This window comes from Hemitrygon akajei, chromosome 7 (assembly GCF_048418815.1).
Source record: "Hemitrygon akajei chromosome 7, sHemAka1.3, whole genome shotgun sequence".
In the NCBI taxonomy this organism is placed as follows: Eukaryota; Metazoa; Chordata; class Chondrichthyes; order Myliobatiformes; family Dasyatidae; genus Hemitrygon; species Hemitrygon akajei.
This window is the reverse complement of record NC_133130.1, coordinates 168,557,118-168,701,296: the sequence shown is the minus strand read 5'-3', so window position 1 is coordinate 168,701,296 and position 144,179 is coordinate 168,557,118. Positions and strand designations below refer to the sequence as shown.

General features: G+C 43.9%; 1 protein-coding gene and 1 long non-coding RNA gene across 3 annotated transcripts in view; both read right to left on the bottom strand.

Moving 5' to 3' along the window:
- The window catches only part of LOC140731162 (protein crumbs homolog 1-like), a 150,209-nt gene extending 132,283 nt beyond the window's left edge, over positions 1 to 17,926 (bottom strand). For both annotated transcript variants that reach the window (XM_073052560.1, XM_073052561.1), the window contains exon 1: positions 17,783 to 17,926. In XM_073052560.1, the coding sequence (XP_072908661.1) occupies positions 17,783 to 17,846 (64 nt within the window). In that variant the 5' untranslated portion in view covers positions 17,847 to 17,926. The remainder of the gene's footprint in view (positions 1 to 17,782) is intronic.
- Positions 17,927 to 56,369: 38,443 nt separating this feature from the next.
- LOC140731164 (uncharacterized) lies at positions 56,370 to 116,879 on the bottom strand. The gene is made up of 4 exons (XR_012099736.1): positions 116,665 to 116,879; positions 114,478 to 114,676; positions 63,031 to 63,221; positions 56,370 to 56,438 (listed from the first exon to the last, which is right to left on the bottom strand). It is a non-coding gene; the product is annotated as an uncharacterized lncRNA (long non-coding RNA).
- Positions 116,880 to 144,179: the final 27,300 nt, after the last annotated feature.

The window sequence follows — 144,179 nt, the reverse complement described above, 5'->3', positions numbered from 1 at the left end:
GAAGGCTGCAGAAGGACTTTGACAGATTAGGAGAATGGGCAAAAAAGTGGGAAATGAAATACAATGCTGGAAAATGCATGGTCATGCACTTGAGTAGTAGAAATAAATGTGTGGACGATTTTCTAAACAGGAAGAAAATCCAAAAATCTGTAATGCAAAGAGACTTGGGAGTGCTTGTGAAGATCACCCTAAAAGGTTAACTCGCATGTAGAGTCAGTGGTGAGGAAGGCAAATGCAATGTTAGCATTCATTTCAAGAGATCTTGAATGCAAGAGCAGGGATGTGATGCTGAGGCTTTATAAGGCACTGGTGAGGCCTCACCTTGAATGTTGTAAACGGTTCTGGGTTCCTCATCTAAGAAACAATGTGCTGGCATTGGAGAGAGTCTAGAAGCTGTTCACAAGGATGATTCCGAGAATGAAAGGGTTATCATACAAGGAACATTTGATGGTTCTGGGTCTGTACTCGCTGGAATTTAGAAGGACGAGAGGGGATCTCATTGAAACCTGTAGAATGTTGAAAGGCCTAGACAGAGTAGATGTGGAAAGGATGTTTCCCATGGTGGGGGAGTCTAGAGCAAGAGGGCACAGCCTCAGGATAGAGGTGCACCCATTTAAAACAGATGCAGAGAAATTTCTTTAGCCAGGGAGTGGTGGATCTGTGGAATTTGTTACCACAGGCAGCTGTGGAGGCCAGGTCGTTGGGTGTATTTAAGGCAGAGATTGATAGGTTCTTGATTGGACACGCATCAAAGGTTATGGGGAGAAGGTAAGGTAATGAAGTTGAGGAAGGGAAAAAAGAATCAGCCATGATGGAATGGCAAAGCAGACTCGATGATCCAATTGGCCTAATTCTTCTCCTATGTCTTATGGTCTTATAAATCCAGAGCAACACACACACTCAAAATACTGGAGGAAATCAGTAGGTCAGGCAGCATCTATAGAGGAAAGTTGACATTTCAAACCAAGACCCTTCATAGGGTCTACATGTGACTTCTGAATGTCCCTTAACTGACCTGGTGTGCCACCTAATCCAAGGGCAAGTAAGGATAGGCGATAAATGCTGGCCTTGCTATACCCAGGTCCTGAAAAGTAAATGTTTTGAAAAAGAGTGTAATTGAAAAGGAAAATGGAAAATGTTTTTTTCCTCTTTGGAGTGGAGGATGAGATGCGACTTGATAAGATGATGAGAGGCATAGATGGAGTAGAAAACCAAAGACTTTCTCCCAGGGCGGTTATGGCTAATACGAGAATAATTAGGGGAAAGTCAGAGGTAGTTTTTTTTTTAAAAAGAAAAACAGAGGTTGGAAGGTGTGTGGAACACGCCATCGAGGTTGCTGTCTGCCAACTTGTGTGTCGTGGGTCAGGAACTGAAAAACAAACATCTCAACTTTATTTCAGGGGATGTGGTAAAGGCAGATACATTAGGGACATTTACAATACTCTTGGACAAGCACAGGGATGATAGTAAAATAGAGGGTTTATATGGGAGACATAGGTGACACAACCTTTGTACTCACTTTCAAGGGTTCTACAACTTATGTTCTCAGTATTATTTGTTTACTTATTTATCATTATTATTACTTGTTTTTTCTGGTATTCACACAATTTGTCAGTCTGTTTCTGAGTAGTGTTTCACTGATTCTATTGTACTTTGTTCTACTGTAAATGCCTGCAAGAAAATTAATCTCAGGGTATTATTTGGTATTGTGGCAGTGGACTCCCTTTCGTGAACTTCAGTTCTGAATGTTATTTGCCTACTTTTATTGTTGGCACGATTTTTTTCCCTGAAAGTTGGGTCTTTTTTTAATGCCTCTGCAGTTCACATATTTATATATATAAAACCCATAATGAATTTTATATATATATATATACACACACACACACACACACACACACACACACACACACACACACACACACACACACACACACACACACACACACACACACTCACAATTACTCAAACAATATTAAATAATAAATACACAACACATACATACTTTGATAATAAAATCAATTTTGAGGCAAGGGCTGGATTGACCTTAGAGTGGGTTAAAAGATCGGCACAAAATTGAGGGCCAAAAGTCCTCGACTGTTCCACGTTCTAAGTGAAGTGGAAGAAATGCAGGGTGGTTTGCTTAGATAAACAGGATTTATAGAGTGATGAACTGACAGAGGTGGAGAAGCTGTGGCAGGTGAAAGCATCTATTGATTAAGTTTGGGAGTAAACAACAAGCCTAAATAGGAGGTGTGCGGAGAATGATTTGGACTACAGGCCAAATTGAGGTTGTGGAGACTGTTTCCGTATGAGTTACTCGATTCTTGGAAGATCCAATGAGATGTTAGTGACATACTTACTAGGCGAGATTTAGTGAAAGGTAAGTACTGGATTCGGAAACACAATGTCTTCTTTCTAATTAAATTGGGACATAATGATATAAGCAAGCTCTGAAAGATAAAAGACTTTCTTTTGTCACAATATCTGTGGCCCTGACAAAACAAGTGTCTTTATTTTCTCACAATACAACAAACTGTGACATCAGAGTCTTAATCTTCCTGTGAGAGAGATTTACTCAGAGAGATTAAGAGCACAATTCACAGTGTGCTGCATGGCTATATATAATGCTTGGTACAATATGTGAGCTCTGACAGTTTGTTAAGGAAAAAGACATTCTATTCCCCTTACTAAAGCTTCTCCAAAATGCAAGTCTGCCACCGGGGAGACTGAAGACAATACAGTCATGACTTGACTGAGACAAAGTTGGGATGTTTTGAAGCTATAAGAGTGCTTTCATGATGATTTTGTGTTTGAAACTGACTTGCAAAAGATTAAAGATGAGTTTTATTGGTCATACGTACATGGAAACATACAGTGACATATGATGTTTGCGTCAATGACCAATAGTCCAAGGATGTGCTGGAGGCAGCCCGCAAGCATCCCCACGTTTCTGGTGACAACATAGCATGGCCACAACCTGCTAACCCTAACCTGTAAGTCTTTGGACTGTGGGAGGGAACCGGAGCACCAGGAGGAAACCCACACAGTCACGGGGAGTATGCACTTCCTTACATTCTGTACTGCGGTGAGAACTGAACCCCAATCTTTTCATCACTAGTACTGCAAAACATTATGGGGACCACTAGACTACTGGGAAGGCCTTTTTGCAGCTATCATCAGGCAGTACAGAAACCTGAAGTCCCATTCCACCAGGATCCTTTCAACTATTTAGTCCTTGAACCAACACGCACAACCCCAATCACTACCCTCAGTATAGCAACACTATGATCACTTCGATCACTGCACTACGATTGACTTTTCTATTCTAATTATGTTCTCTCTTGTAAAAATTGTGCAATTTAATTTATAAATAATTGGTGTTTTTCTTGTGAATGCTGGTTATCTGATGCTATGTGTATGTAATGCTTCTGCAAGTAAGTTTTTCATTGCACCTGCATTTATGAACTCCTATAGATGGACAATAAGCTCAAAATGGAAGATTAACATTTCTGGGGAAATTAAGCAGAATCTGTAGTCTTGCTGCTTCTTAAATCAGAGGCATTGGCAAAGTATGTGCTAAACTGAGGCTGAGATCTGCAGTCAACGGGCTCCTGAATCCGCTGGCTGCCGGCTTCCTGTCTGTAGACCCATTTTTTTGAACTTCAGTACTGAATGCTGTTTGCTTACTTTTATTGCTTGCAGAGTTTTTCGTTCCTCTGCACGTTGGGTGTTTGGCCATCTTTTTTAAAATGGGTTCCCTTAGTTTTGTTTTGTTTTGTGGCCGTCAGTAAGGAGACTAATCTCAAGGTTGTGTATAGTATACATACTTCAAACAGAAATAACGACAATCAGTGAACAGGAATGGATGTGGTCATTTTGTGAGACTTCTTGGAGCTGCCATTTTGTGAACTGTTTGATCAACTGAATCTTGCTTCGGGATAACTTAATCAGTGCAATTGAATGTGGAAGCAAGGAGTTTCAGCTAAACCTAACACCGTTCTCAGCTAAGTAGCTTTTTAATATGTGAAGTGGCAGGCTTGCAGTAGGAGCAATCTGTAATCTCATTACTCAGGCTACATCCACACTAGACCGGATAATTTTGAAAACGCTGGTTTCGCGTAAAAACGATAGGCGTCCACACTATGCGTTTTTAAAAGTATCTCTGTCTACATTGAAACAGAGATTTCGACGAATCTCCTCCTCCTGTGCATGCGCAGGACACATCTACCAAAAACAAGCAACGTGTTTGGTGTCGAATCTCGGTGTGAAAGTGCGCGTTTGTGTAGTTACAGACTAGAAAAACTTAAACGACGGGCAGCTGTTGGCTCTCGCGCAGGAGAATTTAAAAGTTAAGAAAAACAAATACTGGAGCGTACGGAGGCAACCGACAGGGAGTTCACGGACAGTATGACCCGGCTGACGACGAACACTGAAAAACCGACTAACTCTGTTGCATTAATAAAGCCCCTTGTTAAATGTATAAAACATGTCTGCATCAGTGTTATCTTGTATTTCCATACAATGTTACATTATATTTTACAAGCTTTCATTGTCTGCTGCGTCTGCAAGGCTGAGTCGGGCAGCGCCGTGGAAGTCCATAGTGGGGATATTCCCTTCTGCCGCCGGCATGGGATGGCGAGTCTGTCGGGACCCTGGGGACTTGTGGAAACTGTGTGGTGATTTCTTTTGAACTTATAGTCTTTTAACATCTTTGGACTATTTTTACTGTGCCCATGGTCTGTTTTTTTTTATCAATTATGCTATTGTTTGCACTGTTGTAACTATATGTTGTAACTATGTGGATTTGTGCAGGTCTTGTAGCTTTAGTTTTTGGTCTTGTTTTGTCTGGTGGATTTGGAGCTCCTTTCCGGGGAATGCGCTAAAATGGTAGCGCGATATTAATACGCAGCATCCTCTCCGGACTCTGGATTGGGGATTGCCAAACGTTATGTGGATTTTCTGGTGTAGTCTGTTTTGTCATGTGCTTTTGTGATATCATTCTGGAGGAACATTGTCTCATTTTTTAACTGCATTGCATTTGTGGTTTCTAAATGACAATAAACTGAATCTGAATCTGAATTAGGCTGTTACACATCTATTGTCAGAGAAGTACTTGCATAAATAGGTAAACCACCTTCATACAAGCAAGGACAGAAAACAGGGCAAAGTGAGTATATTTATTTATTCAGTAAGTTATGGGTCAAAGTATTTGGTGAGTACATTTCTAACTGTTCTGGCTTCAGTCTCGTTGCCGTCTGTTCTGAAATTGTTAGGTTGTGTTCAGGAAAACAATGAAATGGCGCGCTGCCGTCTGACAGCGTTTTCAGAAGTCTCCGGTTACCCCATCCACACTGATCCGGCCAATCCGGCGTTTTCAAAATTACACACTTCGGAGAGCGTTTCTGAAAAGCTCCAGTTTCAGGGGACGAAAACGCCGTTTTAGTGTGGACAGAGGGTAAAAACGAAGATAAAAAGCTTCGGTTACGGATTTATCCGGTGTAGTGTGGACGTAGCCTCAGTGTCTGGGTCACCTGGTTTGAACCAGAGTTGAGAAGAACGAAAGGTATGAAGCTGAGGGCAAAGGCCATGGAACAATACTGACTGTAGCCCTAGACCAGAGTCAATCATGTGACCCAGGTCTCTCAGGTGATCTCAAGCCACCGAGATCGAAGTGCAGCATTTGAACTGGTGAGGGAAGAGTAAAAAAATGAGAGGCTTAGAATGCAAATGAGCAACTACTCTCCAGAGACCAACCAACGCGGACGTATAGGACCTCTACATTGTACATCTGGGGACTAGATTAGAAACATGTATTGTTTGTCTGTTCACGGAAGGTCAGAGAAACTGCCCAGGTATTCAGTTGTGTAAATTCACATGGTCTTCAGTTGAGACAATAAGGTACCAGTCAGTAAAGACAGATTCTCTCTGAGCCTAACTGATCATTATTATTAAGGGGTTATCCTTTTAACAAGCATATACTACCATCCCTGCCCTCTCAACAGCCTCCCATGGTAACCATTACAGGAGAGGCTGCTGCATTCAAATATTTTACCAACCCTCTTGGTGTCACCTTATGCACATCATTGTTCAGCATTGTGATATGAAGGGCAGGAATGCAAAAAGATCTTGTAACCCAATACGATAGAGCTGATGCGTTAACCAGCTAGAAAGGAAGGGCTGATAGATGTGGCTGGGTTCACTCCTCGGCCCTGCAAAGACGCACAATGCTGGCGGTAGCTCACAGAAGGGCGCTTGACTCCGAGTTGACAGTGACCCTACTGCAAAAAAATCACCAGCCACATGATAAGCAGCTGCTTGTAACGTATCTCTGCAAAGTATACTTCACCTGAAACCTAGTCAGGTCAAGTATATTTTTCCGACACTGGGTTCTCACACCAAAACTAAAAATCAATGATTATCTTCATTCGCCAGATAAATTTACATGTATTAGGAATTTGTTGAGGTGTGTTGGCACGACATGCAACAAAAAACAACATTCAACAATTATAAAAAATGAAGATAGAGGTTAAAGGGCAGATATGGAATAAAATGTGTACAAATACCAGCCTGTAGACACAACTACCAGATATGGAAATCATCTGCAACTCACAATGTCTCAAGTGGGCTCACAACATCGTGACGGACTCATCACACCCCTGTTCAATCTCCTACTATCTGGCAGGAGATACAAAAACCTCCTGCAGGGACATCCAGACTGAGAACCCGCTTTCTCCCCAGGGCTGTCGTGCAACTGAACAATGCCCCCAACCCCACCCACCCAAAGTCCATAGCACAATGGACAATCTCCAAGCGCAATACACGGGCGTGTGTAACATTTGGGTTTAAATGGGACCGTTACCAGAGCTCTGATCTTTTTTAAATTTCAGCCTTAATTCTTGATTCTGTTGTATTTGGTCATTGTATTTTATAACGTGAGCAAGTGCAACATTTGAACGGGGCCAGCCACTGTTTCCTTTAACTTCACAGTTGCTTGTTTTAATTCAGTTTCAATTTAGACGTCGCTGTAAATAACTCCGACACTATTTTAAATGTAGTCATCGAGCTTTTGGTCACTGAATAAAAAACAGCCAGTTTGCTGTTTTGGAGCAGCACTGTAATCTCATTGTTCTCAGCAATGTCAATAAAGCTCTAACTAATGTGAATTTACAGTGTAAACAGCATTATAAAAATTATTAAAAATGGTACAGTGGCAGAGGCAACAGAGAGAGTGGGTAGTGGGGGCGGGGCTAACTAGATTAACTGCCTGGGAGAAGAAACTTTTAAAATGGCGTGGGGTCTTTGTTTTAACAGTCCCATAGACTCTCCAGAAGGGAGCTTTTTGGGGGGGAAAAAAAGGCATTTGTAGGGTGGGCAGTGTCCACAATGATTTTTCCTGCCTGTTTCTATGTCCTTGCAAAGTGTCACAGAAACTGAACTAGTTCATGGTCACGAGGCTTCGTCCTGCAAACCTAGACCACTTTGTTATTAATTCTCTGATCACTGCATGACTAGTTTCCTAACAGTTATATAAAGAAAAAAGGGGAGGTGAGAGTTGATATTGGGCCACTGGAAAATAACGCTGGAGAGGTAGTAATGGGGGACAAAGAAATGGCAGATGAACTTAATGGGTACTTTGCATCAGCCTTCACTGTGGAAGACACTAGCAGTGTGCCAGAGGTCTGTGAGTGTCAGGGAGCAGGAGTGAGTGCCATTGCTATTACAAAGAAAAAGTGCTAGGCAAACTCAAAAGTCTTAAGGTGGATAGTCACCTGAACCAGATAGACTACATCCCAGAGGCATGAGAGAGGTTGCTGAAGAGATAACAGATGCATTTCACGAAATGAGCTTTCAAGAATCGCTTGATTTTGGTATGGTCCCAGAGGACTGGAAAATTGCAAATGTCACTCCACTCTTTAAGAAGGGAGGAAGACAAAAGAAAGGAATTTATAGGCCAGTTAGCCTATCCTCAGTGGTAAGGGGTGGACAAAGGAGGAGCAGTGGATGTCATTTACTTAGTTTTTCAGAAACCATTTGATAAGATGGCTCACATGAGGCTGCTTAAGAAGATAAAACCCTCTAGTGCTACAGGAAATATACTGGCATGAATAGAGGAATGGCTGACAGGCAGAAGGCAGCAAGTAGCAATAAAAGGGGCCTTTTCTGGTTGGCTGTCAGTGACTAGTGGTTTTCCTCAGGGGTCAGTATTGGAAATGCTACTTTTCACAACGTTTAACAATGATTTGGGTAATGGAGTTGATGGTTTTGTGGCAAAGTTTTCAGATGATATGAAGATAGGTGGAGAGGTAGATGTATAAAATGATGAGAGGCATTGATTGTGTGGATAGACAGAGGCTTTTTCCCAGGGCTGAAATGGCGATCACGAGAGGGCACACTTTTAAGGTGCTTGAAAGTAGGTACAGAGGAGATGTCGGGGTAAATTTTTTTGCGCAGAGAGTGGTGTGTGCGTGGAATGGGCTGCTGGCGATGGTGGTGAAGGCGGATACGATAGGGTCTTTTAAGAGACACCTGGACAGGTACATGGAGCTTAGAAAAAGAGAAGGCTATGGGTAACCCTAGATAATTTCTAAAGTAAGTACATGTTCGGCACAGCATTGTGGGCCGAAGTGTCTGCATTGTGCTATAGATTTTCTATGTTTCTATGTGCTGAGGAAGCAATGTGATTATAGCAGGACTTAGACAAATTGGAAGAATGGGCAAAAAAGTGGCAGATGAAAGATAGTGTTGGGAAATGTAAGATAATGCATTTTGGTAAAAGGAACAATAGTGCAGACTATTATCTAAATGGGGAGAAAAATTCAAACATTCAAACATCAGAGGTGCAGAGGAGTCCTCGCGCAAGACTCCCAGAAGATTAATTCACAGACCAAGTCTGTGGTAAAGAAGGCAAATGCAATATTGGCATTTATTTTAATATAAGAGCAAGGAGATAATGCTGAACCTTTATGAGACAATAGTCCGGCTGCACTTGGAGTATTGTCAACAGTGTTGGACCCCTTATCTAAAAAACGATGTGTTGTCATTGGAGAAAGTCCAGAGGCGGTTTATGAGGATGATTCCAGGAATAAAGAGGTTAACATCTGAGGAGCATTTGATAGCTTTGGGCCTGTACTCACTGGAATTTAGAAGAATGTGTGGGGATCTCATTGAAACATATTGAATGTTGAAAGGACCAGATGAGGTGCATGTGGAGAGGATGTTTCCTCTGGTGGTGGGGGGCGGTATCCAGAACTATAGGGCCCAGTCTCAAAACTACTGAGGGGCAACCTTTTAGAACAGAAGTAAGGAGGAACTTTTTCCAACAAAGAGTGGTGAATCTGTGGAATGCTTTGCCACAGACTGCGGTGGAGGCCAAGTCCGTGGGTATATTCAAAGCAGAAGTCGATGTATTCCTGATTGGTTGGGGCATCAAGGTTATATGGTGAGAGGGCAAATGTATGGGGTTGAATGGGATCTGGAGTCAGCCATGACGAAATAGCAGAGCAGACTCGATGGACGGAATGGCCTAATTCTGCTCCTACGTCTTATGGTCTAATCACATTGGTATCTGTATACTCCACTGGTGATGCATTCAGCGTGTGTGATTTCCCGTTCACCTGCCCACTTCACTGCTAGTTAAAGCCACTACGTCTCATGTGGTGACAACTTAGACTCTTCTGTACTACCTCAACGTACGTACGTGTGAAACGATCTGTCTACGCAGCATGGCGGAAATGTCGCAACACTTGTGTACTGCCCCCAGTACGTCCTCACATCTCTGCTGATTATTGATGCAAAGAACATTTTTCACTGTACGTTTCCATGTGCATGTGACAAATAGAGCTAATCTATCCATCACTGAGTATTGGTTTGTATGAATTATCTACAACATGTCATAAACACAGGGGATTCTGCAGATGCTGGAAATCTTGAGCAACACACACAAGCTGCTCCAGGAACTCAGCAGGTCAGGCAGCATCTATGGAGACAAATGAATTAACATTTCTGATGAATGCCCTTCACTCAGAAATTCAAGTTCAGTTTATTGCCATTCAGCTGTACAGCTGTACACCACCAAACAAAACAATGCTCCTCTTGACCTGGGTGCACAACACAACACGAAGTAATATCATTACAAATAAATTAACAAACCAAAAAACAGTTGGAAAGCAAACATACTTTAAGTTGCAAAGAAGGGGAACTGAGGGGAAAACAAACAGAATGTCTGTGCAGGATGGAGAGCATGGGAAATGGGAACGATGGTGGCAAAACTGCTGAGAGGAGGTGTAAATAGGAGCTGAACAAAGAGAGAAAAACTCATAGTAGCCAGTTTGCAGAAAATCCAAAATAAAAGAGAAAATGCTGGAGATATTTAACAGGTCAGGTAGAGTCCTTGAAGGGGGTAACTCACCCACCCTCATGAGAGGTAAGAGGCCAGAGTAGGGAATTGAAGAAGAGTTATATTTTGATTGTTTGCATCTGAAGGTGCAAATCTAAAAAGTGTCAAATCAGTGAGATGGGGGGTTTATATTCTCAAGTTGTTAAAGGCAACAGGGCAGGTTAAGCAGCCTAAGGTGTCCTTGTAAATGGCGACATTACAACTTTAGAAAACACTGGTTAACCACAACTGGAGCTTTGCATTGGGTGGAAATGGCTAATATGGGGGGCATAATTTTAAGGTGATTGGAGGAAAGTATAGGAGGAATGAATTTCAGAGGAAAGTTATTTTACACAAAGAGTGGTAGGTGCATAGATATATTAAGGACATTTGAGAAACTCTTAGATAGGCACATGGATGATAGAAACATGGAGGTCAATGTGGGAGGGAAGGGTTAGATTGATCTTGAATTAGTTTTAAAGCTTGGCACAATATTGTGAACCGAAAGCCCTCCAATTGTGTGTAGTGTTCTTTGCTCTGTGTTCAGTTTTGTATGCCCGACTTGGGAACAAAACATGAAGGCAGTTGAAAAATACAGAGAGGTTTACCAAAATGATCTCAGAAATTTACACACTTGAACGTATAAATGGAAGATCTATGGGGGGTAGGGGAGGGATGTGGGATGGGACTGGGTGTTTTGCTCAAGTAAGGATCTAGTATAGACCTGCGATTCAGTGAGTCTGAAGTCTGAATCTCAATGAATCTCTGCCAACTAACTTAACTACAGCCACATAGTGAGTTTAAATATAAATTCACCTTCACACCAGTGAATTAACAATACACGAACTCCACTGAGAAATCTGGCGTATTGCTTTGCTAACCCTGGACTGTTCTGAAGGCAGAAGGACTGTTGTACCAGGACATCAAAGTCCATGATCAATTCTTCCAGTATGTGGGGAATTAATACACACATAGAATCTTAAAACTTGCATTCCCCCAGGCAGCTAATCTGATCAACCATTCTAGTTAGCTCCCCTACATCTCCCTCTATCTATTACCGCAGTCACTGTATTGCACTGTAAGCACTTAAACCACTGTTTATAATACTGTTTACATTGTAAATACATGCTGGGATTTATGTATTTATACACATTTTATTCTGGAACAAGATGTATCTGTACTTTAACCTCTAACTTTTTTTTTATAAACAAGTCTTCATTCTTTTTAATTGTTGTATTTTTTTAATTGCATGTCACCTCCTGACCAACACACCACAGCAAGTTCCTAATTAATACAGGTAAATTGCAAATGTTCGGGTTTCATGGTAGCATACTGGTTAGTGAGCAGCCATTACCGCACACGGCATTCCACAATTCAGAGTTCAATTCCAAATCTGTAAGAAAGTTTGTACGTCCTTCCCGTGTGTGTGGAGGGGGGTGGGGGGGTTTCTCTGGGTGTTCCAGTTTCCTCCCACAGTCCAAAGTCGTACTGGTTAGTACCATTGTAAATTGTCCTGCGATTAGGCTAGTGTTACATAGGTGATATGCAGTGCAGTGTGGCTCAGTGGGCTGAAAGTAGTTGGTCTGTGCTGTACCTTTAAATAAATAACTAAAAGGTGAATAAAGTTGATCTTTGAGAACATAACATTGAAATACAGCTCGAATTGCCGGCAAAACACAACAACACATCCGACTCAACAATCACCTGTCAGGCATAAAGAACCACTGTTACCCTGAAAGTAGCTGGGAGCCTTTGCATTCACCACCAGAAGATTCTTCTCTTTTCCATAGCAACCATTAATTGAAAAAACAGTGATGGGTTCTGGGGTGGATCAGTTGGAAAGCCTCATTGAATTCCCAGCTAATGAAGCCACTCAGAAAATCCAAACGCATTCTTCAAACAACTTCCCCTTCCCCCCACTGTACAAAAGTATTAGCTCTTCAGAGAAAACACTTGTTAAGTAGCCACAGAGACCACCAGAGTTGGGGAACAGAGAAGGTGGTAGGTGGCTGAAGTTTGTACCTAAGATATAGCATCGTTCGAAGTTTGATTTAAATATATGTCACTATATACAAACCCCAAGATTCATTTTCTTGTGGGCATTCACAGTAAATACAAAGAAGCACAATAGAATCAGTGAAAGATCACACACAACACGACAGATAAACAACCAATGTGCAAAAGGCAACAAACTGTGCAAATACAACAATAAATAAATAAATAAACAATAAATAGAGCGCATGAGATGAAAGTTTCTTGAAAGTGAGTCTACAGGTTGTCGGAACAGTTCAGCATTGGGGCGAGTGAAACCTATCTCCTCTAGTTGAAGAGTCTGATAGTTATGGGGTAATAACTGATCCTGAACCTGGTGCTGCGAGTCCTGAGGCTCCTGTATCTCCTTCCTGATGGAAGCAATGGGAAGAGAGCTTGGTCTGGGTGGTGGGGGACCCCAATGATGGATGCTGCTTTCCTGTGACAGCTTCCATACAAATGTGTTCAATGGTGGGGAGGACTTTACCGTGATAACCGGTGGTAACGTACAAAGAAAATTACAGCATGTTACGGGTCCTTCAACCCAGGATGTTGCACCGTCATTTTAACCCAATCCAAGATCAATCTAACTCTTCCCTCTCATGCAACCTTCTGGTTCTCTTGCATCCATGTGCCTATCTAAAAGTTTCTTAATGTTACACATCCTTAATGGACAAATTCAACCTGCTAGAAGTTACCACTTAAGTATCCTAAATCCTGTTCAGCTCCCAACAAAATTGAACAAATTTTACTGGCAGTTTCTATCACCAACCAGTTTACTGTGAGCTTAGTTTTTTGAAAACTTTTGGATTTTTTTTTGAGATGCAACAACTCGGATTTTAACTTTTGCTGCGAGACTAAACGGTGCAGAAACTGCACTGCAGCTGGCAGGAAGGCTCGACAATGGGCAGCACATCACCAGCACCAGCCTACCCATCAAGGACAGAAAGGTGCTGGAAAAGGGCCAGTAACATCATGAAGGATCCCACCCACCTTGCTCATGGACTGTTTGTCCCACTCCCGTCAGGGAGGAGGCTACGTAGCACCCGCGCCAGGACCACCAGACTCACGAAGAGTAAGGCTGATCAACACCACGGACTCACCCCTCCACCACCACTACTACTTTAAAATTTCCTGTCAGTCACCTTATGTACAGACACTCCTGTGCCTAGTGTCACTTACGGACATAGTATCAATGTATACAAGTCATCTTGCATATTTATATTGCGTTCCTTATCGTGTTGTTTGTGCTGCATCAGATCTGAAGTAACAATCATTTCATTCTTTGTTATACTTGTGTACTGGAGATGACATTGAACAATTTTGGATGAACAGCTTATATTAAGTTCCATAACATTTCAAACTTATTTTTCAAATTCATGCATTTATCACGTCACCTAAAAATATAAAGTTCCATAAACATTTGCTATTTTTTTCCAGACTACAGTTTACACACTGCAAAAGCAGCTGAATCTGCCTTAACAATTAGAACAGAGATAGACAGACGATTCTGCAGTGATTTAAGAGTTAGCGCGTGCTAGTACCGCTCAGGGTGTCAGAGTTCAGAGTTCAATTCCAGCACCCTCTGTATTCCCTCCCGTGTGTGTGGGTTTCCTCCCACAGAACAGAAATGTACAGGTTCAAAGTTTCAAAGTTCAAAGTAAATTTACTGTCAAAGTACATATATGTCACTGTAAACAAACCCCGAGATTCATTTTCTTGGGGCATACTCAATAAATCCATAATAAATTATCCATAATTACAGGAAGGATATTAATAAGGTTGAAAGAGTGCAGAGAAGGTTTACAAGGATGTTGCCAGGACTTCAGAAACTGAGCTACAGAGAAAGGTTGAATAGGTTGGGACTTTATTCCCTGGAGAGTAGAAGAATGAGGGGAGATTTGATAGAGGTGTGTAAAATTATGGTGGGGAAAGATAGAGTGAGTGAATGCAAGCAGGCTTTTTCCACTGAGGCTAGGGGAGAAAAAAAACAGAGGATGTGGGTTAAGGGTGAAAAGGAAAAAGTTTAAAGGGGACATTAGGGGAAGCTTCTTCACACAGAGAGCAGTGGGAGTGTGGAATGAGCTGCCAGTTGAAGTGGTGAATGCAGGCTCACTTTTAACATTTAAGAAAAACTTGGACAGGTACATGGATGAGAGGGGTATGGAGGGATATGGTCTAGGTTCAGGTCAGTGGGACTAGGCAGAAAAATGGTTCGGCACAGCCAAGGAGGGCCAAAAGGCCTGTTTCTGTGCGGTTATGTTCTGTTGTTCTATAACAGGATCAATAAAAGACTACACCAACGTAGGTATTTAACCAGTGTGTGAAAAACAGCAAACTGAGCAAATACAAAAGGAAAGAAATAAATAAGCAATAAATATTGAGAGCATGAGATGAAGTGCCCTTGAACGTTAGAAGGTTATTATCTTGTGATTAGGCTGGGGTTAAATCGGTGGGTTGCTGGGCGGCACTGATCGGTGGGTCCAAAGTGCTTGTTCTGCACAGTGTCTCTAAATAAATAAATTCACATCCAACATCAAGGATAGGTTATTTAGAAGCTCCTGAGCCAGATTATGACAAGCTGCACACATTACACCTAATGGACTGAAGGGAAGAAAAGTAACAATCCAAGAAATGAAAATTTAGTTTTATTTAGAGATACAGCTCTGAACATGTCTTTCCAGCTCTTCAGGTCAACCCATCAACTTAACCCTTGGATAGTGCCACCCAGCCACCCATCGATTTAACCCTTGGATAGTGCCACCCAGCCACCCATCGATTTAACCCTTGGATAGTGCCACCCAGCCACCCATCGATTTAACCCTTGGATAGTGCCACCCAGCCACCCATCGATTTAACCCTTGGATAGTGCCACCCATCGATTTAACCCTTGGATTGTGCCACCCAGCCACCCATCGATTTAACCCTTAGATATTGCCACCCATCGATTTAACCTTTGGATAGTGCCACCCAGCCACCCATCGATTTAACCCTTGGATAGTGCCACCCATCGATTTAACCCTTGGATATTGCCACCCAGCCACCCATCGATTTAACCCTTGGATAGTGCCACCCATCGATTTAACCCTTGGATATTGCCACCCAGCCACATATCGACTTAACCCTAGCCTAATCACGGGACAAGTTACAGTGACCAATTATCCACTAAATTGTACAACTTGTAAACACGAGAGATTATGCAGCTGCTGGAAATCCAGAGCAACACATACAAAATGCTGAAGGAACTCAGCAGGTCAGGCAGCATCTATGGAGAGGAATAAACAGTCGATGTCTCAGTTCGAGATTTTCATCAGGACTGATGAACGGTCTCAGCCCGAAACATTGACTGTTTATTCCTTTCCATGTATGCAGCCTGACCTGCTGAGATCCCCCGGCATTTTAAAAGTTATGCAACTGGCCTGATCTAATGTGGTCCACAGTGTATGCTTAACCATACAGCTCATCATCACTGTCTTCAATAAACATGTTTCCACCATTTCCATCTTCATCTCCAGTTCTTTGATCTGATCCTGCTCCAGGTTGGGTACTGGATGGGAAAGTGAAACTGCCAGATGCACAACCCCGCCGCATTGTTTTTGCCAACTTCTCACATTTTCAAATGTCACTGTCACTGACAGATTGATGTGCTTAATGTATTCATCTTTGTCTTGAGCCCATCAGCCCTACTGGGGCAGAGCCAGAGACAGCAGCTCACCAGAGTTCTCTGTCCTGGGCGGCCCTGAGGCTTCTGCTTCCACCACACGACTTCATAAGTCTTCGAGGTGAAGATCCTTGCTCTCCTGGGGATGAGATCTTTGGAGCTTCTGTAGCTCTGGGTTTTTACGGGATGGGGTTGCTAGCCCCATGCCCAACCCTCCTCCTTTCACAGCCGGGCTTGGGACCATCCATGGCGGAGTTCCATAATGCACAACTTCCTCAAAATGATCCTCACATATTTCAGGAACTGCATCATCTTCTTCGACTTCCATTGCTGAAGGCTTACCAGGTCCTTCCATGTTCAGACACCAGCGGCTGGAGCTGACTAAACGCAGCAGGCAGCAAACTGTCCCAACAGAACCGATCATTTGTCACTGCCAGCTGCCCACTCAAACTCCCATTATCACCCAAGCTTTCCGAACAGGCTTTCTGTGTCCTACGGAAATGCCTGGTACGGTTTTACTCTTTCTGAAAACCCGTTCAGAAACTCCCTTCGTTGTGGTGTGATTCAAACCCTTCTGATCAATTTCTCAGTGAATGGTCCTGTGATTCGTGTAATAATCAAATTAAAACATTTAAAAGGACAAGTAGATCACACCCAGAATAGCAGGACGGTGTTTTTAACGATCAAAGTACGTAATTAGTCTTAAAGTCAGAGAGCCACCACAACACAGAAACAGGCCCGTCGGCCCATCTAGCCTGTGCCGGACCATTACTCTGCCTTGTCCCATGGACCATCCCTCTCCATACCCCTCCCATCCACGTACCTATCCAAATTACTCCGAAATGGTGCAATCGAACCCACGTCCAGCACTGGTGTTGGCAGCTCCTTCTATACTCTCACCACCCTCTGAGCGAAGACATTCCCCTTAAACATTTCACCTTTCACCCTTCACCATCAATCACTCTCAATATCGCGGGGACATTAGAGACCCTCTCTTTTTGTCATGCCGTTCATGTGTAATCTGATAGAGGTGTACAAGATGATAAGAGGCATGGATCAAGTGGACAGTCAGAAACTTTTTCCCAGGGCAAAAATGTCTGATACCCGGGGGCATAACTTTAAGGTGATTGGAAGGAAGTAAGGAGGAGATGTCCGACGTATTTTTTTAGACAGAGGGGGCAGGGGCGGTGGTAGAGGCAGGTACATTAGGGGCATTTGAGAAACTCTTAGACAGGCACATCCAAGAGGGAGAGCAATGTGGGAGGGATGGGTTAGGTTGATGTTAGAGTAGGTTAAAAGGCCGGCACATCATCATGGACCGATGTTCTAACAGAAAACGTCTCCCATCCCTTCCTCTCGAGCACTGGATTTTAGTTCGCTAATTGCCAAGCAACGGTAAGTGGCGTAACCTTGGTTACTGAAAGGAATGACGGCGTAGTTTTTGTTTTCAGAAGTTAAGAGGTTCACATTAATTTAAAACTACTTGCAAACTGCTGATGAGCAAGACAGTTAGTCGCAAACAGTGCAAAATTCACTTTGGCTTTTTCAGTATTAGCCTCACATAGAAAATAAATTCTAACAATCCAGCTTAGTGCTCGGGTAATAAAGTCCTTGCTAATTGACCAGCCTGTTCCTGGCTCCCACTGTTCCCCGCATAGAGCTGGAGTTCAGCTCTTCAGTACTGGTTCAGAAAGTTCAGTGCAAAGTAGACCTACCCCAAAAGAAGAGGGACATCAGAGCCACCACAGGAGAAAAGGAAGACCCCCGCTTTCCTTCCATGGTTATCTTGCTGCAGACAGGCTAAAGATGCTGCATGAGAGAGTATGTAACAGCCCCCGCACCCAGCCGCTTCTCCGGCATGTCCTTCGAAATCTGCTCGCAAAGTGATGGGAAGAGTTTCACAAGCGCTCCATACCCAGTTACATCAGGGAACACCAATGATACACTGGCCCCGGCTCACTCAACCCGTTAGAGCATTTTGTAAAATGTGGTCTGGATTCCTGTACTGGACCGGGTTGCTGATGGCCGAAGGATTCAAGAATGTTTAATATTACTTCCAGCACCCAAGTGTAAAGAAGAATGAAATAATTGTTACTCCGGATCCGAAGCAGCACAAAAACACAAGAGATAAATAACAAAATAATAACGTAATAAATATAAATACTGTACATAAAATAGTTTATATACATAGATTGAATGTCCATAATGTGACACTATGCTGTACTTAAGGCGACTGGTAAAATGGTAGTGGGTGGAGGTGCCGATCAGCCTTACTGCTCCGGGAAAGTAACTGTTTTTGAGCCTGGTGGTCCTGGTGTGGATGCCTCGTAGCCTCCTCCCTGATGCAGTGTGGGGCAAACAGTCCATGCGGGATCCTTCATGACATTACTGACCCTTTTGCAGCTCCTTTCGTCATGCAATAAAAAAAACAACATTCAACAATTACAGAGAATTATATATGTTGGAGGCATATGGAATAAAATGTGCATACACCCCAGCCTGTATTTACAATGTAAACAGCATTATAAACAGTGGTTTAAAGTGTTTACAGTGCAGTGACAGGGGTAATAGAGGGGGGAGGGAGTTGTGAAGGGTGTGGAGACTAACTAGAATGGTTAATCAGATTAACTGACTGGAGGAAGAAACTTTTAATATGGTGTGAAGTGTTTTGATTGAGAGCCCTATAGTGCTTTCCAGAAGGGAGAATTTGGAAAAATGCCAAGTGGCAGAGTGTGAAGTGTCCGCGATGATTTTTCCCGCCCATTCCTTTGTCCTGGACACATACAAGTCCTGCAGCCAAGAACCTTTCCTGCTGGCCTGACGGCTGGCTGTAGTTTTTGTGTATCGTGAGAGGATGCTGTCCCAAACCAGGCAGTGTTGGGTGATGTCAGGATGCTCTCAATGATGGAGTGTAGAACTGCACCAGTATGGTCTGAGGAAGATGGAATTTGACCAAATACCACATCCTCTGCCAAGCCTTTAAGTCAATAAAGGAGATGTGCTTCTCCCACACAAGGTGCTGGGAAATAACGACGCCCAGGAACCTCTGAAATAAATACTCTTGTAACTTCTAACAAACAAGACATCGAGGGTCTGCTTGTCCATTAACATTTACAAGATTTGTGCATTTTAACAGGTTGAACATGATAGATTGATATGATAATCATATTACTACAGAATGATTTTCACATTGTTTCTAAATTGTGAGCTATAAGAATTATTTATGGTTTCTGAAGGTGTGTGATTGTAATAATTAATCTTTTAATACTCTGATTATTGCAATTACTCTTATAGAGTGGACAGCCAGAGACATTTTCCCAGGCCTGAAGCGATTAATACAAGGAGGCATAACTTTCAGTTAATTGGAAGAAAGTATAGGGACACTGTCAGGGGTAGGTTTTGTTTACACAGAGAGTGGTGAGTGCATAAAACACCCTGCCAGGGGTGATGGTAGAGGCAGATGTTAAGTTAAGAGACTATTAGATAGGCACAAGGATGAAAAAACTGGAGGGTTATGTAAGAGGGAGGGATTAAATTGAATTTGGCGGAGGTTAAAAGGTCGGCATAACATAATGGGTCAAAGGGACTGTACTATACTGAACTGTGTCCTATGTTCTTTTTTCCTTCAGAGGAGTGGCAAAATATTCAAAGAGTAATCTTATCTCCAGCTACGAACTATATATTTTTTATATAATCCATGACATGTATAAATTCAAAACAATCTGTTCCATAGTGGTGGGTGCATAGAATGCCCTACTGGGGTGATGCTAGAGGCAGATATATTCGAGACATTTAATAAACTCTCAGATAGGCACGTGGATTATAGAAAAATAGAGGGCTATGTGGGAAGGAAGGGTTAGATTGATCTTAGAAAGTAGGTTAACATTGTAGATCGAAGCGCCTGTGCTGTTCTATAATGTTCAATGTTCTATTTTGATTTTTTTTCACGAAGTGTATGTGTAAAGTCATTGTACATTTTGTTTGCACTGTGCTTATGAGAGTGGTACATTGTTCCCACTGTGTATCCTGTCATGAAGATGTTTGCACTGGGATTAGTGCTGGTCGAAAGGGTTAACACCACTTGTTGGATCTTGATTTGGTTTGGAGATTATTTCAGAATGGGGAGGGGAGAGTATCCTGGTTACCAGAGGTCACAATGCTTGAGGTTCTTGCCGGGAGTAGCAAATAGTTAGGTTGCCAATAATATATACTCCAATGAACAAAATTATTAGTAGTATAGATAAGGTAAATGCAAGCAGGCTTTTACCACTGAGGGGACTAGAGGTCATGGGTTAAGGGTGAAAGGTGAACTGCTTAAGGGAAATCTGAGGGGGAACTTCTTCACTCAGAGGGGGATGCAAGTGTGGAATGAGCTGCCAGCGGAAGTGATAGATGTGGATTCAATTATAAAGATAAAGATTAGCTTTGCTTGTTACATGTACATCAAAACATTGAATAAAACAGTGAAATGGTCATTTATGTCAACAGCCAACACAACCCGAAGGGGTGCTGGGGGCAGCCCACAAGTATCACCACACCTCCAGCACCAACATAGCATGCCTACAACTTACTAGGCCTAACCAGTACATCTTTTTTGAATGTGGCAGGAGACCAGAGTACCCAGACAAAACCCACACAGTCATGGGGAGAATGTACAAACTCTTTTATCGATAGTGGCGAGAATTAACTCTGACCTTCTGGTCGCTAGCACCGTGAAGCGCTGCTGCTGTAACATGTGAGGGGTTTGTAGGGCTATGGTTTGGGTGTAGATGGATAGGACTAGGCAGATTAGATCAGCATTGTCTAGATGGGCCAAAGGTCCTGTGTCTGTGCTGTAGGATGTATGTATTTATTTATAGTTTACTCATTTAGAGATACACCGTGGAACAGGCCCTTCTGGCCCAATGAGCAGCACCAGCCAGGAACTCTCCAATTCAACCCTGGCCCAATCAACCTACTAACCGATACACCTTTGTACCACGGGAGGGAGCACCCAGAGGAAACTCACAGGCTCACGGAAGGAATGTCCAGCTTTTTTACAGAGGACACCTGAACTGAATTGCAAACTCTGACACCCCAGGCTGTAATAGTGCTGTACTAACCATTACAGAGTACATGGCGTTCAACTGCGACAAAGGTACTCTCAAAACCGTAAAGAATTATACCATTAAGAAAGTCTGAGACTTCAAGTACCTCGGGTCAAGAATAATGAGTTTGGAGAAGGATATAAAGATACGGAAGGCACTGGCGTGGAGGGCTGTGAACGACATGAAGGAAATCTGGAGGTCGAACGAACCAGAGGGCTCAAAAAGAGGATCTTCATAGCAGTCATAGAGTCCATTATCACGTACGGATGCGAGACGTGGACACTCACCAAGACCATGAGAAAGTCACTAGATGGTTGCTATACACGAATGCTCCGGATGGCTCTTGACGTGAGTTGGCAACAGCACATGACGAACGTCGAACTCTATGACGACCTACCGATGCTCACTACTAAAACTGAGGCGAGAAGACTGCAACTATCGGGGCACTGTCTACGTCACCCTGAGCTACCTGCCAGCCTGGTCATCACATGGGAGGATGAACCCTGGACGCCCTCCCAAGACTATGGTCAACATGCTCCTAGAAGCAGCTAATGTAGATGAACTGAACACACTGATGAGGGAGAGGGAGGAGTGGAGAGTCCATCATCATGCCTGACGCCGGCCCCCTAGGCCTGAGTCGACGTAGTAGCAGTAACCAAGGTGCTCTATGATTCTACTCTATGTCTGTATGACTATTGTTTTACTACAACCCAAAGATTTGGACAGGTCATATTCCTTGAAGTTTCCATTCGATGTGAAAGTCATTCTATCGCAAGAACAATCATCAACTTTATGAACTGAGTGGTACTAGATGGGTACGTGCGCTGATATATTGCGCTGTGACAGGTTTCAAGATTGCTAATCCCCACTGCAGAAGTCAGTACTTTCACATTAGAAACTTTTCTCAGAAACGTGATGGTGAAAGTCAACATTCCCTGGGCTCACAACACTCTGAAGTAAATAGCTGATGTGATATTTATGTTTCTGTTTTTTTAATCTAATTCAATTAAATCTCAAATATGTCACTTATGTCAAATTAGTCAATGTTTATTTATCTATTTATATAGAGATGCCACACGTAATTCAATCTACCTTAAATATTCATATATTTTTTAAAAGACTACCGTGTCTAACAGCCACACAGGTGCACATGACTGATGCTAGTTAGAAACCGTTCAGCTACAGTCTCCTGTCCCAACTAAGCGGCACAGTGTCCCAAATAAATGAAGGGAATACAGGCTATATTTTAAATTAGGTTTTGTTCTTTAAGAGTTGTCCCAAATAAACAGCTGCCTCGATTAACCAATGACCCAATTAACCAGAATCCAATCCACAGTGTTCGTGTGTGTGTGTGTGTATGCATTAATATATATATATATAGTATATATAATTATAATATTTTTTCCAAATCTTTTTATTATTATTCAAAAATAACGCAGGTACATCGAAGTAACAACACTTACAATGCCTCAAAAAAGAGAAATTATCTTAAAGATTGAAAATTTTTGTGAATTAAAAAAAACCCCTACTTAGCAAGAAAAGTGAGGGGAAAAAAAGAACCCCATTGAGGGCACAACCCCGGAGCCATGCGTCATATAGAGAGCTTCTAAAAATAAACATCAAACCGCCAACAAGAAAGAAAGATATATCAAAAAAAATTACACTTAGATTGTGGAGGAAATCTACCTGAAACTGAAATGATGATAACAAGCATATGAGCCCCATCTCTTCTCAAAATCAAATAAAGGTTCAAAGGTTCAACTTCTAATTTTCTCCAAGCTTAGACACAGCATCACTTGAGAGAACCATCATGACGAAGTAGGAGCTGATATATCCTTCCATTTCAACAAGATGGCCCTCCTAGCTATCAATGTAACAAATGCAATAACATGTTGGTCAGACACAGAAATACCATGAATATTTTGAGGAATTATTCCAAAAAGCACATTTTTACAGTAATTTTATACTTTTTATGTATTACACAGTACTGCCGCTGTAAAACAACAAATTTCACGACATAATAACCCTGATTCTGATTCTGGTCTTAGAGCAGATTAAAGGATCAGCACAACATAGTAGGCTGAATGGCCTGAAATGCACTGTACTGTTCTATGTTCAGACAGTTCACAGGAACAGAACTCTGTAGTATCCTGTGAATATCCTGCACTTTGCTTGCTACTGCTATTACTTTGTACCAAGTCCAGTCAGCAATCTTTCTGTGCATCGTGCGGTGTGAGATTACAGAGATCATTTAAGAAGTAACACCATACAAGCAACATTGAAAAGGTACTGGGTCAGATACGTGGATAAGAAAGGTCAGGGGGAACTGCAGGCAAGTGGGACAAGCTGAGATGGGAATCCTGGTTAGCACAGGCCAGATGGGCTGAAGGGCCTGTTCACCTGCTGTGTGACTCTGTGACCTCAGTTGTCATTTGAACTCATGCCTCTAAATAAAAGCTGTGGATCACTGAACCACTGCCCCCAAGTTTTCCGATGTAATTGCTGAGAAGAGTCTTTGAGTCTCGCTTGAGGGAATGGGAACTGTTTCTTTCTGAGTAACTATGGCTGATTGTAAATCCAGAATCCATTTCAAAATCCATTCCAGGTCACCGTACAACTATTCTGATGGTGCCAGCATGAGTTAGCTGCCAGATAACGCAGAGTTTTAGCGGATTTCTTGAGATGCAAAAAACGAGGGCAGAAACGTTTATCTCTTCTGCATCACATAGGAATTCTTTTTAACAACTCCAAATTAATTTCTGTTTCATTTTCTTTTGTACTTTCCAATTGGAGACACTCAATCATATTATGTTAGGTATCGTTTTGATAGAATATTTTAAAATTTTTGTCAGAGTTTAGCACGTTCTATAGCAGTGAAGCAAACTTCGGGAGTTAGCAAAATCTGAACATTAGAACATAACAAAAAGGAACAGGAGTAGACCATCTGGCCTGTCGAGCCTGCTCCGCCATTCAATAAGATCATGGTTAATCTGGCCATGGGCTCATCTCCACCCTTAACTCTGCTTGGAGGTTCTGAGGAGAATCTTCCACTTGAATGTTTTTGTCACTTTATCCTGGTCTCTGTGAGATCTTCACTCCCTTGATTTGTCTCTCCTTGTCAGGGTATAAATTGTGCTTTGATATTTAACATCACTTTCAAAAGATTTCAGCACAGCAAGGGTAAAGAGCTGACCCATCCGCAATGAAAATCAATGATTGTTCATTTTTGTACTGTGCAGTTTCCTCTCTCAATTACGACCATGTCCTCACCATCAATCACAGTTTGTCTCAGCGGGTCACGGGAGATTTTTTATTTTATTGTAATCAAGATTCAAAGTAAATTTATGATGAAAGTACGTATGTCACCATATACAGCCTCCCCATGTTAAAGAAAGTCATGCACAGGCATTCTCGGTTAAGGGAATCCACCCTAACATCCCAGATCAGCCTCTGCACCTGAGGACCCACCAATAGACAATGGACATAGAGGTAGTGTGATCACCTGAGCTGAATAAGAGAACACCATACTCAACTCAGGTCATCACACTACCTCTATGTCCATGTCCTGGTCTGGCACGGACATCCAGGAGACAGATTCGACTATAGCGTTGAAGAGGGAGCTGGATAAGTATCTAAAAGGTGAAAAAAAACTTTCAGGGCTATGGAAAGAGGAATTCTTGCAGAGACGTGGATGGAGCAAATTGTCTCATAAAAGAACTTCCTGTGATTCTGAACTTAGGGCAACATACACAAAATGCTGGGGGAGCTCAACAAGTACAGCAGAATCCAGGGACAGGAATAAATTCAATTTCAATTCAATTCAAGTTTAACTATCGGTCAGCCATACATGAATATTCATGAATGCAGCCAAACAAGACAGTGTTACTCCGGAGCCAAGGTGCAAAACACAGAACCGACAGTCATACACAGCACAAAGCACACATAACACATGCAAGGTAGCAAGCACATGTAACATACAGCCAGGCAAAAAAACCCAGCTCAGATCCTGAGTCCGCGAATGTGGCAGAAATCTGCAGTTGTCCACAATACATCTCGTCTTCCGCTGAGAAAAAACCAGGGGATGGGGGGTCCAGCGCCAGCTACAGCCTGGATGCTGCCCCACACAGCCCCAGAAGGAGAGCACCAGATTTGGCATCTCTCTCCAGGTGACACCGTGGCTTGAGGCCTAGTACTCTCTACGACTGAGGCCACGCAGCTCCCCACCGTTCTCCCTGCTGTCCGCCAATAAATCAGTGAATGGAACTTGCAGTATTCCACATTAACAATGTCCAAAAGGACCTTGCGATCACAAGAAAAGCGACCAAGCGGGACACTCGCTGTATGAGGTACACTGCACACTGGTCACTGTATGCTTCTTTCGCACACTGACCTCTCTGAAGTCAGGAAACAGATGCAAGCTGCAGCAGAATCTGCACCAAGTCCAGCTCCTTCAGTTTCTCGGCCAATGAGCAACTCGCTGGTGGGGTAGATGTGTCTGCACAACTACATATCGATCAAGTAAAAGCACGCATGCGGGAGATGGCTTTAACTGGTGTATTCACGTTACAGCGAGAGAGAGCGAGAGATTATCAATAAGCATGCATAGACAACAGAGCAATGCACGCAGGTAAGTTATCAGTCCATGCATAACGCTAACGGGAGTCACTGCTCTAGAAGAAATAGATCCATACATCACAGTAGACCTGTAGTATTTTAAGATCTTGATGTCTAGCAGGATCTTGCATTCATAAAGAATATATTTTAAAAGGACAGTAGCACACTTAGTTGACCCTGTAGAAGCGGCTGTGATCAAACGTGCTATGATTAAACATCTTACCAGAAGGCAGTTTCAGGCCATGACCCTTCATTTAGACCCATTGAGTTCCTCCAGTATTGTGTGCATTTTGGATTATCACTAACCAGCACAGGTAAACTCCTGATTGTAATTGATTTTGATAGAAGAAATAAACAGGCAGACTATTATTTAAATGGGGAGAGAATTGAAAGTTCTGAGATGCAATGGGACTTAGGAGTCCTCATGCAGGTTAACCGCCAGGTTGAGTTGGTGGTGAAGAAGGCGAATGCAATGTTGGCATTCATTTCTAGAGGAATAGAGTATAGGAGCAGGGATGTGATGTTGAGGCTCTATAAGGCACTTGTAAGACCTCACTTGGAATACTGTGTGCAGTTTTGGGCTCCTTATTTAAGAAAGGATGTGCTGACATTGGAGAAGGTTCAGAGAAGATTCACTAGAATGATTCCAGGAATGAGAGGGTTAACATATGAGGAACGTTTGACCACTCTCGGACTGTACTCCTTGGAGTTTAGAAGAATGAGGGGGGACCTCATAGAAACATTTCGAATGTTGAAAGGCATGGACAGAGTGGATGTGGCAAAGTTGTTTCCCATGGTGGGGGAGTCAGGTACGAGAGGACATGACTTGAGGATTGCAGGGCGCCCATTCAGAACAGAGATGCAAAGAATTTTTTTTAGCCAGAGGGTGGTGAATCTGTGGAATTTGTTGCCACGGGTGGCAGTGGAGGTCAAGTCATTGGGTGTATTTAAGGCAGAGATTGATAGGTATCTGAGTAGTCAGGGCATCAAAGGTTATGGTGAGAAGGTGGGGGAGTGGGACTAAATGAGAGAATGGATCAGCTCATGATAAAATGGCAGAGCAGACCTAATGGGCCGAATGGCTGACTTCTGCTCCTTTGTCTTATGGTCTTATGGAAACACTGCATTCTGCATTCGATTCAGTAGATAAAATTATACAACAGATACCAGTTAATTGGGCCATCGGTTAGTCAGGGCAGCCATTTATTTGGGATAACGTTTAAAGAACAAAAACTGAATCGAGAAAATAGCCGCGATTTCCTTTGTTTATTTAGGATGCAGTGCTGCTTAACTGGGGCAGGAGACTGTTGCCGAACAGTTTCTAACTAGCAACAGTCACGTGCATTTGGAGGATATAATTGCCTAAAGCAGGGGTTCCCAATCTGGGGCCAATGGAACTCTTGCTTAATGGTATTGGCCCATGGCATAATAGTTGAAAACCTCTGGTCTAAAGCACTGTGTGAAGGAATTCATTATCTGCACTAGGTGTCTGCACTGATTTTGTTAATTTACAATGGATCAAAAGAACATCGCAGATGAATTCCTCCATCGATAAGGGGCGATTAATCAGATGAATTCAGTCCTAAGTGTTATATTTCCAACCAGTGCAGTTGTCAAATGCTCTGCAATCTTTGGCATAACAGGTTGGCCGATTCTGCCTTTGAAGGGTGGCACAATAGCACAACGGTTAGCATAATGTTACTACGGTGCCAGCAACTTGGGTTCAATTCCTGCTGCTCTCAGTAACGACCTTATAAGCTCTCCCTGTGACCACATGGGTTTCCTCCAAGTGCTATGGTTCCCTCCCACATTCCAAAGACATACGGGTTAGGGGCAGTAAGTTGTGGGCATGGTATGTTGGCACCGGAAACATGGCGACACATGTGGGCTGCCCCTGGCACATCCTCGGACTGTGTTGGTTGTTGATGCAAGCGGCGCATTTTGATGTGTGCGGGTGGTATGTTAGTGTGGGTGCATGGTCACGTGGTGGCACAGTAGCTGTGGGTGGTACAGTGGGCAGCATGCTGACGTAATGGTCAGCATAACACTTTTACTGCGCCAGCAACCTGGGTTCAATTCCCGTCACTGTCGGTAAGGAGTTTGTACATTCCTCCCTGTGAAGGCGTGGGTTTCCTCTGGGAGCTCTGCTTTCCTCCCACAGTCCAAAGACGTACATGTTAGTAGGTTAATTTGTCACATTAGTGCAATTAGGCAGCATGGGCCTTTTTTGGACCAGAAGGGCAAAAACCATGCTGTATCTCTAAAATAAGGTAAGACAATGGCAAAGTGAGGAGCTGGTTTCTACAGCCTCATCACAATGACTCTGATGAGAAATGTCTGGTCCACCAACCTCCTCCCCGTAGGAAGAAACATTTATCTCACCCCAAAGGAATGTGAGGTCTGCGAAGTGAAGCATCAATGTCAACAATTTTGAATAAAGATCCTTTCAAAAAGAACATAATCAGATCACAAGCACTTTTGTTATCAATTCGCCCACACAAAGGAAGTGAGGTTAATGTAGAGGAAATTTCTCTGAGGTTGTATTAATAGAAGGTCCCAATAACATTGCAAAACACTTGAATTCATCATGCTGTAAACTTGCCAGTTATTCCCCCCACCTTCTTACTCTGGCTTTTCCCCCTTCCTTTCCAGTGCTGATGAAGGGTCTCGACCTGAAACGTCAATTTTTTTATTCCCCTCCCTGGATGCTGCCAGATTTGCTGAGTTCCTGCAGCATTTTGTGTGTGTTGCTTTGGATTTCCAGCATCTGCAGAATCTCTTGTCTTTAGTTATGTACCCAGATGAGTTGTACTTTGACGCAGGGTCAGCTGCATACAGACTGATGTCTCTCAGGGAGATATCAGTATGCTGACTCATCTTTTCATCCCCCATTCTCAGGGTGTAAACTGGGAATTAGTAAATTAATGTGATTAATCAGCATAAATTTGAGTAGTTTTGTTCTCTGACTAATTGTACCTTTTTAGCTGTTTATCGGATGAGTCAGCCTGTCAGAGGTTGAGAGTTCAAGTCCCGTTTTGGAGATTTGAACGCTCCTATGCACACTGCCCCTCCAGTGATGGACTAACCTAGATATTTGTGGGGTTTATTTGGACTTGATGTTAAACTGATGAGCAGAGGGCTCTCCCCATTATCCGCTTGACATTTCACCCTCAATCACCATCACTGAAACAGATAGAAGATCAAGGGTCAACTTTACTCACCATATACGTTTACAGTGATTAAAAATGTTCTGGGTGCGGCATGCAACAAAAAACCATCAATGTTCAACAATCAAAAAGAATAAAGAATTGTATACAACATAAAATTAGAGGTTAAAGTAGGGATATGGAATAATATGTGCATGAAGACAGCATACATTTACAATGTGAGAAATGGTTTAAAATGTTTACAGTGTTGTAGTGAAGGGGTAATAGATTGTGGGGGGGGAAGTGGTGGCTAACTAGAATGGTTGATCAGATTAACTGCCTGGGGGATGATGGTGCAAAGTTTTTGTTTAGTGGTTTCCAGAAGGGAGCTTTAGGAAAAGGCAGTTTTTCTGGGTGGCTAGTATCTTTCCTGCCTGATTCTCTGTCCCGGACACATTCAAGTCCTGCGGAGACGGCAAACTGACGTTCCTGCTGACCTGACAGTTCGCTGGAGTTTTTGCCTAACGTGAGAGGATGCTACACCAAACAGGACAGTAATGAAAGGAACACTCAGTTCAGGATCGTTGAGCAAACATCTATAACAACGTAAGGATTAAGACTTGTATAGAACACAGAACAGTCCAGGACTGGAACAGGCCCTTCGGCCCACAGTATTCACTAAGTAAATATTTAAAAATACGGATTTCCAGTAAAGCAGCCAGCATAATCAAAGACCCCACCCACCGGGCAGAAGATATAAAAGCCCAAAAGCATGTGCCACCAGGTTCAAGGACAGCTTCTGCCCCACTGTTATGAGTCTATTAAAGAGATCGGTAATATGACAGGAAGGACTTTGACCTCACAATCGACCTCATTATGATCTTTCACCTTATTGTTTACCTGCAATGCACTTTACCATAAGACAGTAAGATATAGGAGCAGAATTAGGTGCTAACCCACCATAGCCAATCAGATTGACAAGTATAGACAGTCAGAAACAAATCATACTGGGAATGCAGACTGACCCCAGTGAAATGTGGATGTGAGTAATATCTAAAATAATGGAAACCAGAGTCATAGAGTGCTACAGACCCTTCAGCCCATCTAGTCCATGGCAATTTGTTATTCTGCCTAGTCCCATCGACCCACACCTGCCCATACCCCTCTCATTCATGTACTTATACAATCTTAAGTGTTGAAATTGAATCCACATCCACCACTTCCACAGGCAGCCCGATCCACACTCTCACCACCCTCTAATGAAGAAATTCCACCTCAGGTTCCTCTTAAATTAGGCCATAAGATATAGGAGCAGAATTAGGCCATTTGGCCCATTGAGTCTGCTCTGCCATTTCATCATGGCTGACCCATTTCCCTCTCAGCCTCAATCTCCTGCCTTCTCCCTACAACCCTTCATGCCCTGACTATCTATCAACCTCTCTTTGTCTGTACACCTAGTCCGTAAAGCTGTACATATACACTTTAAAACCTCTCTGTCACTGCTACACTTTATTCTGCATCGATGTTGTTTTACCTTGTTCTACCTCAATGCACTGAGTAATGATTTGATCTGCATGAACAGTGTGCAAGACAAGCCTTTCACTGTCTCTGTACATGTGACAATAATAAACCGATTCCAATACAAATTCTGTCCTTCTGCCAGTTGGTTTGTTCTGCCGTGGGCTGGTGGTATAACACTTTTAGTTATCTTTACACAGACACTTTTTGTTCTGACAGTCAGCACTAACAATCATTGCAGTTGCTGCTTGAGAAGTTTGAGTTATTTTTATGTATTACATTTTGTCCTGTCCCTTTCTGGTGTCAGAGGATAGAACTGTTATTTGTGATCTTACCGATTTGTTCAGTAATGTTCCTTCCTCCGTTAGTCCTTCAAGGAAGTGGCCTTTATTGGGTTTAGTCAGATTTGGCCAGATTTGTTGTTTTGTGACCAGCGTTAGGCCTTCCTCCGCTTCGAGTCTGCCCTGCCATTCCATCAGGGCTGATTTATTATCCCTCTCAAGCCCGTTCTCCTTTTGACACCCTGACTAATCAAGAGCCTATCAATCTCTGCTTAAAATCCACCTAATAACTTGGCCTCCACAGCCATCCACGCCAGTGAATTCCAAAGGTTCACTATCCTCTGGCTAAAGAAGTTCCTCATAATCTGGGTTCTAAAGGAATGTTCTTGTATTCTGAGGCCGTGGCCTCTGAATCCCAGACTCCCCCACTATAGGCAACATCCTCTCCATATCCACTCTCTCTAGGCCTTTCAATTTTCAATCAGTTTCAATGAGATCCTCACCCCCCCCCCATTCTTTTAAACTCCAGTGCGTATAGTCCCAGAGAGATCTAACGCTCCTCTTACCTTAACCCTTACATTGCCAGGATCATTCTCACAAACTTCCTCTGGACACTCTCCAATGCCAGCACAGCTTTTCTTAGATAAAGGACACAATTCCACACATTAATCATTTGCATTCCAGTAGTTTTTTTTTTAAAGAAGACAGCCTGAATAACAAAATATCGACATACAATTACATACGCACTCATTGGCCACAAAGTTATTTCTGTATGTTCATGGTCTTCTGCTGGCTGCCCTAGCCCATCCACTTCAACGTTCGATGTGTTGTGTGCTCAGAGATGCTCTTCTGCACAGCACCATTCTGATGCATGGGTATTTGAGTTACTGTATCCCTTCCTCTCAGCGTGAACAGTCTGGCCGTGACTGTTCTCTTCTGACCTCTCTCGCCCACACAGCTGTCACTCACTGGGTGCTTTTTGTTTTTCATGCTATTTTCTGTAATCTCTAGAGATTTTCTTTTGGGTGTGAAAATCCTAGGCAATCAGCAATTTCTGAGATACACAAACCACCCTGTCTGGCACCAACAATCATTCCACGGTCAAAGTCACTTAGATCACATTTCTTCTCCATTCCTGATATTTGATTGAATTTTGATTAAATTGACTTTATTTCTTACACCCTTCATATACACAAAGAGTAAGAGTCAACAGGACAGTCAATATAACATAGAAATACAATTGTATCAGCGTGAATTAATCAGTCTGATGGCCTGGTGGAAGAAGCTGTCCTGGAGCCTGTTGGTCCTGGCTTTTATGCTGCGGTACCATCTCCTGGATGGTAGCAGTTGGAACAGTTTGTGGTTGGGGGTGACTCAGGTCCCCAATGATCCTTCGGGCCCTTTTCTCACACCTGTCTTTATAAATGTCCTGAATCATGGGAGGTTCGCATCTACAGATGCGCTGGGCTGTCCACACCCCTCTCCAGAGGCCTGTGACTGAGGGAAGTACAGTTCCCATACCAGGCAGTGATGCAGCCAGTCAGGATGCTCTCAATTGTGCCTCTGTAGAAAGTCCTTAGGATTTGAAGGCCAATACTGAACTTCTTCAACCATCTGAGGTGAAAGAGGCGCTGGTGTGCCTTTTCCACCACACAGCCAGTACGTACAGATCACGTGAGATGTGTATGCTGAGGAATTTAAAGCGGTTCACCCTCTCAACCCCAGATCCATTGATGTCAATAGGGGCTAGCTGTCTCCATTCCTCCTGTAATCCACAACCACCTCCTTTGTTTTTGGGACATTGAGGGAGAGGTTGTTTTCTTGACACCACTGTGTCAGGGTGATGACTTCTTCTCTGTAGGCTGCCTCGTTATTATTTGAGATTAAGCCAATCAATGTAGTATCGTCAGCAAATTTAATTAGCAGTTTGGAGCTGTGGGTGGTGACACAGTCATGGGTATACAGAGAGTAAAGGAGGGGGCATAGTACACAGCCCTGGGGGCTCCTGTGTCGAGGGGCAGAGGGACAGAGGTGAGGGAGCCCACTGACAGCGATCTGACAGGAAGTCCAGGATCCAGCTACACAAGGCAAGATGAAGGCCGAGGTCTCTGAGCTTTTTGTCAAATCTGGAGGGAATTATGGTGTTGAACTGTAGTGCAAAAACAGCATTTTCACATAAGCATCCCTCTTCTCCAGATGTGTAAAGACAGTATGGAGAGCTGCGGCTATTGCATCACCTGTCAATCAGTTATGTCGGTATGCAAATTGTAGGGGGTCCAGTGTGGGTGGTAGCATGCTGCAGATGTAATCCTTGACCAGCCTCTCAAAGCATTTGCTTATTATTGAGGTGAGTGTGACAGGATGCTAGTTGTTCAGACAGGTTACCTTGGTCTGAACAACAGCCAAACCTTTTGACCATGTCTGCATGCTTTTACGCACTGAGTTGCTGCCACATGATATGATATTTGCATTAACGGGCAGGTATACCTAATAAAGTGGCCACCGAGTATATTCATATTCCACTGCATCTTTCAGGCACAAGAGCGGAGTTAGGGTAAACTACCTCTGGGCCTCTAACCTCCAGTCCATGGTCCAGACTCATAGACATCAGGCCTCTAATTTCTGGACATGCCAACCTCTAACCTCGATCCTCTATTCCCCTCATCCCTGTCCCTAAACCATTAGAGAAATTGATAGAAGATAATTTGTGCAGGATTAGCACAGTAGCGTAGCAGTGAGCATGACACTATTACAGCTTGGGGTGTCGGAAATTGGAGTTCAATTCTGGTGTCCTCTGAAAGAAGCCTGTACATCCTCCGTGTGAGCACGTGGGTTTCCTCCCACATTCCAAAGAGGCAGCAGTTAGTAGGTTCATTAGTCATTGTAAATGTCCCTTCAGGGGGCAGGTTAGAATAGGTGGGATGCTGGGTGGTGCTGGTCAGTGGGCTGGAAGGTCCTGTTCTGCACTGTATCTCCAGATAAAATGAGAACAAATTTAAATAAAACACATTAGCACCAGAGAAGCTGACAGATCAGGAGGGCTCACTGAGCCAGCCACACACAGCGATCCTGGGATCGGGTCACTCTCTTCCCTCACTGCTCAGTTCCTCAGACGCACCGGTTCGACTCCCAGCGACCAGCTTTGATATCTGATCTGTGCTGCCTGCAATACCATCCCGTAGACTTCCTGCTAAGGATTCAAGATTCAACATTGTCTAACGTCATTTCTAGTACTGAAGCGTAAAGAAAACGAAATAATTGTTGCTCTGGATCTGACACAGCACAAAAAAGCACAATAAGATAAAGCTGAATGGGTGGGCAGGTGGAGAGGGGAGGGGGGTTTGATGCTTCGCTGCTGCTTGTGTGTGGGAGGGGGAGAGGGGGCTGTGGGTTCTAATGTTTTCCTGTCATTCAATCTTTGGGGTTCTCTTCTGTTTTAATGGATGTCTGTGAAGAGTAAGAAGTTCAAGTTGTATACTGTATATATTCTCTGATATCAAAATGGAACCATTTGAACACAATATTAAACAAGACACAATAAGTATAAAGACAGTGTATATACATTGATTGTATGTCCATAAAGTGACGCTAGGCACAGAAGTGTCTGTGCATAAGGTGACTGACAGGAAATTATATAGTGGTGGTGGGGTGTTTTAGTGGGCGGAGGTGTTGAACAGTCTTACAGCTTGGGGGAAGTAACTGTTTTTGAGCCTGGTGATCCTGATGTGGATGCTATGTAGCCTCCTCCCTGATGGGAGTGGGACAAATAGTCCATGAGCAGGATGGGTGGGATCCTTCATGATATCACTGCCACCTTTCCACATATATCTGGCAGGTAGGCTGGTGCGATGATGTGTCGGGTAGTTTTGACTACTCTTTGTGGAGCCTTCCTGTCCGCTGCAGTGCAGTTTCCGAACCGTGCGAGGATGGAGCTTGCTAGGACGCTCTCTACTGCGCTTTGGTAAAAAGAAGTGAGTACAGATGTACCCAGTCCAGTTCACTTCAGCCTCCTCAGAAAGTAAAGGCATTGGTGAGCTTTTCTGACCGTGTAAATATGAGCTGTAGGTGGTCTAAATCGTCGATTGAAGGTTAAATGAAATGGTCAGGGAAGGGGCAAAAGGTTAACATTTCCAAACTTGTTAGGAAAGGTTCTGTTAGGCTCTGAGGAACAGCAAGCTCTGTTGTCGAAGCCCGCTTGGTGCCTCGATTAGGCTGGAGGATATTTTGCCTGGTTTATCTAACAACCTAGAGAGAGTTCACAGTCGGGGGGCATGTTTCTACAATAGATAGCTCCAGACCCAAAATGCTGGAGAAAAAAAAGCACAGCCTACAGGTTTAATAGATACAGCAGTCCACCCTTCGATCAGGAAGTCCCAGTGCAGCCCAGTCTCTATCAGCAGGGTGCATCAGTTTTGTTTTTGAGTGTGATTAATAATTGAGGCACTCTAATGCAGCTCACATCTCCTGCTTTCCACTCAAACACCATCCGTAAACCTTCAAAGCTGAGTGGTGTGGTTGCAGGGTTATCAGAGTTCGGCAGGAACATAAAACAGACGTTCTGCGGTGCTGGGACATTGTCAGACTTGTTCGAAAGCAGGTCTGTTGGTGTGTTTCTGCTACAGAAGCAGTTCCCAAACTTTTTTTATGCCATGGCCTCCTACCATTAACTGAGGGGTCCGTGGCTGTGAACCCATGTGACAAAGAGGAAACTCTCCAGACAGGAAATTCGGAATACACTACCAGAGTCACCCTAGAATCATGCTCCCACCCCCACCCCACTTTAGCCATTTCCATCCTCGGTAAAAGTCTCCAGCTGTCTACTCGGTCTGTGCCTCTTGTCAACTTGTACACCTCTGTCAAGTCAGCTCTCACGTTCCTTCACTCCAAAAAAAGTAAAGCCCCCATCTCACTTAATCTATCCTCATAAGGCAGAAGCACATGAGATTCTGAAGATGCTGGAAATCCAGAGCAATACATACAAAATGCTGGAGGAACTCTGCAGGTCAGGCAGCATCTATGGAGGGGAATAAAGGTTGAGGTTTTGGGCTGGGATTCTTCCTCATAAGTCCTAAAGAAGGATCTCAGCCAAAGCATTGTTTAGAGTTCCTCCAGCATTTTGCGTTTCTTCCTCATAAGACATGCTCTCTCATCCAGGCAGCATCCTGGTACATCTCCTCTGCACCCTCTCTAAAGCTTCCACATCCTTCCTATAATGAGGTGATGAAAACTGAACACAATACTCCACGTCATAGATTTGTCTTCAGTCCATAGAGATTGTCCTTCACCTGTTGACTACTTTTACTTTGGAAAGTTCTAAATCCTATATCACAGCTGTTCTAACCCTCATGACACAATGGTCATGGTTTCCTAAGGCTCAATCACTGATACTTATCCTCTTGTCATGCCTCATTTCCTTGATGCAAATCAGACTTTATTTTATTTAGAGATACAGTGTGGAACAGATCCTTCTGACCCACCGAGCCACCCCACCCAGCAACCCACCCCCCCCCCCCGATTTAACCCTAGCCTAATCACAGGACAATTTACAATGACCAACTAGCCTACTGACCAGTGTATCTTTGGACTGTGGGATGAAATTGGAGCACCCGGTGGAAACCCGGGTGATGGAGAGAACCTACAAACTCCTTACAGGCAGAGGCGGATTTGAACTCTGAACTCTGCCCTGAGCTGTGATAGTGTTGTGCTAACTGCTACACCACGATGGTATACTGATTGAGAAAGATCAGTCCTTTGGCGCAGTCTCAATACTGTGTATATTTGAAGACGGTCACATGAGCCACCACACAATCTTATTTTATAAACACAAGCATTGAATTGGATGAAAGCAACTCCTTTATTTAAATGGTAATCTATAATTGGGGTGTCTGGGGTGTCCAGGGGGGGATAACACCTCTGGTGAAGGGGCTTGTCATGTCCGTTCTGGGGCAGCTCACTCACTTTGGTCTCCATTGGAAATTCAGCTCTCACCTGTGGCTCCAAGTAGCGATTTGCATGCAACAAGCAACCACACCCTAGTACACCACTTCAACATGTGGGCTAAAGCAGGTGAGGGTAGCCAACGGGCCTCATGCCCTGGTGAGATAGGGACTTCATTCCTAACCTGTGAAGTCTGCTCTAGTGAACTGGGCGGATGAGATCTCCAGTGAGATCCAACAGTCATGAAGGTGGATCTGCAACACACTGTGGAGAGCAAAGGGCACGACGAGGAACAGAAGACGTCATGGTCATCCACTGCAGCCAAGGAAGACCCCAGTTTGTGACGACTCCTCGTACCACTGGACCTGGACTTCTGAGGTCAAGAGAGTGGAGCTGCCCCAATGCAACAGCTTTTCCACTTTGAAAGCTCTCCTGTAACCGCCGGACATAATGGACGACCACTAACCTATGACATTCTCCCCCTCCCATTTCAGTGTAATACACCTTTCACTGGCGCCACAGTAACAAGCAGTTAGCGCGAAGCTATTACAGCTGAGGTATCTGGACGTCAGAGTTCAATTCCGGTGCTGTCTGCAAGGAGTTTGCATGCTTTCCCCATGAACTGTGTGGCTTTCCTCCGGGTGCTCCAGTTTCCTCCCATAGTCCAAAGACGTACTGGTTAGTAGATTAATTAGTAAATTGTCCTGTGACTAGGCTAGGATTAAATCAGGGGTTACTGGTGGTATGACTCGTTGGGCCCGAATTCCACACTGTATCTCTAAATAAAAAACTAAAAAATAAATATTGGTAACAGAGGGATGGGACTACACATTGTCCCAGGGAGATCAGGAACTATCTTATATGTACTCTTAACTTCTAACTTTTAAAACCTTTGTTTTAATGTGACTGTTTTAATTCTATTTTTAGGTATTGTTAGATAGGAAATGTTAGAAATAAATTGCAGTCTTTTACTTGGTTCCACCGTTTTCATATTGTAGTGGGTTTAGTGGCTGAATTATCAGTACACCATGAGGACTACGTACTGGGAGACGAGGAGCAGGAGCAGAGTTCAACCCTCCAGCCTTTCAACATGACCTTGGCTCACCTTTGACTGACCAACCGACTCACAAGAGCTCTAGACCTACAGTAGAACAAGGTGTACGGGCACAGGCCCTTTCTGTCCATACCTTCCTGTCCTCCCCATTTGCTTGCATTAGGACCGTATCATATAATGTCTATTTATCAGTCTTAATGTCTCTTAACTCACTGTGTAAAGATTTCATTCCAAAGTATCCAACATGGCACTTGCATTGTAGATTGGTTTGCAGTCTTTTTTCTCTCTTTCTCTCTCCTCCTCTCTCCTCCTCTCTCCTTGCCTTATTGGCCTTGTTCCTTGTATTTGCAAACTGTAAGAGAAGTCTTTATTGAGCAGTGTGGTCAGTTCTTGTCCCCAGCTACTCGACTCATCCCATCCCACGCCACCCGACCTCCCTTACTGCACTATATACAAAATGTCAACAGTTTCAAGAACTCACTGAATGTTGGGCTCAGAGATGTAAAGACAAGAAATGGACGTGGTTTAATTTAGCCAACTCGGGTTTAGCATTCAGACACAGGTAGTTGGAATCTGACCCCACAGCTAGGCTTTTATCAATTCCGTTCCACTTGTCACAAGAAAGTGAAGCCAGCAGTGTGAAGTTTAAAGACACAGCAGGAAGTAAGTGGAGGTTTTCATCTAAAAATTAATGGTGTTTTTTATTGCTCTTTGCTAAATTCCATCCCGCTCTTCAAATTAAATGCCTGGGTACACCTTGTCCTGTAAAGCAGGTTGTCCCCCTGCTCATAGCACTAGACCTGCGGTAAAGAGTGATTAATCCTGCCTCACAAATCAATCACTAAACCCACGTGTCAATCCCTCACTTTCCAACACTCACCTATCTCCATGCACCATAAATAAACGTCTGCCTGGCTGCAGCACTAACGTGCTTAGTTTAACGCCGGATGGCCACTTTATTAGGTACGCCTGCTCATTAATGCAAATCTCTAATCAGCCAATCATGTGGCAGCAACCCAATAGATACAGATATGGTCAAGAGGTTCAGTTGTTGTACAGACCAAACATCAGAATGGGGAAAGAAATGTGATTTAAGTGACTTTGACCATGGCACATAAACAGGTGAAGACAGTCAAACAACCAAAATGCATACAAAGACAAACTGTGCAAATTCAAATAATAGAGAGTGTGAGTTGTAAAGCGCCCTTGTCAATGAGTCTGTAGGTTGTAGAATTGGGCTAGAGTTGAGGTTAGTGAGGTTATCTACACCAGTTCAGGAGCCTGATGGTTGTAGGGTAATAACTGTTTCCGAACCTGGTGGTGGGGCGCCCAAGGCTTCTGTACCTCCTGCTGGAGTGAGACGTAGTGAAAGAAGAAGTGGGCCCAGTGAGCCCACACCACCCAATCCCATTCATGCAACTCATTAACCTACTGAGCTGTGTGTCTCTGGGAGGAAAGCAGAGCACCCAGACAAAACCCACACGGTCATGGTGAGAACATGCAAACTCCTTACAGACCGCGTTACGCTACCCGCTATGTATAATACCATTCCAGATTAATTTAGTTAATTATCTTTAAATTCCCAATGGGATTGGGATTTGATCTTATTTCTCTAAATTGTTCATCCATGTCTAATAACTCAATACATCTGCTACACCACCCCATGAAGAGTTCCCAGAGCCTGCCACACTGGGCACTCTGAGTGCAGTCAAGCCCATGATTGCTGAGTTCTAGGATCAAAGGCTATGATCAGAAGTCGGGGAAGTCTGAAAGGCAAAGCCGAAGGTTGAAGTCTACATCCTGGGCAAGTCCAGAGATAGGGAGTGAGTCCGGGCCAGAGACCACAGCTTGGAGTCCCGATGTCTGAGAGTCCGGGGCAAGGACTAGAGCCTGCCGGTGGCCTCTCCTGGGGTTGGAGGCCCGTCTGCGTGTGTGAGGGGGTGAGACGGTGGAAAGGGGTTTGTTTTGATGCTGTTATCCTCTTTGTTCTGCTGAGCGGTGTGGGCGTGCTATGTTGGGACCAGAATGTGGGTGGCACTTGCCGACTGCGCTCAGCACGTCCTTGGGTATGTTAGCTCTCAAAACAAACGACGATTTTCATTGGATGTTTCGCAGAACATTAGATGAATAAATCTGAATCGGGTCGTTGTTTTAAGATGGCGCTGGTAAGTTCAGCCGCGACTTACTGGCAGCAAACTAAACAAACAATACAACTAAATACTTTAATAATAACTTTCTCTTATCAAATTTATGGTAAAACATTACCACAGACATTGGAGAGGCAAGTGAAGGCGAGGCTGGGTTGAGGGTAGAAGTGTACAGGTGTGAGGCAATATCGAGGAGAGCGGAGTGGAGCAGAGTTGGAGCGGAGGAGAGGAAGATTCGAGGCTCATTTATCTAAACCGAGAGTGAGGTTTGGTCAACCTAAGCACCAGGCTGATTTGGAAAGGTTGGGTATGGGCCAAAACATGGCGGCAGGGTCCAGGCGCAAAGTGTATGGATGTGATGGGGCTCAGGTCCTAATGTGAGGAACAGCCCAATGTTTGGACGATTTAAACACCAGGCCAGATGAGTTGAAAAGGCAGGGTGTCAGAACAAGAGCTGAGGGTCAGGCTGGTTCTGCTTGCCACTCTGCTCCGTGTGGAACTGAGGCAGAGGCTGTGGCCTGCTCTGGCTGCTCTGGGCTTGATGTCTATGGACAAACAAGAGAGAATCTGCAGATGCTGGAAATCCGAGCAACACACACAAAATGCTGGAGGAACTCTGCAAGTCAGGTAGCATCTGTGAAAATGTACAGTCAATGTTTCGGGCCGAGACCCTTTTCCATAGATGCCGCCTGGCCTGCTGAGTTCCTCCAGCCTTTTGTGTGTGTTGCTTTGATGTCTGTGGACTCTCTTTTGTTCTGAATGCTATTTGCTTACTTCTATTGTTTGCACGATTTGTTTCTCCCCCTCTGCACACTGGTTTGACAGTCTTCATTTTTTTATCGGTTCTGTTGGGTTTCTTTGTTTTGTGGCTGCCTGTCAGGAGATGAATCTCAAGGTTGAATAAAGTACACACACTTTGATAATAAATGTACTTTGAACTTTGAATCTGAACCTGAATCTGAACCTAAATCTGAACTACCTGCTGAGCTTTGACCATCAGTGTGTGATGGTGGGTCAGATCCCTGGATCAGACCTGAAAGTTCGGACTGACGATGGCCTGGGGGCTGAGTAAGGGGTTGAGGGGTCGAGCCTTTGGGGAAGGCAGCAGCCTCCACTCTCGCTGCTGCACACTGTGAACCATGTCCACCAGATTGTGATGAGAAGAGTAAACGAATGATTAGCTGTTTCCAGTTGTGAAGTTTATTTTGCATGTGTTTCGATTATTTGCTGAGACATTCCAGGTCACTCCTGCTGTTGACTCTTCTCCCCCTGTGATAATTATCTCTAATGACTTAATGTGGCTACTAAATAACATCTGAAAGCAGCCATGGAAATACTTTCTGTCTCTCTCCCTCTTCTTTCTCTCAGTCTCTCTATCTCTCTAATGACCATGTCAATCAAAATCTCATCTTTCTCTCCATCACTCTCCTATCTATCTCTCTCTCTACCTCTCTCTTTTTCTCTCCTTTCTATCTCTCTCACTCGCTCTCTATCTCCATCTCCCCCTATCTACCCCATCTCACGCCCCCTTCCTGCCCTCACCCCTCTTTGCATACCTCTCTCTCTCTTCCCTCTCTCTCTCTCTCTCTCTCTCTTCCCTCTCCTCCTTCTTTCTCTCCCTCCCCCCAAGCTGGAGGAGTGTGAAGGAAAGAGACGGAGGCAGTTTGAAAGGCACAGAGAGGTGGAGGGGGAGCCTCCTGAAAGCAGATATAAATCATTCAGGAGGTGGAGCAGACAACTCTTCATTCCAGGCGGAGAAAAACCTGTTTGTTTTTATGTTGATGGGCAACTTCAAAAGGGTTAAAGTGGCAAGAGAGATGAATCGCTGGGAGGATGAGGAATCTGGGATAAGAGTTATCCCTCTGTGGAATGAACTCCGAATCAATCACATAGTACACAACATGTGCTATCTTAGGAACCAGGGGCTTATCTTACAGAAGATGCACAGGGAGCTGAAATACATTCCAGCCAATGAAGTGGCACTGAGGGTCCAGATCATCAACTTTCTCCCGGACAGGGTAGTGCCCACACTCAGATTTGTGTATCGCGTGTACATTGAGCCTACAGTGCAATGCATCACTTGTACAGGGGGCAGTGGCGGCAGAGATTTGTAAACTCATCCAGCTCCACACAACCCCACCCCGAGGACACCTTCGAAAGACGATGCGTCTAGAAGGCGGCCTTCATCGTCTGGAACACGCCCTCTTCTCGGAACTACCTTCGGGGAGAAGTTTCAGGAATTTGAACACCCCCACTCAACATTCTAGGGACAGCTTCTTCCCCTCCGCCATCAGATTTCTGAACGGTCCATAAACGCTACCTCACTGCTCCTCTTTCACACTATTTATTTACTTCAAAAAAGTAGTCAAAATATATTTATTATCAAAGTACATATATGTCACTATCTTCAGATTCATTTTCATGTTGGCATTTATTGTAAATAAAGAAATTTGTGGCAATTTGTGAAAAATATTAATAAAGACTGACAAACAACCAACAGACAAAAGAAGACAAATTATACAAATAATAAATAAATAGTTTCTTTAACTTATAGTAATTTTCATGTCTTGCACTACAGTTGTCACAAAACAGCAGATTTCTTTACGTATGTAAAGATAAGGGGGTGCCATGGAAGTGTGGCGATTAGTCAGTTTCACTCTGGAAAAAAGTCTCTGGCTGTCCACTTGATCTGGTACCACGCTCATCCTCCTCCTTTCCAGAGAGAAAAGCCCCAGCTCCCTCGACCTCTCCTCATACGACTTTCTCTCTAATCCAGGTAGCATCCTGGTAAATCTCTTCTGCACCCTCTCCAAACAGCTCGGGGCGTTCCAGAGTTCAGAGTTCATCAGTAAGGAGCCTGTACGTTCTCCCTGCGGAATGTGTGGGTTTCCTCCGGGTGCTCCGGTTTCCTCCCACTGTCCAAAGACGCACGGGTTAGTAGGTTAAATGGTGATTGTAAATTGTCCTGTGATTAGACTAGGGTTAAATCGGGGGTTGCTGTGCAGTGTGGATCAAGGGGCCAGAAGGGCCGATTCTGAATGGTATCTCAATGAATATTAAACCTGATTCTGATTCTGTTTGGTCCAATTGTGCTTTAAATGTGAGAAGGACAGACTATTCTGAGCACCAACAAACTACTCATTAATGTATTCAGTACTTTTCCACACCACACAAGCAGATAAATTACTGGGAGAATGTGACCATGTCTCAACTCTCTCTAGTGCTTTAGTGACAATGGCCTATTATGTACCATTACTGACCAGTGTAAGAGAATCAAACATTTCAGTGGTTCTTTATCATGATCACAGGGTTTAATCTTTATGTACATAGACACAATCTATTCTCACAACCTGCAGTCTTGAAGATTGTTACTGTGGTAAATAAAGATAGATAGATAGATACTTTATTCATCCCCATGGGGAAATTCAACTTTTTTTTCCAATGTCCCATACACTTGTTGTAGCAAAACTAATTACATACAATACTTAACTCAGTAAAAAAATATGATATGCATCTAAATCACCGTCTCAAAAAGCATTAATAATAGCTTTTAAAAAGTTCTTAAGTCCTTGCGGTAGAATTGTAAAGCCTAATGGCATTGGGGAGTATTGACCTCTTCATCCTGTCTGAGGAGCATTGCATCGATAGTAACCTGTCACTGAAACTGCTTCTCTGTCTCTGGATGGTGCTATGTAGAGGATGTTCAGAGTTATCCATAATTGACCGTAGCCTACTCAGCGCCCTTCGCTCAGCTACCGATGTTAAACTCTCCAGTACTTTGCCCATGACAGAGCCCGCCTTCCTTACCAGCTTATTAAGACGTGAGGCATCCCTCTTCTTAATGCTTCCTCCCCAACACGCCACCACAAAGAAGAGGGCGCTCTCCACAACTGACCTATAGAACATCTTACTTGATAAAAAAGCAGCTTTACTTGGTAAAGAGCAGCATTAATAAAAAAACAATAAACCCAAGAGACTGCAGATACTGGAAATCCAGAGCAAGACATACAAAATGCTGGAAGAACTCAGCAGGTCAGGCGGCATCTGTGGAAATGAATAAACAGTCAACATTTTGGGCCAAAACCCTTCAAAAGTGATGTGTTTTGCATTGATATCAACCTGTTCACCAATATTGAAAAGGACAGCACAGAACAGGTCCTTCAGCCCATAGGGTTGTGCCAACCCTTTAACCTAGCCCAAGATCAATCTAACCCTTGCCTCCTACAATGCCCTCCATTTTTCTTTCATCCATGTGCCTACCTAAGAGTCTCTTAAATGCCCCTACCACCACCCCAGCAGTGCACTCCTGGACCCATCATTCTCTGTCTAAGAACACCTGCCTCTGACGTCCCCCTGTACTTTCCTCCAATCACTCTAGTTACGCTCTTTCTATTAGTCAGTTTCACTCTGGAAAAAAGTCTCTGGCTGTCCACTTGATCTGGTACCCCTCTCATCCTCCTCCTTTCTAGAGAGAAAAGCCCCAGCTCCCTCAACCTCTCCTCATACGACTTCCTCTCTAATCCAGGTAGCATCCTGGTAAATCTCTTCAGCACCCTCTCCAAAGCTTCCACATCCTTCCTGTAATGAGGCAATCAGAACTGAAGACAAAGATTCCAAAGGTTCATGTCATAGATTTGTTTTTAATCCATAGAGATTGTCCTTCACCTGTTGACTACTTTTACTTTGGAAAGTTCTAAATCCTATATCACAGCTGTTCTAACCCTCATGACACAATGGTCACGGTTTCCTAAGGCTCAATCACTGATACTTTCCCTCTTGTCCTGCCTCATTTCCCTGATACAAATCAGACTTTGTTATATTTAGAGATACAGCACGGAACAGACCCTTTCAACCCAATGACCTACGCTGCCAGCAACCTGATTTGATCCTAGCCTAATCATGGAACAATTTACAATGACCAATTAAGCTACTAACTGGTCCATCTTTGGACTGTGAGAGAAAACTGTAATGAGGCAACCAAAACTGAACACAATAGTCCAAATGTGTGGTGTAACTAGGGATCTATGAGCTGTAACATTACCTTGCAGCTCCTGAACTCATTCCTCTGACTAATGAAGACCAACACACCACGTGCCTTCTCATCCACAATATCCTTCGGAAATTGCAGGGTTTGTTTGAATTAATACACTGCCTGCTTGTGGTCCATTTACCGAAGAACACAACCTCACTATTCCTCATTTGCTCTCTATATTTACTTTGTAACTTATAGAAACTTCTATGTCACACACAGCTCCGCTACCACAAAACAGCAGTTTGAAGCGGCTGCTCCTTGGGTTCTGACTGCATTGCAACTGCATGCTTCTCATAGAAAACATAGAAAACATAGAAAATAGGTGCAGGAGTAGGCCATTTGGCCCTTCGAGCCTGCACCGCCATTCAGTATGATCATGGCTGATCATCCAACTCAGAACCCTGTACCTGCTTTCTCTCCATACCCCCTGATCCCTTTAGTCACAAGGGCCATATCTAACTTCCTCTTAAATATAGCCAATGAACCGGCCTCAACTGTTTCCTGTGGCAGAGAATTCCACAGATTCACCACCCTCTGTGTGAAGAAGTTTTTCCTCATCTCGGTCCTAAAAGGCTTCCCCTTTATCCTTAAACTGTGACCCCTCGTTCTGGACTTCCCCAACATCGGAAACAATCTTCCTGCATCTACATCACCCAGTACGGAGCGGGGTGGGGCCCTCAAGGGATCTCCTGGCTGGCCTCCTCCTGGGCCTGGCCAGGTTAGTCATTCCTGGGTCCAGGTGGCAAGCATTCAAGGACTCTGCCCAAGCCGACTGCCTGCCCCTCTACTGGGCTTCAATAGAAATCATATTTTAAATTTAAGGGTTCCTTAGCATTGTAATAGCTGGGTGCCAAATTGTATTGGTCTCTGCCACTCCTTTGGGTTCATCAGCTGTGTGGAAAGGGGGAGCCTGCCGCGTGGGCCACAGCTGGTGCACTCGAAGTTACGGCACAGACTGACACAGTTTGGCAGCAGCGGAATTGCAGAAGTTGCCAGTCAGTGTTGAACTCAACATAGGACTGCCTTGGAGACTCCAGCTCCAGATTTTTCCTCCTCCCCCATGAGTGGGTAAAGTCACAAGGCAGCGGAGGTTTAAGATCAGAGTTTACCTTCTCCTAGACGAGCTGCAGCAGTGTCCTTCGAGAAGGAGTGCACTTTGAAGAAGTTCCAAATGGGGAAGTTCTGGAAATTGATGGACACCACATGGGGCATGGACGTAACCTCAGATAAGCTGCCAACCATGGCTGACAAACCCCATCTGCCCAAAGTAACCGGTTTTAAGGTGCCAGTAACCCGCCTTTGTCCCTTCTCTTGTCAGTAGAAGTGGTTCTGCCGGGCTTAGTAGCTAAACCACACGTGAAGTCCAGCAGCTGGACTTGGTTGTCAGAGGCTATTTGAGACGCACCCTTGGGAGCACTAAATAGGTAGTGGGAGCTCTTGCCCAACACCATCTCCCCACACCCCCCTCTGGATATGACAACCTTAAGGAACCACAAGACGTCTACTTGAAGGGTTTCCATGGGTCCAGGTTCTGGGGAAAATGGCTTCCTAGCAAAGCTGTGCATTCTGTGAATCTTTACCTGTGAAACTTTGATGTGAATTGCATTAGTGATAGTTTCCAGGAGCACTTCATCACACAAGTTTCAAACCTTTTAATCTCAGTACGTCAAGCAGTGAATGGTCCCAGTACACTGTGTATTTATGGTTCTCCTCAAAGGTATACTCTTTCTGGGTTGCAATTTATCATGTTGGGTAACAGCTGAATCTGCACTGCTCGAAGGTTGGAATATTATCTGCCTTTCCCTGATGGAAGATAGATATCCAGACCACCCTGGCCCCGTCTGATGTCTCAGGCAATGTTGATTTAAGTTATCTCTGGTACGAGCTCCCTGTCACTCACAGGCGACATCTGGAATCCATTTCACGGTCCATCAGCTCCTGGTCCACTCTCCGCTGACCCTACTATTTGCTGCTTGTTTAAGCTGCCCTCCCTCTGGGAGCTGGCTGGAGCTCGCTGGCCTGACAGATTGGAAACGTGTTTGCAGGATACGTCAAGTACTCCTGAGAATCTGATCTGTCCGCAATGGTGCTGAGACCGAAAAGGCCAGAACTACAACACCCACGGTACCGAGGCACAGAATAAAAATTAAAGTTTTACAATTAAGCAGCAAAAAGAAGCAATTTTTTTTCACAGAGGGCAATGCTTTTTAATTAGAGTCTTTTAGATTAGATTAGATTCAACTTTATTATCATTTGCAATGAGTACAGATACAAAGCCAATGAAATGCAGGTAGCATCTAACCAGAAATGCAAAGAATAGTGTTATTTACAAAATAACTGTGAATAAAAAGTAATTTCTACAGCACACAAATATAAAAGTACTGAGACAGTACAATATGGGTGCAATACTGCTTATCGCTGTGATGTGAAGTTCAGCAGGGTCACAGCCTCAGGGAAGAAGCTCTTCCTGTGCCTGCTGGTGCGGGAGCGGAGGCTCCTGTAACACCAACCGGATGGGAGGAGAGTAAAAAGTCCATGGTTAGGGTGAGATGTATCCTTGATAATGCAAGTCCATGGTTAGGGTGAGATGTATCCTTGATAATGCTTTTCGCCCTGCCCAGGCAGCGTTTATGGTAGATGTTCTCAATGGTGGGCAATTGGGTGCCGATAATCCGCTGGGCAGTTTTCACCACCCGCTGGAGTGCATTGCAGTCCAATACGGGACAATTGCCGTACCACACTGAGATGCAGTTGGTGAGTACGCTCTCAATGGTACAGCAGTAAAAGTCCGTCAGTATTCTGGGACAGAGGTGAGCTTCCTTGATGCTCCGCAAGAAATAAAGTTGCTGTTGCGCCTTTTTGATCAGGATGGAGCAGTTCAGGGACCAGGTGAGATCCTCGGAAATGTGGACTCCAAGGGATTTGAAGCTTTATACACGCTCCACTACAGCTCTGTTGATATAGATGGGGACGTGAGTGTGGCTCCTAGCATGCCTGAAGTCCTTGGTCTTGTGGGTGTTGAGGGCCAGGTTGTTGTCAGCACACCATGTGGCCAGGTGCTGGACCTCGTCCCTGTAGGCCATCTCGTCATCCCCTCTGATCAGGCCAACCACCATTGCGAACTTGATTATGGAGTTAGAACCATGTACAGGAATGCAGTCATGGGTGAAAAGGGGGTACAGAAGAGGGCTCAGCACACAGACTTGAGGCACACCGGTGTTCAGGGTGAGAGTGGAGGAGGAGAGGTTGTCTAATTTAACAGATTGGGGTCTGTTAGTCAGAATGTCCAAGGTCAAATTGCAGAGGGATGAGCTGATACCAAGCTGGGGAAGTTTGGTGATCAGCTTGGAGGGGATCACAGTATTGAATGCCGAACTAAAGTCAATGAACAGCATTCTGACGTAAGAGTTGGGGCTGTCCGGGTGGGTCAGGGCAGAGTGAAGTGCCGTGGAGATGTCATCCTCTGTTGACCTGTTGGTGCGATAGGCAAATTGATGGGGGTATGGGGTAATGGGCAGACAGGATTTGAGATGTGATAGAACCAGTCTCTCAAAGCACTTTGCAATGATGGGGGTGAGTGCAACTGGGCGGAAGTCATTCAGGCCTGTGGCAGTGGAATGCTTTGGCACTGGCACGATGGTGGCGATCTTGAAGCTTGTGGGGACAACTGCCTGGGCCAGGGACAGATTGAAAATGTCCGTGAAGACCCCGGCCAACTGCCCTGCACAGACTCTGAGCTCACAGCCAGGTATTCCATCCCAACCAGCTGCGTTCCGTACATTCACCCTGCTCAGGGTGAAAACCCCGGCCAACTGCCCTGCACAGACTCTGAGCTCACAGCCAGGTATTCCATCCCAACCAGCTGCGTTCCGTACATTCACCCTGCTCAGGGTGAAAACCCCGGCCAACTGCCCTGCACAGACTCTGAGCACACGGCCAGGTATTCTATCCGGACCAGCTGCCTTCCGTACATTCACCCTGCTCAGGGTGAAAACCCCGGCCAACTGCCCTGCACAGACACTGAGCACACGGCCAGGTATTCCATCCCGACCAGCTGCCTTCCGTACATTCACCCTGCTCAGGGTGAAAACCCCGGCCAACTGCCCTGCACAGACTCTGAGCACACGGCCAGGTATTCCATCCCGACCAGCTGCCTTCCGTACATTCACCCTGCTCAGGGTGAAAACCCCGGCCAACTGCCCTGCACAGACACTGAGCACACGGCCAGGTATTCCATCCCGACCAGCTGCCTTCCGTACATTCACCCTGCTCAGGGTGAAAACCCCGGCCAACTGCCCTGCACAGACTCTGAGCACACGGCCAGGTATTCCATCCCGACCAGCTACCTTCCGTACATTCACCCTGCTCAGGGTGAAAACCCCGGCCAACTGCCCTGCACAGACACTGAGCACACGGCCAGGTATTCCATCCCGACCAGCTGCCTTCCGTACATTCACCCTGCTCAGGGTGAAAACCCCGGCCAACTGCCCTGCACAGACTCTGAGCACACGGCCAGGTATTCCATCCCGACCAGCTACCTTCCGTACATTCACCCTGCTCAGGGTGAAAACCCCGGCCAACTGCCCTGCACAGACTCTGAGCACACGGCCAGGTATTCCATCCCGACCAGCTGCCTTCCGTACATTCACCCTGCTCAGGGTGAAAACCCCGGCCAACTGCCCTGCACAGACACTGAGCACACGGCCAGGTATTCCATCCCGACCAGCTGCCTTCCGTACATTCACCCTGCTCAGGGTGAAAACCCCGGCCAACTGCCCTGCACAGACTCTGAGCACACGGCCAGGTATTCCATCCCGACCAGCTGCCTTCCGTACATTCACCCTGCTCAGGGTGAAAACCCCGGCCAACTGCCCTGCACAGACACTGAGCACACGGCCAGGTATTCCATCCCGACCAGCTGCCTTCCGTACATTCACCCTGCTCAGGGTGAAAACCCCGGCCAACTGCCCTGCACAGACTCTGAGCACACGGCCAGGTATTCCATCCCGACCAGCTACCTTCCGTACATTCACCCTGCTCAGGGTGAAAACCCCGGCCAACTGCCCTGCACAGACTCTGAGCTCACAGCCAGGTATTCCATACAGACCAACTACCTTCCGTACATTCACCCTGCTCAGGGTGAAAACCCCGGCCAACTGCCCTGCACAGACTCTGAGCTCACAGCCAGGTATTCCATCCCGACCAGCTACCTTCCGTACATTCACCCTGCTCAGGGTGAAAACCCCGGCCAACTGCCCTGCACAGACTCTGAGCTCACAGCCAGGTATTCCATCCCAACCAGCTGCGTTCCGTACATTCACCCTGCTCAGGGTGAAAACCCCGGCCAACTGCCCTGCACAGACTCTGAGCACACGGCCAGGTATTCTATCCGGACCAGCTGCCTTCCGTACATTCACCCTGCTCAGGGTGAAAACCCCGGCCAACTGCCCTGCACAGACACTGAGCACACGGCCAGGTATTCCATCCCGACCAGCTGCCTTCCGTACATTCACCCTGCTCAGGGTGAAAACCCCGGCCAACTGCCCTGCACAGACTCTGAGCACACGGCCAGGTATTCCATCCCGACCAGCTACCTTCCGTACATTCACCCTGCTCAGGGTGAAAACCCCGGCCAACTGCCCTGCACAGACTCTGAGCTCACAGCCAGGTATTCCATCCCGACCAGCTACCTTCCGTACATTCACCCTGCTCAGGGTGAAAACCCCGGCCAACTGCCCTGCACAGACTCTGAGCTCACAGCCAGGTATTCCATACAGACCAGCTACCTTCCGTACATTCACCCTGCTCAGGGTGAAAACCCCGGCCAACTGCCCTGCACAGACTCTGAGCTCACAGTCAGGTATTCCATACAGACCAGCTACCTTCCGTACATTCACCCTGCTCAGGGTGAAAACCCCGGCCAACTGCCCTGCACAGACTCTGAGCACACGGCCAGGTATTCCATCTGGACCAGCTGCCTTCCGTACATTCACCCTGCTCAGGGTGAAAACCCCGGCCAACTGCCCTGCACAGACTCTGAGCACACGGCCAGGTATTCCATACAGACCAGCTGCCTTCCGTACGTTCGCCCTGATCAGGGTGGCGCAAACATCGGAAAGTGAGAGAGGCAGTTCACCAGGTGGGAGGTCCGCTTTGAGGGTGACCTCCTTGTTCTCTCGGTCAAAGTGAGCGTAGAAGTAATTGAGCTCATCAGGGAGGGAAGCAGAGCTGGAAGGGGGCACAGTACTAGGTGGTTTGAAGTCTGTAATGACCTGTACGTCATGCCATATGCGCCGGGGGTCCGAGGAGTTGAAATACTCCTCGATCCTCTGTTTGTAAGTGCGTTTAGCCTGAGAGATTCCCCTCCTCAGGCTGGTCCTGGCTGAGCTGTAAGCCTCCCATTCGGTTAAATCTCTGGCTTTGAGCAGGGGGCGAACCTCTCTGTTCATCCGTTGTTTCTGATTGGGGAAAACTTTTCTTTGTTTTTGTGATGTCACTTGTTGATGTGCTCAAGGACAGAGCTGGTATCTAAGTCAATGTTGATCTGAGAGTCTGTGGTGGCATGGGCAGCAAACACTCTCCAGTCTGTGTGCTGGAATTGGTGCTGAAGAGCAGAGTCAGCACCCTCCAACCAGATCTTAATAGTCTTCATTGTGGGTTTCACACGTTTAATGACTGGGCTATACTTGGGAAGCAGAAACAATTAAAGCACTACAACACAGAAAGAGGAGCTTTGGTCCAACTACTACGTACTGTTATTCTACCCCCAGTCTCATCGACCTGTCCTCCATAATACCCCTCCCATTCAGGTCCTTATCCAAATTTCAACCCCACATCCACAACTTCCACCGGCAGCTCATTCCACACTCTCACCACCCTCTGAGTGAAGGGGTTCCCCCTCATCTTCCCCTTCAGTATCTCACCTTTCACCCTTAACCTATGACCAAGGAAACTGATAAAAAAAGATCAAATCTGTGAAACAGGTGGACTATTTACTGGAATCTGTATGTTAAACTGTGGCTCCCCCTCAGTCTCTATCAGTTACCAGGAATTAGCTAAGGTTGCCTTTTTGAAAGCATGACTAAAGATTTGAGGCAGAGATCAAGTGAAAAGTCGGTGGCTTTCCCAGGGCAGAAATGGCTAATATGAAGGGGGCATAATTTTAAGGTGTTTGGAGGAAAGTATAGGAGGAATGTCAAAGGTAGGTCTTTTACACAGAGAGTGCTGGTGTGTGGAATACCCTGACAGGGGTGGTGATAGAGGCAGAAGCATCAGGGGCATCTGAGAGACTCTTTGGATGAAAGAAAAATGGAGGGTTATGTGGGAGGCAAGGGTTAGCTTGATCTTGGAGTAGGTTAAAAGGGCAGTACAACATTGTGGGCTGAAGGGCCTGTACTGTGCTGTAGTTTTCTTAGTCAAATTAAAGTAATGAGCTTTTTGGGTCTGTGCAGGGCTCCGGAGGGTATTGGGCTCCAAGGTTTTTAGGACACCAGAATTGGTTAATTGTTGTTTAACGAGAGTCATTAATCGTTTAGAGTTCCTTGTGTTTTTCTTGAACGACTCACTGTTTGTAATGTGGTCTCCTGGTGCTTTCTATTTAAGCTTGATAAGTTTATCTTGATAGGCTCTGGGATTTCATGGTACTTGTATTATTTAAACGGATGCCCAATTAGCGCTAATCAAGGAGTCCTGGTTTTAAGAATGTTACTTCTCGCGTTGTCGCTCAGCTTTTAGAATTATTATAAATAAACTCTTGTTGCTGTCCCTACATTGGAGTCTGTCTTTCCTCCGCACTTGGGTTCTGATATTGGCAGTGCACATCGTGACGATTTATTATCAAAGTACATGTATGCCTTCATATAGTACCCTGAAATTCATTTTCAAGTTTACAAGAAAATACAAAAATATGAAAAAATATACATAAACATAGACTAACAAACCACCAGTGTGCAAAAGAAGAAAGACTGTGCAAATAAATTAATTAAATAAGCAATATGGAGGACATGAGTTGCAGAGTCCTTGAAGGAGAGTCCATAGGTTGTGGAATCATTTCAGTGTTGAGTGAATAAAGTTATCCACGCTGATTCAGGAGCCTGATAGTCGAAGGGCAGTAACTGTTCTTGAACCTGGTGGTTGGGACCTTAGGCTCCCGTACCTCCTGTCCAATGAGAGTAGCGAGTTGACATCATGACCTGGATGGTGGGGTGCTTGATGATGGATGCTGCTTTCTATGTTCTGTGATTTGTCTCTGAATTACTGCCGTTTGGATCACAATGATCTGAAGTCTTTTGATTTCTTCCCAGTTGCTTTCCACCAATAGGTGAAGAGAGTTAACTTGCAGCCTATCGCATCTTTCCACTGTAGTGAGGTGAGTAAAGGAATAGAAATGCAAGTCCGACCTCTGACACCTGACAGATTCAAATCCCTCTTCAGGACTGGCTTCTTAATTATGAGCCTTGGTAATAAAATAGCAGCGTTTAATCGACGCTCCCACTGACTGGATTGTGTAAAAATGCAACCGACACTATTATCTAATGTCAAATCCAGTTTAGATTTGTTCTCCAATTTTATCAGTGTAATAAAGACATAAATTAATTTCATTTTCAAAATTCAAACTAAATTTATTATCAAAGTACATATATATCACCATATACTACCCTGACATTCATTTTCTTGCCGGTATTCACATTACAACAAGAACTACAGTGGAATCAATGAAAAACTACACAAAACAATGACTGACAAATTGTGCAAATATAAATCAGAAACAAGCAATAATAAACAAACAAATTAATATATAAATATAACTGAGAAAGTGGGTTATAGAGTGAAATTTCCGGAAGCGCCTGTTCTGTGCTGTATTGCTAAATAAACAAACAAACAAATAGTTTGTTGGCTATTGTGGTGGCTATTGGAAATTGAAACAAAAACAGGGGATTTTGAAAGAAGGTCAGTCAGCATCTACGGAGAAAGAAACAGAGTTAATATTTCAGATAATCTCTCACCACGGATGCTGCCACTGAGTATTTCCAGCACTTTTTTTTGGGCTAATTGAAATATCATTTTTCAGTTGAACATGAGTTTTGGTGTAAAAAAAAATCAGAAATCCACTTAGATACTTTCATTGACACTCAAACATGAAAATGCCTTCAAAAACACTTAGGAGTATGACATTTCAAGATCAAGTTTATTGTCACCCAACTGCACACACGTATACATCTAAACGAAACATCGTTCCTCCAGGGACCAAGGTGCAAAGTACATTACGTGTCACCACGCATAAACTAATATTAACACAATAATATTTTGAACAATATTAGATCCCCCAGTCAAGGTAAGAAATTAATTTGGTCTGAATGATGTAAGTAGTTAAATGTTAATATCAGACATCACCGTTACTCAATTAGATTCCAGGGTTTTTAATTTGTTGCTGCATAAATATATTGTAAAGCATTTACTGAAAGCTTTATTAGAACTGACAGTCAAAAGGGTCCCTGAAGAACATTCTGCAAAAAATCTTAATCACCACAGTCTGGAGATTACCCATTCTTGCAGAATCGGTTCAAAGAACAAACTGAAGAAAATGCAGGAAAGAATATAAAATAACTTTAGGACTTCAACATTTTTAAGAATAAAAATATAGGTTTAAAAATTAAGCAGCAAAAGAGGTAATATTTTTTCATTGTGTGGGCAATGCATTTTAATTAAAGTCGGAACATTACAGCACAGAAACAGACCCTTCTGCCCACCTAGTTTGTGCTAAACTGTTACTTTGCCTAGTTTCATCAACCTGACCCGAACCACAGCCCTCCTGAACTCTCACATTCATGTACTTATCCAAACTTCTCTTAAGCGTCGAAATCAATTTTACATCCACCACTTCAACTGGCAGCTCATTCCACATTCTCACAAAGTGACCCCTCAAATTCCCCTTTTAAATATTTCGCCTTTCACCCTTAACCCATGACCTCTAGTTGTTGCCTCACCCAACCTCAGAGGAAAAAGCCTGTTTACATTTACTCTATATATACCCCTCATAATCTTGTACCTCTATGAAATCTCCCCCATTACATTCCAGGGAATAAAGTCCTAACCTATTCAGCCTTTAACTATAACATAGGTAGTAGAAGATTTGAGATTCAAGATCAAAATTTGCTTAATGTCACTTCCAATACACAAGAGTAAAGGAGAATTAAATAATTGTTACTCTGGATCTGATGCAGTAGAAAGAAAACACAATAAGATCAAGAATGCAATAATATTTTAAAAAACACAAATATGAATACATAAGCTATCTTATATACATATATTTTATGTCTGTAAAGTGATGCCAGGCACAGTCTGTACACAAGGTGACTCTGACAGGAAATGATAAAGTAGAGGTGGTTGGGGGTGTGGAGGGGAGGGTTAGTGGGTGGAGGTGTTGAACAGTCTTACTGCTTGGGGAAAGTAGCTGTTTCTGAGTCTGGTGGCCCTGGTGTGAATGCTACGTAGCCTCCTTCCTGACGGGAGTGGGACAAACAGACCATGAGCAGGGTGGGTGGGATCCTTCATGATGTTACTGGCCCTTTCCTGGCATCTTTCAGTATTTCTGTGCTAGATGTAAGGTAGACTGTTGCCAGTACTCACTACATACATATGAGGGGTGATTGATAAGTTCGTGGCCTAAGGTACAAGGAGTCAATTTTAGAAAACATAGCACATTTATTTTTCAACGTAATCCCCTGCTACATTTACACACTTAGTCCAGCGGTCATGGAGCATACGGATCCCTTCTTTGTAGTGCGTGTAACGAGAGCGTCTTGGGCCTCCAGGTGGTCCACAGCAGGGGTGATTGATAAGTTTGTGGCCTAAGGTAGGAGGAGATGAGTTATACAGCTCTCATTACATACACGTGCAATTCAACTTTTTGAGTGATTATGCAGAAAGTTTGAAGTTAATAACTCATCTCCTTCTATCTTAGGCCACAAACTTATCAATCACCCCTGCTGTGGATCACTTCTGGAGGTCCAAGACGTCGACTTCTACAAAGGAGGGATCCGTATGCTCCACGACCGCTGGACTAAGTGTGTAAATGTAGGAAAAATAAATGTGCTAGGTTTTCTCAAATTGACTCCTTCTACCTTAGGCCACGAACTTATCAGTCACCCCTCGTAATTGTCTCCTTCGAAACGTCATTGATGGTAACGTAGCAACAGATTCATGAAATTCAGACCGTCTCCCCCTCAGGTGAAAGATACAAAAACATTGTCCATTTTAAGCATGTGAAAGTCATATAAAATCACATTCTGGAAAAGATTACTATACATGCAATATTAAGATATCACTTAGATTTTCTGTTTTGAGTTCCTTTCCAAAAAATAAGGCTTGAGAGGAGTTCTGCCTCATGCTTTTCACCAGCTGGGTAGACGTACCAACCCCGGGAATGTTTTGGACCTGATGGTGTTAGATTATTTTATGCTATTTGTGGAATTGATTCAACTTACCTAATAAACCAGCTTTCTCACTAATGATAATCTCCTGAGGCTCGGGCCTGGATCCTGTCTGGATTTGAGCTGGCAGAAAGAGAAATAAGCTCATTTATTCAATGCTTTTATTCAATTATGGACTGTTTGCCCCACTCCCATCAGGGAGGAGCTCTGTAGTATCCACACCAGGACCACCTGACTCAAAAACATTAACTTTCCCCAAGCCATCAGCCTGAGCAACACCTCCACCCCTCACCCAGTCCACCTCCCTCCACCATTTTATGAACTTTCATCCTTTTATGTATACACAGCAAATCCATGTATTTAAGCTAATTTGATCTACAGCCACACTCAGCAGTTACTTGTACTTTGTGTTTTATAGGATTTAATTATATAAGTTGTGTATTTTTTTTCTTTTTTATTGTGCTCGTTATTCAAGTTCAAGTTTATTGTCATCTGACTGCACGTACATACAGCCAAATAAAACAACATTCCTCTGGATGACAGTACACCCACAAAACATATATCACACACAGCACATAAACCAAAATATGAACATGTTAATAAAATATCATGCAAAATGCATTTAGTGCACAGCTCAAGTAAACAGTAAACAGCTCGCTGTCCTAGTGATGAGACCTCGGTGGTGACAGGGTATTCATTAGTCTCTCAGCCTGAGGGAAGAAGCTGTTACCCAGTCTGGAAGTTCTAGTCCTGATTCTCCGGTACCTCCTTCCTGACGGTTGTGAGTCAAAGAGACTGTGGGATGGGTGGTAGGGATCCTCAACAATACTTCCGGCCCTTCGCCTGCAATGCTTCCGGTAAATATCACAAATACTAGGGGAGGGAGACCCCAGTTACTGGGTCTTTCCATGATGCATCAGATTCCAGAGTAACAATCACTTTATTCTCCTTCACACTCGTGTGCTGACAAATGACAATAAATAATCTTGAATCTTGAAGAGTGGTCATCAGCCTGGGAGGTGAAACTCCTTATGAAGTTGTGTCTGTAGTCTCTCGTGTCTCCAAGTAGTCTTGTTTCTGAAGTTCATTTCCATAGTGTTTACTGGCCAGCTTCTGGAAACTAAGGATTGTGCTTTGGACCTGCTGTCAGGAACCTACAGGGAACATGTGGGGCAATGCGGCATGAGGAACATGTGGGGCAACAGGGCACGTGTCTACGTGATGGACAGCGCTCAGTAATCTCTCTCTCTCTCTCTCTCTCTCTCACTCTCACTCTCTCTCATTCTCTCTCTCTCACTCTCACTCTCTCACTCTCACTCTCTCTCTCTCTCACTCTCACTCTCTCTCTCTCTCTCACTCTCACTCTCTCACTCGCACTCGCACTCGCACTCGCACTCGCACTCTCACTCTCACTCTCACTCTCTCTCACTCTCACTCTCTCTCACTCTCTCTCTCTCACTCTCGTCTGACCAAGCTAATACTCTCAGGTTGGCTTTATGGTGCCTTTGCCGCCATACATGGCAAAATATCCATTTCTTTAGTACTGAGGATATGTAAACGTATGTATGTTGTTTGTATACAGTATTTAAGGTGGATACTTCTGTTTATTTTGTAATATGATTGTAACTACTTTGTGGGCTGCATTGTATTCTAATTCATGTGTAGTCATGTTGGGTAATTAAGGATGGTATGTCCTGCTGCCTGATAAACAGGGCTCTTGGACCTCAGAAGCAGAGAGGGATAGAGGCTACCAGGAGTTCTCACAAGTACAGAACTACTACTGTGTTTTCAGGTAGATATCTTTTTGTAAATATTGGCAGTTATCTTTTCATTATTTTTGCTAATTTTTATAAGTTTGACTTTTCACACACCTAATAAGCACCCTTGCATTAAAGCACCAAGCAACTCCTGCCATTTTTCTTTGGTCATAACCCGTGTATCTGACAGTGTGCACAAGCAGCCATAACATTGAGTAGCGCTTGCTGAATACTGGGGGAGCTTGCCCCCTTGCCTCAGCCCACCACGTAGGGCGGGTGATCAAAGACTACTTATCCCGTGCTCTACGTCAACGCAGTCAAACCTGGAAAAGCAGCAAACCTTCCCTGAATGCCCACCTGAAATTCAAATGATCTTTTTAAAGGTTTAAGTCAACAGATTTGTTTTATTTGTCACATGTATGTTGAAACATCAAAACATACAGCAAAATTCATTGTTTGCGTCAACAACCAACACAGGGCGTGCTGGGGTAGCCCACAAGTGTCACCATGTTTTGGCCAACGTAGCACGCCCACACTTACTAGCCCTAACCCGTACATCTTGGGACTGTGGGAGGAAACTGGAGCACCCAGAGGAAACCCACACAGTCGGAGGAGAATGTGTAACTCCTTACAGACAGTGGTGGGAATTGAACCCAGATCGTGACTGCAGACACTGTAAAGTGTTATAGTAACCACGACGGTACTGTCTGACCCTTATTGTCACACACACAAGTCCGTGTGTGTACACCACAGATCTTCCTCACAGCAGTGTCACAGGCAGCGTTCACAAGAAAAACATAAATCGTACACAATGTTTTTCAAGGAAGAACATAATTAGAACAAAAACCCCACAAAGTCCATTTTAGTGCAGAGTGATCACAGTGTTACTAAATTTAGTGATTAGGGTTGTTGCCAGTTGATTGAAGAGTAGTAACCATTCCTCAGACTGCTGATGTGGGACTTCAGGCTTCTGTACCCATGCCTGATGGGAGCTGTGAGAAGATCCAGCACAATTAAACCGCTTGTTCGATGACGACGCCCAAATTTAACTGAATATGTTGCTTCTCTGAAAGAAACATTGTGCTCAGTTCTGGTCGCCTCATTACTGGATCCTTCCAGTGGAAACATTACAGAGGGTGCAGAGGAGATTCTTCAGACCTGTTGCCTTGACGTCGCACGTGATGAAGACCATGGAGCGGCTGATAATACAGAATCTGAGGCCACAAACCAGGCACGCCCAGGATCCTCTTCAGTTTGCGTATAAGGAGAAGGTGGGAGTGGAGGATGCTATCACGTATTTGCTGCACAAATCACTCTCTCACCTAGAGGGGGTCAGTTGTGCTGTGAGGATTACATTCCTTGACTTCTCCAGTGCCTTTAACACCATCCAGCCCAAGATCTTAAGGCACAAACTAACGGAGATGGGAGTAGACTCTCACATGGTGGATTGGATAGTGGACTACTTGACAGATAGACCTCAGTATGTGCGGTTGGGAGACTGTAGGTCTGACATGGTGGTCAGCAGCACAGGGGCACCGCAGGGAACCGTACTCTCTCCGGTCCTGTTCACCCTGTACACATCAGACTTCCAATATAATTCAGAGTCCTGCCATGTGCAGAAGTTCGCTGATGACACGGCCATAGTGGGGTGTGTCAAGAATGGACAGGAGGAGGAGTATAGGAAACTGATACAGGACTTTGTGATATGGTGCAACTCAAACTACCTGCGTCTCAATATCACCAAGACCAAGGAGATGGTGGTGGACTTTAGGAGATCTAGGCCTCATATGGAGCCAGTGATCATTAATGGAGAATGTGTGGAGCAGGTTAAGACCTACAAGTATCTGGGAGTACAGTTAGACGAGAAGCTAGACTGGACTGCCAACACAGATGCCTTGTGCAGGAAGGCACAGAGTCGACTGTACTTCCTAAGAAGGTTGGCGTCATTCAATGTCTGTAGTGAGATGCTGAAGATGTTCTATAGGTCAGTTGTGGAGAGCGCCCTCTTCTTTGTGGTGGCGTGTTGGGGAGGAAGCATTAAGAAGAGGGACGCCTCACGTCTTAATAAGCTGGTAAGGAAGGCGGGCTCTGTCATGGGCAAAGTACTGGAGAGTTTAACATCGGTAGCTGAGCGAAGGGCGCTGTGTAGGCTACGGTCAATTATGGATAACTCTGAACATCCTCTACATAGCACCATCCAGAGACAGAGAAGCAGTTTCAGCGACAGGTTACTATCGATGCAATGCTCCTCAGACAGGATGAAGAGGTCAATACTCCCCAATGCCATTAGGCTTTACAATTCTACCGCCAGGACTTAAGAACTTTTTAAAAGCTATTATTAATGCTTTTTGAGATGGTGATTTAGATGCATATCATATTTTTTTTACTGAGTTAAGTATTGTATGTAATTAGTTCTGCTACAACAAGTGTATGGGACATTGGAAAAAAAAGTTGAATTTCCCCATGGGGATGAATAAAGTATCTATCTATCTATCTATCTATCTATCTATTAGGATGCTGCCTGGATTAGAGATCACGTCTTATCAGGATAGGCTGAGTGAACTAGGGCTTTTTTCTTTGTGGAAAAGGAGGATGAGATGAGGCTTAATAGGGGTGTATGAGATGATAAGAGGCATCAATAAAGTGGACTGCCAGTGCCTGGTTCACAGGGTGGAAATGGTTAATATGAGGGGGCATAATCTTAAGGTGACTGGAGGAAAGTATAGGGGGATAGCAGAGGTAGGTTCTTTTACACAAAGCGTGGTGGGTACGCAGAACTCCCTGCTGGGTTGGTGATAAAGGCAGATACATTAAGGACATTTAAGAGACTTCAGGTGGTGGTATGGATGAGAGAAAACTCGAGGGCTGTGTAGGAGTGAAAGGTTAGGTTGATCTTAGAGTAGGTTAAAAGGTCAGCACAACATAATGGGATAATGGACCTGTACTGTGCTGTAGTGTTCTATATTCTATGCAGTAGTGAAATGTTAATCTAACAGCCGGATGGATGGGATTATTGGTAGCAGTCATGCAGATACAAACAGTACATATTCTGTTCCTTGGTCAGTTTATTCTGCATCCGAGTGGCCCTGGTGCCTGGCTCCCTCTGCTGGCTAAACATATTATGACATGCTTCTGTTGGAAGTTAGTTTTCCAATGGATGTAAAGCGAACAGACCTGAAAAATTGTATTCAGTTTAGATTCAACCAAACAAAAATAATAGATGCAACACACACAAAATGCTGGAGGAACTCAGCAGGCCAGGCAGCACCTATGGAAAAGAGTAAACAGTTGACGTTTGGGGCCGAGACTCTCCTTCAGGACAATCACAATATATTTTTTTTAACTTAGGAAATTGTAGAATGTTTATTTAGTCAATACATCTTGTGCGATTAAAAGTGGACCCTGTGTGCAGGAGGAGGTAGGAAAGGCTTGTTTTGCTGTTACTGTTGTTCTGTTTTGCTGTTCTGACGAGCACGGTGGGTGCACTGTGTTGGTGATGTGTAGTGGGGCTTGTGGGCTGCCCCCAGCCCATCCTTAGGTTGTTAACGCTAATGACGCATTTCACTGTTTGTTTTGATGTACCTGTGATAAATAAATCAATCTGAAATCTGAAAACCTGAAAGGCTCTTAAAATGTCGCAGTGATTCAGGGAATGTTTATTCAGCCTTATACTGGGTAAGACAGTGGTTAGCAGAACCTTATACGGCCAATGACCCAGGTTCAATTCTCACCGCTGCCTGTAAGGAGTTTATACGTTCTCCCCGTGACCGCACGTTTCCTCCAGGTGCTCTGGTTTCCTCCCACAGTCCAAAGGCGTACCGGTCAGTAGGTTAAGTGGTCATTGTAAATTGTCCGGTGATCAGGCTGAAGTTAAATAGGTGGGTGATGCGGCTTGTTGAGCTGGCAGGGCCTGATCCACGCTGTTTCTCTAAATAAATAAATATCACGAAGGATCCCACCCACCCTGCTCATCCCACTCCCATCAGGGAGGAGGCTACACAGCATCCACATCAGGACCACCAGACCCAAAACCAGTTACTTCCCTCAGGCAGTAAGGCTGTGAAGAGCAAGAGGATGAGCCCTGTGAAAATAGAATCAATCAGGAGCGAGAGAGGAAACATGCATGGAGTCGGAGGAGGTATCAGAGGTAGTTAATGAATGCTTCAGTATTCACCAGTGAAAAGGACCTTGCCAGTTGTGGGGATGACTTACAGCGGACTGTAACGCTTGAGCATATTAAGAAAGAGGATGTGCTGGCGCTTTTGAAAGGTATTAAGTTAGATAAGTCGTCGGGACCAGACAAGCTAAACCCCAGCCTGCTGTGGGAAGTAAGGGAGGAGATTGCTAAGCCTCTGGTGATGATCCTTGAATCATCAATAGGAATGGAAGAAGTACCAGAGGATTGGAAGGTTGCAAACGTTGTTCCCTTGTTCAAGAACGAGAGTAGAGTTAACCCAGGAATTACAGACCAGTGAGTCTTACTTCAGTGGTGGGCAAGTTGTTGGAGAAGATCCCGAGAGACAGGATTTATTAGCATTTGGAGAGACATAATCCCCAGCCACTAACTCACCCCCCAACAACCCAATCCACTACTACTTACACATTACCGAGCATTGGAATGGGGATGGGGATTGGAATTAAAATGTGTGGCCATCAGGAAATCCTGCTTGTTGCAGACAGAACTACAGTGCTCAGCAAAGCAGTCGCCCCCAATCTCTGTCGGGTCTTCCTGATGTAGAGGAGGCCGGACCAGGAGCACCAGAGGCAGTAGATGACCCTGACAGATTCACAGGAATCTGTCAGAGTGGAGGACCAACTCCTCATATTCCGTCTGGGTAGCCTCCAACCTGGCATGAACATGGATTTCTCAAACTTCTGGTAATTCCTCCCCCCTTGCCCCTTTTCCCTTCTTCCATTCTCCATTCTGGATCCACTCTTACCTCTTCTTTTCTGCTCACCTGCCTATCACCTCCCGTTGGTGCTCCTCCTCATATCTCTGAGGCTGTGCCCTGGACCGGCTTCGTGGCTGTGCACTCACTTCCACGAACTTCAGCCGTTTGCGTGCTTTTGTTCTTACAAAATTTGTTTTTCTTTTCTGCACATTGGGAATCCGGCTGTCATCTAATGGATTTCTTTGTCTTGTGGCTGCCTGTGAGGAGACAAAAAGGCAAGACAGCATTAGGATTTTGAAGAGATTTGGTTTGTCAACTAAAACACTCAAAAGCCTCTACAAAAGTACTGTGGAGAGCATTCTGTCCGGCTGCATCACCAAGTATTTGGTGAGTACATTTCTAACTCTTCTGACGTCAGTCTCGTTGCCGTCTGTTCTGAAATTGTTAGGTTGCGTTCAAGAAAACAATGAAATGGCGCGCTGCCGTCATCATTTCTCCAGTTACCCCGTCCACACTGCTCTGGCCAATCCGGTGTTTTCAAAATTACACACTCTGGAGAGCGTTTCTGAAAAGCTCCGGTTTCGGGGGACGAAAACGCCATTTTAGTGTGGACGGAGGGTAAAAATGAAGAGAAAAGGCTTCGGTTACGGATTTATCCGGTGTAGTGTGGACGTAGCCTCAGTGATTCAGGAACAGCTTCTTTCTCTCTGCCATCCGATTCCTAAATGGACATTGAATCCATGAACACTACCTCACTACGCTTTTACCCGTTATTTTGTACTACTTATTTTTAAATTAACTAGGGCACACACTGAGGGTAAGTCAGCTTCTTTTCTCTATTTGTCATGTATTTCATTGACCTGCTGCCATAAACTTAACAAATTTCATGACACATGCCAGTGATAAATCTGATTCTGATCTTCTTCTTGTGTGGTGTGGTGGTCTCACAAAGCTGAGTGACTTTTTTTTCTTGATCTATTCCTCAAATTCTAATGGTCTGTCCTTGGAACAGCCTGTAAAAGTTTGTTAACATCTCACCCTGAAGAACTCAGCACAACTTCCCATGTTAACAAGACCTTCAAAACCATTAAAGAGCCACTAACGAGCTTTCAAACACTTTCTTTCCCAGAATCTTCTCGTTAATTGCCTTTTGTCCTCTACACCTTAAAGGAATTATTCACTCAGCTGGGTCTTCAGCAGCTACCGCTGAAAATAATTTCCTGATCAGTGAGATTTTGATTAAACTCTCTTTAATTCATGAAGAATAATTGTCTGTGTCCTGTTGCTATAAAGTGCACCATTGAACAAGCTAGATAATTTGCCTTTAAAGGGACTAACAGGCAATTTTTTGACAGTTTGAGTTGCAGTTTAGTTAGACTTTGAAGTTTAGACACAAAATCTGTATATTATACCTGAAATTTATGAAAAAAAGATTATCGCCCGAGTCCTTATTCCAACACTACAATGATACAATTCTGATAATCAGTATTCATCCTTTTGAAAATATTCCTTTGGTTGAGTGCGGAAATCATTAGGAAGGCACTATGCACTTTTTTTTGCTTTTCAATATTTTCCCCTACATAACCCAAGCTACGGTAATTAATGTAACCCCTTTGGAAAAACATATATCGTTCTCCCAAATGCAATTAATTACCAATGCGCCTCCTGTGAAAAACGTTGGCATCATGGAATAAGCCAGATGCAGATTTCATTATTTAAAAACTTCTGAGAACACAATGAAATTGTTTCATTGTCTTTTTAAACTGCCCCTGTCTTAACCCTGCATAAAATTAATGAGATTTCACTTTTACTTTCAAAGGAGCTTTCCTTTTACTCCTGGTCTCAAATCTATTTCTTTTGAAATAAGGTTTCAAAGATTTTTTTTAGACATTATAATACATCTAAGAGAGACAGTTATGCATGAAAATCCCGGGATCAGCAGTTTCTGAGATACTCTAACCTCCTCATCTGGCACCAACAATCATTTCATGGTCAAAAATACTTACATAGATGAAAGACACTTCCCCATTCTGATGTTTGGTCTGAACATTAACTGAATCTCTTGATCATGCCTGCGTGTTTTTATACATTGAGTTGCTGCCAGGGGCCTGTAGTACTTCCAGTGAGAGTAATTCAAAAGACGTGTATTTAAAACACAAAACAAACATCAGAATCAGAATCAGGTTTACTATCACTGCCATGTTGTTTTGCAGCAGCAGTACAGTGCAATACATAATAATAAAGAAAGACACGTCAAATGCCATTAGGCTTTACAATTCAACTGCCAGGACCTAAGAACCTTTTTTTTTTAAAGCTATTATTAATGCTTTTTGAGTTAGTGATTTAGATGCATATCATATTATTACTGAGTTAAGTATTGTATGTACAACAAGTGTATGGGACATTGGAAAAAATGTTGAATTTCCCCATGGGGATGAATAAAGTATCTATCTATCTATCTATCTATCTATTACAGTAAGAAAAATATTTACATATATCAAGAAGCATATGGTCTTCAAGAAGGATAAGATGAGGGAACACGAGCCAGTCCTCACAGAGGGATCATAAGTGAAGAGAGTGAGCAACTTCAAGTTCCTGGGAGTCAAGATCTCTGAGGATCTTGAGGTTTGTCACCTAAAACACTCAAACTTCTACAGGTGTGCCACGGAATGCATTCTGACAGGCTGCATCACTGTCTGGTACGGGGTGGGGGGGGTGGGGGGCTACTGCCCAGGACCAAAGGAAGCTGCAGAAGGTTGTAAAATTAGTCAGCTCCATATTGGGTATCAGCCTCTGTACTACCCAAGACATCTTCAAGAAGTGCTGCCTCGGATAGGTGGCGCCTATTATTGAGGACCTCCAGCACCCAGAGCATGCCCTCTTCTCACTGTTACCATCAGGAAGGAGGTACAGGAGCCTGAAGGCACACACTCAGCGATTCAGGAACAGATTCTTCCCCTCTATCATCTGATTCCTAATGGACATTGAACTCCTGAACACTACCTCACTTTTTTTAGATATATCTGCACTATTTTTAATCTATTTAGTATATATATATATACACACTTACTCTAATTGATTTACTTATTTATTTTTTCTTTCTATATTATCATGTATTTCATTTTACTGCTGCTGCAACAAATTGCACGACATATGCCGGTGATGATAATTCTGATTCTGAAATTAACTCATTCAAAAAGGGAGCAAAAAGTACATGAGGTAGCATTCATGGGTTCATTGTCCAGTCAGAAATCTGATGGCAGAGGGGACGAAGCTGTTCCTGGAACATTGAGTGTGTATCTTCGGGCTCCTGTACCTCCTCCCTGATGGCAGAGGGGACGAAGCTGTTCCTGGAACATTGAGTGTGTATCTTCGGGCTCCTGTACCTCCTCCCTGATGGCAGAGGGGACGAAGCTGTTCCTGGAACATTGAGTGTGTGTCTTCGGGCTCCTGTACCTCCTCCCTGATGGCAGAGGGGACGAAGCTGTTCCTGGAACATTGAGTGTGTGTCTTCGGGCTCCTGTACCTCCTCCCTGATGGCAGAGGGGACGAAGCTGTTCCTGGAACATTGAGTGTGTGTCTTCGGGCTCCTGTACCTCCTCCCTGATGGCAGAGGGGACGAAGCTGTTCCTGGAACATTGAGTGTGTATCTTCGGGCTCCTGTACCTCCTCCCTGATGGCAGCACTGAGAAGAGGGCAGATCGGTGCAGGATCTGCTCAGCAGAGCAAGTCACATCTGAGGGGAGAGACCTTCACCGGCACTCCGGAGATGTGCATTTGAATTCGACCATGTCACTTGTGGAATTTGAATTTAGTTGGTTAAATAATCTTTAATTCCATGTTATTATGAGACATGGGTCCACAATATCATTGGGTTGTCGTAAAGTGTCATCTGGAGAGTCAATGTAATAGCTCCCCAATCTGCTTCACTTTTAATGCCAGGTCTACCAAAGGGGTTGGCTTTTAACTTTCCCCTGAAAGGGTTAATGCGTGAGGAACATTTGATCTGCTCTGAGCCTGTACTCACTGGAGTTTAGAAGGATGGGGGGGGGGGGGGGGGATCTCAATGAAACCTGTAATGTACGAATCTATTTCTTTTAGCACAATGACGCCTCTTAGCACTAACTATTGACCGATAACTTACGCGTGCACATTGATTTGTTGCTTTCTCTGCAATGTGAATGAACACATTAACTTCTTCTCCCAGTGCGTGCCTTTATTTATTTGATATGTAGTTGTACAGACACAACAAAACCTATCGAATATTGAAAGACCTCAACAGAGTGGATGTGGAGACGATGTAGAACATAGAAATATAGAAAGCCTACAGCGTAACACAGGCCTTTCGGCCCACAATGCTGTGCTAAACATGTACTTACTTTAGAAATGATCTAGGGTTACCCATAGCCCTCTGTTTTTCTAATCTCCATGTACCTATCCAGGAGTCTCTTAAAAGACCCTATCATTTCCACCTCCACTACAGTCACCAGCAGCCCATTCCACACACTCTCCACTCTCTGCATAAAAAAGCTTACCCCTGACACCTCCTCTGTACCTACTTCCAAGCACCTTAAAACCGTGCCATCTCGTGTTAGCCATTTCAGCCGTGGGAAAAAGCCTCTGACTATCCACACGATCAATGCCTCTCATCATCTTATACACCTCTATCAGGTCACCTCTCATCCTCCGTCGCTCCAAGGCCAAGTTTACTCAACCTATTTTCATAAGGCATGCTCCCCAATCCCGGCAACATCCTTATATATCTTCTCTGCACCCTTTCTATAGTTTCTACATCCTTCCTGTAGTGATGTGACCAGAAATGAGCACAGTACTCCAAGTGGGGTCTGACCAGGGTCCTAGTAACATTACCTCTCGGCTCTTAAACTCAATCCCATGATTGATGAAGGCCAATGCACCATCTGCCTTTTTAACTACACAGTCAACCTGCGCAGCAGCTTTGAGTGTCCTATGGACTCGGACCCCAAGATCCCTCTGATCCTCCACACTGCCAAGAGTCTTACCACTAATACTACATTCTGCCATCATATTTGACCTACCAAAATGAACCACTTCAAACTTACCTGGATTGAACTCCATCTGCCACTTCTCAGCCCAATTTTGCATTCTATCAATGTCCCGCTGTAACCTCTGACAGCCCTCCACACTATTCACAACACCCCAAACTTTGTATCATCAGCAAATTTACTAACCCATCCCTCCATTTCCTCATCCAGGTCACTTATAAAAATCACAAAGAGTAGGGGTCCCAGAACAGATCCCTGAGACACTCCACTGGTCACCGACCTCCATGCAGAATATGACCCGTCTACAACCACTCTTTGCCTTCTGTGGGCAAGCCAGTTCTGGATCCACAAAGCAATGTCCCCTTGGATCCTATGTCTTCTTACTTTCTCAATAAGCCTTGCATGGGGTACCTTATCAAATGCTTTGCTGAAATCCATATACACTACATCTACTGCTCTACCATCATCAATGTATCCAATAGTGGGGGAGTGTATTACCAGAGGGCACAGCCTCACAATAGAAGGACATCTCTTTAGAACAGAGATAAGGAGAAATACCTTTAGACAGAGGGTAGTGAATCAGGCGGATGGTTATGGAGGCCAAGTCATTGGGTATATTTAAAGTGGGGAGAAGGCAAGAGATTAGGGTTGTGAGGGGTAATAAATCAGCCATGATGGAAAGGCTGTTCGGGACAAGTGGACCAGTTCTGCTCCCATGTCTGACTGTCTTATGGCACAAACCATTCGGTTATATTGTTACTGTAGTGGGTACAGACAGCGGCAGTAGGTTAGTGAATGAATACAACCTTTTACAAGTGAGGACTCAGCCCAGCAGAGCTCCGTAGTGTAGCGGTTAGCATAGTGCTTTACAGTGCCAGCGTGCGGGGTTCAGTTCCTGCCGTTGTCTGTAAGCAGTCTGTACGCTCTCCCCCTGTCTGCGTGGGTTTTCTCCGGGTGCTCTGGTTTCCTCCCACGTTCCAAAGATGAATGGGTTAAGTGGTGGACATGCTGTGTTAGCGACTCTCGCGGGATGCCCCCAGCGCATCTTCAGACTGTGTTGGCTGTTAACGCAAACAATGCATTTCATCGTCTATTTTGATGTTTCTATGTACACGTGACAAATAAAACTCTAAACTTTAAAGATCTTTTCCTTTAGCTCAAGTTTCTGCAGCAGTACGAGGAAGGTGATCCAGTGACGCTTCAGGACACTCGTGGAATGTTTCTGCATTTATAGAACAATAAGTGCGTTTTAAATTCAGAACATTCTGAATTAGCGTTTAATCAGCTTTACTGATGAATCGTCTCATTATTTCAATCCCTATAGCATGATTTTTCAAAGAAATTGATAAAAGGGGGAAAGTTTTCACACCCAGAAGGCTAGTCAATTAAAACAGGGATTCCAGGCAATTGTATTTCATGGCATTATGTAATTATTTACATGAAAGTTCTTGCTCTTCTCACCGACAAAAGTTAATTGTATATTTTACATTGTGTCCAGAAGTAAAATGTATTTGGTAGGAAGATTAATTTGCATTTCAGATTAATTCAGGAAACTCATCATATAAAACAAAGAAAAACATCCGTCTCCAAACTAATAAAACAGAAGGGACAAAATCAGAGTGAGAATCAGGTTTATTGTCACCAGCATGTGACGTGAAATTCGTTAACTTAGCAGCAGCAGTTCAGTGCAAAACATAATATAGAAGAAAAAAAATAAAATAATTATAATAAATAAGTAAATCAATTACAGTATATGTACATTGAATAGATTAAAAATTGTGCAAAAACAAAAATAATATATATTTTTAAACTGAGGTAGCGTTCAAGGGTTCAATGTCCATTTAGGAATCGGGTGGCAGAGGTGAAGGAGCTGTTCCTGAATCACTGAGTGTGTGCCTTCAGGCTTCTGTACCTCCTACCTGATGGTAACAGTGAGAAAAGGGCATGCCCTGGGAGCTGAAGGTCCTTAATAATGGACGCTGCCCTCCTGAAACACCACTCCCAAAGATGTCCTGGGTACTTGTAGGCTAGTACCCAAGATGGAACTGACTAGATTTACAACCTTCAGCAGCTTCTTTGAGTTCTGTGCAGTAGCCCCTCCCCCCATACCAAATCTCTTCAAATTCCTAATGAAGTATAGTTGCTGTCTTGCCTTCTTTATAACTATCTCAATATGTTGGGTCCAGGTTAGGTCCTCAGAGATCTTGACACCCAGGAATTTGAAGCTGCTCACTCTCTCCACTTCTGACCCCTCTATGAGGATTGGTATGTGTTTCTTTGTCTTACCCTTCCTGAAGTCCACAATCAGCTCTTTCGTCTTACTGACATTGAGCACCAGATTGTTGCTGCGGCACCACTCCACTAGTTGGCATATCTCACTCCTGTACGCCCTCTCATCACCACCTGATATTCTACCAACAATGGTTGCATCGTCAGCAAATTTATAGAGCTATAAATTTGAGCTATGCCTAGCCACACAGTCATGGGTATATAGAGAGCAGAGCAGTGGGCTAAGCACACACCCCTGAGGTGCACCAGTGTTGATCGTTAGTGAGGAGGATATGTTATCCCCAATCCACACAGACTGTGGTCTTCCGGTTGGAAGTTGAGGATCCAATTGCAGAGGGAGGTAAAGAGGCCCAAGTTCAGTAACTTCTCAGTCAGGATTGTGATGATGGTATTAAATGCTGAGCTATAGTCAATGAACAGCATCCTGACATAGATGTTTGTGTTGTCCAGGTGGTCTAAAGCCGTGTGGAGAGCTGTTGAGATTGTGTCTGCTGTTGACATATTGTGGCGATAGGCAAATTGTAATGGGTCCAGGTCCTTGCTGAGGCAGGAGTTCAGTTCAAATTAATCAGGAGTTCAAATTAATCTGTAATTCATTGAAAACGGTGTCACAGGTAGATAGGGTCATAAAGAGAGCGTTTGGCACATTGGCCCTTCATTAGAGTACAGCGGTGAGGATTTATCTATTTATTTATTTAGAGAACAGGCCCTTCCGGCCCAATGAAATGCACCGCCCAGCAACCCACCGCTTTAACCTGGTCTAATCACAGAACAATTTACAATGACAAATTAACCAGTACGTCTTCAGACTGTGGGAGGAAACCCATGAGGTTCACGTGGAGAACATACAAACTCCTTACAGATGGCGCTGGAATTGAACTCTGAACTCCGGAACGCCCCGAGCTGTACTAGTGTCACGCTAATCGCGTGGCACTACTGTGGCGCCCAGTTATGTTTATGAGACTACAATTGGGGTACTGTGTGCAGTCCTGGTCACTTATTTACCAGAAAGATATCAATAAGACTGAAAGAGTGCAGAGAAAATTTACAAGGACACTGGCGGGCCTTAAGGTCCTGGGTTATAGGGAAAGGGTGAATAAGTTAGGAATTTATTCCTTGTAGCGTAGGAAAATGAGGGAGATTTGATAGCAATATACAAAATTATGAGGGGTAGAGATAAGGTAAATTGAGACAGGCGTTTCCCTCTGAGGTTGGGTGGGACAAGAACTAGAGGTCATAGGCTAAGGGTGAAAGGTGAAGGGCTAAGGGTGAGGGTGGCGAGAGTACGGAACAAGCTGCCACCACAAATGGTGGATGTGGGTTAGATTTTAACATTTAAAGAAGGTTAGATAGGTACAGTACATGGATAGGAGGGGAATAGAGGGCTCTGGCCTAGGGGCTGGCAATGTGACCAGGTAGAGCAACAGTTTGGCACAGACTGATGGACTGAAGGCCTGTCTCTGTGCTGTAGTTCTCTATGACTCCATGGGATGATAAGAGGCATTGATAGAGTGCACTGTCATAACCTTTTTCTTCACAGGACAGTAACGGCCAATATCAGAGGGCCTCTCTTCAGGTGAGTGGGGGAAAGCTTACGGGGGATGTCAGAGGCAGGCTTTTATACAGAAGGTGATGGGTGCCCTGGGACGCGTTGCCAGGGGAGGTGGTAGAGCCAGATACATCAGGGGTATTTAAGAGACTCTTAGATAGGCACATGGATGATAGAAAAATGGAGGGAAATAGATTGATTGTGGATTAGGTTTATAGAGGTTAGCACAACATCATGGGCCAACTTGCCTGTTCTGTGCTGTACTGTTCTATATTCTAAACCGAAGAGAGTTACTTGTGAATTGCCATGGTAACTGAACATTAGTTACAAACACAGTGGATTTAAAAGGTAATTTTCTTCAAAACAAAGAAGTGAAACATTGCCTCTCACAAATACAGCAAGGCAAAGACATTTTAACTTTATCTTATTTAATCAATAAATTAACATCTAGAACATGTATCAAATATAAGATAAAGGAAGCCAAATTATATTTTATTTGTTGGTTCCTGAAAATGGTATTGATACTGGAATTGGTTTCTTATTGTCACATGTACAGTGAAAGGCTTGTCTTGCACACTGTTCATACAGATCAAAGCATCACTCAGTGCATTGAGGTAGAACAAGGTAAAACAACAACAATGCAGAATAAAGTGTAGCAGTCACAGAGATGATAAGAGGCCACAATGGGGTTGGCTGAGTCGACAACCCTCTGCAGCTTTTCCTCATCCTGTGCATTGGAACTTTCTTACCAGACGGTGAAGCAACCAGTCAGTGTGCTCTCCTCAGAACATCTGTAGAAATTTGCTAGAGTCTTTGATGACATACCAAACTCCTAATGAAGTACAGGTGTCCCCCATTTTACGAATGTTCGCTTTTATAAAAGATCTACATTAGTAACCTGTTTTCGCATTACAAAGAGGATTTTCGCTTTTACGGAAATGTTTTCCATATAAATTAATGGTTCTTTGCTTTACGCCATTTTGGCTTAAGAAAGGTTTCATAGGAACACTCTACCTTTGTAAAGGGGGGAGGGGGGACACCTGTGTAGCTGCTGGCAGTTAACGTTTCAGGAGTGAAAATATTAAGTCCAGGACAGACTCGGTGTGTCAGCATTTCTGCAGATTGATGTTTAGGCTTGAGACCCCTCACCTGTCCAGATGAAGTGTCTCGACCCGAAACATCAACCATCCATTTAGTTCACAGATACTGCTTGACCCACTGAGTTCCTCCAGCAGCTTCTATTTATGGCTCCTGAAACGTTAGCTGATTTTCTTTTTGCTCCAAATCTGCTTTTTGCATCTCCAGTCTCCTGTGTTTCCAGTTAATACTTTGGTACCTTTTCTCAAAACTTTCTGTTGTAATGTGTCATTATCTGAGTTACTGTCACCTTCCTGTCAGCTTGAACCAGTCTGGTCATTCTCATTAACAAGGTGTTTTTGCCCACAGAACTGCTGCTCACTGAATATTTCTTCTTCACACTATTCTCAGTAAACTCTAGAGACTGTTGTGTGTGAAAATCACAGGAGATCAGCAGCCTCTGAGATACTCAAACCTCCCCATCTGGCACCAACAATCATTCCACAGCTGGGAGACTGCCGGACATTGTCACCCAGAGTCTTGGACTATATTTAAGTATTTTCTTCAAGTGAATATTTCTTCCCCATTCTGATGTTTGATCTGAACAACAACTGAACCTCTTGAACATGTCTGTATGCTTTTAGGCATTGAGTTGCTGCCAGGTGACTGGCTGATTAGATATTTGCATTAAAAAGGTGTGCGGTTGTACCTAATAAAGTGACCACTGAGTGCATAGATGATTATATAAAAATACAACCAAGCATACGACAGTTAAACTCCAAGGAAAATGTGAGAAAAATAACAATTCTACAGGCTGATTGAATGAACAGAGCTAAATGAACAGCCGGGCTCTCATGGAATAGCGGAGGAGTCAAGTTTTGGACATTGGTTGTTTGTCCTTCTTGTGTGTAGGTTTTCATTGATTATATTGTGTTTCTTTGTATCTGCTGTGAATGCCTGCAAGAAAATGAATCCCAGTGTTGTACTTTGATAGTAAATTCACTATGAATTTTGAAAGTCTGTTGTTCCCATTAAGGTTGTTGTTTTCACTGACATACATACCCTGGGTATAAATGTCTTTAAAATTAGCTTTTTGTTGCTGCCCTCTCCACCATTGAACACATCTACAAGGAGGGCTGCTACAAGAAAGCAGCATCCATCATCAGGGACCCCCACCATCCAGGCCATGCTCTCCTCTCACTACGACCGGTGGAAAAAATGTACAGAGCCCTGTGTCCCACACCACCAGGTTCAGGAACTGTTATTACTGCTCAAACACCAGGCTCCTGAACCAGCATGGATAACTTCACTCACCTCAGCTCTGAACTTCCCCAACCTATGGACTCACTTTCAAGAACTCTGCAACTCATGTTCTCAGTATTACTTTAAAGGACCATTTATTATCAAAGAATGCAACTCTGCAATTCTTCTTCTCCAGATAGCCACAAAACCAAGAAAGAAAAGAATGGCAGCACAATCACCAACCCCCCCAAATCCCTCCTCCCCCACACACACAAACAAAACTGGAACAGGCACATTGATCCGCAAATCTCCCCCCCCCCCCCCCCCACATCCCCAAATCCCCACACACACAAACAAATAAAACCAGAACAGGAAAACCAGATCCCCAGATCCTCCCCCCCACCCCCCATGCACACAAAATAACAAAACCAGAGCAGGCACATTGCTCCCCAAATCTCCCCCCCCCCACACACAAACAAACAAAACCAGAACAGGCACATTGATCCCCAAATCTCCCCCACCCCACACACAAACAAACAAACAAAACCAGAACAGGCACATTGATCCCCAAATCTCCCCCACCCCACAAACAAACAAACAAACAAAACCAGAACAGGCACATTGATCCCCAAATCTCCCCCACCCCACAAACAAACAAACAAACAAAACCAGAACAGGCACATTGATCCCCACATCCCCCCCCCCTCCCCTGCTGCACACAAAAAAACCGAGAAAGATTGGGCGAAAAACACAGAAGACTAAAAACCATAAGACTGACAGAAAGTCTACTGTCTGAGTCCACAACCAAAACACAGAAAACCTGGGCAATGTTCTCCCTCTCCATAGCATAGCTCATTTATTTATTTATTAGCTTTTGCGCGATTTGTCTTCGTTTGCACATTGGTTGTTTGTCAATGTTTGTTAAAAGACCATTAGACATAGGAGCAGAATTAGACTATTCAGCCCATGAAGTCTGCTCTGCCATTCCATCATGGCTAATCCATTTCCCTCTCAACCCCATTCTCCTGCCTTTGATGTCCTGACTAATAAAAACTTATCAACCACCACTTTAAACATACCCAATGACTTGGCCTCCACAGTCATCTGTGGCAATGAATTCCACAGATTCACCACCCTCTGGCTAAAGAAATTCCTCCTCATCTCTGTTCTAAGTGGACGTCCTTCTATTCTGAGGCTGTGTCTTCTGGTCCTATGTACAGATTTTCATAAATTCTATTTTATTTCTTTATCTTTACTTTCCTGTAAATGCCTGCAAAAAATATATCTCAGGGTAACATGTACAGTATGTACTTTGATGATAAACTTACTTTGAATTCAACCTGCGTTACTTTGAACGAAACAGAGAAGTCAGGTGAGGGCGCCCCCTAGTGCTGAAGCAGGAATTAATCAGTTGAAATGTTCCATTTCCTGAAGGTAGCAATAATAGGGTAACACTGAAGCCCTTCCTTCCAGACACTGTCATCTCCGTTACGTTGTTTGAGATTACTAAAAAATAAATATTACCATCTTCTTTCAGTTTTTGTGAACTGCTTCTTTACAAAAGATTTGGATTTCAAACAACCGCAGTTCAAAGTAAATTTATTATCAAAAGTACAAATACGTCACCATATATAGAATCCTGATAACCATTACTTGCATATATTCACAGTACGTACAAAGAAACATAATAGAATCAATGGAAAAACCACAGAAAAAGATGGACAACCACTGTGCAACAAACAAATTGTGCAAACATAAAAGGGAAAAATTAAAATAATAATAATCATAAATAAATAAATAAATTTAAGGACACAAGTTGTAGAGTCCTTGAAAGTGAGTCCATAGGTTGTGGAATCAGTTTGGTGTTGAGGTGAGTGGAGTTATCCACACTGGTCCGGGAGTCTAATGGTTGAGGTGTAGTAACTGTTCCTGAACCTGGTGGTGTGGGACCTGAGGCTCCTGTACCTTCTTCCTGATGGTGACAGCGGGAACAGAGCATGGCCTGGATGGTGGGTGTCCCTGATGATGGGTGCTGCTTTCTTTTGGCAGTGCTCCTTATAGATACGCTCAATGGTGGGGAACATTTTTCCTATGATGTACTGTGCTGTGTCCACTACATTTCATAGGCTTTTCCGTTCAAGGATACTGATGTTTCCATACCTCGCAATCAGTCAGGATACTCTGCACCATGCAGCTATGGAAGTTCATCCAAGTTTTAGGTGACTGCACAAACTTCTGAGAAAGTGCTTTTGGGCTTTCTTGTAATTGCACTAACGTACTGATCCCAGGACAGGTCCACTGAAATGATAACGCCAAAGAATTTAAAGTTACTGACCCTCTTCACCTCTGATGTAATAATGAGGACTGGCTCATGGAGCTCCCGTATCCTCCTCCTGATGTCAATAATCAGCTCCTTGGTTTTGCTGACACTGAGTGAGAAATTGTTGTGGTGGCGTCACCCAACCAGATATTCAATCTCCCTCTTATATGTTGATTCATCACCACTTTGGATTTGACTAACAATAGCAAACGTAAGTATCTCATTGGAGTTGTACTTGGCCACACAGTCGTAGGTATAAAGCAGGTAGAGCAGGGGGCTAAGCACACAGTCAGTCCTGTAGTGCACCTGTGCTGATGGAGATTGTGGAAGAGATGCTGTTGCCAATCCAAACTAACTGGGGTCTGCAATTGAGGAAATCAAGGATGCAGTTGCACAAGGAGGTATTGAGCCCTGGGTCTGGGTGCATATTAATTAGCTTTGAGGAATTGATAGTGTTAAATGCAGAGCTCTAGGCAATGAAGAGCATCTTCACTGTCCAGAAGGTCTAGTGTTGAATGAAGAACAGCTCTCTGATTATTGATTTTAATGAAAAGTTTGGAGTAAACAGGGCAAAACTTTAGCAGAAAACATTCAGGTTGGGGACAGAATGGCAAAGGACCGAAGATACTGGAATCGGGAGCACAGAATCAGACGGCGCAATAGTGTAGCGGTTAGCGTAATGTCGTTACAGCGAATCAGATGGCACAGGAGCGTACTGGTTAGCGTAACATTCTTACAGTGAATTGGAAGGTAATGTTGCTACAGCATGGTAAACGGTGTCTGTAGGGTGTGGTGATGCCTGATTCCTCCAGGTTTCCTCTCACATTCCAACGACATACAATTTAGGGTTAGTGAGCTGTAGGCATGCTATGTTGCACGCTGCCCAGCGCAATCCTTTATGATTTGATTTGATGCAGATACCACATTTCATTGTACATTTCAATATACACGACAAATAACATTAATCTTTATAGTTAGTATGCAGTCTGAAACTTACCTACAAATAAAGCATTAATTTTGAGTTTACTATACCCTGAGTTGTTCAACACCTACAGAGAAATACGGTCAAGTGCTCAAGAAATGTCCACAACATTCTTGGAGAGGGAGGGAGAGCAGCCAAATGTCTTGGTACATATTTGTACATATTTGTACCAATGACATAGGAAGGAAAAGCAAAGAGGTCCTGAAAAGAGAATTTAGAGAGCTAGGTAGAAAGCTGAGAAACAGGACCTTCAGGGTACTAATTTCTGGATTGCTGCCTGTGCCCACGCACCATTGAGGGTAGAAACAGGATGATTTGGCAGATAAATGAATGCATGGCTGAGAAGCTGGCGCAGGGGGCAGGGCTTCAGATTCTTGGATCATTGGGATCTCTTCTGGGGAGGTCTGACCTGTTCAAAAGTGACGGTTTGCACCTGAACCTGAGGGAAACCAATAATCTCACGGGCAGGTTTGTCAGAGCTGTTGGGGAGGGTTTAAATTAATTTGGCAGTGGGGTGGGAACCGGAGTGAAGGGACTCAGGATAGGACAGATGGTAAAAAGGTAAAGATAGCATGTAATCAGACTGTCAGGAAGGGCAGGCAGGTGGTGGGACACAGGGTGAGTATCAGTACATTAGGGATGCAAACTCAAAAGGGTAGTAAATACAGTACTCAAAGTGTTATATCTCAATGCATGGAGTATAAGAAATAGGGTGGATGATCTTGTTGCACTATTACAGATTGTCAGGTATGATGTTGTGGTCATCACTGAATCATGGCCGAAGGATGGTTGTAGTTGGGAGCTGAATGTCCAAGGTTACACGTTGTATCGGAGGGATGAGAAGGTAGGCAGAGGTGGAGGCATGGCTCTGCTGGTAAAGAATGGCATCAAATCAGTAGAAAGATGTGACATAAGATCAGAAGAGGTTGAATCCTTGTGAGTTAAGTTAAGAATCTTCAAGGGTAAAAGGACCCTGATGGCAGTTATATACAGGCCTCCCAACAGTAGTTGGGATGTGGACCACAGATTACAACAGGAAATAGAAAAGGTGTGTCAAAAGGGCAATATTATGATAGTCATGGGAGATTTTAACATGCAGGTCAGTTGTGAAAATCAGGTTAGTAATGGATCTCAATGAGTGAATTTGTTGAATGCCTACAAGATGGCTTTTTAGAGCAGTTTGTCGTTGAGCCTACTAGGGGATCAGCTATACTGGATTGGGTGTTATGTAATGAACCAGAGGTGATTAGGGAGCTTAAGGTAAAAGAACCCTTAGGAACCAGTGATCACAAAATGATTGAGTTCAACTTGAAATATAATAGCAAGAAAATAAAGTCTGATGTTTTCAGTGGAATAAGGCACATTACAGTGGTACGAGAGAGGAGTTGGCAACAGTAAACTGGAAGGAACTGCTGGCAGAGATATCAGCAGAGCAGCAATGGCATGCATTTCTGGAAAAAAATTAGGAAGGCGCACAACATGTGTAATCCAAAAGTGAAAAAATACTCAAATGGCAAAATAGTACAACCGTGGCTGACAAGGGAAGTCAAAGCTAATGTAAAAATAAAAGAGAGGGCATACAACAAAGCAAAAATTAGTGGGAAGATAGATGATTGGGAAGTTTCTAAAAACCTACAGAGAGCAACTAAAAGAATCATTAGAAAGGAAAAAGCGAAATATGAAAGCAAGCTACCAAATAATGTCAAAGTGGATAGTAAAAGCTTTTTCCAGTGTAAAAAATAAAAGAGATGAGAGTGGATACAGGATCACTAGAAAATGAGGCAGGAGAAATAATAACAGGAGACAAGGAGATGGCAGATGAACTAAATGAGTATTTTGCATCGGTCTTCACTGTGGAAGACACTAGCAGTGTGCCAGATGTTGTAGTGTGTGAAGGAAGAGAAGTGGGTGCAGTTACTATTACAAGAGAAAAGGCTCAAAAAACTGAAAGACCTAAAAGTACATAAGTCACCTGGACCAGAAGAACTGCACCCTAGAGTTCTGAAAGAGGTAGCGTTAGAGATTGTGGCGACATTAGAAATGATCTTTCAAAAATTAATGGACTCTGGCATGGTGCCAGAGGACTGGAAGATTGCAAATGTCACTTCACTCTTTAAGAAAGGAGGAAGGCAGAAGAAAGGAAATTATAGACCAGTTAGCCTGATCTCAGTGGGTGGGAAGATGTTGGAGTCAATTGCTAGGGATGAGATGATGGAGTACTTGGTGACACAGGACAAGATAGGACAAAGTCAGCATGGTTTCCTTCAGGGAAAATCCTGCCTGCCAAACCTATCGGAATTCTTTGAGTAGATTACAAGTAGAGTAGGTAAGGGGATGCAGTGGATGTTGTTTATTTGGACCTTTAGAAGGCCTTTGACAAGGTGCTACATATGAGGCTGCTCACCAAGTTAAGAGCCTGTGGTATTACAGGACAGTTACTAAGAAGGTTAGAGCATTGGCTGATTGGAAGAAGGCAGTGAGATGGAATAAAAAGATCTTTGTCTGGTTGGCTGCCAGTGACTAGTGGTATTCCGCAGGGGTCAGTGTTGGAACCGCTTCTTTTTATGCTGTATATAAATGACTTAGTTGATGAAATAGATGGCTTTGTTACCAAGTTTGCAGATGATAGGAAGATTAGTGGAGGGGCAGGTAGTATTGGGGATGCAGAAGGACTTAGATTAGGAGAGCAGGCAAAAAAATGGCAAATGAAATATAATGTTGGAAAATGCATGGTCATGCACTTTGGTAGTAGAAATAAATGTGCAGACTATTTTCTAAATGGGGAGAAAATCCCAAAATCTGAGGTGCAAAGGGACTTGGGAGTCCTTGTGCAGAACACCCTAAAGGTTAACTTGCAAGTCAAATTGGTGGTGAGGAAGGCAAGTGCCATGTTAGCATTCATTTCAAGAGCAGGGATGTGATGCTGAGGTTTTATAAGGCACTGGTGAGGCCTCACCTTGAGTATGTGAACAGTTTTGGGCTCTCTCATCTTAGAAAAGATGTGCTGGCATTGGAGAGGGTCCAGAGGAGGTTCACAAGGATGATTCCAGGAATGAAAGGGTTATCATACGAGGAATGTTTGATGGCTCTGGGTCTGTACTCGCTGGAATGAGGGGGGATCTCATTGAAACCTTTCGAATGTTGAAAGGCCTAGACAGAGTAGATGTGCAAAGAATGTTTCCCATGGTGGGGGAATCTAGGACAAGAGGGCACAGCCTCAATATAGAAGGGTGTCCATTCCAAACAGGGATGTGGAGAAATTTCTTTAGCCAAAGGGTGGTGAATTTGTGGAATTTATTGTCACATGCAGCTGTGGAGGCCATGTCATTGGGAGTATTTAAAGCAGAGATTGATAGCTTCTTGATTGGACATGGCATCAAAGGCTACGGGGAAAAGGCTGGGAAATGGAGTTGAGGAGGAGAAAAAAAGGAGCAGCCATGATTAAATAGTGGAGCAAACTTGATGGGCCAAATGGCCTAATTCTGCTCCTGTGTCTTATGGTCAAATTGATCGATAAAATATTATTGCATGTCACACATTAGTATTTTAGGCATAAACCTGTCAATAAGTGGCTCTCCGAGAAAACTCCTCCTGATCCACTGGCCAGAAGGCATCAGCAATGCTGTTCTATGGCAGAGTACACACCAACGAATAGCAGTAGAATTAAGGAAAAGAAGATGGGGATAGATAGACACGCACTGCGTAAGCCAAGTACCAACATCACCAGGCAAGCACTAATGTGGAGTCCCAGAGAAAGCAGAAAACGAGTCGGCCAAAGAACACCTGGTGACGTGACTTTGAAGCTGACACCAAGAAAATGGGCTACACCAGGGGACAACATGAAATCTGGCTCAGGACAGAGGACTCTGGTGAGCTACTGTAGGGGGGCTTTGCCCCAGTATGGTGATAGGCTTAATTAACTAACAGTAAATAAATTGGCAAACTATACATCATCTCCTTACCCTTTCATATAATAGATCTTGGCGAAGCAGAGTGAACACACAGAGGAAAAACAGAGAAGGGAGGGGGAATATGGACATTGTGCAGGCAGAAGCCACTTGTTCAGTTAATTACTGATTTAATTATTTCAGCACAACATCATGATCCAAAGGGACTCTTCTTGCACCGTACTGCTCTATGTTCTAATAAAGGTTTACAATTAATTTCCATACTGGAAGGCTAAAGTAGCCAAGTAAATCCAATGGGTGACTCACCATCACAAGAGGTGCCAGATTTTCAGAGGTGGGAGCTGTTAATTAGTCACCAACTGCGCTGTTCTCCTCTATAAACATTAATGATGAGGCCTCCATCAGTCAGGGTTGACCACGGACGCTGCATCCTCAGTGCCTAAACATACAAGCCTGGGCAGTACAATATGGAGAGCAAGCTGTTGCCCCTGGAGCAAGCTTCCCCACTTCACACCTCTGATGAACCCAAAGGAATGGCAGAGACTGATACAGTTTGACACCAGCAGTGTCACAGGAGTTTCCAATATGCATTGAACTCAATATAGGGACTCCAGTTCTGAATTTTTCCCTCAGGGTTTACTCCTGAAGCCTTCCCCATGAGCGGGTATAGCCGCAAGGCAGTGGAAATTGAGATCAGGGTTTCCTTCTCCTAGCTGAGCTGCCAACCACGGCTGACAAGCCCCATCTGCCTGAAGAAACTGGTTTTACGGTGCCAGTAGTCCACCTTTTTCCCTTCTCCTGTCAGTAGAAACAGTTCCACCGGGCTTAGTAGCTAAGCCACATGTGAAGGCCAGGGGCTGGACTTGGTTATCAGAGGCTATTTGAGTCGCATACTATTGGCAACATTTAATAGGTAGTGGGAGCTCATCCCCCTCCCACCCCCAATATAACAACCTTAATATTACAGCAACCTACACATGAATAAACTAAAATATATCTCTTCATACTTATTTTCTTTTGGAATTCAGTAACCTTTTTTTTAGGTACACCTGTACATCTGCTCATTAATGCAAATATCTCATCACCAATCATGTGGCAGCAACTCAGTGCAATAAAGCATGTAGACACGGTCAAGAGGTTCTGTTCTGGTTCAGACCAAACATCAGAATGGGAAAGAAATGTGATCTAAATGTGACTTTGACCATGAAATGATTGTTGGGGCCAGACAGGGTAGTTTGAGTTATCTCAGAAACTACTGATCTGGTATTTTCATGCACAACAGTCTTTAGATCAGAGAATGGTAAATCTTCCAGTGAGTGGCAGTTCTGTGGGTGAAAATGCCTTGTTAATGAAAGAGGTCAGAGGAAAATGGTCAGACTGGTTCAAGCTGACAGGAAGGCGACAGTGACTCAAATAACCACACGTTACAACAGTGGTGCGCAGAAGAGCATCTCTGAATGCACAACACATTGAACCTTGAAGCAGCTGGGCTACAGCAGCAGGAGACCACGAACATACACTCAGTGGCCACCTTATAAAGAGGCCACTGAGTTTAGAATAGAACAGCACAGAAACGGGCCCTTTTGCCCACAAGGTATGTGCTGAACACAGTTCCGAATGCAGCTAATCCCATTTGCCTGCATGTGATCCATATTCCTCCATTCCTTGCATATTCCCAGCAGGTCCGGCAGCATCAAAAGCGGGGAATAAAGAGTCACCTTTACAGACCGAGATCCTTCATCAGGACTGGTCAATGAAATATCTCTGTACATCACATGCTGGTAATTTAGATGTAAACTGGCAAACTATAACTAAACATCATCTTTTAATTCATAAATCTTACATAGGCCCGTGAGCATGCAGAGAAAGGAGATTATTAGGGAAGGAAGGGAGAAGAGGAAAGACTGACGAAGGGTATTGGCCCATAACGTTGACTATTTATTCCTCTCCATAGATGCTGCCTGACCTGCTGAGTTCCTCAGCATTTTCTATGTGTTGCTCTGAATTTCAAGCATCTGCAGAATCTCTTGTGTGATTCCCTGCATGTTTGGGTATCTATCTAAAAGCCTCTTGAATGCCACCATCGTAACACTTGAAAATTCACAGAGCTTAATATCATAAAAACAAAATGATCTTATGTCAGCTCTGCACAGACCTTTCCACAAACTAAACTTCCACTTGAACTGAAGTCACTTTATTCTAAATGTCAACAGAGCAGTACAATTTGCATTGATAATTAGTCTTTGTTTTGTTTAAAATCACGTGCAATCTCTTCATATGCACCAGCTAAGGTTGTGTCCTAAGGCAGCTGAACATTAACCCTATTCCGACTGCATTCGAGATGATCTCAGCACTCAGGTCACTTTCAAAAGCTAAACTGTTTAACGTCTTCACAGAATGCCTCTGCTGAATCTGCACTCGTCAGAAAGATCCGGCCGCTGAAGCCCGTGCCAAATCACGTGGGCCCCCTTTGCTTTCTCCTCAAGAGAGCACTGTCTTTATACACACATTTCTGATCTCTTTAATGAGAAAAGGGTCATAGAAAGCACAGTCTAGATTCACTGTATGTATCGTATGGTGCTGTCAGAATCAAAATCAGGTTTAATATCACAGACATATGTGGTGAAATGTGTTGTTTTGTGGCAGCAGTGCAGTGCAATATAAATTACAAGAAATTACAATAAGAATTATACACTCAGTGGCCATTTTATTCGGTGCACCTGTACACCTACTCATTAATGCAAATATCTAACCACCAATCACATAGCAGCAACTTAATGCATTAAAACTTGCAAACATGGGCAAGAGGTTCAGTTGCTGTTCAGACCAAACATCAGAATGTGGAAGAAATGTGATGTAAGTGACTTTGATAATGAAATGATTGTTGGTGCCAGATGGGGTGGTTTGAGTATCTCAGAAACTGCTGATCTCCTGGGATTTTCATGCACAACAATCTTTAGAGTACAAACAAGCTGGATGAACTCAGCAGGTCGGGCAGCATCCGTTGAAATGAGCAGTCAATGTTTCGGGCCGAGACCCTTCATCAGGTCTCAACCCGAAACGTTGACTGTGCATTTCAACGGGTGCTGCCCGACCTGCTGAGCTCATCCAGCTTGTTTGTACGTGTTGATTTGACCACAGCATCTGCAGTGTACTTTGTGTTTATTAATCTTTAGAGTTTACAGAGAATGGTGTGAAAACAATAAAACATCCAGTGAGTGTCAGTTCTGTGGGTGAAAACACCTTGTTAATGAGAGAGGTCAGAGGAGAACGGCCAGACTGGTACATGCTGACAGGAAGGTAACAGTAACGCAAATACTCAAATGCTACAATAGTGGTGTATCTCTGAATGCACAACATGTCAAATTTTGAAATGGATGGGCTACAGCAACAGAAGACCATGAACATACTGAGTGGCCACTTTATTAGATATAGGAGTGTAGATTTTTTTAAAAGTCTGAACTTTTTGAACTTTACACTTTCTGATTTAATGCCACAACTGGCTGAGAAATCAATACTAAACTCTTTCATAAGAAAATCACAATTTTCAACTCATTCCAGAATTCACATGTTTTGATTTTCCCTTTCAAACTGTTTCTGCTTGCAATTTTTCCAGGAGTATCGTTATCCAGAAGAGTGGATGGGTGCGCAATAGGGCATCATGGCAGCGTAGTGGTTAGTGTAACGCTTTACCGCGCCAGCAAATTGGTTTCAATTCCCACCGCTCTCTGTAAGGAGTTTTGGACATGACGGTGTGGAATTCCTCGGGGTGTTGAAGTTTTCTCCCATGTACCAAAGATGTTAGGGTTAGGGTTACTAAACGGTGCACATTCTGTGTTGATGCCAGAATGATGGTGACCCTTGCGGCTGCCCCCAGCTCGTCCTTGGATTGCGTTGCCATTGCCACAAACAACACACTTCACTGTATGTTTCGATATTTTGGTGTACATATGACAAATAAAATGAAACTTTTCCTGTTGCAAGAACAGGAAAACAGATTATTATCTGAACGGTGGCCGATTGGGAAAAGGGGAGGTGCAACGAGACCTGGGTGTCATTGTACACCAGTCATTGAAGGTGGGCATGCAGGTACAGCAGGCGGTGAAAAAGGCAAATGGTATGTTGGCATTCATAGCAGAAGGATTCGAGTACAGGAGCAGGGAGGTTCTACTGCAGTTGTACAAGGCCTTGGTGAGACCGCACCTAGAGTATTGTGTGCAGTTTTGGTCCTCTAATCTGAGGAAAGACATTCTTGCCATAGAGGGAGTACAAAGAAGGTTCACCAGATTGATTCCTGGGATGGCAGGACTTTCATATGAAGAAAGACTGGATCGACTAGGCTTATACTCGCTGGAATTTAGAAGATTAAAGGGGGATCTTATTGAAACGTATAAAATTCTAAAGGGATTGGACAGGCTAGATGCAGGAAGATTGTTTCCGATGTTGGGGAAGTCCAGAACGAGGGGACACAGATTAAGGATAAAGGGGAAGCCTTTTAGGACCAAGATGAGGAAAAACTTCTTCACACAGAGAGTGGTGAATCTGGAATTCTCTGCCAAAGGAAACAGTTGAGGCCGGTTCATTGGCTATATTTAAGAGGAAGTTAGATATGGCCCTTGTGGCTAAAGGGATCGGGGGTATGGAGAGAAAGCAGGGACAGGGTTCTGAGTTGGATGATCAGCCATGATCATACTGAATGGCGGTGCAGGCTCGAAGGGCCGAATGGCCTACTCCTGTACCTATTTTCTATGTTTCTATGTTTAAAGCAGTAAAGTTTCAGAGACACCACTGGAACTAGCTTTCACTTGGAAAGACCCTGAGGGATTGAGGGATCTGATAGGAGACAGCATTTGAACAAAATCACATCAGAACCCAACACACCAAATTCAAATATATGCTTACAAAAAAATACTTAAATTGGTCAATATTCATAGAATATTTTTCAATTTATTAGACAGTTCTTGATATATAAATACCAATTAAACAGGAGTTTACAGAACTAAGCTCTCACCTACAAGGTTAGTTTGGTTCATTAATGTGTTCAGTACATAGAACATAAAGAACACAGAAAGCCTACAGCACAACACAGGCTCTTCGGCCCACAAAGCTGTGCCGAATATGTCTTTAGCTTAGAAATTACCTAGGGTTACCCATAGCCCTCTATTTTTCTGAGCTCCATGTACCTGTCCAGGTGTCTCTTAAATGACCTATCGTATCTGCCTCCACCACTGTCGCCGGCAGTATATCATGGGCACATCCCTTCCGACAGGAGGCACTGCCTGAAAAAGGCAACATCTGTCATCGAAGCCCCACCATCCTGGCCATGCCATCTTCTCACAGCTCGCTTTGGTCAGGAGGTATTCAACCATTCAGTTCTAGAACTAACCGAGACAACCCTGATCACTGCAGATTAACATCACTGTGATCACTTTGATCAGTTTCCACTAAAATGGACTTTGTTTTGTTCTAATTGTGTACTTCCTTGTAAAACTTAATCTATGTTTCCTTGTGAGTGCTGCCTATCTGATGCTGTGTTCCTGTGATGTAAGTGTTTTGTACACTGTGATCTTCTGTTTCTCATTGTGCCTGTGTACACATGTAGATGTGCAGGTGACAATAAATGCAACTTTGACTTTGAAGTTGGCCTCAAGTGTAAGTCGGCGGTAACTGCTCATATAAGAGCGATGTAATGGCCAGATCTGCCAAAGTTGGCAGGTTTTAGTATCCTCCTTCCATTGGGATGGGAGAGACCACAGTTCAGCATCTGTGGCGGAAACTGAACCCAGGTCGCAGGTGCTGCACTAGTGTTACACTAACCATTATGCTACCATACGGTTCTCAATTAGGATAGAGAAACGCAGAGGAATGGGAGTGAACGCCAGTTGAATCAGGTGCAGAAATAATAATGAGCAATCACAGAACACGGACCTGTAGAGCACAGAGACAGACAGGCCTTTCGGCCCAAAATGTTATGCTGAAACAGTTAAATTAGAATTGATATGTCACCAAAGACTCTTGCAAATTTCTACAGTTGTACCATGGAGAGTATTCTAACTGGTTGCATTACTGTCAGGTACAGAGGAGCCACTGCACAGGATCAGAAAAAGCTGCAGTAAGTTGTAAACTCAGCCAGCTCCATCAAGGGCACCAGCCTCCCCAAAATCCAGGATACCTTCAAAAGGCAATGCCTCAGCAAGGTGGCATCTGTCATTAAGGACCCCCCGTCACCTAGGACGTGCCCTCTTCTTATTGCTACCATCAAGGAAGTGGTACAGGAGCCTGAAGACACACACTCAATGTTCCAGGAACAGCTTCTTCCCTCCACCATCAGTTTTCTGAATGGACATCGGACCCATGAACACTTCCTCAGTAATTTTCCCTCTCTTTTTGCACTACTTTCGAATCTTTTATATATACTTCATGTTATAATTATTAGTGTTCTTTTATGTATTGTACCATACAGCTGCCACAAAACAACAAATTTCATGATGTATGTCAGAGATAAAGCTGGTTCAGATTCTGATTATAATCAAATGGCCAACTAAACTAATCCCTTCTGCCCCACAATGTCCATATCCTTCCATTTGCCCATGTTCATATGTTGTCTAAAAGCCTCTTGAATGCCTCTCTCAAGTTTGCCTCCAGACAGTGCATTCCAGGCACTTACCGGTCTTGTCAAAGAGTCATAGGATGCAAATGAAAGAAAGGGAGATTAAGAGTGAGTGAAAACAAAAAAATAGATAAAACAGAAAAAAAAAGAAAACTCTCAGCAGGTCAGGCAATGGAAAGAAAAACAGTTCATGTTTTAAGTTTCTGCTGTTTTCTTCATTTCATTTACTGTAAGAGTTTAATATCTTTAAAACCTCCCTGAAGATGAGCACAATTTAAAATTTAGTCCTGCAGAAGGATCTCAGCCTGAAACATCAATTGTTTATTTTCCTCCACGGATGCTGCCTGACTTGCTGAGTCTGTCCAGCATTCTCTGTGTGTAGCTCTGGATTTCCAGCATCTGCAGAATCTCTCATGTTTACAATTTAAACTATTTAGTTTCTGAGCCTGCGAGTTTTGGAATCACCAAGTTGTTTAACATTTAGCAACTTTTATTAATAAGTTTATTAATAACCTTCTGCATCATGTTCATTAAGTAATTAATGGTGCAGATTTTAATATTCAAGTGACAGGGAGTCTCTTAACATTCTTGTTAGCCCGTCAGTAATCAGAATCAGATTTAGTATCACTGGACTATGTCATGAAATTTGTTGTGTTGCAGCAGCAGTACATTGCAATGTATAATCATAAAAAACTATAAATAACAATAAGAAATTAAATTTTAAATTAAGTATTGCAAAAAAAGTAGTGACTTAGTATGCATGGCTTCATTGTCCATTCAGAAATTGGATGGCAAAGGGGAAGAAACTATTCCTGAAACATTTGAGTGTGAGTCTACAGGCTCCTGCACCTTCTCCCTGATGGCAATAATGAGAAGAAGGTATGCTCTGGGTGATGGGGGTCCTTAATGACAGATGCCACCTTTCTGAGGCTTTGCCGTTTGAAGATGCCCTCTGTCCTGAGGAGGATAGTGTCCATGATGGAGCTGGCAGAGTTTACAACACTTTCTGATTCTGTGCAGTGGCCTCTCCATACCAGACGGTGATGAATCCTGTCGGAATGCTCTCCATGGTACATCCCTAGAAATTTGCAAGCGCCTTTGATGACAAACCACGTCTCCTCAAACTCCTCATGAAACACAGCTGCTGTTGTGCCTTCTTTGTAATTGCTCAATATATTGGGCCTGGACTATATATATTGATCAGAATATAATTATTTGATTATATAATTAAATAATGTATAAATGCTATAAATCATGAGGAAGCGTTCATGGGGTCATCGTCCATTGAGAAATCAGATGGCGGAGGAGAAGCAGCTGTTCCTAAACCATTCAGTGTGTGTCTTCAGGTTCCTGAACCTCCTCTCTGATGGTAGCAATGAGAAGTGGGCATGTCCTAGGTCTTGGGGATTCTTAAAGATGGATGTCACCTTTTTGAGGCGTCGCTTTGTTAGCGTTGTTACGGAGTTAATTAGACAGCAATGCAGTGGGTTATATAGAGAACACTGTTGCTCTTTGAGTTGGTTTGCTCTTCAGAAGGATAATTGTGGCATGATGTTGAGAAGAGTTGCACGATAACATGTTTCCTTTGCCACCCAAATACCACATTGGTGAACACCTCACTGGCACCAAACTTTTAGGTTTGTCCATAGAAACGTAAGTCAGTTAGGAAACAGCGGAGGAGCTTAAACTAAACAGAGAGTTTGGGAATATGCAACTTGCAGTGTTTAACTGAATTTACAAATTGATAACCATACACACCTTTCAAACATGATTAAATATTTAACAAGTTCTGTTGCATGGTTTCAGTTGGATTTTGTTAGGAGGAACTGGACTGAATTGATTGTGGACTTCAGGAAGGGGAAGTTGAGGGAACACACACCAGGCCTCATTGAAGGATCAGAAGTGGAAAGCAAGAGCAACTGCAAGTTCCTGTGTGCCAACATCTTCATGGATCTATTCTGGGCCCAACAGATTGATGCAGCTACAAAAAGGGTACGCCATGGTTACATTTCATTGGGTGTTTGGAGAGATTTGCTGCTAAGCCATCAAAGACACTAGCAAATTTCTACAGATGTACTGTGGAGAGCATTCTAACTGGTGACAATATACATAGGGCCTCTGCACAGGACTGGAAAAAGTTGTAAACTCACCCAGCTCCATCATGGGCACGAGCCTCTCCAGCATCAAAAGGCAACATCTCAAGAAGGCAGCATATATTATGAATGACTCTCACCAACCAGAACGTGCTCTCTTCTCATTTCTACAATCAGAGAGAAGGTACAGGAGACTGAAGACCAAAGTCGATGTTTTAGAAACAGCTTCTTTACATCCACTATCAGATTTCTGAAAGGTCTATGAACACAACCTCACTATTTTGCTCTCATTTTGCTCTGCTCTTTTTTTTTGTACTGTGACAAGCATTCGGTCCATGATAACAGGCCAGAAAAGCTTGGTTAACTCAACAGAGTTTATATAGCGATAGATACAAAAACAGAGCAGGCGCTATGACCCGGGGAGAAAACCCCCTCAGTCTCATGCATATGGGAGAGGTGATTATTATACACCCTGGTTACAGTCAGTGTGACCCACAAACACACATGTGAATAACTGTATCACCCAAGCTCAAATGCAGCAATAAATGAACTTGAACATCCCACCATAATCCCACGAAAGCTTTTTTATCAGAAAAACAATAAATAGCGCTGGTCATTAGGAATGCTGGGGTGTGCTGTTGACCTTGCCCGCCAGAGTACCCCCCCCCCAGGGGTCAGCTATCCCCAGCAACCCCAGTTTACAACAAACTCCAAAGGTCCCGGTGCTGGTTGACGCTGCTGCCTGGGCTGCTGGGGAGTTTCTGGAGCCCCCCAGGGGTGGCACTGTTTGGTGAGGCAAGAGGCAGGGCACCTGGAGTGTCATTTCCTTCCTTTAGCAGTGGGTCAGTGGTGGCCAAGGGCCAATATAGTACAGCTGGTCCCAGTGCAGCGCAGCTGACTTCCACTGCTCAAGCAACCGCACCGATATACCATCCTGCACCTCTCCTGGCCCCTTCCAATTATCCCTTCTCCTGGGTGGGGAGCAGACCCATTCTGGGGCCCCCACCGGTACTGCTGCATTGGTACCCCCGGACTGGCGGCCCAGCCCCTTCTAGGACGTGTAAGCATCACAGCAGTGAACGAGCCCCTCCACCCAGGCCAACAGGAGCTACCGTGCAGCGTGCCCAACATCTACGTGACCCCCGAAATGGTCAGCCCCCACCCACCCCAGCACTATGGTGCGGAGCCCCAGCTGCAGGAGATGTCTGTTGCCTTCGGAAAACTGACACTGCTGCGCACCTCCAGAGCGCCTCACCGAGAGTGTAGGGCTTCGCTCTCTGGATCCAGGGCGGAGACTCTGGCCAGTCGAGCCACCATCGCACACTCACCCCGGCTCGCACGGGATCGCTCACCTGCTCACTGCGCAGCAACTGCTCCGTGGTGGGGAGGTCTACCTCACTGCCAGTCGTCACCTGAAGCGCTGTCTCCATCGCTTGCCGTGCTGGGACGCCGCCGGGTGTGCTGCACTGCCCCGGGGCACTGTGAGAACGGCGGTGGTTGCTGCTCCTGCTGGGGCCGCTTACTGGAGCTGCCCTCCGCACGGGCCGCCCAGCGGGACAGCAGGTCCAGGGTAATGATACAGGACTCGGCAAGCCACACCTCGTGCTCATTGTGTTTTCGTCCACTGCGATGCGCAGCCCCCTCTTCCCGCTCAGCGCCGCACAGTCGCCGGTGACCGTAACCAGCTGGACCGCCATCGTTGTCCACCCAGGCGGGGATGGCTGGTCCATTTTGGGGAGAACACAGGGACGGATGATGGTGATGGTTGACCCCGTGTCCGCCGACGCACGGCATCTAATGCCCTCCACCACGCAGTCCACATATAAGCCTGGCTCTTCATCCAAATGTCCCACTTGGAGAGGCGACAACAGAGGGGTTCTGCTGGAGGTCACGGGCGGCACTGCCTGCTCCACGTTTCCCAATGGCTGTGCTGGGCTGTGGCTTGGCACTGGTGCGGAGCAATCCCGGGCCACATGGCCTACCTCGCCACGCCGGTAGCAGAGATCGCTCCATAGTAGGCGGCAGGGCCTGCGCAGCGCTGGTCGGGCCTGTTTCATAGGCTCCTCCTCCACCTTAGTGACACAAGCCCATTGTGCCATGCAGTAAGTTTGACTTGCACCAGGTAAGTGCATCTGGGGAGCTTCAGAGTGGACCTTGTGTGAATTGCTGAGGCCTGTTGGTCTTCCTCTTGCTCCAGCAGTGTGGGTGGTGCCTGCCATGATGCCCATCCTCCCAGTGCCGACCACGAGGGAGGTGGGTGATGTGCTCCACCGTGTCTTCTGGGTTGGGGAGCCTGGGTACACTCACTCCATCAAGTTTCCCTGGGAAGGCATGAAGCTTGGTGTCCCAGATTCCCCCTCCAGGTCGGCATCCCATTTTCAGAAGTCCAGTCAGGGGTTTAGGGGAGGCCTACTGCTCGGTCCTTGACTTATTCCCCAGGTCTTAAGGTGCCCCATTCAATATTGTAGCTCTTCAAACTCACCGTCAATCTCTAATCCCAACCCTGATACTAATGTGGCAACCATCTGGTCCCTGATGACAGACGAGAAAAGCTCGGTTAACTCAACTGCCGTTTTCATTGTGATAAACACAAAGTCAGACTGGGTGCTAGGACCAGGGGAGAGAACCCCCTCAGTCACATACAGGTGGGAGAGATGGTTATTACACACCCTGGTTACAGTCAGTGTGACCCACAAATACACGTGTGAATAACCGTACCACCCAAGCTCAAATGTAGCAATAAATGAACTTGAACATCCCACCATAATCCCACAGAAGCATTTTAACACGAGAACAATAAATAGCGCTGATCACTCGGAATGCTGGGGCTGGCTCTTGACCACGACCCCCCCCCCCCCCACCCCGGAGCGCCGCTATATATTCCTTATTGCTGCCGAGACCGCATACCATGCACCATCAGTCTACAGGCCATGGCACTCGGAGATTTGGGCTGTATATATTTTTTGTAACTTTTCTGCTATTGTAATTATTTATGTGTTATAGGGGCTGTGTGTGACTATAGACAATAGGTGCAGGAGTAGGCCACTCAGCCCTTCAAGCCAGCACCGCCATTCACTGTGATCATGGCTGATCATCCACGATCAGTACCCCGTTCCTGCCTTCTCCCCATATCCCTTGACTCCGCTATCTTTAAGAGCTCTATCTAACTCTTTCTTGAAAGCATCCAGAAAATTGGCCTCCACTACCTTCTGAGGCAGAGCATTCCACAGATCCACAACACTCTGGGTGAAAAAGTTTTTCCTTAACTCCATTCTAAATGGCCTACCCCTTATTCTTAAACTGTGGCCTCAAGTCCCCCAACATTGAGAACATGTTTCCTGCCTCCAGCGTGTCCAATTCCTTAATAATCTTATATGTTCCAATCAGATCCCCTCTCATCCTTCTAAATTCCAGTATACAAGCCCAGTCGCTCCAATCTTTCAACATACTTCAGTCCCGTTATCCCCAGAATTAACCTCGTGAACCTACGCTGCACTCCCTCAATAGCAAGAATTTCCTTTCTCAAATTTGGAGACCAAAACTGCACACAATACTCCAGGTGTGGTCTCACCAGGGCCCTGTACAACTGCAGAAGGACCTCTTTGCTCCTATACTCAACTCCCCTTGTTATGAAGGCCAACATGCCATTAGCTTTCTTCACTGCCTGCTGTACCTGCATGCTTACTTTCAGTGATTGATGAACAAGGACACCTAGATCTCGTGTACTTCACCTTTTCCTAACTTGACACCATTCAGATAGTAATCTGCCTTCCTGTTCTTGCCACCAAAGTGGATAACCTCACATTTATCCACATCAAACTGCATCTGCTCACTCACCCAACCTGTCCAAGTCACCCTGCATTCTCATAACATCCTCCTCACATTTCACACCGCCACCTAGCTTTGTGTCATCTGCAAATTTGCTAATGTTACTTTTAATCCCTTCATCTAAATCATTAATGTATATTGTAAACAGCTGCGGTCCCAGCACCGAACCTTGCAATACCCCACTGGTCACAGCCTGCCATTCTGAAAGGGACCTGTTAATCCCTACTTTGTTTCCTGTCTGCCAACCAATTTTCTATCCATGTTAGTACCCTACCCCCAATACCATGTGCTCTAATTTTGCCCACTAATCTCCTATGTAGGACCTTACCAAAGGCTTTCTGAGAGTCCAGGTACACTTCATCCACTGGCTCTCTCTTGTCCATTTTCATAGTTACATCCTCAAAAAATTCCAGAAGATTAGTCAAGCATGACTCGTGCTGACTCGGACTGATCCTGTTACTGCTATCCAAATGTGCCACTATTTCATCTTTTATAATTGACTCCAGCATCTTCCCCACCACTGATGTCAGACTAACTGGCCTATAATTCCCTGTTTTCTTTCTCTCTCCTTTCTTAAAAAGTGGGATAACATTAGCTACTCTCCAATCCTCAGGAACTGATCTTGAATCTATAGAACATTGGAAAATGATTACCAATGCGTCCACGATTTCTAGAGCCACCTCCTTAAGTACCCTGGGATGCAGACCATCAGGCCCTGGGGGTAGACAGACAGACAGACATACTTTATTGATCCCGAGGAAAATTCAGTTTCGTTACAGTCGCACCAACCAAGAATAGTGTAGAAATATAGCAATATAAAACCATAAATAATTAAATAATAATAAGTAAATTATGCCAAGTGGAAATTAGTCCAGGACCAGCCTATTGGCTCAGGGTGTCTGACACTCCGAGGGAGGAGTTGTAAAGTTTGATGGCCACAGGTAGGAATGACTTCCTATAACGCTCAGTGTTGCATCTCGGTGGAATGAGTCTCTAGCTGAACGTACTCCTGTGCCTAACCAGTACATTATGGAGAGGATGGGAGACATTGTCCAAGATGGCATGCAACTTGGACAACATCCTCTTTTCAGACACCACCGTCAGAGAGTCCAGTTCCACCCCCACAACATCACTGGCCTTACAAATGAGTTTATTGATTCTGTTGGTGTCTGCTACCCTCAGCCTGCTGCCCCAGCACACAACAGTAAACATGATAGCACTGGCCACCACAGACTCATAGAACATCCTCACCATCGTCCGGCAGATGTTAAAGGACCTCAGTCTCCTCAGGAAATAAAGACGGCTCTGACCCTTCTTGTAGACAGCCTCAGTGTTCTTTGACCAGTCCAGTTTATTGTCAATTCGTATCCCCAGGTATTTGTAATCCTCCACCATGTCCACACTGACCCCTTGGATGGAAACAGGGGTCACCGGTGTCTTAGCCCTCCTCACGTCCACCACCAGCTCCTTAGTCTTCATTTATCAGCCTTCAGGCCCAACAGTCTACCCAACACAATTTTCTGCCTAATGTGAATTTCCTTCAGTTCCTCCATTACTCTAGGTCCTCTGGCCACTATTACATCTGGGAGATTGTTTGTGTCTTCCCTAGTGAAGACACTAAGATCCAAAATACCTGTTCAACTCTTCTGCCATTTCCTTGTTCCCCATAATAAATTCATCCATTTCTGTCTTCAAGGACCCAATTTTGGTCTTAACTAATTTTTTCCTCTTCACATACCTAAAGAAGCTTTTACTATCCTCCTTTATATTCATGGCTAGCTTACCTTTGTACCTCATCTTTTCTCCCCGTATTGCCTTTTTAGTTATCTTCTGTTGCTCTTTAAAAGCTTCTCATTCCTCTGGCTTCCTGCTCATCTTTGCTATGTTATACTTCTTCTCTTTTATTTTTATAACTGTCCTTGACTTCCCTTGTTAGCCACGGTTGCCCCCTACTCCCCTTAGAATCTTTCTTCCTCTTTGGAATGAACTGATCCAGCACCTCCTGTATTATTCCCAGAAATACCTGCCATTGTTGTTCCACTATCATCCCTGCTAGGGTATCCTTCCAGTCAACTTTGGACAGCTCCTCCCTCATGGCTCCATAGTTCCCTTTGTTCACTGCAATACTGATACTTCCGATTTTCCTTCTCCCTCTCAAATTGTAGATTAAGGCTTATCATATTATGGTCACTACCTCCTAATGGCTCCTTTACTTCGAGGTCCCTTATCAAATCCGGTTCATTACACAACACTAGATCCAGAATTGCCTTCTCCCTGGTAAGCTCCAGTACAAGCTGCTCTAAGAATCCATCTCGGAGGTACTCCACAAACTCCCTTTCTTGGGGTCCAGTGCCAACTTGATTTTCCCAGTCCACCTGCATGTTGAAATCCCCCATTGCAACCGTAGCATTACCTTTGTGACATGCCAATTTTAACTCTTGATTCAACTTGCACCCTATATCCAGTCTACTATTTGGGGGCCTGTAGATAACTCCCATTAGGGTCTTTTTGCCCTTACAGTTTCTCAGTTCTATCCATACTGACTCTACATCTCCTGATTCTATGTCACCTCTCGCAAGGGACTGAATTTCATTCCTCGCCAACAAAGCCACCCCACCCCCTCTGCCCACATGTCTGTCCTTTCGATAGGACGTATACCCTTGAATATTCATTTCCCAGCCCTGGACCTCTTGCAGCCATGTCTCTGTTATTCCTACATCATCATACTTGCCAATTTCCAACCGAGCCTCAAGCTCATCCACTTTACTTCTTATACTTTGTGCATTCATATATACTTTTAATCCATTACTCCCCTCACCTCTCACACCGACTCCTATTGCACTTGGCCATACTCTCCGATCCCTTCCTCAGCTTTCTGCCCCGTTAATTCTGTTGTCTTTCTTAACTTTTCTTATTGGCACTGTGCTTTGCACATTGGTCCTGCAGTAACGCTGTTTCTTTCAGCTGTATTCATGGGTATGTAAGCTTGAATAGCTATTAAACAAACTTGAACTTGAGCTTTTACTAACCTGTTTTATGTATTGCAATGTACTGCTGCCGCAAAACAACACATTTCATGACATGTCAGTGATCATAAACCCGATTCTGAATCTGAATCTGATTTGTATGTCACAGGCTCAATCATTTATTCTCGAGCAGTTCAGTACCAGCTCACTAGAGGTCAGCAGTGATCCATCCTCCAGCTACAGAACAGTATAAAACAATAGATACCAACGGCATGGGAACTCGTATATATTGTTATACTCGCTGTCAAAGTCTGGTCATCGTCAAATCAAAACAGAACAGCAGAACACTTCTTTTTGCTATCTATATAAGGTCTTAGCAGTACCTGTCTCAAATCATACAGATTTGCTTTTGTATAAATAGATTGTAAATTATGGAATGGGTTTTATCGTCGCCTTATTTGCAGTTCTGATTCCCAGCTCCTTGGTTCAAAGTTCAAAATTTAAAGAACATTCATTACCAAAGTGTGTATACTATATACAACCTCGGGATTCATCTTGTAAGCAGCCACAAAGAAACACAATAGAATCCTCAGGAAAAAAATCACACTACAAAGATCATCACTGAACTTAATCTGTGAGATGTTAGGGTGGACTCTCTCAATGAGGAACAGCGCTGTGTGACTTTGTTTAACACGGGGCAGGCTGATGCATGGGCAGTCACCACACAGTCCCTGAAAGATCATGGTCAGGGTCCAGAGGCATGGAGATCAAAAGACTGCAGCCTTCCTCCCCTTTCACCGTCATTGTGATGTATCTTGTGATGTGATCTTCCGCCAGCTCCACTGTTAAGGTCTTAGTTAGATTATTCTTTGCCTGGGACATCCCCCTTCAGCTTACCGCCATGGGGTGACCCTACCAGGGTCTAAGATCGAGGCAGCATCACTCTCGTGATCTCATCAACTCACAAGTCTCTCCACCACGAAAAGGTGACGACCCTCGGAGAAGAGTAAAAGATATAAATGCACGTTAAAAATGCATGTGCATTTAAATGCATATTAAGAGAGAGAATTATGTATAAAATAATGTGGATTCATTTTTCACAAACTCTCCATAGTTGCTGCCTGACCTGCTGAGTACCCACGGCACTTGGTCTGTGTTCTTCAAGAAATCCAGCATCGATAGGATCCCTCGTGTTTGTGACACATTTGGAGCTGACTATTTTTAGTCGCCTGCTTCCCAAGAAACGCAAATGTTGCATTGATTCCCATTTTTGGAAAGGAACAGAACATTCAAGTCTGCTGTGACTGTATTTGGTTTAACTCAGCCTGTCAGGCATGAGAGGAACATGGTCATACAACCACAGGTCAACTTTCAGGTTAAGTCAGTGGTGAGGAAGGCAAATGCAGTGTTAGCATCTATTTAAGAGCACTGGAATATGAAAGCAAGGATGTATTGCTCATGCTTTATAAGGCATCTCACTGCCTCAGTATAATCAAAGACCCACCCGACCCAGACTTTCTGTTGTCTCCCCTCTCCCACCAAGATACAAAAGCTTGAAAGCACGTACTGTACCACCAGGCTCAAACAGTTTCTACCCCACTGTTATGGGGCTATTAAATAGTTCCCTCGTATGACAATGGAATTTTGACCTCAAAATCTGCCTCATTCTGATCTTGCACCCTATTATTTAGGGTGGTGGGGTGGAGGTATGTCTCTATCAAAGGAGGTGTAAGATGTTTCTCCCCTCCACTGACCTGCAGGTCACCCACGGACAGGGTGTAGCATCTGTTTAGCCCCCTGATCAAGGTCATGTGAAGCCATGGGAGCAGGTAGCGGATGGTCGTATGAGCAGCTGGTGCACGTCACAAGTGCTGGTTATAGAACTGCTGACGCCAGGCAGGCAATCTCTGAATAGTATTGATAGTGGCTGGGATCACCCGCCTTGTAAAGACGCTGCCCAGTAGAAGGCAATGGCAAACCACTCCTGTGGAAAATATACCAAGAACAATCATGGTTGACCATGATGGCCTACATCCTACGACACAGTAGCACTTTATTCTACATTCTGTTATCGTTTTACCTCAGTGCACTGTGTAACGATCAGCTCATATGACACAGGAGCAGAATTAGGCCATTCTCCTGCCTTCTCCCGCAACCTTGACACCCTTACTAATGATTCGATCTGTATGAACAGCTTGCAAGGCAAGCTAGTCACTGTATCTCAGTACATGTGACAATAATAAGCCAATTCCAATTCCAAGATAGCAGAAGTCAGAAATAAAGGACAACAGCAAATGCCGGAGATATTCAGCAGGTCAAGCGGTTTGTGTGGAGGGAGAAACAGAACCATTGCCTCAGCTTGGAGACAATAATGCAATGTTGGCTTTCATTTCTCGAGGTATAGGATATAAGAGCAGGGATGTGATGTTGAGGCTCTCTAAGGCACTCATGAGACCAGACTTGGAGTATTGTGTGCAGTTCTGGCTCATTTTAGAAAGGATATACTGACATTGGAGAGGGTTCAGAGAAGATTCACGAGAATGATTCCAGGAATACAAGGGTTACCATATGAGGAATGTCTGGCAGCTCTTGGGCTGTATTCCCTGGAGTTCAGGAGAATGAGGGGGGATCTCATAGAAACATTCCGAATGTTAAAAGGCCTGAACAGATTAAATATGGCAAAGTTATTTCCCATGGGAGGGGATTCTAGGACAAGAGGGCACGACTTCAGGATTGAAGAATGTCCTTTTAGAACTGAGATGTGGAGAAATTACTTTCATCAGAGGGTGGTAAATCTGTGGAATATGTTGCCACGAGTGGCTGTAGAGGCCAAGTCATTGGGTGTATTTAAGGCAGAGATAGATCGGTTCTTGATTAACCAGGGCATCAAATGGTATGGGGAGAAGGCAGGGGAGTGGGGATGACTGGAAGAATTGGATCAGCCCATGATTGAATGGCGGAGCAGACTCGGGCCGAATGGCCTACTTCTGCTCCTATATCTTATGGTCTTTATAAGACATATGAGTAGAATTAGGCTATTCAGCCCATCGAGTCTGCTCCCCCATTTCATCATGGCTGATTTATTAAACCTCTGTACCCTATTCTTCTGCTGTCTCCCCATAGCCTTTGATGCCCTGACTAATCAAGGACCTGTCGATCTCCACTTTAAATACATCCAATGACTTGGCTTCCACAACCATCTGTGACAATTTATTACACAGATTCACTGCCCTCTGGCTAAAGAAATTCCTCCTCATCTCTGTTCTAAATGGACGTCCCTCTGTTCTGAGGCTGTGCCCTCTGGTCCTGGACTCTACCTCTATAGGAAGCATCCTCTCCACATCCTTACTTCAGAACCTCTAAAAGTTTGAAACTGAACTGGTTTCAATTTTCAACAATAATTATGTTACGTCTTAAGATCCAGACAGTGAGGGGATTGGGGGTGGGGGAGGGGAGAGAGAAAAGTCCCTATGTCCTTCCCCAGACTTTGCAGGTTCTATTTCAAATTTTGTCTCAAGTTTTAAGTTCATTGTTGTCATGGTCATTCATACCCAGGTAAAAAATCATGAAAAATAGCCTCTTATAGCAACACAGGACATTACAAGATGATGACAAACTTAGGTTAAATTGTACATGGCTTACAAGTGCAAATAAACAACAAAATAAACACAAGGACACAAGTGCAAGATGCAACATGTGCTACACATATCAACACTCCCAGAGGGCCTTCAGAGTGTTGGATCACTTTTACACTGTAGAATGCCAGTAACCTCTAGTGCAACATACACAAAATGCAGGAGGAACTTAGCCAGTCAAGATGCATCTATGCAGGGGAATAATCAGTCCTGATGAAGGGTCTCGGACCAGATTTCTGAAATAATTCCATTGTTTAAAACTAATGAAAATTATTCTGTTAATCCCACTTTACCAGGAACAGTGTTCAGTAATGTGTTGCATAGCCCATTGAGGGTGCAATAATAATGAAATTAATCAGTCTTTGTTTTACACCCAACCTCACTCAGGCACTGAGCACATAAGGGGAACTGAAAGTAAAAAGAAATGCAAAGATATATGAACACAAGTGATTTTGTAGATGCTGGAATCCAGAGCTCTGGGACAGTGTGTTTGGGTGTCCATCTTTAGATAGGAGCACACTAACAGTGAAACAAGGATCTGACAGATATGTACAGACATAGAGGTAGGTTTGGTCATGTGATTTTATGCCCATCATCGTGATTTGGTTCTGAATCAGAATCAGGTTTAACATCATTGCTGTATGTCATGAAATCTGTTGCTTTACAACAGCAGTACATTGTGACACATAATAATTTTTTAAAATTACAATAAGAAATTTATATATAATTAAATAAGTAGTGCAAAACAGCAAAAAAGTGATTTAAAAAAGTGAGGTAGGTAGTGTTTGTGGGTTAATTGTCCATTCAGAAATCTGATGGTGGAGCGGAAGGAGCTGTTCGTATAACGTTGAGTGTGTGTTTTCAGGCTCCTGTACCTCCTCCTTAATAGTAGCAATGAGAAAATGACATGTCCTGGGTGATAGGGGTCCTTAAGCGTGGAAATATTAATTATATAATATTACTTTCATAAATACTGTGACAAGCCAACAATTTTCTGGCATTGGGCTCTAAGTCCTTTGCTTCCTCAGAGAGCCAGTCGAGGAAAGATAGACTGGCTTTAGGGGCGGTGCAGAAGAGGTTCATGGAATTGTTGCTAACAAACCTTCAAGTCTGTCTGCATTTCTAATCTCCTTACTTGTGGAAAAACGTTGTGGAGGTCATTCAGAGGAGGTTCACCAGGTTGATTCTGGACTTGAAGGGGCTCACCTGTGAGGACAGATTGGGTCACCTGGGACAATACTCACTGGAATTCAGAAGAATGAGAAGGAATCTTATAGAAACATATACAATTATGAGAGGATACTTAAGATAGAGACAGGAAAGTTGTTCCCACTGGTAGGTGAGACTCAGACTAGGGAATGTAGCCTCAAGATACCATGGTCTCACCCTCAAGAGGACCCTAGTTTGGAGGCTTACGTGCCTCAATGACCCCGAGAGCTATGTTGGCTGGAGTCAGAGCTTTTTGCTTTGGCTCTTGGTAGGGTGCTGGCTGGTGGCATAGTGGCATTAGCGTCGGACTTTGGAGTGAAGGCTCCCGAGTTCAAATCCAGCCGACTCCCTTGCACACTTTCCGCCCATGCTGGGTTGAGTGTCAAGCTTGTAAAAATAAGAAAGCCTGCTTAAAAAAAACGCCGTCACGACAGCGTCCCGTTGACTCCACTCAGAGTTAAGGGCTTTCCTCTTACCCTTGGTAGGGTTGCCCATGCCAAAGGGTAGAGGTTAAACTAAGAGTAGTCCACTGGTCCTCCAGGTTCGGGGGTTCAGCTCAGGGCGAACAACCCTGACTGGTAAAACAATATTGTTACAGAAACAGCAATGAGGACTCCTTCTACATCGGAGTGTGAAGTCTCCACCCAGAACTGGCGTGACTGACAGTAGTGAAAACCAACAGGAAGCTACTGACATGATGAAGAAGCCCTGAACTCCAGAGATGGAGGAGCTTCATTGCTGCCCTCAGTGGCAGCGGTGTAACGAGCAGTAAGTACCAAGTATCAAGACAGCCACAGTTGTGTAGCAGTTAGCATGACTGTTACAGCACAGGGTGTCAAAGTTTGGATTTCAATTCCAAGGTCATCTGTATGTCCTTCAAGTGGAAAGCGTGGGTTTTCTCCAGGTGTTTTGACTTCTACCCAGAGTCCAAAGATGTACTGGTTAATAGGCTAATTGGTCATTGTTAATTGTCTCATAATTAGGTTGGAGTTAATTGGGATTACAGGACAGCATGACTCGAAGGGTCCGTCCCACACTGTGCCAAAGGGCCAGTCCTGCACGGCACTGTTTAGGACAGAGATGAGGCGAAACTGCTTTTCCCAGTGAGTAAACACGAGGAAATCTGCAGATGCTGGAAATTCAAACAACAACACACACAAAATGCTGGTGGAACACAGCAGGCCAGGCAGCATCTATAGGGAGAAGCGCTGTCGACGTTTCGGGCCGAGACCCTTCCAGTGAGTTTCCCAGTGAGTGCTGGATCTGTGGAATTCTCCGCCCAGGAAGCCATTGAGGCTAACTCATTGAAGTTATTTAAGACAGTTTGCATAGCTGAGGAATTAAGGGTTATCAGGAGAGAAAAGTAGGTGGAGCTGAGCCCATGACCAGGTCATTGGTGATCTTATGGAATGGTGGAGAAGGCTTAACGGGCCAGATGACTGACTCCTGCTCCGAGTTGTTCTGTTCTTTATGAACCGAAACATCAGAGAACTGAATGTTGATGAAACTGTTCAGCCCATCTCTCCCTCTCCCTCTCCCTCTCCCTCTCCCTCTCCCTCTCCCCCTCCCCCTCCCCCTCCCCCTCCCCCTCCCCCTCCCCCTCCCCCTCCCCCTCCCCCTCCCCCTCCCCCTCTCCCTCTCCCTCTCCCTCTCCCTCTCCCTCTCCCTCTCCCTGATGAAGGGGCTCAATAAGAAATAGCGACTGTTCATTCCCCCTCCCCTCCCCCTCCCCCTCTCCCTGATGAAGGGGCTCAATGAGAAATAGCGACTGTTCATTCCCCTCCACTGATGCTGCCTGACCTGCTGAGTTCCTCCAGTGTTTTGTGTTCCCCCCCCCCCCCCCCACACACACACAAACAAACACACAGAGTAACATCAGCCCGACTGTGGTTAACAGGGCCACTGCTTGGGATGATGACTCTTATTAGCAGCTAGCTTACGTTTGTATGGTTAGAAAAATGTCAAAATATCACAAATTTTACAGATTGGAATCTGAATTAGACACAAGATGCTGGAAATCCAGAACAACACACACAAAATGTTGGAGGAACTCAGCAGTTTAGGCAGCTTCTATGGAGGGGAATAAATTGTATCTCGATATGTACTCAGTGGCCACTTTATTAAGTACACTTGTACACCTGCTCGTTTCCTCTGCACTCTTTCAATCTTATTGATATCTTTCCTGTAGGTAGGTGACCAGAAATGCACATAGTAGTCCGATTGTTGCACAGTTGCTGAACAGATGCTGTTTAACCTGCTGAGTTTCTCCACACCTTGTCTGGTGCTCCAAACATATTGTTACTTTTGCTCCAGAAATTAACCTCAAAGTGCTTGCGAAACACACTGTGTTAGATACACCTGCTCCTTAATGCAAATATTGCATCAGCCAAATATCTGGCTGCAACTCAATGCAGAAAAGCATGCAGACATAGTCAAGAAGTTCACTTGTTGTTCAGACCCAACATCAGAATGAAGAAGAAAGGTTATTTAAGTGACTTTGAGTGTGAAATGATTGTTGGTGCCAGACATGGAGGTCTGAGTATCTCAGAAACTGCTGATCTCCTGGGATTTTCATGAATAGCAGTCTCTAGAGGAGAAATATTGTGAAAAACAAAAAAAAACTTCCAGTGAGCAGCAGTTTTGTGGGCAGAAATGCCTCATTAATGAGAGAGGTCAGGGGAGAATGGCCAGACTGGGCCATGCTGACAGGAAGGTGACAGCAACTCAGATTACCACGTGTTACAACAGTGGTGTGGAGAACATCTCTGAACGCACAACACGTCCAACCTTGAAGTGGATAGGCCACAGCAGTAGAAGACTATGGCAATAATAAACCAATCTCCAATTAAAAGCACGGCATGGGTACTGGCCCCAGGATCTCCAACTTTGAACGGAGAATCAAAATCCCTCACCCTGTCCCTGTCATGTGATGGAGCGCTGGGTAAAGTGAAGCACAGGGAATTTATGGTAAGGTTAGATATAAACAGGCCATCATTTTATATAAATATTTTAAAGTTAGTACAAAGAGCGCTTGAAAGCAGAAATGTTTGGAAATTAAAGACTATCTGTGTAATCTGTTTCAAGTGGTGAATGGAAAAAAAGATTCCTGCACATTTATTTAAGGATATAATATATTGAGGCAGCTCAAGATGGCATGATCCATTGGAAAATTATGTTATAATATCTTGATTAATATCAGGAGATTAAGTTGTTATTAATAAGCAAATAAAGGATCAAGAATCAACTTTATTCACTATATACACTTACATGTTTTAGGAATTTGCTGTAACTCTGCCAGTGAAAGGCCCGAGCCTGTCTGTGAAAGGAGGAGGGCTGGGCGCGGGGCTAGCAACCCCATCCCGTAAAAAACCCAGAGCTACAGAAACACCAAAGACCACATCCCTGAGACAGCAAGGATCTTCACCTGGAAGGCGTATGAAGTCGTGTGATGGAAGCAGAAGCCTCAGGGCTGATCAACCTTTCACCTAGGACAGAGAACTCTGGTGAGCTGCTGTCTCCGGCCTCTGCCCCAGTAGGGGTGATGGGCTTAAGAAGAAGAAGGAATTTACTGTGCTGTGTCTGACATGATTTTTTTTAAAAAATTCAACAATAAAGAATTATATTAAAATAAGGTTAGAAATTCGGATATGGAATAAATAAATACCAGCATGTATTTACAATGTAAACAGTATTTTAATATAGTTTAAAATGTTTACAGTACAGTGCAGTGAGTGAGGTAATAGATGGAGGGTGCTGACATCTAACATCTTTCTCAAATGATCCAAGCACTGATTGGAGGTCTGAATGCACAATGTCCAGAGTCCCGAGTCTGGGAATCTCTGTGTGTCTGCTGAGGAAGCAGAGACCCCAGTTGTCTGCGAATCCACAAGTCTGCTGGAAGCTGGGGGCTGACGACGACCTGTACTGGGGGCTAGAGGGTTGTGTATGTGTGTGGGTAGGTGGGAGGGAGGAAAGGGACTTGTTTTGCTGTTGTTGTTTTGTTGCTTTTTGTGTTCTGTCTTGTTCAGCTCAATATTGTGAACACGCTATGTAGGTGCTGGTATGTGTGGTGATGTTTGCAGGCTGCCCCCAGCACATCCTTAGGTTGTGTTGGCTGTTAGCACAAACAACGTATTTCACTCATGTTTCAATGTACATGTCATAGAATCATAGACAGCTACAGCACAGAAAATGGCCCTTTGGCCCATCTAGACTATGCCAAACTGTTATTCTGCCTAGTCCCATTGACCTGCACCTTTACCACAGCCTTCCATACCCCTTCTATCTGTATGCCTATCCAAACTTCTCTTAAATGTTGCAATTGAACCCACACTCACCACCTGTGCTGGCAGCTTGTTCCATACTCTCACCACCCTCTGAGTGAAGAAGTTCCCCCTCATGTTCCTCTTAAGCATTTCACCTTTTACCCTTAACCCATGACCTCCAGTTGCAGTCTCAGCAGTCTATATCTCAGATATAAATATAAATCTGAATATAATAATTTAATAACAAACACGAGAAAATCTGCAGATACTGGAGATCCAAGCAACACACACAAAATGCTGGAGGAACTCAGCAGGCCAGGCAGCATCTACGGAAGAGAGTACAGTCCACATTTCGGGCTGAGACCCTTTAGCAGCTTAAAAGCTTATTATAAAAATTTGAAGTTGGAAATCCAACAAAAGTATTCCCATCTCTCTGCATGCTCAGACTGCAAACCACATTGTAAATTCGATGGCAGATAACATCTGCAGCCAATTACTGACTGCACCTTCCTCAAATTTACTTTCTTATTATCTTGGATTTTTTTTGGTAAAGAAATAGAAGTTTTAGTGACAGAATAGCAAGCATTTTATGTATGTATTTATTTGTTAATTAGAGAAACAATGTGGAGTAAGTCCTTCAGGCCCTTCGAGCCTCGCCACCCCAACAACCCCCAATTTAACCCTAACCCAATCACAGGACAATTTACAGACCAGTTAACCTACCCCAGTGAATCTTTGGACTTTGGGAGGAAACCTACATGCATTCCACCAAGAGGACGTACAGAGACTTCTTACAGAGGTCACTGGAATTGAACTCTGAACTCTGACGCCCCGAGCTGTAGGTTGTGCTTACCACTATGCTACCATGTTGTCTATTTATGCTTAAAATGATTAGAACTGTAAGGAAATGCTAATTGACATACCTACAATGCAAACTAAATGATGGACAACAACCCACAAGATAGAAGATAATTATATAATAGAGGTGTACAGGATAATAAGAGGCATAGATCGAGTGGACAGCCAGAGACTTTTTCCCAGGGTGCAGACTATTTTCTAAACGGGGAGAAAATCCAAAAATCTGAGGTGCAAAGGGACTTGGGAACACCCTAAGGGTTAACTTGCAGGTCGTCAGTGGTGAGGAAGGCAAATGCACTGTTGGCGTTCATTTTAAGAGGTCTTGAACACAAGAGCAGGGATGTGATGCTGAGGCTTTATAAGGCACTGGTGAGGCCTCACTTTGAGTATTGTGAACAGTTTTGGGCTCCTCATCTTAGAAGAGATGTGCTGGCATTGGAGAGGGTCCAGAGGAGGTTCACAATGATGATTCCAGGAATGAAAGGGTTATCATACGAGGAATATTTGATAGCTCTGAGTCTGTGCTCGCTGGAATTTAGAAGGATGAGGAGGGATCTCATTGAAATCTTTCAAATGTTGCAAGGCCTAGACAGAGTAGATGTGGAAAGGATGCTTCCCATGGTGGGGGAGTCTAGGACAAGAGGGCACAGTTTCAGGATAGAGGGGCATCCATTTAAAACAGAGATGCAGAGAAATTTGTTTAGCCAAAGTGTAGTGAATTTGTGAAATTTGTTGCAACGTTCAGCTGTGGAGGCCAGGGCATTGGGAGTACTTAAGGCAGAGATTGATAGGTTCTTGACTAGACATGGCATCATAGGTTACGGGAAAAAGGCCGAGAAATGGGGTTGAGGAGGAGGAAAAAAAGGATCAGCCATAATTGAATGGCAGAGCAGACTCAATGGGCCAGATGGCCTAACTCTGCCCCTAAATCTGATGGTCTTATGGATGCCTGGAATGACCTGTCAGGGGTAATGATAGAGGCAGATACATTAGGGGCTTTTAAGAGGCACATGGATGAAAGAAAAATGAAGGACTATGTAAGAGGGAAAACTCCACCATGGCTGATCTGAAGTCTGACCATGAAAAGAGGAGGGTTGGCCATAGGAATAGCAACCAATAGACAATAGACAGTAGGTGCAGGAGTAGGCCATTCTTGCCACCTCACATTTATCCACATTAAACTGCATCTGCCATTCATTTGCCCACTCACCCAACCTGACCAACCACACTAACAGAAGCCCCAAAGACCTCATCTCAAGGAGAGGAAGAATATTCCAAACAGACATGTTACACCTGGAGACAACGTGAAAGAGTGGGACAGAGGACTCTGGTGAGCTGCTGATGGAAGCACATGTCCCAGAAGGTATAGGAGGGAAAAGTTAGATTAATCTTGGAGTAGGTTAAACGTCTGCACAACATGGTGGGCTGAAGGGCCTGAACTACGCTGTAATGTTCTTTGTTCTATTTGGCAATTTGTGGTCGGATTAGCTCAAAGACCAAAATATTCAGTAATACTCTGCATAGCAACAGCCAGATAGTCTGGCATCAGTTTCTCCAAGAAGTATTATTAGTTAGAATAGCAGGAACTTTCTAAAGCTGGCTTGCGTCGTGGTGAGATGCTGTTAATGAACTGATATCCGACTGCATCTCACGCCATCTGTCATGTAACTGCTGGTGACACAGTGAGTGTGATTCTGAAGTGCGCTGATGTAATAATTTCCCATTCTGTTTACAAGGAGCAGTTTACCAAACAAAAGAGGTGGAGCTGGGCCCAAAGACATGATGAGAGGCTTGATATAAATGGATTGTGTATACATAGATTGAAAGTAACTCCAGAGAGGAGAGTGCAGGCTAGATTCCATCACCTTCCGTTGATCTTGGACACTTTGGTCGTTGTCCGTTGTATCCAATGATGACAAGGAAACCTGTGTGGGAGAGTTTTTCAAGTGGAAAGGGCACTGCACTGGGGCAGTTCCACTCCCTCGACGTTGGATGTCCAGGTCCAGCGGTACAAAAAAAATCACAAACTGGGTATTCCTTAGGTGCAGTGGATGACCATGATGTCTTCTGTGCCTTGTCATGCCCTTCGCTCTCTGTGAAGCGTTGCAGAACCACCTTCCTGGCCGTTGGATCTCACTATAGTACATATTGAGCCTTTTTTGATAGATTATTTCCAGGGCGGATTAATTTTCATATTTGTTAACAATGTTAGAACTAGAATCAAGTTTATTATTACTGACTTCTGTAACATATAATGTGTTGTTTTCTGACAAAAGTACACTGCAAACAAAACTGTCATAAATTACAAAGTAAATAAATAGTGCCAAAAAAAGAATAATGAGCTAGTGTTCATGGAGCTGTTCAGAAATTTGTTGACAAAGGGGATAAAACCATTCTTAAATCATTGAGTGTGTGGCTTCAGGCTCCTGTACTTCCTCCCTCATGGTAGAACCGAGAAGAGGACATGTCTTTATGATAGAAACCATACTCTTGAGGAACTGCCCTTTGAAGCTGTACTCAATGGTGGGGAGGGCTGTGCCCATAATGGAGCTGGCTGACTCTACAAGCCTCTATAGCCTCTTGGGATCCTGTGCATTTGAGACTCCACAGCAGACAGTGATACACCCAGGTAGAATGCTCCCCACTGTACATCTGTAGACATTTGTTTCTGAATCTCCTCAAATGCCTAGCAGACTTTATTTACAAGACATACGGACAGCAGCTCTTTGCCATCAATAAGATCTGATCTTGAACAACACGCACAAAATGCTGGAGGAACCCAGTAGGTCAGGCAGCGTTATTGGAGGGGAATAGTTGATGTTTTGGACCGAGACCCTTCATCAGGGCTGGAAAGCAAGGGAAGAGAATGAGAAGCTGGGTGATGATTAAGGTAGAAAAGGTAAAGAGCAGAGGAAGAAGGAATCTGAAACGAGAAAATCTACAGTTGCTGGAAATCCAGGCCACATACACAAAATGCTGGAGGAACTCAGCATGCAGGCAGCATCTATGGAAAAATGAACAGTTGACGTTTCGGGCCAAGACCCTTCAGGATGATAAATGAATAAATAAGTAAACAAACAAAGACCTAGATGAGTAAATAGCTGAATGACAAATAAATAGATAGATATATAGATAGTACAACAGAGATTTCATAGGTAGTGTTCATGGGTTCATGGTGTGGGTTTTCAGGCTCCTGTAATGAGAAGGGGGCATGTCCTGGATGATGAGAGTCGTTAATATTGGATGTTACCTCTTGACAATCACCTCTTGACAATGTCCTCGATGGTCAGGAGGGTGGTGTCTGTGATAGTGATGAGGGAGGGGGAGCTGCCAGTTGTGGTACTGCTGTTAATAAAGGATCATCAACTTGTCATGGAAGAAAAGCTGGAGAGGTCATCTTACTCAATCAAAGCAATGGAGAGCAATCGGTCTGTACATTACTGCTTCAGAATGCACTCCCAAGGTGGAGAAGAAGCACCTTATATTACCTTGAGGTAACCTCCAACCTGACAGCACAAACATCGATTTCTCCTTCCAGTAATATTCTTCCCTCCCCCTTCTCTTCTTCTATTCCCCACTCTGGACTTTTACCTCTTCACCTACCTCTCACTGCCCCATGGTGTACATCCCCCTTCCCTTTCTCCCATGATCCACTCCTATCAGATTCCTTCTTCTCCAGCTCTTTGCATTTTCCACCTATTGCGTCCCAGCTTCTTACTTCATTCTCTCTCCCACCCACCTGGCTTCACCTGTCAACTTCTAGTTTGTCCTCCTTCTCCTTCCTGCACCTTCTTATTCTGGCACCTTACCCTTTCTTTTCCAGTCCTGATGAAGGGTCTCAACCCAAAATGATGATCATTTCCAGAGATGCTGCCTGACCTGCTGAGTTCCTCCAGCATTTTGTGTGTGTTGCTTTGGATTTCCAGCACCTGCGGAATCTCTTGTTACTAATGATAAAGCTTTCATCTGAGGAGTACTGAATCTCTCCGTCCAGATTGAATCAAGGTAGTGTGTGCAAGGCACTTTGCAGTTCCCCAGCTACACATCTTACACCTGTGAACACCCCCCCACCCCCAAATAACGCACTCCCATCCAGAGGAACAAGGGAAGGAGAATGTTTTTATTAATCATTCAGATGACACTGTGGACAAGACCAGCATTAATTACCCTTGAAAAGGTTGCGATGGTACTAATGAGATGTAATTATTCTTGGATTTTAAAATACTTTATTAGGTACACCTGTACACCGACTCATTTATGCAAATATCTAATCAGCCAATCATCTGGCAGCAACTCAATGCATAAAAGCAGGCAGACATGGTCTAGAGGTTCAGTTGTTGTTCAGATCAAACATCAGAATGGGGAAGAAATGTGATCTAATTGATTTTGACCATGGAATGATTGTTGGTGCCAGATGGGGTGGTTTGAGTATCTCAGAAACTGCTGATCTCCTGGGATTTTCGTGCACAACAGTCTCTAGAGTTTACAGAGAATGGTGTGAAAAAACAAAAAAGTCATTCAGTGAGCAGCAGTTCTGTGGCTAAAAACACCTTGTTAATGAGAGAGGTCAGAGGATAATGGCCGTACTGGTTCAAGTTGACAGGAAGACTCAAATAACCACATGCTACAACCGTGGTTTGCAGAAGAGTATCTCTGAATGCACATCATGTCAAACCTTGAAGTGGATGGGCTACAGCAGCAGAAGACCACAGACATACACTCAGTGGCCACTTTATTAGGTACAGGAACTACTTAATAAAGTGGTTATTGAGTGTATAGCTCATAAGGTTGGGCTGATTTGTTTTCTCTGAATGGTAAATGGTCAGGCAACCATGAGTGGGTGACTGGGGTGAAAGTCCATCCATTTTCCTTTTGTCTCAGTTGGAATTTTCAATGTCATTTCCAAAAGCAGCTCGACTGGTATATAATCTCTTACTATCTTTCCTTTCGGTTAGTCCTGACGAAGGGTCTCGGCCCGAAACGTCAACAGTGCTTCTCCCTGTCGATGCTGCCTGGCCTGCTGTGTTCTACCAGCATTTTGTGTGTGTTGTTGTCGACTGGTATAGAGATTATTTTTCTATGTTCTTGACTTTAAACCACAAAACCCTGAAAGATGATTAAATAATGCAGAGAGGGGTTATTTTTAATTTAGAGATACAGCACAGTAACAGGATCTTCTGGTCTGACAAGCCTGTGCCACACCATATGACACCACGCCCATATGACCATATCAATAACCCCTGCGTCTCTGGATTGTGGGAAGAGACCAGAGCACCTGGAGGAAACCCACATAGTCATGAGAAGAATGTGCAGAAAGCAGCAGAATTGAACCTGGATTGCTGACACTGTATTATGTTTATGTTCTTGGTTTTAAACCATCAAACACTGAAAGTGGAGTTAATAAGGCAGAGAGGGGAGCTGAGACTGGGTGAGGGGGAAGTTGGAGAAGTGGCATTTGTTTTACAGTTGTGTCACAAATCCACAGTATCTGTGCCTTTACTTTCTGAAAACCCTCACCTCTTCTCACTACTATCAACAGGGAGGAGGTATAGGAGCTTGAAGACCCACACTCTACGATTCAAAAGCAGCTTCATCCCCTCCACCAATCAGATTTCCATGAACCCATAGACAGTATCTCACTTCTTGGTCTAGAGGAATGTTGTTTTGTTTGATTGTATCTAAGTGCAGTCAGATGACAATAAACTTGAACTTGGTAGGGTGGGCACAACAGTGTGGGCCTTAGGGGCTGTACTGTACCTTAGTGGGTATGTTCTATGCCCTTTGTTCCTATTGTGACTTGTAGTGATGATTTTATATGTATTCCATTGTACTGCTGCCAGAAAACAGCAACTTTAACAAGGAATGTCAGTGATAATGAAGCTGATGCTGAGTCTGATAAACCAGGCTTACCGGTCGGTATTAATCAGCTGCCTGTGAAGTTCACCTGTGCTGAAAGTAACCCCGGAGGATGTAGAAGTGTGAAGCAATCCGGAAAAGGGGCTGCATTGCAGATACAGCTGACCCACTTACATCACAGCTCGTGAAACAGCAGCAGCAGCTGCAAAATGCTCTCCTTACTGCTTACTTCCCTCGCTTCTCATCTCCCTTGAACTCCTAGGGTTCAAAAGCTCCTGCAGTCACTGAATTCCAGGGCCTGCTGTTCACAGGGCTTAGTTTTGCTGGTTACAGCAGGACATTTTGGTCTTTCTATAACCCTCAGAAAATGTACTTCAGGGCATCGGGGTCTGAGGATGAACATCACACCCAGGATTCTGAAGGTGGTCCAACCAATGGTTCATACGGGTTCAGATCATCAAAAACAGGAACACACACAATACGTTGGAGGAACTGAGCAGGTCAAATACCTCCAGCAGTTTTTGTGTGTTGCTTTGGGTTTCCAGTACCTGCAGACTTTCCTGTTTATGATCAGACAGGGGAGCAGAATTAGGCCATTCAGCCCATCGAGTCTGCTCCGCCATTCATAGCTGATTTATTATCCCTCTCAACCTCATTCTCCTGCTTTCTCCCCATGAGCATTGACATCTTTACTAATCAAGAACCTGTCAACCTCCACCCAATGACTTGGCCTCCATAGCCATCTGTGGCAATGAATTCCACTGGTTCACCACCTTCTGGTTAAAGAAATTCCTCCTCATCTCTGTTCTCTTTAGCACCTTTCTTCAATGCTTATTCACAATTCAGATTGAGATTTGATTCAGATCTATTTATTTATCACATGTACATCAAAACATACAGTGAAGTGAGTCATTTGCATTAACAACCAACACAATCTAAAGATACCCGGGGGCAGCCCACAAGTGTCGCCACATATTCTGGTGCCAACATAGCATACCCACATCAGAACAAGACAAGCAACAACAAAACAAGAGCACTACTAGCAAATCAAGACCCTTCCCCACCCACTCACACAGTTCCAGAAATGTCTCTGGGCCTCCCGTCCTTGGTCCTGATCTCGCAGACTCACAGACATCAGGCCTCTGACCAGCATGTCTATTGCTCCAGAAATTAAACTCTAAGTGCTTTGTGAAATACACTGTGTTAGGTACACCTGCTCCTTAATACAAATATTGCACCAGCCAATCATGTGGCAGCAACTCAATGCAGAAAAGCATGCAGACATGGTCAAGAGGTTCAGTTATTTTTAGATCAAGCATCAGAATGGGGAAGAAATGTGATCTAAGTAACTCTGAATGTAGAATGATTGTTGGTGCCAGACAGGGTGGTTTGAATATTTCAGAAACTGCTGATCTCCTGGGATTTTCATGCACAACAGTCTCTAGAGTTCACAGAGAATGGTGCAAAAAAATTTTAAAAATCCAGAGAGTGACAATTCTGTGGGCAAAAAAGCCTTGCTAATGAGAGAGGTCGGAGGATAATGGCCAGACTGGTTCAAGCTGACAGGAAGGTGACAGTAAGTGAAATAACTAGCTGTTACAACAGCGGTGTGCAGAAAGGTATCTCTGAATACACAACAGATCGAACCTTGAAGTGGATGAGCTACAGCAGCAGGAGACCACGAACACACACTCAGTGGCCACATTATTGGATAAAACAAGTGCCTAATAAAGATGCCACTGAGAGTAAATTATGAGTTTAAAAGCACCAACTTGATAGAATGATGAAATTTATAGACTTACCTGACTGCAAGAAGGATTAGATCAGGACTTCCCCATTTTCACGTATGTATATACTCCGTATTCACATACATAGTGATGATGGAGGTGGTTAGGAAAGAATTACTGCCACAGTAGTTCCAGGATAATCGCTGTGTCGAATCTGCTACAATCCATACTGATGAGAGTGGAACCCCATGACCTCCATGTGAACGCAAAGTTCCTGAGTTTATAAAATTAGTGGGAAAATAATTATTTTGATACAATCTATAATTTAGAAACATTAATGTTCCATCTTATCTTATTTACAATTTACTGACTGTTTATTAGGCTATAACTGTTCCTTCATTAATAAGGGGACCTCTGTAGCATAGGCATTAGCACGGCTCTATTACAGCGCCAGACACCAGAGTTCAAAGTTCATTTCCAGCAGAATCTCTATGGAATTTGTATGTCCTTCCCATGAACATGTGGGTTTCCTCCCACAGTCCAAAGACATAGCAGTTAGTAGGTTTGGTAATAGTAAATTATCCTGTGATTAGGCTAGGGTTAAATCGGTGAGTTGCTGGCGTGGTGCGGATCATTGGGCCGGAAATGCCTGTTCCAAACTATATCTCTAAATTAATAAAATTTAAAAAATAACATAATCAATCAAATATTGGACCAAAGGATCTGATCAATGTAGAGAAGTACTTCAAATCAATGGTTTAATGTAATTATAATATGATTCTCCAGAAAGGTATGTGGATAGACAAATAAAAGGTTCAGAAATCATTATATAACTTTGCTTGCAAAGCAAATGTCCCTTCAGAGCTGAGTCAGCAAAAACAGACATGCTTTGACTTTAAGTTGACTTTGATCTCCCCCAAATCTGCCTATTGTCTGGATACCAGAGGCTCAAACATGTTCAGTATTCATCACCCAAACATAAAAATCCCGCTGCCAGTGCCAACCATCATTTATTTACGTAATTTGAATGTATAGTCTTGAAAACCTGTTTTATTTTAAATGTATTTCAACATTTATTCATCAGTTCAGTAGAAATTCCAAACCAAAGTGCCATATTGAAAGCCTCAACAGAGTGAACATGGAGGGGATGGTTCCTATTCTGGGGGAGTCTACGACTAGAGGGCACAGCCTCAGAATAGAGGGGAATACATTTAGAACAGAGATGAGGAGGAAATTCTTTAGCCAGAGGGTGGTGAATCTGTGGAATTCATTGTCACAGACGGCTGTAGAGGCCAAGTTATGAGTATATTTAAAGCAGAGGTTGCTAGTTTCTTGATTAGTCAGGGTGTCAAGGTTATAAAAGAATGAGGCTGAGTGGAAAAATAAATCAGCCATGATGGAAAAGCAGAGCAGACTCGATATGCTGAATAGCCTAATTCTGTTCCTATGTTAACGCCCTTATGGTTAATACAGTACTCTCCATAATTTCTATCAGCACCAGTGCCCCACAAGGCTGTGTGCTTAGCCCCTGCTCTACTCACTTTACGTTTACGACTGTGTGGCTGAGCATAGCTCCAATGGCATATTCAATTTCGATGGTTTCACTGGTGTAGACCAAATCGAAGGTGGTGATGAATCAGCAGGGAGACCAAATATCTGGCTGAGTGGTGCTACAACAAGCTCTTACTCAATGTCAGCAAGACCAAGGAGCTGATTATTGACTTCAGAAGAAGGAAACCAGAGGTCCGTGAGCCAGTCCTCACCAGGCGAACGGAAGTGGAGAGGGTCAGCAACTTTAAATTCCTCAGTGACGACCTGTCCTGGGCCCAGCACTAAGTGCAATTATGAAGAAAGTACATCAGGCCCTCTACTTCCTTAAGAGTTGGCAGAGATTTGTTTTGGCATGACATCTAAAACTTTGACGAAGTTCTATAGATGTGCAATGGAGAATATATTGACTGGTTGCGTCACAGCCTGGTATGGAAATACCAGTGACCTTGAACAGAAAATCCTACAAAAAGTGGATACGGCCCAGTCCATCGGGGTAAAGCCCTCCCCATTACCGAGCAAATCTGTAAGATATGCTGTCGCAGGGAAGCAGCATCCATCATTATGGATTCCGCCCCACCCAGACAATGCCCTCTTCTCACTGCTGCCATCAGGAAGAAGGTACAGAGCCTCAAGACTCACCCCAGCAGGTTCAGGAACAATTATTGCCCCTAACTATCAGACTCTTGAACTAAAGCAGATAATTTCACTCACCTTCTCTTGCCCCTTCATGGACTCACTTTCAAGGACTCTTCATCTCATGTTCTTGATATTTATTGATTTTTGGATTTACACTGTTTGTTGTCTTCTGCAGTCTGGTTGGACATCCAAGCTGGGCAGTCTTTGATTGATTCTGTTATGGTTATTATTTTACAGATGTATTGAGTATGCCCACAAGAAAATGAATCTCAGGGTTGTATAGGGTGACAAATATGTACTTTGATAATAAGTTTTCTTTGAACTTTTGAACTTTGTGGCAAGTGAAAAAAAATCCAAATACTATAATTTAAAAACAACATGTTCTGATCTGCTTCCTCACTGGATAAACTAGTCAAGAACGACTTGGTGCTTTATTCAAGATTCCTGAGCTCTGAACAGGGGGCCTAAGGGTCGAATCAGAAGTCTGGAAGTTGGGGCCTGTTGGCCAGAACCAAGTCTGAAAATCTTCGTGAGTCCAGTGGGGAATTTGAAGCCTAATGTCCATAGGCCCGCGTCCACTGTCTGCTAGAGGCCAGAGCTGGGATTAAAGGACTGTGTGTGTGTGGGAGGAAGGAACAGGCCTTGTTGACACCGTTGTTTTTTTGTTGCTTGTTGTGTTCTGTGAGCATCATGGGTACTTGTGGGCTGCCTCCTGCACACCCTTGGGTGTGTTGGTTGTTAATGCATTGTTCCCTCTAAGCAGTGTGGGAGCGCGGCTGCACAGTAACTGAAATGCTCCCGCACACATAGAAAGTGCTGCGCAGTTTTCAGGCCATGTAAAAATGGCTGGTCCACACTGCTGTAAAAAGAAAGTAGAGTGAATGTTGACTCTATGTTTCAATGTACATGTGATAAATAATCTTGTATCTTGAATCTTGAATCATTGCACCATGACCATGACAGTGTTGCATTGACTTCAGACATGGCAGTGTAGGGTTTATACAGCACAGAAACAAGTTGTTGGACCCATTGAGACTGCACCAAGCATTCCAATTACACTAATTGCATCCTAATCCTAATTTATCCTCACTTAAATAGTTAATTATTATCACAATTACCAAAGTACAGTGGACCCATCACTGTCTGTGAGAAGTTGGTCTGTTCTCCTCATGACTGTGTAGATTTCTTTCAGGTGCTCCAGTTTCCTCCCAGATATACTGGTCAATAGGTTAATTGGTCACATGGGTGTAATTAGACGGCACCGGCTCGTTGGCCAGAAGCACCTGTAACCATGCAATGTCTCTAAACGAAATAAAATATAACTCCATTTGCATGCTATCCGTACAGTCCATTTCATCATAACAGTAATTGAGGTAGTACAAACAAAAACAATAAGAGACAACATTCACATATGAGAGCTGGCTGTAGGTTGGGAGTCTTCCTCAATGACACTGGTTCTCTCTAGACCCAGGAGTCCTTCTGAATGGAATATTCAGATTGTTTAATGTCATGTCCAGTACGCAAGTGTAAAGGAGAACAAAATAATTGTTACTATAGGTCCGATGAAGCTCAAAAAACACAATACTGATAAAGAACACAATAAAAACTTTAAAAACATGATAAATACATAAGATAGCTAATATACATTGATTGTATGTTCGTAAAGTGACGCTAGGCACAGGGGTGTCTGTACATAAAGTGACTGACAGGAAATGATAAAGTAGTGCTGGTTGGGGGTGTGGAGGGGTGGATTAGTAGGTGGAGGTGTTGATCAGCCTTACTGCTTGGCGAAAGTAACTGTTTTTAAGTCTGTTTGTCCTGGCATGGATGCTATGTAGCCTCCTCCCTGATGGAAGTGGGACAAACAGTCCATGAGCAGGGTGGGTGGGATCCTTCATGATGTTACTGGCCCTTTTTCCAGCACCTTTCTGAATATATGTCTTCCTTAATGACACTGGTTCTCCCTAGGAGTCCTTCTGAAAGGAGTGTGACAGTCAGACAGAGCCCAGACTATCGCCCAAAATGGTCAAAAACATTTCTGGATCCTTTGTCCCTCTCAGATTATGCGTATTGCTTCTTGTAAAATACTTCAGACAATGTCGATTTTAACATAGCAAATAAAATGGATGTCATGTATTCAGAGGGCTATAGAAGCCTAGAGTAACACACACAAAATGCTGGAGGAACTCAGCAGGCCAGGTAGAATCTATAAGAGGAATAAACAGTCAACGTCTTGAACAGAGAATCCTTCAACTGGACTAGGAAGGCAGAATTAGAAGACGGGTGGAGCAGAAAGAGTACAGGCTGCTGGGTGATAGGTGAGACAAGGTGGGTGGGGGAGGAGGAAATCAAGTAAGAACCTGGGAGGTGATTGGTGGAGAAGGCAAAGGGCTGGAGAAGGTGGAATCTGATAGTACAGGAGATGCCTAGATTGTTTGGTGCAGGTAGCCTAGTGCAGGTAGCCCCCTCCGGTCTTCTCCTATCATTTCACATTTCCCCCTCCCCCCACTACTTTCAAATCTCTTACTATCTTTCCTTTCAGTTAGTCCTGACAAAGGGTCTCGGCCCGAAACGTCGACAGTGCTTCTTCCTATAGATGCTACCTGGCCTGCTGTGTTCCACCAGCATTTTGTGTGTGTTGTTATGTAAAAAGCATATTTATTTTGTAATATGGGTTTATGGAAAGGGAAATAGAATGTTTTGTACATAGACAGTTCTACGGTGCATTAATCTAAAGGTAGAGGAAGTTTAATGTATGGATCTAGTTCTTTTAGAGTAATGACCCCTCCCTTTAGCACTACCTATTGATCTGTTGTCTACACATGTGCATTGCCCCCGAGCTCTCTCTCACTGCAATGTGAATACACCAGTTAAAGCCATCTCCAGCATCTGTGCTTTTATTTAATTGATATGTAGTTGTGCATAGACATAACAACCCCAATGTCTTCTTTCTGTGGGGAGGGTGGGAATAAGGGAGGATAAAATTGAATTAGTGTTGGGTTACTGTGAAGGATAGATGGATTGAGCTTGATGAGCTGAAAGGTCTATACCTGTTCTATATGACCCCACAGCTATAGGTAGGCATGATTCCATCTCAGCAAGACAAAACTTCTGTTTTCTGCCTCGGTAAACAACCCTTGTTCCCTAGGTGTCTGGTGCTGGAAGCTTTAATTCACCAGGGATTTTGACGCCAATGAATTGGCAGCAGAAGTTCCCCATTGCTTCTTGTTTCAGATTACTGCTGAGAATTTAGCAATTGTCAGCCAACCAGGGGTGGGTGGAATGTGCGAACCAGGTCTCAGATCATTGTGTGGTAGAGCACCACAGTTCAGGTGCCTCTCCATCTACAACACACAGTAGGGTTCTTCAAGTCTCAGGTCATTCATCTTAGGACACACAAAAGATTCTGCAGATGCTGGAAGTCTGGAGCAACAGACACAAAATTGACACGGTGGGTCAGGCAGCATCTATAGAGGAGCATGGACAGTCAATATTTCAGGCCAAGTCCCTTTATTAGGACTGGAAAGAATGAGGGCAGGTAGCCAGTTTAAAAAGGGGTTGGGGGAGGGGGCAGAGTGGTGAATCCAGGTGGGGGGGGGGGGAAGGTAGGCAGGGGGAAGTGAGAATGATGTGTGAAGCTGGGAGGTGATAAATGGATGAGACGAAGGAACAGTAGACATTGGAACAGTAGTAAAAGAGCATTCACTCGAATTGAATCTGATGTTCTCCTAAGACAAACTTTCCCAACCTGGGGTCCACAGACACCTGCTTAACGGTATTGCCTCATGACATGAAAAAGGTTGAAATCTCCTGCCCTAGGAGATTCGCTATTGCCGGGTCCTCAGGTGGCTGTGGAGGCCAATCTGGGAACCACAAATCCTGGTGCAGTGTGGGCAAGTGTAAATGGTGGCTGTGGTTAGAGGTTAGGTCTTTTGGTCGTTCAGTCTCTCCTTTCACAGCTGCCACTTGTTTTCTGCAGCACAGAGGAGGTCGCTCTCATCTCTTGAACCGATTACTTACATGGGTATCTACAATAATAATTTGAAATAAAGGAAGGAGATGGAGAACAGCCTCCCATTTATTCCACAATGGCCTACTCATCACCAACACCTTCCGTCCTCTGGTTCCCCACCTCCTTCCCTTTATTCCATGGCCTACTGTCCTCTCCGATCAGATACCTATTTCAGCTCCTTCCCTCTTTTACCTATCATAGTGTCTCACAGCATTCCTACTTACCAGCCCCCAGCTACCCACCTTACCCCTCTCCCCAGAGTTTTATTCTGGCTTCTGCCCTCTTCCTTTTCAGTCCTGATGAAGGGTCACAGGTTGAAACATTGACTGTTTATTCCTCTCTATAAATGCTGCCTGACTCGCTGAGTTCCTCCAGCATTTGGTGTATGTTGCTCCAGGCCATCAAATTTAACTTCTTTTGTTTTCTATTAAACTACCTGCATAAATCTGAAGGATTTCTCTTCCTCACTGCTATATCTTCAGTACAGAACCACCCAGCTTTCTCAGTGGTGAATCACAATGCTCTCTTTTTGAGGTGGTCAAGAAGACACAAAACATTCTGCAGATGTTAGAATCTGGAGCTGCACACAAACATTGGCTTAAGAACTTTTTAAAAGCTATTATTAATGCTTTTTGAGATAGTGATTTAGATGCATATCATATTTTTTACTGAGTTAAGTATTGTATGTAATTAGTTTTGCTACAACAAGTGTATGGGACATTGGAAAAAAGTTGAATTTCCCCATGGGGATGAATAAAGTATCTATCTATCTAAACTGCCGGTGGAACTTAGCAGGTCAAGAGGGAAAAGGACAGGCCCATTACTGTCTGCTGTACTGTTAAGTGTTCACTCTTTACCTGTGCTGTGAACTGCATGCATTTTGAATTATACTTATTCACTTATTTGTGGTAATATTTTGTTTCACGTGCTGTGTGTGATATATGTTTTGTGAGTGCACCATGGTCTGGATTAATGTTGTTTCATTTAGTTGTATTTACTTGTACAGTCAGATGACAATAAACTTGAACTTGAAGGATTGGATGAAGAGTCTTGACCCAAAATGTTGACTGTCCATTTCCCTCCATAGATGCTGCCTACCTGCCGAGATCCTCCAGCATGTTTTATCTGTAGGATGAAGGTGGCTCCACTAAAACTTAACCCGAACTGACTGCCAGGGAGGCATCGCAGCCCAGCCCAGCCCATCCTGTACAGCCATTGGCTTATACCAATGTGTTTACTGTGGGAATTCAGTGCTAAAATTTCACCAGATTTAGCAGCAAAATGCCTTGGGAATTCTGAGGCTGTTATTCAGCCGTCTGGTTGCCCTAAGGCATTCAGCAATAAAGCATTTCAATGCCTTTCTCATTCCCTGTTTGAGATATGAAGGAAAACTGCTAATTTAAGGTAAACAAAATTACTTCATTTATAGAAGAACTTTAATGGGATTGGACAACACCAGCATTCGTTTGTCAAAGGAAAACCACACTTAACAAATTGACTGGAGTCTTTAAGGATGTACCCAGCAGAACAGTAAAGGAAAACCAGTGAATGTGATGTTCTTCTGACCTTTCAAAAGGATTTGATAATGTCCCACATCAAGTGTTCAAAATTAAATTTTATGGAAGTGGGGAAATATACCGTCATAGATTGAGATTTGGTTGACAGACTGAAAATGGAGCTCTTTTTGTAATTTCAAAAATAAACTTTATTTTATTTAAAGATACAGTATGGTCCATCTGGCCCAATGAGCCTGTGCTATCTAATTACACCCATATGACCAATTAACCTGGTAACCTGTGCGTGTTTGGAATATGGGAGGAAACTGTAGGAAGCCCACACAGTAAAATACAAAAGAAGAACCGTGAAAAACCTTTACGTTTATGCTCTTTACAGTCAGTAGTGTTAAAATATTTTTTAAAAATCCATAGCACCATTACCACTTCTGGCCCCTGGGGTGATGTACCACGTCAATGTTTCTCCACCTGAATCAGCCTCTCCATGTGTGGTAACAGAAAGAGTTCACAGTCCAAAGTGAATGTATTATAAAGTATGTATATTGTATGCTACTATATACTACACCACCAGACGAGACTCTGCATCAAGAAGGTGACATCCATCACCAAAGATCCCCCACCATGCCATCTTCTCACAGTTCTCATTGGGCTGGAGATACAGACGTGTGAAGTTCCACACCACCAGCTTCAGGAAGAGCTACTTCACTTCAACCATTCAGTTCTTGAACCAACCGGCGCAACCCCAATCACTACAGTTCAGCAACAGTATGACCACTTTTATCAACTTTGCATTAAAATTGATCCTTTTTTTTGTTCTAATTGTGTTCTTCCTTGTAAAAAAATGTGTATAATTTATGTTCAGCTTAAGTGTCGCTTACGGATGCCGCTCGTCCGATTCGATGTGCCCGTGATGCTGCTGTAAGTAAGTTTTCCATTGCATCTGTGTCTACTGCAGCTGACAATAAACTCGACTTGGACTTTAGTGAAGGTGCTCACACAGAATCTGTTGGTGAGCGGCTTCCAGGATTTCACCTGAGTGTAAAGAGTTTGTACGTTCTCCACGTGAGCACATGGGTTTCCCCGGATGCTCCAGTTTTCTCCCAGTCAAATGTTGGTAGGTTATTTGGTCATTATAAATTGTCCCTTGATTAGGCTAGGGTTAAATCAGGGGTTGCTGGGAGGCGTGGGTCGAAGGGCTGGAAGAGCCTACTCCATGCTGTATGTCATTAAGGAAAGAGTATCACTGGACAATGACATATTTCCAGGTCGGGGTGATGTGTGACTTTGGGGGGAGCCTGTGTGGATCATTGTTCTGCTGCCTGTACCCCCTTTTTGAAAGTAGGGGTTCACTGACTTGCAAGTTGCTGTCAAAGAATTTCAGGTGAGTAACTGCAATGTGCTTTGTAGGTGGCACAGATCACGACCACTGTGAACTGGCGGGTGGTCAAAAAGAAATAAGTATTTAGGCTGGTAGATGGAGTGCTAAGTGAGTGGGATGCTATGTGCTCAAAAAAAAGTTAAAGTCTGTCCCGAGCCTTATAGGCTCATCAGGCTGGTGATTATGCCGGTTTCTGTGGCGTGAAGCGACTGAGAGTACAGGATAGGACGCCAGTCTATCACAAGGTTAACCCCCAGCATTTTGCCGGTACTCATTTTCAGCTGGGTGGACTGGAGCAGTGTGTGGTTTAGTGCCTTGCTCAAGGACACAACACACTGCCTCGGCTGGGGCTCGAACTCACGACCTTCAGATTGCTAGTCCAATGCCTTTCCACTTGGCCACGTGCCACAATATGTGCTCAAGAGTTGTTGTTTTATTTTTTTTATTCAAGGTACAGTGCAGACACACCCTTCCAATCCAACAAGCTGCCTCACCCAGCAATCCACCTATTTAACCCTGGCCTAATCACAGGACAATTTACAATGACCAATCAACCTACTAATCAGTACATCTTTGGACACTTATCTGTGTGGACACAAGAGGGTGAGGCCCTCTGTTGGTCGGGGTCAGCCATGGATGTTGCTAGTAGGCGAGCCAGGGTTGTATGAAATGGAGAGCAAGCTATTGCCCATGCAGCTGATCAATCCAAAGGAACGACAGAAACCAGTACAGTTTAGCATCAGCAGCGTTTCTGGCTTTGCCAGATAGCGTTGAACTCAATTTAGGACTGCCTTTGGGGTGCCAGCTCTGAACTTTTCCTCCGGGTTTACTCCCGAAGCCTTCCCCATGAGCAGGTATAGCTTCAAGGCAGTGGAGGTTTGAGATCAGAGATTTCCTGCCTGTTTCTATGTCCTTGCAAAATGTCACAGAAACTGAACTAGTTCATAGTCACTAGGCTTCGTCCTGCAAACCTAGACCACTTTGTTATTAATTCTCTGATCACTGCATGACTAGTTTCCCAACAGTTATATAAAGAAAAAAAGGGAGGTGAGAGTTGATATTGGACCACTGGAAAATGATGCGGGTGAGGTAGTAGTGGGGGACCAAGAAATGGCAGATGAATTTAATGGGTACTTTATATCAGTCTTCACTGTTGAAGACACTAGCAGTGTGCCAGAGGTCCGTGAGTGTCAGGGAGCAGGAGTGAGTGCCATTGCTATTACAAAGAAAAAGTTCTTATGCCCAAAGCAACTGGTTTTAAGGAACCAGTAACCCACACCCCCCCCCCCCCCCACTTTGCCCCTTCTCCTGTCAGTAGAAATGGTTCTGCCTTTCTTAGTAGCTAAACCACACATGAAGGCCAGGAGGACTATTTGAGATGCATGCCTGAGAGCATTTAATAGGTAGTAGGAGCTTTTCTCCACTACCACCCTGCCACCACCAATTTAACCCGAGCCTAATCCCAGGACAATTTAACCTACTATGTTTTTGGACTGTGGGGGTACCCAAAGGAAACCCACGTGGTTCACAGAATGCAATGTACAAAGTCCTTACAGATGACATCAGAACTGAACTCCAAACTCTGATGTCCTGAGCTGTAATAGCATTGTACTATCCGCTGTGCTACCGTGGTACCTGCATCACTATTCAGGCAGATGCATCAGGAGCGGTGATGCATGATAGAAGTGGCAGGAAACTGGGTGTTTCTGGTCGCAGGCAGCTGTCTCTACCCACTCTAGAACAGGAAAAAGAGTTCCCCACACCATCTCAGATGGGCTTTTAAATAACAAACATTTTTCATCACCTTAATTTGCCATTTCCCTAATAGTTGGAGCACAGTCAATAATAGGTGAAGAGAATGAAATGTAACAACTGGAATTATATTGGTACGTCGCAAAAACAAATTTCTACAGATGTGTTGTGGAGAGCAGTTGAACTGGTTGCATCAGTGTCTGGTGTGGAAGGGCCACTGAACAGGATTGGGAAAAGCTGCAGAAAGTTGTAAACTCAGCTAGCAGCATTATGGGCACTAACCTCCCCAGCATGTTTTGGGAGGAGTTTCTTTCCCCACGGACATCAGATTTCTGAATGCACAGTGAACCCTTGAACACCACCTCAATATTTTATTTCCTCTCCTTTTGCACTAATTTTATACATGTGTGTGTGGGTACCTGTGGTATATACATAATTCTTACTGTAATTTATCATTTTCATTATGTATTACAATGTACTACTGCTGCATAACAACAAATTTCACGACATATGCCAGTGATATTAATCCTGATTCTGAATAATTTGTAAAACCGTATTGTTGTGTGCAAGAAACTGCTGAGCAGTTTATCAGATTAAGAAAGGAACAGCAGTTTTCAATTCACACCCTCAGCGGACTGGATGTTCTGCAAATCTCAGTGCATTCCCACCTCCCACTCTCATTTGTCAGATGTGATAGTGCACAAGGTTACCAGAGCTTGTTGGGCTCCCTCGTTGAGCAGACCTGCCTCCATTGTTTCAAGGGCAGGGAGCTGGTGAAGAGGGAGGGTGCTGGACTCAGAACTGAAGGCATCTCACTGTGTCTGCAGTGTGGCAGTAGGATAATTGAACAACACTGAAGACAAAAGGAGAAATAATAGAACATAGACCAGTACAGCACAAGAACAGGCCCTTTGGCCCTTAATGCTATGCCAAACCAATTAAATTAGTAATCAAATAGGCAACTAAACTAATCCCTTCTGTCTACACAAAGCCATGTCCTTTTATTTTCCTGACATTCATATGCCTATCTAAATGTCTCTTAAGAGTCTCTAATGTTTCTGCCTCTACCAGCACCCCAGGCAGTGTTTTCCAGGCACCCACTACTCTGTGTAAAAAAACTTGCCCCTCACATCTCCTTTGAATTTACCCCCTCTCAATTTAAATGAATGCCCTCTGGCAATCCTGGAAATAAGATATTGTCTGTCTAATCTATCTATACCTCTCATAATCTTATAAACCTCTAACAAATCATCCTTAGCCTCCACCACTCCAGAGAAAACAACCCAAGTTTGTCCAACCTCTCATTATAGCACATGCCCTCTAGTCCAGGCAGCAATCTAATCCCAGCACTGTCTTGGTAAATCTTCTCTAATGAGCAGCACCGCAGCATGGTGGTTAACACATTGCTTTACAGTACATGTGACCTGGGTTCAATTCCCACTGCCGTCTGTAAGAAGTTTGTACGTTCTCCCCGCGACCGCATGGATTTCCTCTGGATGCACTCTCTCTGAAACACCGACATCCTTCCTGTTATGGAGCAACCAAAACTGTATGTGCTATTCCAAATCTGGCCTAATCAGAGTTTTATAATAGGGTGGAAAAGAAGTGCAGAAATAAACTGTTAAGAAATACTGTTAAGAAAAACTGTTAAATGTCAGGAAATACCTTCCTGAGATGACACAGAAGGTAGAGTTAGCTCACCAGATCAATCCAATAAATCATGCTCTCCCCCTCCTCATTCACTGTAACTCACCCTCTCCCACACAGTAATTCTTTGTTGACCCCTCCTGCCATTAACTGGCACCAAGGAATAATTTACAGTTGACAGCTAACCTTGCAGTCTTTTGGATGCAATAGGTGACATAATCCGCATGAACAAAGTGTAAACTCCATCCTGAATTATGGTTGCCTCATTATAAGAAGCTTATTTATTTATTGAGCCACACTACACAGTAATTCCCTAATTTAATTCTAGCCTAATCAAGGGACTATTAACAATGACCAATTAAGCTATCAAATGGTAAGTCTTTGGACTGTGGAGGGAAACCATGTGGTCACAGGGAGAACGTACAAACTTCGTACAGGCAGCTATGGGAATTAAACCCAGATCATGTACTGTAAAGGTTTGTGCTAACTACCATGTTATTTTGGCACCCAATAGAGAAGATTTACCAAGATCATGTTTGGATCAGAGAGAATGTCTTCTGAGGATAGGTTGAGCAAGATGAAAATTGCCTCTCCTAGATGTGGCACAATAGGAAGCACACATGACTTCCAGTTGTGGGTTGAAATCCCACTCCAGAAACTTAAGTGCAAGTTCCCAAGGAGTGAATCTCTGTCTTTCAGAGGAAACACTACATCAAGGCCCTGCTTTCTCAGACATGAAAGATTTCATTGAAATATTTGATAGGGAGAATAATGTAGCTTTCAAACATCTTAAAATATTTTAGCAAATTCTGTCCCATTGTTTATGTTGGGTTTTGTTAGGAGGAACTGGACTGGATTGATTGTGGACTTCAGGAAGAGGAAGTCAAGGGAAAACACACCAGTCTTCATTGAGGGATCAGCAGTGGAAAGGGTGGACAGTTTTAAGTTCCTGGGCATCAACATTTCTGAAGATCTATCCTGGGCCCAACATTTTGATGCAATTATGAGAAAGGCACACCAGTGGCTATATTTCAGTAGGTGTTTAAGGAGAATTGGTTGGTCACTAAGAACACTAGCAAGTTTCTACAGATGCATTCTGACTGGTTGCATCACTATCTGGTACAGAGGTGCCACTGAATTAGACATGGAAAAAGCTGCAGAGCCATCATGGACTCTAGTCTCTGCACCATCAAGAAAATCTTCGAACGGAGATGGCTCAAAAAACAGCATCCGTCAGGAAGGACTCCCACCACCCATGACATTCCCTCTTCTCATTAGCATCCAGGAGGCACACAAACCTGAAGATGCACACTCAAATGTTTTAGAAACAGCTTCTTCCTCTCCACCATCAGATTCCTGAATGGTCCACAAAACTATGAACAATATCTCATTATTTTGCTCCCTTTTTGCAGTACATATTTATTTTTTATATATTTGTTATTCTAACTTATAATAATTTTTATCTATTGCCATGTACCACTGCCACTAAAACAACAAATGTCACAACATTTATCAATAATAATAAACCTGATTCTAATTCTGCAAGAAACACCAGCCTCCTTTTTCACACGTCACACAGTGAGGCCTCCTCAAGTGCAAACTAGCAGCTGGTCAAAGCAGTGAAGAGCTATCCACACATTTCTGGTTGTTCCAGTTGTGTTCAGATAGCTCTGGGGCTACAATATCCTGGAAAATCTGCCCATATTTTTATTTATGGGATGCAGCCTCACTGGCAGAGCTGGTGAAGATTGCTAACCCCTTCAAGAATTTTGTTTTATGAGGTAGCACACATCTTATTCCTGATTCATTTAGAGGAGTGACTACTTCAGCTGACATGGTGAGATTTGAACCCTTGTCTACAGATTCAACAGTCGGGACACCTGTGTTATTAAAATACATATATATAGCACATGCAGTAATCCATCTGTGTAATTAGTCCGGTTGTACAGTCCCGACAATTCTCCCCGGTATCCAAGGAGGTGATAAAGATGTACTATATCTAGAATCAGCATCAAATTTAATTCATTCAACTCTGAACTGATTCCACAACCTACAGACTTACTTTCAAGGACTCGACAACTCATGTTCTCAGTATTATTTATTTATTATTTCTTTTTTTCAGGTCAAACTGGTAAAACTTGAGGTATGGGCATAGCCAAACGCACTCATTTTTCAATTGCTAGGAACTTTTGGACTGTTCTAGTAGTGTTTAGCATTGCGGATTTCTGGAGATTTACATCAATATTGCTGTGTGGGCCTAGTTGTTTAATGCTAATAACTTTTGTTATTATTAGTTTTTTGTGTTTGCGTGGTTTCCCTTCTTTTGCACATTGGTTGTTTGTCAGCATTTGTTAGTGTGTAGCTTTTCACTGATTCTGTTTTATTTCTTTGTTCCACTGTGAATACTTCTCTCCTCCATGGAGAGAGTTAGGAGAACCAAGTTTCTGGGAGTGCACATACAGTAACGTAAGAACTCACTTGGACCCTCAACACCACCTGAGGAGACTGAGGTGAGTGGAGCACTTCCCCCCCCCCCCCACCCCCAAGTTTTATAGGAACACCTTTGAGAGTGTCTTGACCAACTGCGTCACTGACTGGCACCTATAAACTTGGTAACCACAAGTCCTACAAAGGATTGTGAGGACTGCTGAGGTATTCAACCCAACAGATATTATGCAGGGTCCTTAGCACTGTCAATGATGCCAACCCTCCAAGCAACAATCTCTTTCACCCCCACCATCGGGCAGGAGGTACTTAGCATTACGACAAGGACTGTTAGGATGGGAAGCAGCTTCTTCACCCAGGCCATAAGACTGCAGAACCATGACTAAGCACATCCTGAGGCTGTGTTGGTTGTTAATGCAAATGTCACATTTTACAGTATGTTTGATGTGCGTGTGATAAGTAAATTAATCTGAAATCCAAAATCTCGTAAGAATCAGAAGCAGAATCAGGTTTAATGTCACTGGGTATGTCATGATATCTGTTGTTTAGTGGTGTCAGTGCATTCCAATACATAATCATAAAATTATAATTACAATCAGTATAGATTTAAAAATTAAATTGAATAAGTGGTGCAAACAAAGAGAAAAATAGTGAGGTTCTGTTCATGGGTTCCTTGTCCATTCAGAAATCTGATGGCTGAGGGGGAGAAGCTGTACCTGAAACATCTAGTGTGGGTTTTAATCTCTTGACTTGTCAAGCTTGGTATTTTTATTCTTTACAATGATCCATGGTACAGATCCATTGCCAAATGATCAGCAAGTGAGGTGAAGCATGGATCACATTTCTCTAAGAGTTAAGAAATGCACAAACACAGGGTAATTGGAATTGATTGATGTCCAGCATCTAGTAGAAGGTGGCCTTGGGTTGTTGGTGTACAATTCAGGTAGGAGTCCACATAGAAACATAGAAAACTTATAGCCCAATACAGGCCCTTCAACCCACAAAGCTGTGCCGAATATGTTCCTAGCTTAGAATTACCTAGGCTTTACCCATAGCCCTCTATTTTTCTAAGCTCCATGTCTTAAATGACCCTATCACTTCTGCCTCCACCACCGCCGCCAGCAGCCCATTCCACACTCTCACCACTCTCTGCATAAAAAATTTACCCCTGACATCTCCACTGTACCTACTTCTAAGCACCTTAAAACTCTTCCCTCTTGTCCTAGCCATTTCAGCCCTGGGGAAAAGCCTCTGACTATCCACAAAATCAATGCCTCTCATTATCTTGTACACCTCTATCAAGTCAACTCTCATCCTCCGTCACTCCAAGGAGAAAAGACCAAATTCATTCAACCTATTCTCATAAGGCATGCTTCCCAATCCAGGCAACATCCTTGTAAATCTCCTCTGCACCCTTTCTATGGTTTCCAAGTTCTTCTTATAGTGAGGTGATCAGAACTGAACACAGTACTCCAAATGGGGTCTGACCTGGGTCCTATATAGCTGCAACATTACCTCTCGGCTCTTAAACTCAATCCCATGATTGATGAAGGCCAATGTACCGTATGCCTTCTTAACCACAGAGTTAACCTGCGTAGCAGCTTTGAGTGTCCTATGGACTCGGACCCCAGGATCCCTCTGATCCTCCACACTACCAAGAGTCTTACCATTAATACCATATTCTGCCATCATATTTGAGCTACCAAAATGAACCACCTCACGCTTATCTGGGTTGAACTCTATCTGCCACTTCTCAGCCCAGTTTTGCAACCTACCAATGTCCAGTTGTAACTTCTGACAGCCCTCCACACTATCCACAACACCCCCAACCTTTGTGTCTTCAGCAAATTTACTAACCCATCCCTCCACTTCCTCATCCAGGTCATTTATAAAAAATCACAAAGAGGTCTCAGAACAGATCCCGGAGGCACACCACTGGTCACCGGCCTCCATGCAGAATATGACCCGTCTACAACCACTCCTTGCCCTCTGTGGGCAATCCAGTTCTGGATCCACAAAGCAATGTCCCCTTGGATCCCATGCCTCCTTACTTTCTCAATAAGCCTTGCATGGGTACCTTATCAAATTCCTTCCTGAAATCCATATACATTGCATCTACAGCTCTACCTTCATCATTGTGCTTAGTCACATCCTCAAAAAATTCAATCAGGCTCGTAAGGCACGATTTGTCTATGACAAAACCATGCTGACTATTTCTAATCATGTTATGCCTCTCCAAATGTTCATAAATCCTGCTTCTCAGGATCTTCTCCATCAACTTACCAACCACTGAATTAAGACTCACTGGCCTATAATTTATTGGGATATCCCTACTCTCTTTCTTGAATAAGGGAACAACATCCACAACCCTCCAATCCTCTGGAACCTCTCCCGTCCTCATTGATGATGCAAAGATCATTGCCAGAGGCTCAGCAATCTCCTCCCTCGCTTCCCACAGTAGCTTGGGTTACATCTCATCCGGGCCCAGCCACTTATCCAACTTGATGCCTTCCAAAAGCTCCTGCACATTCTATTTCTTAATATCTACATTCTCAAGCTTTTCAGTCTGCTGCAAGTCATCACTACAATCACCAAGATCCTTTTATGTAATGAATACTGAAGCAAAGTATTCAAAATTTACCTCCGCTATTTCCTCCGGTTCCATACTCACTTTTCCATTGTCACACTTGATTGGTCCTATTCTCTCACGTCTTATCCTCTTGCTCTTCACATACTTATAGACTGCCTTGGGGTTTCCCTTAATCCTGTCTGCCAAGGCCTTCTCATGGCCCCTTCTGGCTCTCCTAATTTCATTCTTAAACTCCTTCCTGCTAGCCTTATAAACTTCTAGATTCATATCATTACCTGGTTTTTTAGAACCTTTCGCAAGCTCTTCTTTTCTTCTTGACTAGATTTACAACAGCCTTTGTACACCACGGATCTTGTACCCTACCATCCTTTCCATGTCTCATTGGAACGTACCTACTCAGAACTCTACGCAAATATCCCCTGAACATTTGCCACATTTCTTCAGTACGTTTCCCTGAGAACATCTGTTTCCAATTTATGCTTCCAAGTTCCTGCCTGATAGCCTCATAGTTCCCCTTACTCCAATTAAACATTTCCCTAACTTGTCTATTCCTATCTCTCTCCAATGCTATGGTAAAGGAGAAAGAATTGTGATCACTATCTCCAAAATGCTCTCCCACTGAGAGACCTGACACCTGACCGGGTTCATTTTCCAATACCAGACCAAGTACAGCCTCTCCTCTTGTAGGCTTATCTACATAGTGTCAAAAAAAAACCTTCCTGAGCACACCTAACAAACTCTACCCCATCTAAATGCCTCACTCTAGGGAGTTGCCGATCAATATTTGGGAAATTAATATCTCCCACCACAGCAACCCTGTTATTATTACTCCTTTCCAGAATCTGTCTCCCTATCTGCTCCTCAATGTCCCTGTTACTGTTGGGTGGTCTATAAAAAACACCCAGTAGAGTTATTGACTCCTTCATATTCCTAACTTCCACCCACAGAGACTCTGTAGACAACCCCTCCATGACTTCCTCCTTTTCTGCAGCCATGACACTATCTCTGATCAACAGTGCCATGCCTCCACCTCTTTTTTGCCTCCCTCCTATCCTTTCTGAAATATCTAAAGCCTGGCACTTAAAGGAGTCATTCCTGTCCCTGCATCATCCAAGTCTCTGTAATGGCCACAACATCATAGCTCCAAGTGCTGATCCACGTTCTAAGCTCATCTGCTTTATTCATGATACTCCTCACATTAAAATAGACACATCTCAAACCATTAGATTGAGCGCCTCCCTTCTCTACCACCTTCTTGTCCTCCCTTTTGCACCGTCTCCAAACTTTCTCTATTTGTGAGCCAACCTCCCTTTCCGCCGTCACTTCAGTTTGGTTCCCACCCCCCCAGCAATTCTGGTTTAAAGTCTCCCCAATAGCCTTAGCAAACCCTCCCAAAAGGATATTGGTCCCCCTCGGATTCAAGTGCAACCCATCCTTTTTGTACAGGTCACACCTGCCCCAGAAGAGGTCCCAATGATCCAGAAATCTGAATCGCTGCACCCTCCTCCAATCCCTCAGCCTGGTATTTATCCTCCATCTCATTCTATTCCTGTGCTCACTGTCAAATGGCACAGGCAGTAATCCCGAGATGACTACCTTTGAGGTCCTGCTTCTCAACTTCTTTCCTAACTCCCTTATTGACCTTGCCTTTTGAGATAGCCGTCAATGTGTACTCAAAGTCAAAGTAAACTTATTATCAAAGTACATATATGTCACCATATACTACCTTAAGATTCATTTTCTTGCAGGCATTTACAGGGGATTAAAGAAGTACAATATAATTTATGAAAACTATGTAAACAACTTGCGTGAAAGAGAACTGTGGAAATACAATAAAAACTGTAAAAATTTAAATAAGTAGGCAGAGTGCTCTGATCTGGATGATCCATTTCTCAGTATGTTTCAATGTACCTGTGACAAATAAAGCTAATCAGCTTCTTCCCTCAGGCTGTGAGACTAATAGATACCCTGCTACCACCAAGGTTTCATCAATATGACAGTGAGCTATTTACTACATACTGTTTATCTGTGCTGTGCACCACATACATTTTGAATTATATTTTATTAACTTATTGATGTGCTGTGTGTATTATATGTTTCGTGGGTGCACTATGGTCCGGAGTAACGTTGTTTCATTTGGTTGTATATATGTAGCCTGCAGAGGTATTCTACATAGTCCGCAGAACATCTCCGTGGTTCACCAGCCCTACCATGCTTCACTCAACCTCACTCACCCCATCACTGAACTGTTCCTACAAACTATGGACTCACTTTCAAAGACCCTTCATTTCATGTTCTCGATATTCATCTATTTACTGTACTTGTTTATCTGTCTATCTATCTTATTTGCACAGTTCGTTGTATTTTGCACACAGTTTGTCCACCCTGTTGGTGCAGTGTTTCATTGATTCTACTATGGTTATTAGATTTAAGACCAAACGACGTAGGTGCAGAAATAGGCCATTTGGCCCATTGAGATTGATCCACCATTCAATCATAGCTGATCCTTTTTTCCCCTCCTCAGCCCCACTCCTTAGCCTTCTCCCCATAACCTTTAATGCCATGTCCAGTCAAGAACCATCAAGCTCTGCCTTAAATACCCCCAATGACTTGGCCTCCACTATTGCCTGTAGTAACAAGTTCCACAAATTCACCACCCTCTGGTTAAAGAAATTTCTCCGTGTCTCTGATTTAAATGGATGCCCCTCTATCCTATGGCTGTGCCCTCTTGTCCTAGACTTCCCCACCATGGGAAACATCCTTTTCACATCTACTCTGTCTAGGCCTTTCAACATTCAACAGGTTTCAATGAGATTCCCCTCCCCGTCCTTCTAAATTCCAGCAAGTACAGACCCAGAGCCATCAAACATTCCTCGTATGATAATCCTTTCATTCTCAGAATCATCCTTGTGAACTTCCTCTGGACCCAGCATATCTTTTCTTAGATGAGGAACCCAAAACTGTTCACAATACTCAAGGTGTGGCCTCACCAGTACCTTATAAAGCCTCAGCATCACTTCCCTGCTCTTGTAATCTAGACATCTTGAAATAAATACATATGTTACATTGGTCTTCCTCACCACGAACTCTACCTGCAAGTTAGCCTTTAGGGTGTTCTGCACAAGGGCTTCCAAGATCCTCTGCATCTCAGATTTTTGGATTTTCTCCCCATTTAGAAAATAGTCTGCACATTTATTTCCTCTACCAAAATGCATGACCATGCATTTTACAACATTGTATTTCATTTACTACTTTCTTGCCCATTCTTCTAACCTAAGTCCTTCTGCAGCCTTCCGGTTTCCTCAACACTACCTGCTCTTCCACCAATATTCATATTATCTGCAAACTTGGCAACAAAGCCATCTATTCCATCATCTAAATCATTAATATACAGCATAAAAAGAAGTGGTCCCAACACCAACCCCTGCGGAACACCACTACTCACTGACAGCCAACCAGAAAAGAATCCTTTTATTCCCACTCACTGCCTTCTACCAATCAGCCAATGCTCTAATCATGCCAGTAACTTTCCTGTAATACCATGGGCTCTTAACTTGGAAAGTAGCCTCATGTGTGGCACCTTGTCAAAAGCCTTTTGTAAGTCAAAATATACAAAATCCACTGCATCCACTTTTTCCATCCTACTTGTAATCTCCTCAAAGAATTCCAACAGGTTTGTCAGGCAAGATTTTCCCTCAGGGAAACCAGGCTGACTTTGTCCTGTGTCACCAAGTACGTCATAACCTCATGCTTAAAAACTGACTCCAACATCTTCCCAGCTACTCAGGTCAGGCTAACTGGTCTATAATTTTCTTTCTGCTGCATTCCTGTGTTCCTAAAGAGTGCAGTGACATTTGTAATTTTCCAATCCTCTGGCACCATGCCAGAGTCCAATGATTTTTGAAAGATCATTTCTAATGCCTCCACAATCTCTACCACTACCTCTTTCAGAGTATGCCTGCAAGAAAATGAATCTCAGGGTTGTATATAGTCACATATAAGTACTTTGATAATAAATTTACTTTGAACTTTGAATATATATACAGTCAGATGATTATAAACTTGAACTTTAATGCAGCTATTCAATCCTACTTTTTTTAAGGAACTGTTTAGAACAGTCGATTTAGGGAACTGTCTTTCAACAGTGTTGTGCACTGTTTAATCTATGAAGAGCAGATAATGCATTGCCACATTACATCTGTTTTGAAGCATCTTTTCTTTCTGTGTTAGTCCAGGCATTTAATTCAACTGGCACCAACAGTAAGTACATATGTTTCAACTGGCAGCATCTGTCTTGCTCTTGTCATTATTAGGAATTGGCTGAATATCTCTACAGTATGCCAGAACTTCTGTTTTTTTCTACCTACTTTATATCCTCAGGCCCTTTGTTTTAATCCAATTCAGTCTTTGGCATATAATTTGCTTTTGGTAGTTTCAAACAGATGTACAAGGATAAATTTTATGAAGCTGCACCAGAAGCTTTGAGCCTCCCATAGGCAAATTTTGACAGTAAATCTGGGCCAGAAGGTTTCCTGCCTGATTTGTGGTGCATTTCATTTTCAAATGCTCTACGTGATTCAGAGATCAAGAATGAGACAGTGCTGCAGGCCTGCACAAGTCATTAACACAAAATATTTAACCAGATTTCATTGAACATTTCATACCACAGGTCCCGCCAACTGTTTTCATGTCATTGATGTTTATATCAGAATTCTGAGATTTATTTTTAGATGTTGAACTTGCTCTAAGGTGAATTTTTTTTAATGCTGTCGAACTCACAATACTTTTCGCCATTCATTTAATTGGTTAGCTGGTCCATACATTTTCACAACATTCAATTTTGATGTTTTCAAGCAAATGAGTGAAAATGGGGTCTTCCTTGGCATTCCCAGCACAGCAATTTGTGGACATGGGGGAAGAAAAGGTTGTGAAAAAACTGGAAATGCAGGGTATTCATTTATTCGTTCGTTCATCCATCATGCAACAATGAGAACCACTCTAGTTATCCATCTTTGTAGGGGTTGGACTGGTCTGTGGGTACACAAATGCCTGGAAAGGCCAATCCACGACAGTGTGGACAAAAGATGGCAGCTATGTTGGGTTAGGGGTTGCTGGCTCAGGCTTCCCTGGCCAGCTCTAGTCACCCTGTGGCAATTGGCGCTGGCACGAAGACGCAGCTCTGCTTGACCCTGTTTGAGACAGGGAAGGGCTCAAGTGTCTCACCATTGTCCTGAACTCTATCTTGCCATCATGGAATTGCAGCAGCAGAGTGGTGAATTTCCTTGGACATCTGTACTTTTCCATGATGTTCCATAGGCCATCCCTGCTAACACTGTCAAAGGCCTTAGTCATCAACATAGCAGGATAACAGGTCAGTCCTTTGCAGCTACCACCATGTTGATAGTCCCACATATTCCCAGAACAGCATATTGTGGTCACGGAGTAAGAAAAGGTTGTGAAAGGACTGGAAGTGCAGGATAATTACTACTATCGGGAAAGAGGTACAGGAGCCTTAGGTTCCACACCACCAAGTTCAGGAACAGTTATTACCCTACAACTATGAAATACCCCACCATCCAGGCCATACTCTGCTATCAGGAAGGAGGTTCAGCAGCCTTAGGTCCTTTTCCACCAGGCATAGCAAAAGTTATTACCCTACAAACATCAAGCTCCTGAACCAAGGAACTGATTATAGACTTAAGGAAGGGGAAGTCAAGGGAACACATGCCAATCCTCATTGAGGGATCAGCAGCGGAAAGGGTGAGCAGTTTCAAGTTCCTGGGAGTCAACATCTCCGAAGATCTATCCTGGACCCAACATATTGATGCAATTACAAAGAAAGTGCAATGATGGCTATGTTTCATTAGGAATTTCAGGAGACTTGGTATGTCACCAAAGACACTTGCAGATTTTTACAGATGTATCCTGGAGAGCATTCTAACTGGTTGCATCACTGTCTGGTATGGAAATGCCACTGCAGAGGACCGAAGTAAGCTGTAGAAAGTTGCAAACTCTGCCATCTCCATCATGGGCACTAGTTTCCTCACCATCGAGGACACCTTCAAAAGGTGATGCCTCAAAAGGTTAGCATCAGGCGTCATCAGTCCTGACGAAGGGTCTCGGCCCGAAACGTCAACAGTGCTTCTCCTTATAGATGCTGCCTGGCCTGCTGCGTTCCACCAGCATTTTGTGTGTGTTGCTTGAGTTTCCAGTATTGCAGATTTCCTCGTGTTTGCATCTATTTATATTTTTATGTATGTTAACAGGCTCTTCTAGCCCAATGAGCCTGCCTGTGCTGCCAAATTACACCCATGTGACCAATTAACCTACTAATCCATACGTCTTTGGAATGTGGGAGGAAACCAGAGCAGCTGGAGGAAACCCACACAGTGAAGTGGAGAACATAGAAATTCCTTACAGAAAGAGACTACTAGACAGGTATATGGAGGAATTTAAGGTGGAGGGTTATATGGGAGGCAGGGTTTAAGGGTCGGCACAACATTGTGGGCTGAAGGGCCTGTACTGTGCTGCTGTATTGTTCTAAAGTGGTGGGAATTGAATCCTGGTTGCTGGGTGCTGTAATAGCATTGTGCTAACCACTTCACTTCAGTACTGCTCACATAACATCATATAAGCAGCATTCTTAAGAAAAACAGAATACACACAATTTTTATGAGAAAAGATTCACAGGAGTCTGTTTTAGTGCCAAGTGATCAGTTGTCATAGTGCGGCTAAAATGTAGTGTTTTGCCAGTTTTTTCTACAACTGTCTGGGAATTCTGGGTAGCAGGGTGGAGATACATAACTACCAAAGGAGATGTGAGGCGTTCCTTCCCTTCACTAGCCTGCAGGTCACCCTTGGGCAAAGTATAGCACCTGCTTGGCTCTCCCACGCAGTCAGGGTCAAGGCCATGTGAAGCCATAGGAGCAGGTGGTGGATGGTTGCATGAGCAGCTGGTGCATAGTCCTAGTAATGCGTCCACTGACACCAAGCACACAATCTCTGAAAAATACTGATAATGACTGGGGTCACCCCCCCTCCCCACTCCCTGTCTTGTAGTGACACTGCTCAGAAGAAAGCAATGGCAAACCACTTCTGTAGAAAAATTTGGCAAGAATGGTCATGGTCATGGAAAGAAGATGTATTTCCAGAAGTCGTTCGATAAGGTGCAGCATAAAAGACTTATCCATAAGATAATGATGCATAGAGTTAGGGGTGATGTATTAGCATGGATAGAGAATTGGTTGTCTAATAGAAAAGAGAGTTGGGATACAAGGCTGTTACTCTGGTTGGCAATCAGTGGTGAGCGGTGTGCACCAGGGGTTGTTGCTGGGCCCGCAACTGTTCATGATATACATTAACGATCTGAAAGAGAGGACCGGGTGTAGTGTATCTAAGTTTGCCGATCATACTAAATTGAGTGGAAAAGCAAATTGTGCAGAAGATACGGTGAGTTTGCAGAGAGATACAGATAGGTTAAATAAGTAGGCAAGGATCTGGCAGATGGAGTACAATGTTGGTAAATGTGAGGTCATCCACTTTGGAAGGAAAAATGAAAGCAAATTATTATTTAAATGGTAAAAAATTGCAGCATGCTGCTGTACAGACAGACTTGGGAGTGCTTGTGCATGAATCACAAAAGGTTGGTTTGCAGGTGCAGCAGGCTATCAAGAAGGCAAATGGAATGTTGGCCTTCATTGCTAGAGGGATTGAAATTAAGAGCAGAGAGGTTATGTTGCAACTGTACAGGGAACAGGCTGCATCTGCAGTACTGCATGCAGTTCTGGTCTCCTTACCTGAGGAAGGATATACTGGCTTTGGAGGTGGTGCAGAGGAGGTTCACCAGGTTGATTCCAGAAATGAGGGGGTTTGACTATGAGAAGAGATTGAGTCACCTGGGACTAAACTCGCTGGAATTCAGAAGAATGAGAGGAGATCTTATAGAAACATATAAAATTATGAAAGGGATAGATAAGATAGAAGTAGGAAATATGTTTTGATTGGTGGGTGAGACTAGAAGTAGGGGACATTGCCTCAAGATTCAGGGGAGAAGATTTAGGATGGAGATGGGAAGAAATTGTTTTTCCCAAAGAGTGGTGAATCTGTGGAATTCTCTGCCCAATGAAGCAGTGGAGGCTACCTCAGTAAATATACTTAAGACAAGGTTGGATAGATTTTTGCATAGTTGGGGAATTGAGGGTTATAGGGAAAAGGCAGGTGGGTGGAGATGAGTCCATGGCCAGATCAGCCATGATCTTATTGAATGGCGGAGCAGGCTCGATGGGCCAGATGGCCGACTCCCGCTCCTATTTCTTATATTGTGTTTTTTTCACACAACACGGCACATAATGATGATGATGGTGTGGACTTCAGGCTTCTGTACCTCCTGCTTGATGGGAGCTGTGATAAGATGGCATGATGGGGATCTTTGATGAAATATATTGCCTTCTTGAGCAGCTTCTCCTGTTGATACAACTGATGGAACAGATAAGAATTTCCATCATAAAATCTGCTGTGGTTAATCTTCCATTCTGCTGGAAGCACTGAGCTCATTTCTAATTCTATTATTTTCTACTAAACCAGAAACATAATGAGATTAATCTCCATCGATCTACACCCACCTATAATTCCAGCAGTTCCTACATTAATTCTTCTCTCTATGACCTCTCTGTATCCTCACTCCCATCACCCCACACTATCCATCATTGTCTCTAGCCTTCCCAGCATCAAGCACATCTTCAAAAGGCAATGCTTCAAAATTGTGGCATCCATCATTAAGGACCCCATCACCTAGGGTATGCCCTCTCCTCATTGCTACCATCGAGGAGGAGGTGCATGAGCTTGGAGGTACAGATTCAATGTTTTTGGAACAGCTTCTTCCCCTCCACCATCAGATTTTTGAATGGAGAATGAACCCATGAACACTACCTCACAATTTTTTTTCTTTTTTCATTTTCTTTTTGCATGATTTTGCTGACTTAACTTTTACATCCATAAGTTTCTTTTTGTAATTTAGTTCTTTAATATGTATTGCAATGAATTTCATGACATGCCAGTGATATTAAATCTGATTCTGACTCACTCTACACCAATGACTTGTATAGCTAGTCATGCTCTATACAGGTCTATAAATTTGTTGATGATACCACTACTATTGTTGGCCGAATCGCCAATGGTAACAAGCAGGCATATCAACAACTTAACCAGCTAGTTGAGTTGTGTCACAGCACCAACTTCATGCTCAGCATCATCAAGAATAGGGAATTGATTGTGGACTTCAGAAAAGGGAAGTCAGGAGCATCAGTTCTTGTTGAGGGCTCAGCAGTGGAAAGGGTGAGCAGCTTTAAGTTCTTGCATGTCAACATTTTGGGGGATCTGTCCTGGGCACCACACACTGATGCAATCACAAAGAAGGCACATCAGCAGCTATACTTCATTAAGAAGTGGCTATAGATGTCGCTGTGGATGAACGGTGAAAAGCTTTCTGACTGGTTGCATCGTAGCCTGGTATTGGGTCTTCAATACATAGTATCGCAAGAGGCTGCAGAGTTATAGGTTCAGCCAAATCCACCACAGGCACAACTCTGCCCACATCAAGGACATCTTTAAGAGAAGGTGCCTCAATAAGGCAGTATTCATCACTTAGGACCCTCTTCATAAGCTTATTACAGACACCTGGGAGGAGGTACAGGAAGCTGAAGACTAACACTCAATGGTTCAGGAACAGCTCCTTCCTCTCCACCATCAGACTTCTGAACAGTCCATGAACACTATGTCGTTGTTTCTTTTTTTTCACACTACCTGTTTAGTAATTTATAGTAATTTTATGTCTCCCACTGTACTGCTGCTGCATAGCATCAAATTTCATGTCACATAAGACAGCGATAACAAACCTGATTTTGATTTAAATATAATTTTTTTAAAATTCCCTGGAAATTTCCAATATGCGGGTGACGAGTCTTTTGGGTTAAGTTCAGCGCATTGGTTGGTCACATTGCTGAGATAGCAATTTGCTTGAGTCTTTGGTGACAGTCAAATATCTCAAGTTCAGTTTATTGTTGTTCAACTATGTATACTGTCAAACAAAGCAATATTCCCTTGGACCAAGGTGAAAACACAGCACATGTAACTCACACACAACTCAAAGTAATATTACCAGAAATAAATTAACAAATAATTAAGTACGTAAACAACACAAGTTTAAAAAGTCAAGAGTATAGTTAGTGGCACTTCGTATGTGGTGAATCCTGGGTGGTGGCAGGGAGTTCAGTAATCTCACCACCTGGGGTAAGAAGCTGTTTCCCCATCCTAACAATTCTTGTCCTAATGCTAAGATACCTCCTGCTTGATGGTGGGGTGGGGTGGGGGTGGGGTGGGGGAGGGGTAGTCAAAAAGAATGTTGGACAGATTTGCAAAGTAGAGCTACTGGCCTATGTTCTTTGGGACTGCATCTGGATTTACTATGGTTAACAGAATTGGTCTGCATTGTGATAACATTAAGATAATTCAAAAGAAATAGGTGAGGTGGAGGGAAGAAACTCCCCAGATCAATCTTCTAAATAGCACATTCATATTTTAAGAACTGATTGGATTAAAGATAACATTTTAGGTATTCCTTGCCTCAGCATTAAAGTAAAATAAAACATCAATATGCAGGTTGTAACATGTGCAAAATGTTGGAGGAACTCAGCATGTCAGACAGCACCTATGTAAATGACATGTCAATCCATGGCCTCCACTTCTGCCATCATGAGTCCACTCTCAGAACGGGGAAGCAACACCTCATATTTTGTCCAGGTAGACAATACACAATAGGTGCAGAAGTAGACCATTCGGCCCTTCGAGCCTGCACCGCCATTCTGAGATCATGGCTGATCATCTACTATCAATACCCGGTTCCTGCCTTGTCCCCATGTCCCTTGATTCCCCTATCCATAAGATACCTATCTAGCTCCTTCTTGAAAGCATCCAGAGAAATGGCCTCCACTGCCTTCCGAGGCAGTGCATTCCAGACCCCCACAACTCTCTGGGAGAAGAAGTTTTTCCTTAACTCTGTCCTAAATGACCTACCCCTTATTCTCAAACCATGCCCTCTGGTACTGGACTCTCCCAGCATCTGGAACATATTTCCTGCCTCTATCTTGTCCAATCCCTTAATAATCTTATATGTTGCAATCAGATCCCCTCTCAATCTCCTTAATTCCAGCGTGTACAAGCCCAGTCTCTCTAACCTCTCTGCGTAAGACAGTCCTGACATCCCAGGAATTAACCTTGTGAATCTACGCTGCACTTCCTCTACAGCCAGGATGTCCTTCCTTAACCCTGAAGACCAAAACTGTACATAATTCTCCAGGTGTGGTCTCACCAGGGACCTGTACAAATGCAAGAGGATTTCCTTGCTCTTGTACTCAATTCCCTTTGTAATAAAGGCCAACATTCCATTAGCCTTCTTCACTGCCTGCTGCACTTGCTCATTCACCTTCAGTGACTGATGAACAAGGACTCCTAGATCTCTTTGTATTTCTCCCTTACCTAACTCTACACCGTTCAGATAATAATCTGCCTTCCTGTTCTTACTCCCAAAATGGATAACCTCACACTTATTCACATTAAACATCATCTGCCAAGTATCTGCCCACTCACCCAGCCTATCCAAGTCACCCTGAATTCTCCTAATATCCTCATCACAAGTCACACTGCCACCCAGCTTAGTATCATCAGCAAATTTGCTGATGTTATTCTCAATGCCTTCATCTAAATCATTGACGTAAATCGTAAACAGCTGTGGTCCCAATACCGAGCCCTGTGGCATCCCACTAGTCACCACCTGCCATTCCGAGAAACACCCATTCACCGCTACCCTTTGCTTTCTATCTGCCAACCAGTTTTCTATCCATGTCAATGTCTTCCCCCCAATGCCATGAGCTTTGATTTTACCCACCAATCTCCTATGTGGGACCTTATCAAATGCCTTCTGAAAATCAAAGTACACTACATCCACTGGATCTCCCTTGTCCAACTTCCTGGTTACACCCTCGAAAAACTCCATTAGTCAAGCATGATTTACCCTTGGTAAATCCATGCTGGCTCAGCCCAATTCTATCACTGCTATCTAGATATGCCACTATTTCATCTTTAATAATGGACTCTAGCATCATCCCCACTACTGATGTCGATAGTTCTCTGTTTTCTCCCTCCCTCCTTTCTTAAAAAGTGGGATAACATTAGCCATTCTCCAATCCTCAGGAACTG